General features: G+C 40.2%; 3 protein-coding genes and 2 pseudogenes across 6 annotated transcripts; 2 read left to right on the top strand and 3 right to left on the bottom strand.

Annotated features, from left to right (window-relative positions):
• Positions 1-4,394: 4,394 nt before the first annotated feature.
• Positions 4,395-18,230, top strand: LOC129509386 (methylosome subunit pICln-like; annotated as a pseudogene).
• Positions 18,231-36,779: 18,549 nt separating this feature from the next.
• MRPL22 (mitochondrial ribosomal protein L22) lies at positions 36,780-76,440 on the bottom strand. Of its 2 annotated transcripts, none has more exons than XM_055325206.1 (7): positions 76,069-76,440; positions 75,089-75,131; positions 58,313-58,448; positions 52,730-52,795; positions 51,831-51,908; positions 46,170-46,239; positions 36,780-39,225 (listed from the first exon to the last, which is right to left on the bottom strand). In XM_055325206.1, the coding sequence occupies exons 2-7, from the start codon at positions 75,118-75,120 to the stop codon at positions 39,014-39,016; spliced, it is 594 nt and encodes a 197-aa protein (XP_055181181.1). In that variant the 5' UTR covers positions 75,121-75,131; positions 76,069-76,440; the 3' UTR covers positions 36,780-39,013. The 2 variants fall into 2 exon arrangements, with proteins under 2 accessions (XP_055181181.1, XP_055181180.1); XM_055325205.1 differs by lacking the exon at positions 76,069-76,440 and adding an exon at positions 75,214-75,269.
• On the bottom strand, positions 58,456-62,639 carry LOC129509538 (splicing factor, proline- and glutamine-rich-like; annotated as a pseudogene).
• A 202-nt stretch (positions 76,441-76,642) lies between the features above and the next one.
• GEMIN5 (gem nuclear organelle associated protein 5) lies at positions 76,643-116,407 on the top strand. Of its 2 annotated transcripts, none has more exons than XM_055325685.1 (28): positions 76,643-76,898; positions 77,692-77,852; positions 78,559-78,740; positions 81,740-81,891; positions 82,103-82,222; positions 83,597-83,729; positions 84,652-84,817; positions 85,918-86,130; positions 87,220-87,305; positions 90,025-90,107; positions 90,790-90,923; positions 92,708-92,781; positions 93,477-93,658; positions 95,637-95,776; positions 96,776-96,947; positions 98,310-98,537; positions 99,878-99,991; positions 100,441-100,563; positions 102,326-102,421; positions 102,820-102,957; positions 104,148-104,295; positions 106,864-106,983; positions 107,395-107,605; positions 109,362-109,610; positions 111,373-111,535; positions 112,297-112,801; positions 114,528-114,624; positions 115,274-116,407. In XM_055325685.1, the coding sequence occupies exons 1-28, from the start codon at positions 76,733-76,735 to the stop codon at positions 115,439-115,441; spliced, it is 4,524 nt and encodes a 1,507-aa protein (XP_055181660.1). In that variant the 5' UTR covers positions 76,643-76,732; the 3' UTR covers positions 115,442-116,407. The 2 variants fall into 2 exon arrangements, with proteins under 2 accessions (XP_055181660.1, XP_055181659.1); XM_055325684.1 differs by having other exon boundaries at positions 102,323-102,421.
• Positions 116,408-119,410: 3,003 nt separating this feature from the next.
• On the bottom strand, positions 119,411-136,430 carry CNOT8 (CCR4-NOT transcription complex subunit 8). Of its 2 annotated transcripts, none has more exons than XM_055325859.1 (7): positions 136,341-136,430; positions 130,175-130,355; positions 128,144-128,337; positions 124,046-124,207; positions 123,358-123,502; positions 122,519-122,629; positions 119,411-120,918 (listed from the first exon to the last, which is right to left on the bottom strand). In XM_055325859.1, the coding sequence occupies exons 2-7, from the start codon at positions 130,289-130,291 to the stop codon at positions 120,769-120,771; spliced, it is 879 nt and encodes a 292-aa protein (XP_055181834.1). In that variant the 5' UTR covers positions 130,292-130,355; positions 136,341-136,430; the 3' UTR covers positions 119,411-120,768. The 2 variants fall into 2 exon arrangements, with proteins under 2 accessions (XP_055181834.1, XP_055181832.1); XM_055325857.1 differs by having other exon boundaries at positions 136,305-136,404.
• Positions 136,431-144,179: the final 7,749 nt, after the last annotated feature.

Genomic DNA, 144,179 nt, shown 5'->3' with positions numbered 1-144,179 from the left:
TTATAAAAGTAGTTTTTTTAATAAAGTTGATTTTTTCCAATACAAAAGAAATACATGCTTATTACAGAAAATTTGTAAACTACAGCAGAAAAAATAGACAACCACTGTCAATATTCTGCAAATTTCCTCCCAGTTTTTTTTTCCTATGCATAATCTTAGGGAAGTTTAATATAGCTGAGTTCAAGCTATATGTGCAATTCTGTATCATGCTTTTTTCATTTGACATCATCATATAATTCCTACATCATTACAAACCCTTTGTAAACAGCCTTTTTTAAGTGGCTTCTTAACATTCTGTTGAACGGATATTCTATAATTTATTTTACCATTCCCCAAATGTTGGACAAAATGAGGCTGTTCTCGGGTTTTATTTTTGGTTGTTTCCTTGGTTATTTTGCTATTTTATCTCCTTTTGTAACAAAGAACTCCTTGGGGAACGTAAAGGAAGGAAGCACCAGCCATGGCCATCACCATGTCAGACCACGTGGAGAGGATGCGGGAGCACCATCTAGATGTGGGGGAAGCTTTAAATTATATCTGCCTTACCATGGGCACAACTCATGGGACTTGTGCCCATCCAGTGTTAAGCCACCTCCATCCTTCTCATGACTGCTGTCAGGACAGAGCTCTACTAGCAGTGTTCCTGGCAGATCTCCACCCAGAGGGTGAGTACCTTCCCTGATTGGCAGGCTTGGGAAGGAGCCCTCACTGAGGCCCAGCACACCCCTCTGTTCCTTCACACCGTGAGTTTAGCAGGGGAGGCCTCGGTCTGGGCAGCTCTGCAGCTATCCAGCTATCTATAACAGAGTGTGAAGTCTCATTCCAGGGATCAGCCATAAGAACTCCCTTTATTCTCCAAAATCAGTTTCATTGGTATAATAGTGATATTTTGTTCATCTATCTTCTTTTTTTTTTTTTTAAGATTTTATTCATTCATGAGAGATACAGAGAGAGAGGCAGAGACATAGGCAGAGGGAGAAGTAGGTTCCCTGCAGGAAGCCTGATGCGGAACTCGATCCCTGGATACCGGGATCATGCCCTGAGCCAAAGGCAGATGCTCAACCACTGAGCCACCCAGGCATCCCTTGATCACCTCTCTTCTTGGGTTCTATCTTATTTTCCCATTGGTATAGGACTCAGGCAGGGAAGGATACTATTTATCAGACACCTTCAAAACCAACACTGCAACTAAGATGATAATATCCTCCACTGTTGCTGAATCTCTTCTCCTCACCCCACAAGAAGGCTGTTGGGGTTTGGGATTCTGTTTAGAGAACTTGGCTTAAGGCACAATTTCTTGCCACCTCTAGATCTTGGCAACCAACACTATGTTCAGGTGGATTAAAAAAATAATTGAATTACTATTTATAATAGTCACAACCATAATATACCATGTGCTGTGTTAAATGCTTTACCTAGTTCATGCTAGCAAACCCTGTGAGGTAGATATTTTCACTCCTACTTTATAAGCAAGGAAACTGACCCAGAGAGGATTTATAGCATCTGCCAGGTCAGGACTCACAATTAGATTAAAATCTCTGAAAGCCTGTGTTCTTAACCTCTCTGCACTGGTCCAGACAGCCCTGAGAGATCCTCTGGGGAGAGGTAGGAAGGGCAGACAGAGGGAGTGAGGACTCCCACATTCCCATGGCATTCAGTCTGGGTAATTCCACCAGACTCAGAGCCCAGCCAGAGTTTTATCTTTCCAGAGGCCACCTCAACAGTCCTTGAAGAGGACTGGGGTGGAGAGGGATTATTTTTGGCTTCTGTGTTCTTAGATAAAATTCACATCATATAAAAAAAAAATTAGGGGATCCCTGGGTGGCGCAGCGGTTTGGTGCCTGCCTTTGGCCCAGGGTGCGATCCTGGAGACCCGGGATCGAGTCCCACGTCGGGCTCCTGGTGCAGGGAGCCTGCTTCTCCCTCTGCCTGTGTCTCTGCCTCTCTCTCTCTCTGTGAATGTCATTAATTAATTAATTAATTAATTAATTAAAAATAAAATTAAAAAAATTGCATCACATATAACTCACCACTTTTTTTAATTTTTTTTTAATTTTTATTTATTTATGATAGTCACACACACACACACAGAGAGAGAGAGAGAGGCAGAGACACAGGCAGAGGGAGAAGCAGGCTCCATGCACCGGGAGCCCGACGTGGGATTCGATCCCGGGTCTCCAGGATCGCACCCTGGGCCAAAGGCAGGCGCTAAACTGCTGCGCCACCCAGGGATCCCTAACTCACCACTTTAAATTATACAATTCAGTGGCATTTAGTACATTCAAAATGGTGTGCAACCACTACTCTTATTTAGCCCGAGAACATTCTTATCACCCCAAAAGGAAATCATCTTAAGCATTCGCTTCCTGTTCCCCCACCCCTCAGCCCCTGATGATCACCCATCTGCTTCACTGCAATTTCTGCCTGTCTTTACGTGGTGTTACCTCCATGTGTCTGTGTACAAATTTCCCTCTTCTTATAAGGACACCAAGCATTGAATTAGGGCTCACATTAATCCAGTATGACTGCATCTTAACTTGATGACATCTGCAAAAACCCTATTTCCAAATAAGGTCACATTCACAGGAAACGGGAGTTAACATGCATGGATCTTTTGGCGTAACACAACTCAACTCGCCACACTCTCTCATAAGGACCAAACCAAAGTCCTGTGGCATGTTAGCAGTAAACAGATTTTCCTATTGTCAGTTCCAGGAACCTCAAAAATGTGTTAGCATCAACATGACAAAACACCAATATTTACTGAGTACTTAACTAGGTGCCAAGCATTGTCCTATTTTACATAGATTTTCTTATTAACCCTCATACTCATTCTGTGAGGTAGGAACATCTAGCAGCCCCACCTCACAAGTGAGGAAATTGAAGCTTTAGAAAGTTAAGTAAGGAGGTGCCTGGGTGGCTCAATCAGTTAAGCATCTGCCTTCAGCTCAGGTCATGATTCCGGAGTCCTGGGATGGATCCCCACATCGGGCTCCCTGCTCCATGGGAAGCCTGCTTCTCCCTCTGCTACACCCCCTGCTTGTGCTCCTGCGTTCTCTCTCTCTCTCTCTCTCTCTCTCTCCCAAATAAATAAAATATTAAAAAAGAAAGTTAAGTAACTTACCCAAGGAACATAATGATAGATCCAGGATTTGAATCCAACTTTTCTGATCTCAAAGCCTATCACAGTCCTACCATGCTTTACTTTCAGGCAAAGCCATGTGACTTTGAGAAAACAGGCACCCCTCTTTGGGCTTTTGTATCTTTATTTGAAAAAAGAACTGTTCCTGTAGGTTTCTAAGAGCTCTTCCTGCTGTGGGTCCACAGCCTATTAGTTGTTTCATCCAACTGACCAGCTGATCTATATTTGAAATCCACTGCCTTAAGATCCACTTCCTGCCCCCCACCAAGAACAACCAGACACACTGCATGATGTGTTTACACACGATTCAAATACACAGGACTTCAAATACCTTTCCCAAATCTGACACCAAGCTCTCAGGCCTCATCAGACGTAGTGATCATTTCCATCCAAATTTATGCTTCAGGAAGAGCCTAAGTGACCTGCAGGGAAAGACCAGCTCCACCAGCAACACACATCTTGATGGCACTTGGAGAAAGCTCACATTTCTAATTTGTTTCTTATCAGCAGTGTGCTTCTGGACTGAGCAAGAACATCAAGTTCCCAATGTCTTTTCACTGGACTTAAATGAATATTTCATATTCCAATTCTAGAGAACAGGTTAATGGAAGGGCCTTCCATATTCCATACACCCTGCCCTGACATGTTTCCACTACTTTTCATTCCGTTTTCCAACAAGACCACATTATGTGGGGCTCTAGATATCACAACAGAAGCAAGCAAGGGCAGGGGGTGAGCAATAATGAAAAGATTAGGGTCAGTAAGGGAACTGGTGGAAAGATAAAGAACAGTGCTTAGAGCAAGCTAGAGCCAAAATGATCACAAAATCATAAAATGAATCACATTTATTGGCTGCTACTAGTTTCGGGCACATTTTCTCTTCTAAAGCCCTCGGCTATTATGTGGAGCAGCTGTGTTATGATCCCACTTTGCAGATGCAAAAAACCAAGGCTCAGCCGGTAAATGAGATTCAGAACCAGGTGTGGCTGCTTCCAAAGCTGCTTTCCTCTCCAACCCAGGGACCCGAGAAACCCAGAAAATAAAACAGTCACCTCCCTCTTTGAAAAGTTTATGTGCTGTTGGTGTTACTGCTAAGAGCTGCCAACTTCCAAGAGCAGGTAGTTTTTATTTTTTTCACGGAGGAGGAGATAAGCTTTAATCCTAATGATGCCAAAAACAGTAAGACTGTCTTAGATCTTGGAGTCTTGGGCAGAATCAACACTTAGGAAGAACGTAGGAGGAAAGGGTGAACATGGCCCTCGTCGTCTCCAGTCCTTCTCCCTCTTGCTCCGGTTGCACTGTTGGAACCAAGGGTTCTGGCCATCTCCCAAAGCTACAAGACCTTCCTCCTGTGAGCAGCACCCCACACCTCCTCCCAGGAGAGCACCCAAGTCACACAGACCTAGATTCCAGCCCTGACTCTCAGAGCCTCCCTCCTCTGTCAGATGATGATGATGTTAGTACCTCTATATCCTGAATCCCACCACTTCTCCGTCCTTTTATCCTATGGCCCTATCAAGCTCAGTACCCTGCCACAGGTACCTAACTCCTCTCCCTTCTCCCACTTTTGTTCCCTAGAGCCACTTTGGCCAGGAGGCACAGTGATCTTGTGAAAATATAAATTAAATCACATAACTGTCTTGCTCAAATCCCTCCAATGGCATCTCATCATTCCTACAATTTAAAAAAGCATTTGTCATGCATGGCCTTCAGGGTGCTCTCCTGCCTGCTTCCCCTACACTCTGCCCCTTGATCCCTCCATGGCTCCCTATGGGCCTTCTAGTTCCTGAAACATGCCAAGGTCAATAGTGTCTTTGTGCTAGTTAGTCCCTCTGGCCAACATGCTCTTCCCAGAGCTCCACACACTTCCTCCCTCACTTCATTCAGGTCTCTACTCAAACATCCTTTCTCTAAAAAGCTTCCCTTACCCTTCTCATTTGAAAAGCAGCTTTCCCATCACATTCTAGGACTTGACTTGCCTCATTTTTCTCCATAACATCTATTACTACTCGAAATTCGACACGTGTTTAAGTTGTTATTGTCTGTCTCTTCCACTAAAATATAAACTCTCTGACAGTAGGAGCCTTATCTATCTTGTTTATCCAATGCTTGTCATACAGTAGGTGCTTAATAAATATTGGTAGAATGAATAAGTGAATGAATGAGACTGTAAGTTTTGACAAAGACTGCTAGTTGTCCCTGGTATCCATATTTCCCTTCTTCCTTTCAGTAATTAAAACCCCAAGTTGTAGTTGGACGCAATACTGCCCACCTAAAGACTAGGTTTTCAGACTCTCTTGAAGCTAGATGAGTCTATACGACTAGGTTCTGGACAATTAAGTTTGTCATAAAAAATATAGGATTCTCAGTTAAATTTGAATGTCAGATAAATAACTAATAATTTTTTGGTATATGTATTTCCCAAGTTAAAAGTTAAATAACTGTGCAGCATTACTGCAATAACCAAAATATGCAAGCTGCCCAAGCATCCATCAACAGATGAATGGATAAAGATGTGTCATAGGGGCACCTGGGTGGATCAGTCAGCTGAGTGTCTGCCTTCGGCTCAGGTCATGATCCCAGGGTCCTGAGATCGAGTCCAGCTTTGGGCTCCCTGCTCAGTAAGGAGTCTGCTTCTCCCTATGCCCCTCCTCCTGCTCATGCACTCTCTCTCTCTCAAATAAAATCTTAAGAAAAAGAAAAAGGTGTATCTACACATGCACCCGCACATACTGGAATATTCCTCAGCCATGAAAAAGAATGAAATCTCTCCATTTGCAAAGACATGGATGGAGTTAGAGAGTAAATATTAAGTGAAATAAGTCAGTCAGAGAAAGGAAAATATCATATGATTTCACACATGTGGAATTTAAGAAACAAAACAAATAAACAAAGTAAAAAAAGAGGCAAATCCAGAAACAGACTCTTAACTGCAGAGAACAAAGATGGTTACCAGAGGTGGAGGTGCAGGGTGGGGTGATGGGGGATGGAGGAAGCAAGTGAAGGGGATTAAGAGCACACTTGTCATGATGAGCACTGAGTAATATATGCAATTGAATCACCATACTGCACACCTGAAACTAATATAACTATGCTAACTATACTGGAATTAAAATAAAAGTTAAATCACAATGTTTAATAGCCCAATCATTGTTTTAGTATAACTATGCCCTATTCAAAAAAAATATATCAGTTGTTTTAAAATCAAACACAGAGAGAGACCTGACTTCAAACTTTCCTGACCAAAACCAGTCAAATGAGCAAAGCTTTATTTAGCTTATTTTGCAAGACAAGCACGGCTAACTTGACCTGGGTCATTTCTTGCTCATGCCTCTGAAAATCATAAGCAAAGCTTAAATTGTTCCCTTTGAACAATAGTCATTGCCCCACAAGCAAATGCTTTCTACAAGCTGCTTTTTGACACTAGACATCTGAGCTTCATTCTATATTTTGGTTTGAGTTGGTTTACATACTGCCTTTTTGGTATGTGCACAATAATTTTTTGCTAATTACTTCTTTAGTGGTTCATTCATTTTATTTCTGTTTTTTTCCTTATGAACTTCTGACAATTGTTCATCTGAAATTCAAATTTGACTGCATGTCCTCTATTTTTGTTTGCTAAATCTGGCTATGCTGTGCCCAGTGAAACATAAGACAAAGTCACGTCTACAACTCCAAGGTCACCGCCTAAAAACTAAGGACATGTCCTCACTTACGTCCCCCTACCTGCAGGCTGCCACACCATCATGCAGGGCATGTGGGTCACCTGTGACCCTGTGGCCCAGGGCCGCACTCTAGGATGCAGCAGAGCCAGAGAGTGGAAGGAGCTGGCCCCGGGCGCGCATGGTGGAACAGACCCAGGGAGGAGAGGAGCCTCCATGACCTCTGGAAAGTTCTTCCCTCCACTGCCTGGAGCATACTTCCCCGCACTTCCCTGTGGTGGGTTCACTCACTCATTCAGCTCTGCTCCAGTGACACCTCTGAGGAGGCTTTCCCTGACTGATCCATCTAAAAGAGAAGCCCCTGTCACCCTCCAGCTCCTGGCCTGGCATGATTTTCCTCTACGGCATCCCTCACTTCTACCTTGTTCTTATCTATCCCCTGGTTTATTGTCTACCTTACCCACTGGAAGGGAGGCTCCGTGAAGGCAGGGGATCTGTCTGTTGTTCACTGTGGTATCCCCAGCACCTCAAACAGCACCCAGCAACAAGGACATGCTAGATAAACATTTTTGAATAAATAAACAAACAGAAGATAGATATGGCTACAGATACGGTTGCAGATATGGATACAGACAGAGACAGATATAACAGGGTCACTGGCAAGTCAGACAGATTGTACCAATGGCTTCCTTCCAAAGGATGACCGGAAAAGTGACAAAACCTCCACATGCACTGATGCCCCACTAGAGAAAACGCAGCCTTTTCATGCAAGGCTTGCCTCCCTGTTGACTTGGGGACCTCTGCCAGGTAGAAGTAGTGTTTGTGCAGAATGTTAGTGCTAAAGCAACCGAAGGTCAAGTGCCAGAGAGGGGGTGGGGTCATCCAGGCCATAGCAACTGAGGCCTACAAAGCACTGCATGCTTCAGCAAGCATCTTCTCATCCTTGTTTGTAATCTGCTCTGACAACAGCCTCTTGGACAAGTGGTGACAATATTCTTAGTGTTACAATTATATTTAAGTATAGTTTATTAGCCTCCTGAACTGTGCCTTTAAAAATGGGCAAGATGGTAAATTTTACGTTATGTGTATATGTGGATTTACATACATAAACACTGATACATACTTCGTGTTATATATTTAGTTATTAGCAACCACTTTATTTTGCACATGAGCCAAATAAAGCTCAGAGAGGTTGGGACTTATAAAAGTCACACAGCTAGGGATTGGAGAAGCTAACCTTAACAGCGGGACTTTGGAGTCCAGCTCTGGACCTCCTCCACAAGGGAGATGAACCTTCACTCCACAAACATGCCGAGAACCAACCTCAAGCTAGAAGATCAGTGTCCTAAGCTTTCCAAGGAGACTTCTAATATGCTGAGAGCCATCACAGCTGTTCACGCCACCCCACTGCAGAGCCCTGCCTCTTCCATGATACCATGCCAAGGGGTGGCTGATCCAACAGACAACAGCTCAATACAGATCATGTGTCATTTACTCTCATTCTGTGATGATTAATTTGCTCAGGGACCAAGAGAGCTCAATGGTTACATTAACATGCAAAGAAAAATTAAACATTTATGCATCCTTTATCTCCTCGTTTCTAGACGGATAAGTCCTGTCAGTGTCTGCAAGAGATATTCTCATTGACATTGTTTATCTGTTCCACTTGACTCCAAATTACACTTGAGAAACAAGAACTAACACACCGCGGTGTTTTTATACAGAAGTGGTGGCTGCAGGGGGCAAGATAGTAAAGAAAAAATATCTAGCCTAAGACTCTGGTGTAGCATAAACTCAGAGCCCTCTGACACCAGAATCAGGCCCAAACAGGTAGGAGTTCAATAAAGACTCCTTGCAAAACCCCACCTGGATTCCTGGAGTCCCTGTTGAATATGCAACATTGTGCTGGGGATGCAGAACTCATGTCCCAGCTTTGCTCTAATGCCCACTACATTGAAAAAGTGTCGGAGTCCTGGTTAGAAGAATTACAGTTACAGCACGGAGCAAATTATGAACTGCGTGTTTCGTGTCCTCCACCAGTTCTCCCACTTCACATGGGTGATGCTTCTCTCTCTCAGATGGGCTGTCATGGGTCCACTCAATATTAGGCCTCATCAAGGTAGAGCAGCATAAAATTCCACTTTGCAGCCAGAGATCTGCAATGGAGTCTTAGTTCCATCATTTACCACTTATATGACCTTGGGAAGTGACCTAACATCACGGAGCTTGTTTTCTCATCTCAAAAAAAGAGGAAAATAATATTGCCCACCATGAATTAAATGAGATAAAACATGCAAAGCACCAAGTGCAGTGCCTGCTGGCAATAAGAGTTCAGCAATGAACTGATATTTAGCCACACAATGCGTAGTGCTGTGTTAATCACATAGCACACTTTTAGTAAATATTTATTAGCAGTTATCTCAGGGTCATGAGGATGAGGGATCTCTTAGCTGATTTTTACTGTATTTCATTAAATACTAGTTAGAACTTACTGAGCTGGCATTATGTGCTAACCCCAGTTGCAAGTATTTTATGTGTCTTAACTCATCCAGTCTTCATACATTTGGGGAGTGGGCAGGAATGTGCACCCAGACAATCTGGCTCCACTACCTGCCTCTTAACCATGACCCTCATAGCCCCACTGTCAAGGAGCAGCTGTTACTTCTTTTGTAATCAGAAAAACAAAGTACTATTTTTAAAATTATTTAAGATGCTAAATATATATTTGTTGAATGATTATCAACTCCCATCTTACTGAATCTGTAAGAACCTCAAGACTGAGATATTGACACTTCTTTCATTTCAGATGAAAAGTTTTCCCAAGAACTACCCTATTACCCAGCAATTACACTACTAGGTATTTATCTAAAAGATACAAACATAGTGATCCAAAGGGCACATGCACCCCAATGTTTATAGCAGTAATGTCCACAATAGCCAAACTATGGAAAGAGCCCAGATGTCCATCAACAGATGAGTAGATAAAGAAGATATGGTACATATATACAATGGAATATTACTCAGCCACCAAAAAACCTGAAATCTTGCCATTAGCAATGATGTGGATAGAAGTAGAGGGTATTATGCTAAACAAAACAAGTCAGAGAAAAACAAATACCATATGATCTCACTCATATGTGGAATTTAGGAAACGAAATAGATGAACATAGGGCAAGGGAAGGAAGGAAAAAATAAGACAAAATCAAAGAGGGAGACAAACCAGAAGAGATGCTAAACTATAGGGAACAAACTGAGGGCCTCTGGAGGGACTGTGGCAGAGGGACAGGGTAACTGGGTGATGGGTATTAAGGAGAGCACGTGATGTAGTAAGCACTGGGTGTCGTATGCAACTGGTGAATCACTGACCTCTACCTCTAAAACTAATAGTACACTATACGTTAATTAAATTGATCTAAAATTTTAAAAAGGATGCTATGGGAAATAGAAGAAATGATGTCTTCCCTTCCTGGCTTCATGCATGTGGAAAGTGAATTCTTATTGCTAATAGCTGACATTCATTTAGTGCAGACCATGTGCCCAGTCAGCGTGCTAAAAGCTTTGCCTACATTGTCTCACATAATCCCCATAACAAATCAATGAGATAGGTACAATTAATATCCCCATTGTGCAAATGAGGAAATTAAGTCCGGCCTTCCAAGAAGGAAAACCTGAAAAGGCTAACTGCTACATGGCTGCCACAGGTAGTGATTTCTGTGCATTTTTCTTTTCCCCCACTATCTTAAAAAGCAGGCCACTTGATAGGTGCTTGAAACATTCCTGGGTAAAGTGAATACCAACTTTTTAATACACTCCCACCACTAAACTGCAGTACATTTGCCAGACGTTAAACTTTACATGCACACACTTGCAGAGCTAGTGAGTTCTAAAGAATCCCACTCTCTGAGTTTATGGACCACTTCTTACATGCTCCCCACCAGCACCTCTTTTCCCACCTGAAGCATTTGAAGATGGGCCTGAAATGGAGAAGACATGCTGTCTCTTTGCTCTAGCCTGCTAATTCTCAATTTCAAGATGTTCTATTACACCTGATTTATGGCCTGACAGGGCTCATTCTAGCCTACAACCTTGAGCTTGTAAAATGCACAGGGGAAAATTTACTAACGACCATGTTCATCTTACTGCATGGTAGGGAATTTTTTTAAGTGAAAAAGGCTCAAGAAGCCAGGACATTTCAAACAGCCAATTATGAATAACAATTGTTTGATAGCTGAGTGCAGTAGATCTTCCAGCTCATTCGGTTTTCATCTAATTAAATCTTTCATTTCCACGGGCAGCGTGCGGTACATGCTTGTGTTTGCCTTTGTCGGCAGGATATAATCAATAGAAGAAATGTGGATGCATTTCAGCATTTATTAGCAGCTCAATTGGAAGTTGTTTTATTTTAATAACATCCTTGCCTTCGTTCTGTTCAGGTTAAATCGACAGCTTTGATGAATAATAGACGACAGAAAACTGGTTTAGTTATCCCATTAAGAGTAAAGAAATCAGAGAATGAAAGGAAGCTGAGAGAGAAATTGAAAAACGCTTTAAGGCTGCATTTTCTTTGTTACAAAACAAAAGAAAAACAAACAAAAATGCCTTCTATTCACTCCAAAAGATCATCAAACCTATTTGATTTCAGCTAGATATACCACCCAGGACCACGGTGATAAATACCCTTTCTGAAGCTTTCCACCACTTTCATGTGCAGCACATACTTAGTTATTCTTGTTTAATATCCTCTGGAGCTGCAATATGGATTAGAAAAGGGAGAACCAGTACAAAATGCCATTTGTTCACCAGAAGTGAATCCAAATGCCCAAATGTTCCCATCCTCAAATAGTAGGCATTCTGGCAGAGAGAAGATACCTTAACAACACATATGGAAACTCCACAATGATGAGGCATTCACAAGAGCCCACTGCACAGCATGGTCAACAGAATCCAAAGTGAACCGTGGGTCAGAAGACTGTTCTTTGTAAATCCTACTGGATATAGCCAACCATTCACTTGACAGGGCCACGTGAACCTCTCTCATCTAAAAATCTGAGTGTTTTGCCACAATGAGATACCACTTCACACTCATTAGGATAGCAATTATCCAAAAAATAAATAAATAAAAAACAAGTGTTGGCGAGGATATAGAGAAACTGAACACTTGTGCACTATGGGTGAGAATGTAAAATGGTGCAGCCGCTGTAGAAAACAGTTTGGTGGTTTCTCAAAATAATAAATATAAAGTTACCACATGATCCACCAATTCCACTTCTGGGTATATCCCCCAAAGAAGTGAAAGTAGGAACTCGAACAGGTATTTGTACACTCATGTTAGTAGCAGCAATGTTCACAATAGCCAAAAAGTAGAAGCAATTCAAATGCCCATCAATGAATGAATGAATGAATAAATTATGGCACATGCATAAAATAGAATTATTCAGCCTTAAGGAGAAAATTCTGACACATGCTACAGCATGGATGAACCTTGAAAACAATGTGCAGAGTGAAATAAGCCAGCCCCAAAAGGACAAATATTGTGTAGTTATATGAGGTTCATAAAGCAGTCAAATTCATAGAGACAGAGTAGAATGGTGGAAGTCAGGAGTCACGGGAAGGGTGAACATGGAATTCATGTGTAATGGTACAGTTTCAGGTTGAGAAGATGTAAAAGTTCTGGAGGTGGATGGTGGTGATGGTGCCACAATGTGAAGAATGCCACAGAAGAGTACATTTTTAAATGGCTGGAATGGGGCAGCCCAGGTGGCTCAGTGGTTTAGCGCCACCTTCAGCCCAGGGCCTGATCTTGGAGACCTGGGATCAAGTCCTATGTCAGGCTCCCTGCATGGAGCCTGCTTCTCCCTCTGCCTGTCTCTCTCTCTATCTTTCTCTCTCTACTCTCTGTGTCTGTCATGAATAAATAAATAAAATCTTTAAAATAAAATAAAATGGCTGGAATGGTAAGTTTTGTTACATATATTTTGCCACAATAAAAATAAACAATATTTTAACACTCAGATAAAGTTGTTCTTTGACAGCTCCCACCTTAGCATACACATCCATTCATCCAGTTGCTCAAGCCAGAGAGCTGAGAACCAACTCTGATACCTCCCCAAGTCCTGGCCACCCACAGCCAAGTCTACTACCTAAATGAATGCCCCATCAGGCTACTCACTGCCATGCCCTGCCATCTCCTTGATTGTACTGTCCTCTCTTACCTGAATTCTCTAGTGACCTCCTACCTGGCCTCTGGGATCAGTCCAGGCCCTGCTCCCTCCAGGCCATTCTCCACCAGCAACTAGACTGAACTTTTATGGACAGAAACCAGATTCTGTTGCCACTCACCTCCAAAGCTTCTGCTGGCACTGAGAACAAAATCCAGGCTCCTCCCTAGCTTACTGAAGCCCTGAAGCCAGGGGGACCCCCCCGACACACACACACACCGAGGTCTCCTCTGTCGCAGTCTCCCCCACTCAGCACTTCTAAGTTAACCCACCTACTCACTTCCAACCTCCTGATGTTGGACTGACACACCCTTCTTACGAGAGGACCTTCCTTATCCCAAGAAGGTGATAAGAGTGACGCTTGTGTAGCTTCAAAAGCAAGGAAATTGCCTGGATTGTTTCCTACGATGATATAAATTCATTGACAAGAGCCACACAGCTGTTCCTTTTCCTTGGTTTTCCACGGCGTGCTGCCTGCTATATTAGTGAACAAATGCCTTGAAACAACATGAGATCGGCCATATAGATGGAATGTGAAATTGGGTGTGCAGTCATCAAGCCCCCAGCGCAGGCCCAAGCCCTTACCTCAGCAGTCGTGAGAAAGCCTCAGCTCCCTCACTGGTCTTCCCCCTTTTGGCAAGCCATCTTCCCCTAGGTCATGCTCCACCAAACAGTAACTTGGATAATGACCAATGCTACAGTGATTATTATTGTTATTATGGACTCTATTTTATTCTCATTTAATTAGTAATTATTTTAGATTACATGGCTGAAGAGCTGCTACAATGAGTGTTTCCTGGCAGTCAAGGGCTAATTCTCCATCAAGGCAGAAATATGGGCTATTTTGAGTTCAGCCGTTGGAAGCTGTAGTGATGAACGCCGCTTGGTGCCATATGGCGCAGTCTAAACCTGGTGTCTCTTTACAACAATAGTTTCACTTCTATTACCATTAAGGAGAAATATGTAAAAACTGTTTTCTCTCCAAACAGAGCTCCCATGCTGGCAGGCCCTGGAGTATCTGAGAGAAGGAAACCCAATGATTCTGCTGCCCCTATCAGCGCTATCAGAGCCTTCATAGGGGCTCCCTCAGGGGCCAGGTTTACAGCTAACATTCATTGGCTGTAAAATGCACTCATCTTCTGTTGGAGTTGACACCTAACGAATCTGGTAACAAGCTCGTGGTGACACCCAAAACCCGTGTAGCTTGACAGTGGGTACACATGAAGCAGCCTGGGTAGTACTGTTTTTGCATTTCAAACATTTAGGAGTAGCCTTATTTCCGTAAATAAACATACTGTCTTCAAATCACTGATCCAGGGGGGAAACATGATGAGCCTAGAACCATCTTTTTGTTCAAAGTATGGAAGTGCCCAGGGATGAAGAAATGTCAAGAGGACACAAGAACCAATTTGAAGTAGCTTCCACTGAGTGAGTCTGAGAAGTTGTGAGCATTAAAATATATGATTGTAACAGATCAGAACCCACTGGATAGGGTAGTACCCATAAATCCATACTGATAGAATTGATGCATAAATAAATGAGAAGAGAAAGCTCTTCTATATAGCAGAAAGATGACTAATAAATGCAGGAGAATGATGGTGGTATTAAAAAATCGCCATTTTATAACCATCGTAGTTATAATCTATTCATCAAGAAACATCAATTAATGGATGCCAAACTCTAGTGGGTGAGAGGCTGATAGGAAAGATATTTACATGGTTTCAAAGTATCTCATCACAAGATACTTATTAATCACAAAAAGACCTTATAGCAGAGACACCTGGCTGGCCCCAGCATCCTAAGTGATCAAAGTTAAAAACACCAATAACCAAATACATATCCTGTGCCATCCCATGAGATGTGATCTACAACATTCCAGCCAAAATCATAGCATGAGTCTAACCAATTGAGGGGGAGTCTACAAAATGACTGGCTTGTAACCTCCTACCCTGTGCATGTCACGAAACACAGAGTTACCAGATGATCCAGCAATGCCACTACCTTGTAAATACTCAAAAGAAGTGAAAGCAGAACTCAAACTGATACTTATATGCCTGTGTTCACAGCAGCAATATTCACAAGAAGCAGCAGAAGTAACCCAAGTGTCCATCGATGGGTGGACAGATAAACAAAACGTGATCTATACACACAATGGAATATTACTCAGCCTTAAAAAGGAAAGAGATTCTAACATATGCTGTAGCATGGATGAACTTTGAAGACACTATGCTAGATTAAAGAAGCCAGTCACAAAAAAAGGCAAATATTGTACGATTCCACTTACATGAGGCACCGAGAGTGGTCCAATTCAGAGAAGAAAGTAGAAGGGTGGTTTCCAGGGGCTGGGAGGAGGGAGAACTGGGGAGTTTGTGTTAATGGGTACAGAGTTCCAGGTGGGGAAGATGAAAAGCTCTGGAAATGGATGGTGATGATGGCTGAGCAACAGTGTAAATGGACCTAATGCCACAGAAGCATACACTTAAAAATGGTCAAAATGGTAAGTTTGATGTTGTACCTATTTTACCACAATTTTAAAAAAAAATTCAAGCTTTGGATTCAAACCTGGGTTCCAGGAGAAGGAGGAAATTTTTGAAGTCGATGGCTAAGTTTATGGCATTGATACTAATAACAGTTTCACAGGCGTATGCATTATCTCCAAACACATCAGGTTGTATATATTAAACATCTACAGCTTTTTGTATGTCAATCATAGCTCAATAAAGCAGTGAAAAAAAAAAACCTGGGTTCAAATTCTGACACTGCCACTTACTGTGTGATTCGAGGCAGATTATTGAGTGTCTTCGAACCCCTGATTTCTCACTTATAAAATGGAGACAAGATAGGACTGGCATGAGGCAGAGGCTAATACAGTTAGCACAGTGCCTGGCATGCAGTGGGCATTTGATAATATCAGTAAGTGCCCAGAGACATGAAATAACATGGCATACGTGTTTAAGAGAACTAATGCTGGTTTGGTATGGTTGGAGGATATGGTGACATGGGAAGATGCTAGAATGAAAAGCAGGTCTTTTGTGCCAAGATAAAGAGTTTAAGCTTTGTTTTTAGGCCTGTGAGGGGTTCCTGGAGGGTTGTAAACAGTTCAGGAAAATATTAGAGAAGGAGGGAGGGAGGGAATGGGGTAAATATGAAACTCCATTTTAAGGACATGGACATCTGATTATTTCACTCAGTCTGTGGCCTTTCTCTTCTCCATTAACACCAGTAATTAACACCAATGGCTTAAGGAAAAACAAACCATTAAGGGAAATGCCACATTTAACACTCTTACTTGGCACCCCACACCTGATCAGAACAAGGAACTCAGATATAAAGAAGGAACTAGCCATGTTATAAAGTTAACTTAGGCTTAAGCACGAACTGCAAAAAGATGGCTCTCTCCTTATCTCCCCCCTTATTCACTGAGTGGAGGGCACAGAGGTTTCCCACCATGTGCTCCATCTGTTCTCTGTCCCGTGCCAAGCTTTCTTTAGACCCCTAACATCTGTGAGGAACAGAGCTGGGTCAGAAGACAGTTTTGCTCAGGTTACAACCTGCACATCAATGGCCTGTTTCATGCAAACTCCTCTCATTTAGACATGACATTCTAATGTGCTCATTTCCACCACCATCACTGAATGTCATTTTTTTTTTAACTTTATTTATTTATTCATGAGAGACACAGAGAGAGAGAAAAAGAGGCAGAGACACAGGCAGAGGGAGAAGCAGGTTCCATGCAGGGAGCCCGACGTGGGACTCGATCCTGGGTCTCCAAGATCAGGCCCTGGGCTGAAGGCAGTGCTAAACCGCTGAGCCACCCAGGCTGCCCTGAATGTCATTCTAAACAGTTGCTCTCCACTGATTCTTCTCTCCATCCATGAGGCTTAAATTTTTATGTGAAAACTCAAAATAATGAAAGTAGCCAAAAGCACACATTTCTCCTGAGTAAGCTATATTGTTGACCTAGTTCTGTTTGGCCCTTTAAATGAGATTTATTTTGGATTTAACTGGGTTTTTCTTTTTCTAATCACCTAGATAATATATATTCCACCTAGAAAATATCAAATGTATAGAAAAACACAAAAAGTAAAAATAACAGTTGCCTATAGTCTTATCAGCCCAATCTAATATGCTTAAAATCTTGGTATATATCATTGTAATTTTTTCTAGTTTTCTTTCTATGCATATATTACTTATTCTTTGTTAAACTGAGTTTGTGTACACACTTAAAAACTTACTTTAAAATAATAGCTTTTGGGCACCTGGGTGGCTCAGTCAGTTAAGCATCTCTTAACACTATTGATCCCAGGATCCTGGGATCAAGCCCTACAGTGGGAGTGAGGAGTGAGGAGTCTGCTTCTCCCTCTACCCCTCCCACCCCCCCTTCCCACTCATGCTCTCTCTTTCTCTCTCTTTCTCTCTCTGTCTGTCTCAAATAAATAAATAAAATTTATTTTGTGTTAAAATAATAGTTCTTACTGGGACAGGATGAGGGGAGCAGCTGGACTTGCTGTGCTCTGTCTCCCTCTCTACTTGTGTTTCCTCCTTCCCCACAGCAACAAGCTTCCTCAAAAGTTTCCCTGCAGCCAGCCTGGCTGAGGGGCTCCAGTGCAGCAGCCAGAAAGCCAGGCTCTGCTGAATAGCAAAGCCCCTGGCGTCGCTGAGAGTTGCCTGTCTTGGTTAGATGGCTCTGGATTAGGATTCTCTCTGGAACACCCGACCATTAGTTTGCAGGCAGTGTCCAGGAACCTAAAATCCATGACATGTGTATGTTATGGTGAATGCTGAATTTGGAGAAGAATCAAAAGAATCTGTTGCTGAAGAAGAAGCAGGCAGTGATGGTAAGTTGAAGCTATTGCTGAATTTAACTTTGTGCCTCGTGATTAATCGGCATTGGAGGCAATGTTCAGGCTTTGCATCCAGCTCCTGAGAATGAAGATTCAGATGATTACTGTGATGTAGAAGCACATGGGCAAGAGCAGGGAGACATCCGTACATTTTACACCTATGAAGGATTATCCCATTTAACAGCAGAAGGCCAAATCACACTGGAGGGATGAGAAGGTATGCCTTCTCAGCCTGCGAGCAGCCAGTTTAACAGTGGCTGGAACCTGGACACAAGATTCAGGAAGAGATTATGAAGATGGGATGGAGGTGGATACTAGAGCAACAATTACTGGCCAGTTTGAGGATGCAGATGTTGATCACTGAGAATGATTTAGGCTGGTGGGATTCTACTCATAAATGTAGGGAAGAACTTGGTGCCTCTTCTGTGGAGCGGATGTTGAAGAAAGTCTTTTTCCTTCTCCTAAGCTTACCTGAACCAGTTCTTTCTTGAGACAGACTATATTGAGACAAAAAGCTGTCACGAGCAGAAGGAACTATGATCTTTTTTAACAAAAGGGAATTAACTTAACCACGAGGATATTTGTAGTTTATCATCTACCCCAAAACTTTCTGTGTAAAAGTGCACTCTGAATAGGCCTCCAGTTCCAGCCTTCACTATATGCATCTTTGTAACCTGGTAGGCCCACACGGTGAGAATGTGCAGGGGCTTGGAGGTGTAGGTAGACTAGATGGAAAGAAGGGAGATGGAGTCTAAAATATGCCCTTTCAGAGCCTAAGCCCTACAGTGGGCTCCCTGCTCAGTGAGGAGTCTGCTTCTCACTCTGCCCCTCCCACCCCCTTTCCCACTCATGATCTCTCTCTCTCTCTCTCTCTCTCTCTCTCTCTCTCTCTCTCAAATAAATAAATAAATAAATAAATAAATAAAATCTTTTTTTGTGTTAATATAATAGCTCTTACTGGGGCAGAGCCTAAGGATCCCCATACCCCTTAAAAAGAAAGACAAAGAGATTTCAGCCTCTGCTCATTCTCCACGGGGATAAGGGTCTTTTTAATGATTTGGGACCCAGATAAATTTATTCAGGGATCTTTAGGAAGCCTCTTGGGAAACATCCCAGCCACATACTCTATCACTAGCACAAGTGCTTCTGACTAGCTTTGACTCCCTCCACCATGTCTCACCAGTCTGTCGTTTATAAACTCTCAGGTTATCCTCTTTAATTTCTAACCTCTTGGGTTGGTTTCCGTAACGAGTGAAATTGAGATAAAGTATTTCAGACAATAATTGTTTTGTCTTTATAATAGCTTAAACAAATAAATATAGGTTTTCTAAAATAAATTAATTCATTAAATTAAATAATAGCTTTTATTACATTCCAGAAACTATTCTTGGCACTTCATCCATTTTATGTGATTAATAGCATATTGTGAACATATCCTTATGGCATTCCAAATTATTCAAACACGTGTTTTAATGGCTATGTAGCATAGCATCACATGATGCGTTATCAGAGCCATGGTATCCAATGAACTAGCAGCTGCCTGCACAAGCCATGGGACCGGATGGGGTAAAGTCTCTGGAGCAAGAGGAGCCTTTTCTAAGTCCCACGAAGGTGCTACTTTGGCTAGAAAATGCCAAAAAGTAACATAACCTATTCAGCTCCCCATTACTGGAATGTCTCAGGCCATTTTTGATTATTACTATTATAAATATCTTTAAGCATTACTAGTTAAAGAATTGCAATTTTTTGAGACTTATTGCTGAACTGCTCTCCTATCAAATGCTTCAGAGTGCTCTTTTCTCTACAGCTTCTCAATGCTAGGTGTTTCCAGTCTCTCTAATCCTAGACAATTGTGTGACAAGTGCACAGTTTTAAAGTGCAATATTTGATTATTAGAGAGAATGAATATTTTTAAATGCTTATTTAAAATATGTATTTCTTCCCTTAATCATTGCCTACCTATATTTCCTGCCTATTCTATTGGGATATTAGTCCTATGGATTTTTTTCTTTTTGATTTTTTAAAAAGATTTTATTTATTTATTTGTGAGAGACACAGAATGAGAGGCAGAGACATAGCCAGAGGGAGAAGCAGACTCCCTGTGGAGAGCCTGATGTAGGTAGGACTCCATCCCAGAGCCCCAGGATCACTACCTAAGCCAAAGGCCCATGCTCAACCACTGAGCCCTGGTCTTGTTGATTTTCAGGGCTCTTTGTAGTTCAAGAATGTTAACCCATTACCTGCCATATATTTAAAAAATGTTTCCCCAATTGAATATTGCCTTTTGATTTTGCTTTGATACTTTAAAATTTGTATGTTATCTTTAATGTGAGAGCAGTCAAATCAATTGATGTTTTCATTTATGGCTTCTGCCTTTACTTTGATGTTTAAAAGGCTTTTTCCAGCCCGACTCAGATTTCACCATTTGTTCATTTTTGATTAAACATCTCCTATCTGTAACCTACGTCCTTTTAAGTTGGCCTTGGTTTATAAGATTCAGAATCTGTTAACTTGTGTTAAACCATGTGGCTGCTTTGGCTAACAGAGCATTGGATTGGGAGTGGAGAGCTGGACCAAGAAATGGGAGAAATTAATCTTCAATAGACTTTGTCTCTCTGTGCCTAAATCCTCTGTGTGTAAAATGTAGAAATTTGCATTTGGGCCCCAATTTTACCTTTTTTTTTTCTATTGTAAAATATGGCACATATACAGAAGGCTGCAGAGTGATAAGTAATCATAAGACAACCATCCATATAACTGTTATCTATATTATTGAGATGGAAATAGAGATGGTGGGGGAGGGGAGGAGGGAGGGGGAAGAAGAAAGAGGGGGAGGGAGAGAGAAGAGAGATTCCTGTAGCAAGTCCTTTCTCAAGGACACACTCCCCTTAGCTCTTGGTAATCATCATCCTATGTATAATCACTATGTTAAGGTCTTCACTTCCTCACTGTGCTTAACGCTTTTATCCCCTATGCATTCATCACCTATAATTCCCACATATTTCTAAGTTTTTAATGGTTTGATTTTTTCCATTCATATCTATAATCCATTTAGAATTTATCTTATTTCATGGTGTGAGAAATCAAAAGTTATTTTTCTTCAGGTGGTTTAACAATTATTTAGGCACTGCATATAGCACAATGCTTTCTTCCTGAACTGTGCTTTTAAAAGTCCGGTTTCTTGGGATGTAATCCGTACTTGTAAGAGTATAGTTCTGTGAATTTTGACCAACACAGACAGTTGTGTAGCCACCACCACAAGCAAGAGAGATGGAGTATTTCCATCATCCCACCAAACTCACTTGAGACCTTTTGTAGTCAGCCCCACATTCCAACACCCCAGCCCCTGGCATCCACACATCTGTTTGCTGTCCCTATACTTTTGCCTTTTCCTGCTTATCAACCTAATATGAGCATACAGTATATGGCCTTTTGAGTCTGGCTTCTTCACTTAGCATGATGCTTTTGAGATTTATCCACGTTGTTGCTTGCATCAGTAATTCATCCTTTTTATTGATGAGTAGTATTCCATTATATGGACATATCATGATTTATAGGCCCAATCTTTCCCCATGAAGGATGATTGGAGTTATAGGGCTTTTGTAGATATCCTTTATCAGGCTGAGGAAGTTCTAGTTTGCAGAGAATTTTTAATCACAAATGGATGTTCAATTTTATCAAACGCCTTTCATGCATCTACTGAGCTATGCATCTCTGTCTGCCCTGGGAATAACAGACTTGACCACCCTAGAGACTTGAAGCTTCAGTCTGAATTCCAGGGAAAATTGCCCAGTGAAGTGGGCGGAGCCTCGGGCCCCATCTCACTTTTGAGCCCTGTGAACAAGTGAGTTTGCTGCCCTACCCCTGGGAGCTTAAGGCTTCTGATTCCTAAAAGAGGAATCCAGAGAAGTACATGGTATTTTGTATCCCCAACAGCCATTACTTGCCTCTCTCCTGCCTGCACCTCTGAGGCCAAGCTGGAGAGAGGCAGTCTCTGGCCCCCTGTATTTCTTGTGAGCATCTGGTGGAAGTCTGTGGGAAAGAGTTGACAGCTGAGTGTGAATTCCTTGGGTACAGCTATTCCAGATTGACACACTAACACACAGGTGGATTTTGAGAGTGTTACAGTTTCACTGGTTTCTTACCCACCCGGACCACCACGGAAGCTGTGAGGCCCACCTCACCTCAAAGGGACTTGTGTCTCTTCTGAATCAGATGATTCAGTGGCCTCACATCCTCATTTTTCTCCTGGGCTTAACAAAAGTCATGATTTTGCAGTTTATCTGTCATTTCCTCATTATTAGGGCAGGAGTGATGTGCTTCCCAGCTTTCTATACCTTAAGCAGAAGCAAAAGAACATTTAAATCCCACCTTTATCCTATATCAAACGTATATACTTGAGCCTGTTTGGGGGGCTATTTTTATTCTTACAAAAGAATCATGCTACTTTGATAATAAATCTTTCTTTCTTTCTAGCACTGCAAGTCACCCTTCAATCTTCCAAAAATTCTTCAGCCTTTTATTAATCTTCCCAGGTGACCTTAGAATTATATTGTCTAGTTAAAAAAATACTTTTGACATTTTTATTAGAATTGAAATGGCAGCATTATTGAGTTATGCTATCCAAGAATGTGGTATGCCCTACCATTTATTTAAGTCTTCATGTCTCCCAGTGAAGTTTTAGTTTTATTTATATGGGTTCTGCATACTTTTCTTATGCCAAGCTTATTCCTAGATATTTTATGTTAGCCTCTATCTTAATGCCTTTTTTAAATTGTATTTTCTAACTGATGATTGTTGATTTAAAAAATAAGCATTGATTGTGTATACTGATTTTGTAACCAGAACTGCCTTATTAAACTCCTTACTTCTAATTATTTTCTGGTTGATTTTCTTGGATTCCCAGGTAGGCAATTATATGCAAGTAATAATCTATCTCCTCCTTTCTGATGATTTTTCTCTTATTTCATTTTGTCTTACTGCTTTCACCAAACTTCTGGGAAATACTAAATGACTATCCATGGACTACCCACTATGGATAGTGGGTAAATGAGACTTGTACTTGACTTTGGTGGGGAACACCAGAGTTTCACCATTAAGTATGATGATACCCAGGGCAAAAACAATGAATGTGCTTATCAACAGCCACTCCAATCTCCTTCTAGATTGCACTTGAGAAAGAAAAGAGCAGCATTTGACATTCAGAAGCTGGCCAAGCATTCAACGCTAAGCTATATTGTTCTCCTATTGGTCATAAACCATCTCACAGAATACCAGCCCAGACAAGGCCACTCTGATACCATGATTAAATGAGATAAAGCAAGTCCACACCATAATTTTGTCTAAACACAGCCAAAATTAAGGTCATTGTGCCACCCACAAAATACCAAACATCTTCCTCTCTTGGCTAAAATAAGTGACTGTTAATTCTTCACCAATTTCACCTGTTTTCTCACTCTATTTGCCTATATATAAAATTTATCGAGATATTCAATCATAAAATCCCACACACACTTGCAGATGGCACCCTACATAGAGTAGAATCCTTTCTTCCTTAGGCCCTCCACAAATCACACAACCAAAGGCCAAATCCTGTAATATGTTCTATCTAACATCCTCTTGTTGAGGGTTCCTCATGGTTCCCTATGATGTGTGTTCTTGCTCACTGCAACAAAAAGGTTATGGCTATGTTCACGGCAGTCTCTGGCTGGAGGACACAGACATACTTTAAGAGTACAGAGAATTAAAAAGTGTATTTCTAGACACACTTATAGCTAAGGTTCAAGTCATATGATATTCCTGCCAGTCATTTAAACCTGTCAGAGATTCAGATAAGAAAGAGAACAATGTGAGGAGGGGGTCAAAGACAGAGAGAGTACATATTCTAGAAAGCACAGTGCATAGACATCTGGCCCTTTTCGAGCAGCTACAATGGATCCTGGTATCAAGCCTATAGCATCATAAGTAGTCTTTCCACTAGAACAGTCCTTTTTTTCTTTTTAAGATTTTATTTATTTATTCATGAGAGACAGGGACACAGGCAGAGACACAGGCAGAGGGAGAAGCAGGTTCCATGCAGGGGGCCTGACGTGGGACTCAATCCTGGGACTCCAGGATCAGGCCCTGGGCCGAAGGCAGACACTTAACCACTGAGCCACCCAGGAATCCCCACTAGAACAATCCTGTTTGCAGTAGAGGGAATTTTTTTTGTGGCTATATCATCTGGTTGCATGTAGCTTTAAAATCTTAGTTCTTGGGCCTTCTTAAAATCCTTTGAGGAATGCCTGGGTGGCTCAGTGTTTGAGCTTCTGCCTTAAGCTCAGGTCATGATCCCAGAGTCTGGGATCAAGTCCTGCATTGGGCTCCCTGATGAACAGGGAGCCTGCTTCTCCCTCTGCCTGTCTCTGCCTCTGTGTGTGTGTGTGTCTCCCATGAATAAATAAATAAAATATTTTAAAATAAGAAATAAAAAAAAAACTTGGTTTAAAAAAAGAAATCCCTTGAACTATCTAATATTCCCTAATAATTCCCTTTTGCTTAAATTAGTCTTATAAGATGTTGGAATTGGAAGTTTGCTGCCTTAGTGTAGTGTCTTACTGTTACAGCTGTCAGGATGCCAAAATGATTGTAAGGGCATCATTTCCATTCTCAAATATTACTCAAGTTCATCTTTTGGCCAATTCTAACCCAGAATCATACAGAAAGGCAGATTCTGGGAAATATAGTTTCAGGTCAGACAAGTGGGCAATAGGATGATCTAGCACATTCCTACATAGGATTCTTCATTTTCTCGGCATGCTTTATGTCTTTTTCTCATACCTATTTTTTCATTTGTAATTCTTGATTGGACTCACAGCATCTGTCCACTTCAGGAATTTTTTTTCTTTTCAAAGAAAAAAGAGTTAGGAGTGTTCCATTATCAAGTAGACTATGTTTGAATTTTCTTAAAAAGAACAAATTTCCAGTTTTAAGGCAGTAGGATCTTTAAAAGTCGTCTATATAACTGTTATTTGGGAGAATCTAGTGAGGCCTTCTTTGTGATAAGTCTGGAATCAATTTTATAAACTGATTTTTAAATCAAAAGCATCTGATAATAGGTATTCTCTGTAGGGTACAAAGTTTGAAATATTTATCACAACTATTATTATAAAACAAACCACCTCAAATCTCATTGGCTTATACAGTAAGAGCTTATTACTCTTCATGAGTCCATAGGTCAGTTGTGGTGATTTGTTTGTTTGTTTGTTTGTTTAAGATTTTTTTGGGGGGGCAGCCCGGGTGGCTCAGCGGTTTAGTGCCGCCTTCATCCCAGGGCCTGATCCTGGAGAGCTGGGATGGAGTCCCACCTCAGATTCCCTGCATGGAACCTGCTTCCCCCTCTGCCTGTGTCTCTGCCTCTCTCTCTCTCTCTGTCTCTCATGAATAAATAAATAATAAAATATTCTAATAAAAGAGTTTTTTTGTTCATTCTTAAAAAAAAGTTCATTTTCTTCAAACATGAACATTCAGGGCAGCTTTATTTGTAGTAGCCCTGTGGTAGGCTGGTTCTTGTCCACTTGATTCTATCAATTCTGTCATTTCTGAGTCCGTTTCAATTATTTTTCTTTTCATTAGGGGTCGTATTTTCCTGCCTCTTTGCATGCCTGGTAAGGTTTGTTTGGCTGCCAGACATTGCGAACTGTTGGTTGTTGGATTTAAAAAGAAAATTGTACTTAAATAATTTTGAGCTTTGTTCTAAGATACAGTTAAGTTGCATAGAAGTAGCTTGATTCTTTGACTTGCTTTCAAGCTCCAAGCCAATCCAGTACATCCTTTAGTCTAAGGCTAATTTGGCCCTACTACTGAGGTGACACCCCTTTGGAGGGGCAAAGGAGATCTTTCACTTTAGGCTGGTGAGAGCAGGAACTACTTCCTTGAGCTGTGTGAGCGCCAGGGATCAGCCTGCCTGTTCCTCTGCCTGCTTGTTTCCTCACACACCTTCGCTGATCAGTCTGGTAAAGACGAGGTGAAGGCTCAGAAGCAGTCTGTTGATGCAGCTCTCTCCTCTGCAGCACTCTGTCCCACAGAGCCTGGCCAACGTGGACTTCCAAAACTCTGAACTCTGGTCCTTAATTCAGAGATCGCTTTGTTTCCCTTCTTTCAGAAGTCCTTTTCCTATGTGACTGTTGTCCAAAGTCTAAAAACCATTATTTCAAAAAATAAAAAAAATAAAAAATAAAAACCATTATTTCATATATTCTGTCTGTGGGTTTGTTTTTTTTTTTTTTAATTTAAGACAGGAGGATAAATCTAGTCCCTGTTACTCCATTATAGACAAAAATGGAAGTCTTTGCTCTCTTTTTTTTGCCTGTGTGTCTAAAACCTCAACTACTTAGAAAATATTTTAAGATAACACAACATGTATTTGAAGAAGTAGATGTGACAAAATTCTAATCCATTATACATAAGCTAACATTTAATAAAAAGGGGGCGGAGAGCAAATTGTGGCCAGATAGATAAATGAACTTAAATTGTTTAAATCAGAATTTCTTATCCTGGGGGTCTACTATAAATACTTGGAATTTATAGATGACCTTCAGGAGGTTTAGAAATTTTCTCAAATTGTGGGTATTTATTATTTCTAATGGTCAAATTGACTTCAGAATATGTTCATCTATATGTGTATTCAACAACCCTTTTATTCAATGCCTTTTCCTTACATTCTTCTTTGACATAAATTTTGCCATCCCTAACTGGAGGGTATTTTGTTGAGTGAAGTAAGTCAATCGGAGAAGGACAATCATCACATGGTTTCACTCATTCGGGGGAATATAAAAAATAGTGAAAGGGAATAAAGGGGCAAAGAGAAAAAACGAGTGGGAAATATCAGAGAAGGGGACAGAACATGAGAGACTCCTAACTCTAGGAAACGAACAAGGGGTAGTGGAAAGGGAGGTGGGCGGGGGGTTGGGGTGACTGGGTGACGGGCACTGAGGGGGGCACTTAACGGGATGAGCCCTGGGTGTTATACTATATGTTGGCAAACTGAACTCCAATAAAAAATATACCAAAAAAAATGCCATCCCTTATTTTCCAGAGTGAAATTTTTATGAGTCTCCATGGGACATAAATGAAAATAATGATTCATTCAAGTCCTTACTGGAAAAACATTAATTTTTTTTTTTTTACTTGGGGGCACTTGGGTGGCTCAGTCAGTTAAGCCTCTACCTTCCACTCAGTCATGATCCTGGGGTTCTGAGATCAAGTCCTGCTGAGCAGGGAGCCCACTTCTCCCTCTCCCTCTGCTGCTTTCCCTGCTTCTGCTCTCTTGCTCTCTCTCTCTGCCAAATAAATAAATAAAATCTTTAAATTTTATTTATTTATTTTACTTGTAAGGAGGGCTCTCTGGCCTGGGAACTGCCACAAAGTAGTATAGGGATCACTGGGGTCGCACTGCTAGAGATCATTCTCCTTGGAGTACATTTGGGAAAGGGTAGAAGGAAAGACTGCAAGTGCAGGAGCCAGCCTAGGGCCTTTCATTGGCAGGGAACAAAAGCTCACACAGAAGTGACATAACCTGGTAGGAGCTTTTCCTGGTGCTGCAGCATAGAATCCACACATTCTACAGGTGAGGGACTGTTTTTTCTGGGACAAAGGGCACTAGTCAGAGTGCAACAAGCCTCTAACCCAGAAGAGGGAGCAGATCCAAGTAGTGCCAACTCTTTTAAGATTTAAAGGTTTGCATCCCAGCCTTGCTGGAGATAAACACAGGAGAGCTGGGCACCAGTCACCCTAACAGCCCTTGCTTTTCCGTGACGGCTTCCAGAACAGCGAGGAGTATGAGATACCCTGTCCAGAGAGGAGAGTGTGGGATGGCACCATTTTCCCTGCTACCAATAGGGTGGGATATCAGAGTACAACACAGAGGCCCCTAATAGAGGGAGGAGCCCCTCAAACCCTGCCCCACTGTGCATGGCAAGTGCATTTTTACTGGGGCAGGACTAACTCTGAGTCTGCTCAGCCAGCAGCCTCTCTCCCAGGAAAGCAGCAAAGGCAGCACCCTGCATGCGCCAAGTCTGCTGATCATACAGTGGCCCCCACAGTAGCCCCTTCAGTTCCGGGAGAAATAGGACCAGGCTGTAATTTTTTTTTCTTCCTGTGGAATCAAGGTTATAGTTTTGTGTGTATTTATTAGTTTGTTTCTTCATTTCCTTTTTTCTTTCTCTTTAAATCACGCTTTTTTCTTTTATTTTTTTTCCTTTCTTTTTCTTTGGAATCAGGCTTATAGTTTTGTTTCGTTTTGTTTTTGATTGTTTAGTTTTTTTTTTTCATTCTCTCATTTCTTTTTGTTTCTGGAGGCTTTTTCTTCCCTTTCTGTCTTTTTTCTCTTTCTTTCTTTCCTTTTTTCCAAGCCTTTTTTTTTCCCCAAGCCGTCTTCAACAAACAAATCAAACCATTCCTAGATGAAGGCCCAGGCACTCCTTACCAAAGGCAAGGAGGAATTCTGCAGAGGACAGACCAATGGGAAAGAGCAGCCAAAACACAACAGCAGAGACCACATAATATACGCCAGAAACACTTCCTGAAGTGTAATACCCTGGACAGTGTATGACCTCTTCTTAATATAGCATTACTCTGAGGTGCAGGAAATATAACAAGCTTTCATAACATGCAAAAGATAGAAACTTAGCCAAAATGACAAGATGGAGGAATTCTCCCTAAAAGAAAGGTCAGGAAGATATCACAGCCAGGAACTCCCTGAAAATAGATATAAGCAATATATCTGAACAAGAATTTAGATCAGCAGTCATAAGACTACTAGCTGGATTTGATAAAGCATAGAAGACAGCAGATAAATCCTGGCTACAGAAATAAAAGACCTAAAAACTAGTCAGGCTGAAATTTAAAAACAGTATAACTGAGAAGCAAAACCAACTGGATGTAATCATAATGAGTATAAAAGAATCAGAGGATCAAATACACAATATACAAGATTATGGAAAATAATGAAGCTGAAGAGAAGAGGGAAAGAAAACTATTAGATCATGAATAGAGACATAGGGAACTCAGCAAATCCATAAAACAAAATATATCCATATCATAGGAGCCCCAGAAGAAGAGGAACAGGAAAAAGAGCACAAGGGTTATTTGAACAAATTATAACTGAGAACGTCCCTAATCTGAGGAAGGAAATAAGCATTCAAGTCCAAAAGGCACAGAGAACTTCCCTTAAAATCATCAAAAACAGGTCAATACCAAAACATATCATAGTGAAACTTGCAAAATACAAAGGTAAAGAAAGAATTCTGAAAGCAACTAGAGAAAGAAAGTCCTTAACCTACAAGGGTAGATACACAATGCTGGCAGCAGACCTGTCCACAGAGACCTAGCAGGCCAGAAAGAAGTGGCATGATATTTTCAATGTGCTAAATGGTGAAAATATGCCGCCAAGGACATTCTATTTGGCAAGGCTGTCACTCAGAATAGAAGGCAAGATAAAGAGTTTCTAAGACAAGCAAAAACTAAAGGACTTTGTGAACACTAAATCAGCTCTGCAAGAAATACTATAGGGGACCCTTTGAGCAGGAAAAAAGATACCAAAAGCAACAAAGACTAGAAAAGAACAGAGACAATCTACAGGAACAGTGACTTTACAGGTAATATAATGGCACTAAATTCATATCTATCAACAATTACTCTGAATTTAAATGGAGTAAATGTTCCAATCAAAAAACATAGGTATCAGAATGGATTAAAAAACAAGACTCAATGATAAGCTGCTTACAAGAGACTCATCTTAGACACAAAGACACCTCCAGACTGAAAATGAGGGGGTGGAGAACAATTTATCATGCTAATGGACATCTAAAGAAAGCTGGAGTAGCCATCCTTATGTCAGACAAACTAGATTTTAAACAAAAGCCTGTAATAAGAGACAAAGAAGGATATTATATCATAAAAAAGGGTCTAGGGGCAGCCCGGGTGGCTCAGTGGTTTAGTGCCACCTTCAGCCCAGGGCCTGATCCTGAAGACCCGGGATCAAGTCCCACATCGGGCTTTCCTGCTTGGAGCCTGCTTCTCCCTCTGCCTGTGTCTCTGCCTCTCTTTCTTTCTCTGTATCTCTCATGAATAATAAATAAAATCTTTTTTAAAAAAAATAAAGGGTCTAACTGAAAAGATCTAAAAAGTGTAAATATTTATGCCCCTGACTTAGAAGCAGCCAAATATATAAATCCATTAAAAACAAACTTAAAGAAACTAACTGATAAAAATACAATAAAAGCAAGGGACTTTAACAACCCACTGATAGCAATGGAGAGATCATCTAAGCAGAAGATCAATAAGGAAACAAGGGCTTTAAATGGCTCACTGGACAGATGGACTTAGCAGATATACTTAGAGCATTTCATCCTAAAGCAGCAGAATACATATTCTTTTCAAGTTCACATCACCAACATTCTCTAGAATAGATCACATACTGGGTCATAAATCAGGCCTCAACCAGTGCAAAAAGACTGAGTTTATACCATGCATATTTTTAGACCACAATGCTATGAAAACCTGAAGTCAATCACAAGAAAAAATTTGGAAGGACCACATTCATTCTTTGGTAGGATGTTTTTTAACCTCTAGGTATTTGTGGTCCTTCCAAATTTACGAGGAAGCAAATGAAAATGAAAATGAAAATGCAACAGTCCAAAACCTTTGGGATGCCGCAAAAGTGGTCCTAAGAGGGAAGTATATAGTAATACAGGCCTTCATCAAGAAAAAAGAAAAGTCTCGGGGATCCCTGGGTGGCACAGCGGTTTAGCGCCTGCCTTTGGCCCAGGGCGCGATCCTGGAGACCAGGGATCGAATCCCACGTCGGGCTCCTAGTGCATGGAGCCTGCTTCTCCCTCTGCCTGTGTCTCTGCCTCTCTCTCTCTCACTGTGTGCCTATCATAAATAAATAAAAATTTAAAAAAAGTCTCAAATATACAACTTAAACTTACACCTAAAGGAGCTGGAAAAATAACAGCAAATAAAACCTCAATCCAGTAGAACGGAAATAGTAAAGATTAGAGGAAAAAGCAATGATATAGAAATTTTTAAAAAATAGAACAGATCAACAAAACTAGGAACTGGTTCTTTGAAAGAATTAATAAGACTGATAAACCCCTAGCCAGACTTATCAAAAAGAAAAGAGAAAGGACCCAGATAAACAAAATTATAGATGAAAGAAGATCGATCACAACCAAGACTGCAATTATAAGAGAACAGTATGAGCAATTGTATGCCAATAAATTAAGCAATCTGGAAGATATAGATAAATTTCTAGAAACATATACACTTAAACTGAAACAGGAAAAAATAGAAAATCTGAAGAGATCCATAACCAGCAAAGAAATTGAATCATTAATCAAAAATCTCCCAACAAACAAGAGTCCAGGGCCAGATAGCTTCCCAGGGGAATTCTATCAAATATTTAAAGAAGTTATACCTATTCCTCTGAAACTGTTCCAAAAAATAGAAATGGACGGAAAACTTCCAAACTCATTCTATGAGGTCAGCAATACCCTGATCCCAAAATCAGACAAAGACCCCATCAAATACAATGGAATATTACTCAGCCATTAGAAATGACAAATACCCACCATTTGCTTCAACATGGATGGAACTGGAAGGTATTATGCTGAGTGAAATGAGTCAATTGGAGAAGGACAAACATTATATGTTCTTATTCATTTGGGGAATATAAATAATAGTGAAAGGGAATAGAAGGGAAAGGAGAAGAAATGGGTAGGAAATATCAGAAAGGGAGACAGAACATAAAGACTCTAACTCTGGGAAATGAACTAGGGGTGGTGGAAGGGGAGGAGGGCAGGTGGTGGGGGTGAATGGGTAATGGGCAATGAGGGGGGCACTTGACGGGATGAGCACTGGGTGTTATTCTGTATGTTGGCAAATTGAACACCAATAAAAATAAATTTATTATTAAAAAAAGTAAAATAAAATAAAATTTCTTTTAAGTATCATGGGAAAAAAAAAGACCCCATCAAAAAGGAGAATTACAGATGAATATGCCCAATGAACATGGATGCAAAAATTCTCAGCAACATACTAGCTAATGGCATCCAACACTACTTTAAAAGGATTACTCACCATGATCCAGTGGGATTTATTCCTGGGCTGCAGGGGTGGTTCAACATCCATATATCAATCAGTGTGATATACCACATTAAAGAAGAAATGATAAGAACCACATGATCCTCTTGAAAGTTGCAGAAAAAGCATTTGATAAAATATAGCATCCTTTCTTGATTGAAAAAAACCCTCAAAAAAGTAGGGATAGAAGGAACATACCTCAACATCATAAAGGCCTATACAAAAGACCCACAGCTAATATCATCCTCAATAGGGAAAAACTGACAGCTTTTCCCCCAAGGTCAGGAATATGACAGGGAGGTACACACCACTGTTGTTCAGCATAATGCTAAAAGTCCTAGCCTCACCAATCAGATAAGAAGAAGAAATAAAAGGAATCCAGACCAGCAAGAAAGAAGTCAAACTTATACTCTTCCTAGATGGCATGATATTCTATGTAGAAAACCCAAATACTCCACCAAAAAATTGCCAGAACTGATACATGAATTCAGCAAAGTTGCAGGATATAAAATCAATGCGCAGGGATCCCTGGGTGGCGCAGCGGTTTGGCGCCTGCCTTTGGCCCAGGGCGCGATCCTGGAGACCCGGGATCGAATCCCACGTCGGGCTCTCGGTGCATGGAGCCTGCTTCTCCCTCTGCCTGTGTCTCTGCCTCTCTCTTTCTCTCTCTCTCTCTCTCTCTCTCTCTCTGTGACTATCATAAATAAATAAAAAAAATTTAAAATATATGACATAATTTTTTAAAAAATAAAAAAATAAAATCAATGCACAGAAGTCTGTTGCATTTCTATACACCAATGATAAAGAAGCAGAAAGAACCTAGGTGGCACAGTTGATTAAGTGACCAACTCTTGGTTTTGGATAGGGTCATAATCTCGGGGTCATGAGGTTAACCCCTACATTGGGCTCTGAACTCAGCCTGGAGTCTGCTTGAGTCTTTCCCTCTACTTTTCCCTCCCCACTCTCTCACTCTCATTCCCTCTCTCTCTAAAATAAATAAATAAATAAAATCTTAAAAAAAAATTTTAGTTGAGGAAATTGAAACAATGGAGCGACTTTAATAAAGATTTCATTCATTCACAGAACAATTTTTTTTGAGAGAGAGTGGTGAGATAGGGGCAGGGAGGGGTAGAGAGAGAATCTTAAGCGGGTTCCATGCCCAGCATGAAGCCCTTGAAGGGCTCCTTCTCGGAACCCTGAGATCATGATCTGAGCCAAAATCAAGAGTTGGATACCTAAGTGACTGAACCACCCAGGGGCCTTAAAGAACAAATGTATTTTTAAATACTAAGGCAGAGACTGCTGTTGCCTACCTAACATCCCTTCTTTCCTCTTCATAATAGAACCACTATATTATTGGAGTAGTAATATGTACAGTTTTAATAAACATTTCAAACCTCCCTTTTACAATAATATCTAATATGAGTGGAAGTCCTTGTATAGGGAACTATGTAAGTTTCATGACATATTTTCTTAGGCTTCTAGCTTATGAAAAATGTAAATCCTAAACCAGGTATAGCAGAAATGGCCATCTTTCATGTCACTTTACATCATGCCATAATTACTTACTTTGATGTCTCTCTTCCCTAAAATGTGTAAACTCTATCATGACAGGGGCTGTGTCTGTCTTGTTTAATATTGGATGCTGGAAGAGGCACAGAATAAATCTTTGCTTCATGAATGAATGAATGAATGAAACAACGACTGTCTGAACTTTGTATTGATAAGGATTCTGAGTTAGTATTATACTGAGGGGAAATAATATCATTGTCAATTTGTTATGAATGTCATAGGCATGCCATAGGAGAGGGGATACACACCTGACAGACATGTGTCATTTTCATTAAAGCTTTATCTTATAAACAAAAAATAAATAAAAAATAAAGAAGCAGAAAGATAAATCAAGGAATTGATCCCATTTATAATTGCCTCCAAATCCATAAGATCTCTAGGAATAAATATAACCAAAGAAGTAAAAGATCTATCAAAATCCTAGAGAACGCAGGCAGCAACCTCTTTGACCCTGGCCTCTGCAACTTACTAGACGCATCTCCAGAGGCAAGGGAAACAAAAGCAAAAATGAACTATTGGGACTTCATGAAGATAAAAAGCTTCTCTGTGGCAAAGGAAACAGTCCACAAAACTAAAAGGCAACCTACAGAATGGGATAAGATATTTGATGACTTATCAGATAAAGAGCTAGTCCAAAACCTATAAAGAACTTATCAAACTCAACACCCAAAAAACAAATAATCCAGTCAAGAAATGGGCAAAAGACATGAACAGACATTTCTCCAAAGATATACAAATGGCCAAAAGTCGCATGGAAAAATGCTCCACATTACTCAGCATCAGGTAAATATAAATCAAAACCACAATGAGATACCACATTGGTCAAAATGGCTAAAATTAACTCAGAAAATAACAGATGTTGGCATAGATGCAAAGAAAAGGGGAACCTTGCACAGTTTGCAGGAATGCAAGGAAACTGGTACAGTCACTCTGGAAAACAGTGTGAAGGTTCCTTAAAAATTTAAAAATAGAACTACCCTATGACCCAACAATTGCACTACTACATATTTACCCAAAAGACAGAAAAATAGTGATTCCAAGGGGTACATGCACCCCAATGTTTATAGGAGTAATGTCCACAATAGCCAAACTATGGAAAGAACCCAGATGTCCACCAACAGATGAATGGATAAAGAAGATGAGATATATACATACAACAAATATCACTCAACAATCAAAAGGAATGATATCTTGCCATTTGCAAACACGTGGATGGAACTAGAGTGTATTACGCTAAGTAAAAGAAGTCGGTCAAAGAAAGACAAGTATCATATGATTTCACTCATATGTGAAATTTAAGAAACAAAATAGATGAACATAGGGGAAGGGAAGGAAAAATAAAATAAGACAAAAACAGAGACGGAGATAACCTGTAAGAGACTCTGAACTATAGGGAACAAACTGAGGGTTGCCGGAGGGGAGAGAATGGGGTGAATAGAGTAACTAGGTGATTGGCATAAAAGAGGGCATGTGATGTAATGAACACTGTTACATTCCAATGATGAATCATTAAATATTCCCACTGAAGCTAATAATATAAGTTAACTAACTTGAATTTAAATAAAATCTAAAAAAAAAATTTTACTTGATGTGCACAAGTGATTCACCTACAGATATTTCTTCTCTTCCATCCAATGTATTTGCAATTCCATTAACAGATATTTCTGATGTTACATATATAACAGAATTCACAATAGGCTGGTTTGACTTAAAAATAAGAAACCTCTTATAGAGACCTAACTCCAGACAGTTATATCAGAGACAGAGACATACAAAAAGAAGCCCAATTCAGAAGTGTTAATAATGTCACCTATGCAACTTTCTCCTGCTTTGGAATGTGTCTGGAAGCTCATCTACTCCAAAAAAAAAATTTCCTATTTTAAACCTGTATATGTTACTGGGCTAGTCTTAATCAACTAAAATCATTATTACAACCTCTGTATTAAAATTGAAAGAATAAAGTTTACGATTTTTAATTGCTTACAGGAAAAACTCACCCATTTTGTTTTATAATGTTTGCAGTACAATTCACATGCCTTTCCCCTTGAGCTTAGCTGGAGCCTTATAAGGTTTGGTAGATTTGAGTCAGCTCCAAAGACAGCATATTCTCCATCCACATCCCACATCCATCTTAACTTGTGGAAGGATGAAATGGTCCTCATGTTCATACTGTTAAAAATAGAACCCAAGTTGGCATTCTAACACAATTCTTTCTGTATAATGTTTGTTGTTTTTACCTTTTCCCCTCACTGTATCTCAAGGACATGAACTTCCCGTTTTTCAGGGCACCTTGATGTCTGCCTACATAGCCTCATCCCTCCACCTCCCCTAACAGTCAGCATGGTAAACCCTTGCAATCACTGACTTACAGTCAGTCCTTTCCCATCAGAGTGTGAGCTCCATAGGGCAGGGCTGTTTCCTCTTCCACTGCTTAATTCCTCAGCACCAGGCAGATAAGGGCTGCTCAACAAATTATTTTAAAAAAATCCAAAAGCTAATCACTTTTTAAAAATCTATCATGGGATCCCTGGGTGGCGCAGCGGTTTGGCGCCTGCCTTTGGCCAAGGGCGCGATCCTGGAGACCCGGGATCGAATCCCACATCGGGCTCCCGGTGCATGGAGCCTGCTTCTCCCTCTGCCTATGTCTCTGCCTCTCTCTCTCTCTCTCTCTGTGTGTGTGTGTAACTATCATAAATTTAAAAAAAAAAATCTATCATGCTGTAAGTCAGGATGATGGTTACCTTGGGGGAAGGAAGGAGGGTAGTGACTGGGATGGGGCAGGAAGGGGACTTCAGGACTGCTATCATGTGCTATCCACTGGGTTACTTGAGCATGTTCACCAGCGGATCATTTATTGGGCTATACACTAGTAATTAGTGCACTTTCTGAATATGCTACACTTCAGCAAAAAAAAAAAAAGTTTAAGTCTATCATTATCTGATGAAGAAGGAAATGACAAGCATTCAGAAATTGCCATTAAAAATAATTAACAGGGGTGCCTGGCTGTCTCAGTTGTAGAGCATGCAACTCTTGGATCTCGGAGTCATGAGTTCAAGCCACACATTGGGCACAGAGCCTACTTCAAAAATAATAATAATTAACAGATAATTGTTTCTGAACATGTAAAGTGAAACTTTAAGAACCAAAATGTTCATTTATGTCAGAAAATGCACTCAACCATGGAAACTAATCAGATGTTTACTGCACCAGCACAATGGGGAACATTCATTGAGATGATGTACATAAGAGTGCTTAAGACAGTGCTAGATACACAGAGCTGTACATTCACTATTACACATTTTAACACATCAGAAGCATTTCCAGATGAAAGCTTCACCTTAGATCACATCAAATTTCCTTCATTAGAATCCAAGGTCTGTTTAGCCCTTAACTCTTTGAAAATAGTTATGGAGTCCACATCACCACTTGGCTTGAGTCATGCCTGAGGAATTAAGGACTCCTCGGCTAAGAATCATGGAACATCTGCACTGAGAGAGCACAAAGACCCTCTAGTCCAGTGATTCTCCAGTATGCACATCACTGGTGCATTTGTTCAAGTGTTCACCTCAGATTCAGATTCACTTAGTATGAGAGTACCACCCAGAATTTGCATTTTTTAACCAACTCTTCAAGTGATTCGGAAGGTGGTCTAAAAGAAACAATGAACCTCTTGTTTTATAGATGAGCAAAATAGAGGCCAGGGAAGGAAGGGACCTGCTCATAGTCTTCTTACTGGTTAGTGAGTATTCAAGGACTAGAATGAAGATTTTACCACTCCAAATAATACTATTTCCATGAATCCATGCCACAGTAACTTAGGACCCAGAATGAATCTGTCCTAAGCCTTAGTGGTTTATTCCACTGAGCCCTTTGTCTTCTCAACCACGCCACAGGTTAACCGGAGCACAAAAACCCACCTGTATATTCATTGGGTAGACAGAACCAGGTACTTTAGAAACCTACTGTAAATCATTGCTCCAGGGCAGCCCAGGTGGCTCAGCAGTTTACTGCTGCCTTCAGCCCAGGGTGTGATCCTGGAGACTCAGGATTGAGTCCCATGGCGGGCCCCTGCATGGACCCTGCTTGTGTCTCTGCCTCTCTCTCCTGTGTATTCTCATGAATAAGTAAAATCTTTTTAAAAAAATCATCACTCCAATATTTTTATACTCTGTGTAACACTGAAATAGTTATTTGAATTCTGTGTGCTTTAGTTTCTTCCTTTATAAAGTGACAAAATAATACCTTTGGTTTGCAGGATACTATGAAGAGTTATGAAAAATACTAGCACAGAGCTTGGCAAATAATGAGGTTCCAGTAAATAGTAGTAATCATTAATGCCATCTTAAAACATGGCACTATAACCACATTCTTCAGACTAGAGGAGTATTCTCAAGTGCGGTTCCATATAAACAAAATCATCCAGAAGTCTTTGTTTTTTTTTTTTAAATATAGACTTCTGAAACTCACCCCTCACAAGACCTCATGAATCAGTCATGTGGGAGAGACCCAGAAGACTGGAATAATAAGCAAGTACCCCACGGTCCTCCTATGTATACCAAAGTTTGAGTAGCATCGGACTAGGGGTGTGGACCAAGGGCTTCTTGTCAGTGAAAACACTTGTATCAATGAGAGCCAGGTAGTGCTGAACACTCAAACTTAATACTAACAATTTTCTGTTAATAAGAGGTAAATGAGTGCCACCTACTGCCTTATTTTAGAATGCAATGCTCAGACTGGTTCAATTCTTCTCTAGGTAATTGAATTTACTCTGAAAAATGAATCAATCCTCAACAAGATAACCAAGCAATAGAAAGCATTGTTGGAAGGAGACATGAAAACAGTCTTTATTTAACTAGAAGAAAACTTTCTCAGTTAGAGGGTTCTTGGAGTTCTAGATTAATGTATCTAATAAACTTCTGTAATTTCAAGTCACTGCTAAAGCAGTAAAGGAAAATATAATGTCTTGCCCACCGGGCTATGCCAACAGTGAAAGTAGAAACAGAACTACAGAATGCCCTAAAATACATGTAGCTATGCTCTCCTCCACCACCTCCTCCCCAGTCCCGAGAAGATCAAGTAAAACAAGAACTTATTCTGTATAAGAATAAGTGTTATTCTGTATAACTTATTCTGTATTTCTTATTCTGTAACATTCTACTCAAGTCCAGTATCAAAACTGCCACCTGCTTTTGGAAAGTTAACATTCCCTTCCAAAGGTATTCAAAAAAGCCTTCTGAATTGTAGTGCTACTGTTTAAAGCTGATTTCCCCTTCCAAGTTGCAAATGCACAAATATACCCAGAGGCTCAAAAAAGATGGGCAAAGCCTTATACATATTCATATAAAACGAGCAATTATACTTCATGTTGCAATAAAAAGCATTTATCTTTAATCTGTTTGTTTTTAAGAAATAAATGGCAAAATATATACACTGTAGAGTCTGAATTCCCCATCACAGAGTGTGAATAATGGTCCGGTTGCGGAGCTCCTGAATATACTCTTTGGCATGGGTGACTGCTGTCTTCGGTGCCTCAGGTGGAGGCGGGGGGCCTTCCACCAACTTCACAAAGTAATGGCAATAAACCTTCTCCATGATCCCAAAGCGTCCTCTGCCATGGTATCGGATGCGTTTCAGGTACTGGCCTCGCCCTGAAGTCGATTCAGCTAGACAGGGAAGACAAAGAGAGTTATAGGAAATGATTACATCCACAAGACTATAGCTCAATCACCTGGGCAATTTTTGTCCTTTCCTTAACTGCATTCTAAGGCCACATGAGTTCATTTGGTGGTGTGAGGAGATTTGTCTCAAAATAGGTATCTCTTGAGTACTTATTAAGGACCTCTATCCTAGGTGTTGGATAAGAGTGAACAAGACTAGCAAGGGCCCTGCCTTCATGCAGCATTCTAGAGGAGAAAGAAAGTAAACATGATCATTCCAGTTAGTGACAAGTACAATGAATAAAAACAGTGATGTGACAGAGACTGATGGGGGTGCTGGGGGCAACTTCAGACTGGACGGTGTCAAGAGGCATCATTGAGGAAGAGATATTTGATCCAAGACCAGAATGAATCATCTATGCAAATATCTAGGGGCACGGTACTCCAAGCAGAGGCAAAAGCAAGTGCAAAGACCCAATGGTGGGAATGTGCTTGGCTTGTTTTATTTTTTATTTAAATTCAACTTAACATATACTGTTATCACTGGTTTCAGAGGTAGAATTTAGTGATTCATCAGTTGCATATAACACCCAGTGCTCATTACATCACATGCCCTCCTTAATGCCCATCCCCTAGTTACCCCATCTCCTACTAACCTCCCCTCCAATGACCCTCAGCTTGCTCTCTAGAGTTAAGAGTCTCTGGACTGTTACCCTCCCTGTTTTCATCTTATTTTTCCTTCTCTTCCCCTATGTTCATCTGTTTTGTTTCTTAAATTACACATGAGTGAAATCATATGGGATTAATCTTTCTCTGATTTATTTTGTGTAGCATGATACACTCTAGTTCCATTATGTCATTGCAAATAGTAAGATTTCAACTTTTTGATGGCTGATTAATATGTGTAATGTGTGTATGTGTGTGTGTACACCACATCTTCTTTATCCATTTATCTATCAATGGACATCTGGGCTTTTTCTATATTTTGGCTATTGTGGACATTGCTCCTATAAACAATGGGGTACATGTGCCCCTTCGGACCATTACATTCGTAACTTTGCGGTAAACACCTAATAGTGCATTCTTAGGTCATAGGGCAGTTCTATTTTCAACTTTTCAACCTCCATACTGCTTTCCAGAGTGGCTGCACCACCTTACATTCCCATGAAGAGTGTAAGAGGGTTCCCCTTTCTCTGCATCCTCACCATCTGTTGTTTCCTGACTTGTTAATTTTAGCCATTCTGATCAGTGTGCTGGCTTGTTTTAGAAACAGAAAAAAGATCAGCCTGCTGAAGCACAGTAAACAAGGCAAAAAGTAGTACAAACAGGGAAGAAGACCAGTGGTGAAGGCACTGTTACTGAGAGCCCTGAAGGCCGAAGTAAAGAATTTTCATTTCATTCTGTGGTGAGAAGCCCCTGGAACCAAAGATTCCTAAATGCTGGTCCTCTGGCTACATCAGACTAACCCACGGAACATATTTTAAATGCAGATGCCAAGACTCCATCTCTGGAGATTCTAATTTACTATATTTGGGGTGGGTCTTGGAAATTACATTCTGAACCAACACCAATCCCCCTCCCCCAGTAATTCTGTTTTGTGGTCAATTTTAGGAACTCCCACATCACAAGAGCTCCCTCATCTCCCCTCCCTAATTTTTTGCATGTCAATGTCTGACTTTGTAAATTTAAAGAAATTTTTCAAATACTAGTTAAGAAGAAATCTGTTCACCAGTTTTACCCACAGTAAATCAAAGGAGTAACCACTTTCTACTATTTTCTGAATTTTAGTCAGTTACTCCTTGAGTTAATTTAATAAGCCCTTTAAAAAACCAAAACCTTGGGACACCTGGGTAGCTCAGTGGTTGAGCACCTCCATTCAGCCCAGCATGTGATCCTGGAGTCCTGGGATTGAGTCCCACATCGGGCTCCCTACACAGAGCCTGCTTCTCTATGTCTCTGCCTCTCTCTTTCATGAATAAAATCTTTTAAAAAATTAAATTAAATTTAAATAAATAAATAAAAAGCCAAAATCTGTGGGTGGGGGATGGGGTAACTGGTTGATGGGAAATGAGGAGGGCAATTGATGGGATAAGCACTGGGTGTTTGTTATACTATATGTTGGCAAATTGAATTTAAATTTTAAAAAATGTAAAAAAATAAATAATTTTTTTAAAAAGCCAAAACCTAAGAAGACATATCAAATTAATCCACTTCAATACTCACCCTTCTTACTGCATTCTTACTGTGACATAACTTTATAAATATAAGGACTGCATCAAAGTATACCGCTGACAACCCTCTAACTACAGTCCTCTCATGAAATGAGTTTCAGCATAAACATCCTAGCTTGGCCAGAGAGAAAGTGAAGGATGAAAGTGATTAAGAAAACTGCCTAGGGCCTCCGGGAGATAAGGAAAGAACTACTGTCCTTATACCAACTTCATCACTGGGCACTAAAGAAATGTGTTTAAGATTTCCAAAGAGAAAGCCAAATTACACAAATCACTTTAGAATGAAGTACCACTAATTCCTCTAGATCCATCTGTCAGGAGGAAACCTACAAATAAACACAATGACACTAGGAAAAGTGGAGAAATCTTCTAAAAGGCATTTTACAAACACAGTGGCTGCTTCTATCCAAAACTGCAACTCTATTCCACTTGAGCACCCATTTCCAAATACTTTGAGGAAAAGGAAAACTACTCCAGTGAAAACAGTATCTGAATTAGCTAACTATGCAGTACTACATAACCTATCCAAGCACAATGATCTGCCTCTCAGGGTCAATGTTAACTACCATTTTCCATCTCCCCCAAACATGTAAGAGCAAATGTCAATATCTTCCAAATGCTAGTCATGATTTCATCCTAAAGCCATAAAATACCATCTGCCTATCTTGTGGCAGGCACATAATACCACATTTTTTATATCAAAACAAAAACATTAATTCTTCTAAAACACCAGAATTCTTTAAAACACTGTAATGGGAATATGCAACATAGCCAATATGAGGTTTGAATGAAATCAGGACCTAGAGGATTATAGATTCCAAACTGGTTTCTGGTCTCTCCTCCTCAGTCTCTCACACTAATTCTGTATGTTAGGGATTTTAACTGCTTTTGTATAGAATCATCTGTTCTAATTGAAATACGAGTAGGGAGAGATCCAAAACTGTCCCATTCATTCACTCACAAACTATATCTGAGTTCCTGTGAGGTGCCAGGCTCCATCCTGGGCTCCAAGGCTGCAGCAGTGACCCAGATATCAAGGAGCTCTTCTGTTTGCCCTATGCCTCACCCTTGGAGACCCCACAGCACAATCTCAAAACCATTGCTTTATAGTTAATAGTCTTAAAACACTGCCTTAATAACATAAATCTCTTACCCCAAAACTTCCTGTGGTTCCTCTTCAATATGAAAACCAAATTCCACAGCCCGTCCTGTTCAGCCCTCTGGATCTAGGCCCAATCCACCCTTTCAGTTTTATCTGCTCAAGGTCAAATCTCTGCTTCCTTCAACTATTTCACTCACTGGACCACACAATCACTGCTCATTCCGACCTATGTGCCTTAGCTCATGTGGTTATTCCACTCTGAAAACCTTTCTTCCTAGACACTCTTTTGGATACCCAGACACCTATCTTCAAAAGCCAAATTTTTCTAGAAAAATTACATGACTTTTCTAACCAATACTAACATCCTCTTCTCTACTCCTATTTACACATATTACTCTTTTTGGTCCCAAACCATATACTATCTTGTATAAGTGTTCACGTTTAATCTGTAAAAGTCATTTCCTCAACCAATTAGATCTTTTGTATTGCCCCCAAAGTTTACGTTCAACAAGGAACAGAAATGATTTTGAAATACAACCTCTACTAATTAATATCATTTTCTTCCAATATAGCTACCTGGTAAATTTGCTCAAATTCTAAAATAAGTTTCAAAGTTTTCCACGTACATACAGTATTCATAATGAATATGGTTTGTTCCAACTCAGAAAAAGCAGTTTACGTATATTTCTAAAGGACTACTGCTGTCAAAGAACAAAACTATATGTGCTAAATGTTTTACATGGCTTTAATAAGGTATACCATCCCTAACTACGTGGGCAGTATGCACATGGAAGGTACTCAAATACTTTCTGAATCAAAGAAAAAACATTAAGCTATCTCAAAAATGAGAACAGTGTAAAGTATGCCCAAGATGGTGCTCATCTAAAGATGATACCCAACAGGTATGAAGAATATTAAAAATATTGTCAATATTTCCTATTACTGGTATTTAGGGAAATGTGAATCCTGATATTTTAAAATTGGAAACCCTCTTCCCTCTTCATCACTCTTAGCCCAGAAGACTGATTTACAAAGTCAGTCAATCACATTCTCTAAAGTGAATCACTTTAGATGCCATGAATCACTAAGCAGTGACATTTTATTAGTCCATGTCCACTTGTTAAGGTCTATTCACAGTGCCATTAGTCATTATTATAAGTTTGAAGAGGAAATGAATTTTCAAAATCTGTGGTCATGCAACACCAGGTATTAGCTTTAGACTGATGACAGGCATTTGAAGGAATTACCATATAATGAGAACATATGCTACCAAAAAAGTACTTCCCTTGAAATGCCCATACTTATGTAAGAGACTGAGGAGCCACTGCTGGGCCAAAATCGTAGCCAACACGTGACTAGTCTTTCAAAACTCGAAAAGACATTTATCTATGGAGTGAAATGTCTAGTCTAGGTCTTTTCCATGAATACAAGGAGGAAAAGGAGTTTCTCATATTTTATAGGTAAGAATCACTGGGATATTTATTAAACAGCTCCCCAGGCCTCTCCCTTGAGATTTCAGATCCAGTGGGTCTGTGGTGGGTCCTGGGAATCTGTATTTTTAATAATCTCAAATGATTATCAGGAAACTTTGGTTTTGGTTTTTTTTTAAGATTTTATTTATTTATTCATGAGAAACACAGAGAGAGAGGCAGAAACACAGGCAGAGAGAGAAGCAGGCTCCATGCAGGGAGCCTGATGTGGGACTCGATCCCGGGACCACAGGATCAGGCCCTGGGCAGAAAACAGACGCTCAACCATTGAGCCATCCAGGCACCCCGTATCAGGGAACTTTGGCAAATACAGGGATAAATGTCTGACATGTGATGGTAAGATACTTCATCTTCCTGAGGGTACTCATCTTTTTTTTACTCTTCATAAAAGAATTTGGCAGCAAAATATTTAGCAAATGAGCTTTTATAATCATAAGACAAATCCAAACTTATTAGCCCTACTCAAGAAAAGAGATTTTTACACAGAACTGATGAAAAAAGGGTGCAGGTGCAGTAGAGATTTTTCAGCAGAAATGTGCATAAGGATTGGTTAATTTTATTTTTGCTTAATGGCAACACTGGACTTTGCTCCTTCATTTGAGAAGACAGGATTAAGCTCCTCACCCGTTCTCACTTTACTAAAATTACTGAAAAGGATTTAAAGACAAATTCTATTTCATTTGTATCTGAATTCCATTACAAAGTTTTGTCTGTCAGCTAAGAAGATCCTATTCTTATGAAAATGAATAAAATTAATTAAATTGGATTTGATATTCAGTCTTAAAAAAGGAAAGGTCACCAAGAGGTTTTAAGCAAATGGTCTTGCTCTTCATCCACTTCATCCCTTCCAATGATTCTGGGCCCTCCCAGCATTATTTATTCATACTTCTCTCAGAAGAAAAAGCTTATGAGTAACTACTATGGCCCTGCATCTTCTGAGATACCATTTTGATTTCTCTCTGCATCTATGCATGTATCAGAATATAATAAGTTATACAAGATTCAGCTTTAAAATAAGATATTTCAATTGAAAATCATAACTCATTTGAATTTCAGGAGTAGGTGTGGCTGCCAGCATCAATTCCAGGTGAGCTGAGGTAGGATTTTAACTTAACCAGAATAAGTATCTCCAGTTAGGACTGAAGTGACATGATAAAGTAGAATTTGGATGATTTGTTTTTACTCTAATTGTTGAAAAATCATAATGCACAACTGATTTCTCCCATAATGATTTGGCCTCTTCTCTATTTGGAAAGCAGCAGTCCCCTGTATCGTGAGTTTAAAAGATCTTCAGTGCTTCTCATACATAGGTTTGGCAGATTAAGAAAATTTTGCTTCGACATCAACATCTTTGTTTGATTACAAAACTGCTGAGGTTAGGAGTAATTGCTGCTGAAGTGAAAGGAAAACAGTAACTCCACCTACCATTCCACTTGACTGTGGTGTTGGGAGGGGGTAAGGGAAGTTTGTAATAAGCATTGATCTCTTTCTAGAAAAAAAAATCCTTTACATTTATATGGAGCATCATGCTTCCCAAAGCATTTTCAATTACATTAATTTAATTTGATATGGAACAAGCATAGAAAACCTGAGATAATGCTTCAGAATGTAATAACAAAGGGAAACAAACACATCTGGGTCATCTTCGTCTTGGCTTTTACCACTCAACAGATTTTCCGTTCTGGTAATTGGAAGGTTAAATTCGGGACACCTTTATGGATTAGGCACCTGGCTTGGCACATTATAAATAGATTTTTTTTTAAAGTCCACATGTGATTCTTCATTTACCTCCTTCATTTTAAAAAAAAGAGTTCTGTTCCCTCTTAGTTTTATTGTGATTAAAGGACCAAGTACCATCATTTTGGTATCCATTATTAAATAATTATTAGCAATAGGTTCCATGATCTTACTTGCATTACAGAACAGGTAACAATAAAGCAGTGAGGTTATTACCATTTATAACAGACTAACATTAGCATGCTGAAGGCAGAAGAATAAGCTATTATCAGCAATTTTCACTGGCAAACCCAGTTTAAGTAGTTAGGTATCAAAGACTATTGTTAGATAATGAACTTGGCATCACTATTGGAAGACATTTTCCAATGCTAAGAATATTAAATATCTTACCTATATATAAATTGGATCTGAATTCCACATTGTGGTCTCTCACTGCCATATCTTGTGCTTCTAAGAGAATCTTAAACAAAGAAAAGACAGGCATTGATATGGCTGACCCTGAACTAAAACAGAATTAAATATCTCATTTCTTGTTATCACTACGACAGCTAATCACATGCCACTGTTTTATAGTTAATTTTTAAAAGAGAACATTAAATGATAACAGTACTGAGGGGAAGGGGGATGCACTGAGCTTTCTTCCCTCAGACAAGAACTGCAAATGCAGGCAACATGGCTCATCCTGCTAACTGTACAATGGGATATATGAGCTGTAAAAGAGGAAACAACAGGGCAGCCTGGGTGGCTCAGCAGTTTAGCTCCACCTTCAGCCCAGGGCGTGATCCTGTAGACCCGGGATGGAGTCCCATGTCGGGTTCCCTGCATGGAGCCTGCTTCTCCTTCTGCCTGCGTCTCTGCCTCTCTCTCTCCTCTCTGTGTATGCTCATGAATAAATAAATAAAATCTAAAAAAAAAAAAAAAAGAGAGAAAACAACACTAATAGTAATAGTACCCTTGATGATGAACATTATGTCTTTGAGTCAGAGACTCATTAAAAAGTTCAAGAGGCTTAAGAGCTAAATCTTACTGAAAAATTCTTAAACTTTGGATCCAAAATAACCATTAAACATCAAACAAGTAGAGAAAATCATACTCGAAAATTTGAATAATTATTAAATCTATTCTCTGTAGATATTTTGAATGAAGGTAACCTGCTCCAGAACACATTTTTAAAAACAGCACAATTGTCAAAATAACAGAAACCATGGAGAGCCTGGGTGCATCAGCTGGGTAGGAATAAACTCTCAATTTCAGCTCAGGTATTGATCCCAGGGTCATGAGATCAAGCCCCACATCAGGCTCCGTGCTCAGCAGAGTCTGCTTGGGATTCTGTCTCCCTCTTTCTATCTCTGCCCCTTCCCTTGCTTGCCCATGCACACACTCTCTCTCAAATAAATAAAATCTTTTAAGAAAAAAAAAAAACAGATCTTTCATTCATTTAAAGATAAAGAATACAATACAAAGTTGAGTACACAAAAGATACTTAGTAACTGCATTCTGAACTAAATTAAATATAGGCATTACAATGGAACCTCTTCAAGCCTGAACCCATCAATCTCAACTAGTGAACTACTAAACTAAAAAGATCTGGCTTTAAGGGAGAATTAACTGAAATATAGAAAATACTACTGATATCCCCAGATGTCCTCAACCCAGGACCCAGATGTCCTCAACCCAGCTTTTTGAAAAGGACATCATGTCTCCACATCAAGGAAGATAGGAAGTGTAGGGACATGGTTTAGGGGAGAAATGGATTTCAGGTGCTGCACAGGAAAGGGAAACCATGGTTGTAAATAAGAGTAAGGGAGGAGCACATGGAGGAATGAACAAGAATGTTTCCCCATAACCACTGGCTTGGAAAACAAGAGGTGCTGAATTTTGTGACTTCTTACAAGCCGTGGGGGGCTTAAAGCCTGGAGTTTTAATGGTCAGCAGGCATGGCATGACAGGGATAGACCCCACGGGGGGACTGCACTACTCTTGGAGAGAAGGCAGGCAAACATCCCAGGGGCAGGCATCATGGAAATAGTGATTGGAAGAGCACCTAGGGCCCATCGAAAGACGAATGGATAAAGAAGATGTGGTTTATGTATACAATGGAATATTACTCAGCCATTAGAAACGACAAATACCCACCATTTGCTTCAACGTGGATGGAACTGGAGGGTATAATGCTGAGTGAAGTAAGTCAATCGGAGAAGGACAAACAGTGTATGTTCTCATTCATTTGGGGAATATGAATAATAGTGAGAGGGAATATAAGGAAGGGAGAGGAAATGTGTGGGAAATATCAGAAAGAGAGACAGAACATAAAGACTTCTAACTCTGGGAAATGAACTAGGGGTGGTGGAGGGGGAGGAGGACGGGGGGTGGGGGTGAATGGGTGACGGGCACTAAGGGGGACACTGGTTGGGATGAGCACTGGGTGTTATTCTGTATGTTGGTAAATTGAACACAATAAAAATTAATTTATTAAAAAAAAAAAAAAGGAAGAGCACCTAGGACCTCCAGTGGGAAGATCATTCGCTCTTCTCCGAGCACTTCCTTGAGAAGCAGTGTTCATAGAGACCTCTGGAAACAAAGGAGATGGCTGGCACCATTTCCTTCCCTACCCCTCAGCATGAACTCAGAGACACCTGAGGGTTTGAAACAGCTCAGCACTAGCACTGGCTGCCTAATTTGCTTCCATCAAGCCCCAATCCGCTGTGCTCTGGTGGGACTGCCCCTCTCAGTCAAGCTTGCCTCAGACCCAGCCTGGCAGGCCCTTCCCCCAGAAGACCAGCACAAACCCCTGCCCACACCAGGTCTCCTGACCAGAGAGTTTTGCAGGGCCTTAGTTCCAGAAGAGGTGGTGACAGGTCTCATTTCACAAGCAGACCAGAGCATATCTAATTAGAACTTGCCACATTCAAGCAAGGGATGAAATATGGCCCACAAAAGAAAAGGAGAGGCTCTGCAGGTGACTCAAAGGACAGAACAGCCAGAACGCAACAGCAGAGTACACAAAGCACACAGACACTTCCTGAAGTACTAGGCCCTGGGCACTACATGTTCTCTTCTTTATAAGGTCAATACTTTCAGGAACAGGAGACATAATTGGCTTTTCTAACACAGAAGAAGGCAGAGACTTACAGAGACTTACATAGAATGCCAAGATGGAGGAATTTATTCCAAATAAAAGACCAAGATAAGGCCATGGACAGAGATCTAAACAAAACAGATATAAGTAACATGCCTGATGAAGAATTTAAAGCAATGATCATAAGGACACTCACTGCACCTCAGAAAAGAATGGAACACATCAGTGACAGCCTTAGCACAGAGATAGAAGAATTAAAAAAAAAAATCAGAGATGAAGAATGCAATAAAAGAGATTGGAAATAGGCCTGATCCAATCATGCTGGAAGAAGAAAAGGAACAAATTAGTGACCTAGAAGACAAAATAATGAAAAATAATGAACCTGAACAAAAGAGAGAAAGAGTAATTATGGAACACAAGAATTGAGTTAGGGAACTCAGTGACTCCATCAAACATAACAACATTCGTGTTATAGGAGTCCAAGAAGAGAGAGAAGAGGGGGAAGAAAATTTATTTCCAGAAACAATACCAGAAAACTTCCCTAATCTGGGGAAGGAAACAGACATCTAGACCCAGGAAGCACTGAGAACTCCCATCAAAATCAACAAAAGCAGGTCAACACCAACACATATTATATTTAAATTTGGAAAATATAGTGAAAAAGAAAAAATTTCAAAAGCAGCAAGACAAAAAAGTCCTTTACTTACAAGGAAAAACCCATAAGGCTAGCTGAGATTTCTCAACAGAAACTTGGCAAGTCAGAAGGGAATGACATGGTATGTTTATTGTGCTGCATAAGAAAAATCTGTAGCCAAGAATACCTATCCAGCAAGGCTATAATTCAAAATAGGAGAGGTAGAGTTTCGCAGACAAACAAAAACTAAAGGAATTCATGACCACTAAACCAGCCCTGCAGGAAATATTAAAGGGAACTCTTTGAGCACAAAGGAGAGATGAGAAGTGACAAAGACAAGAAAGGATCAGAGAAAATCTCCAGAAACAACAAAACAAGTAGTAAAATTACAATATATATCTATCAATAATTACTTTAAAAAAATAATTACTTTGAACGTGAATGGACTAAACACTCCGATCACAGACAGGTGTCAGAATGAACAAGAAAAAAAAAAACACCCATCTACATGCTGCCTTTATGAGACCCATTTTAGTCCTAAAGATATCTGCAGTTGAAAGTGAGAGGTGGAAAAACATTCATCACACAAATGAATCTCAAAAGAAAGCCATAGTAACAATACTTATATCAGGCAAACTGGACTTTAAAACAAAGACTGTAAAAAAAAAAGACAAGGGTATACAAGGTATTGTATATTGTATAATCATTAATGGGATAAGAAGCTATAACAACAAGAAGCTATAACAATTGTAATTATTTATGCACCCAACATGGGAGTACCCATATATACAAAACAATTAATAACTAACATAAAGGAACTAAAGGATAATATTACAGTAACAATAGGGGATTTTTTTAAAATTTTTATTTATTTATGATAGTCACAGAGAGAGAGAGAGGCAGAGACACAGGCAGAGGGAGAAGCAGGCTCCATGCACCGGGAGCCCGACGTGGGATTTGATCCTGGGTCTCCAGGATCGTGCCCTGGGCCAAAGGCAGGCGCTAAACCGCTGCACCACCCAGGGATCCCCAATAGGGGATTTTAAATCCCTCTTAACAATGGACAGATCATTTAAACTGAAAATCAACAAGGGAACAATGGCCTTGAATGACACACTAGATCAGATGGATTTAACAGACATATTCAGAAAACTACATCTTAAAGCACAGAATATATATTGTTTTCAAATACACATGGAACATTCTCCAGAATAGATCATATATTATGTCACAAAACATATCTCAACAAATACACTAAAACTGAAATCCCACCATGCACCTTTTCTAAAGACTATAACCACAAGAAAAAAATTTGGAAACACCACAAATACAGGGAGGCTAAACAACATGGCTCCTAAACAGTGAATGGGTCAACCAGGAAATCAAAGAAGAAATTTTTAAAAACAGGAAAGAAATGAAAACACAACAGTCCAAAACCTTTGGGATGCAGCAAAAGCAGTCTTAAGAGGGAAGTATATAGCAATATAGGCCTACCTCAAGGAAGAAAAAACTCAATAAACAATTTAACCTTATACCTAAAGGAGCTAGGAAAAGAACAAACAAAGCCTAGAGCCAACAGAAGGAAGGAAGTAAATAAGATTAGAGCAGAAATAAATGATATACAAACTTTAAAAACAATGGAACCGATCAAAGAAACCAGGAGCTGGCTCTCTGAAAAAATTAATAAAATTGATATACCAAAAAAAAAAAAAAAAATACCATGTGCCTAGAATTAAGTCAGCATGAGTACCAATTAGCACATTTGTATGTAGTGACTTAGCTACATTCAGAGCTAGAAGGGTCTTTAGAAATCATTTAATCCAATTCCATCCAGTTTACAAATAAGAAAAATGGTACCAGACAGGTTAAGTGTTTTACCCATCATCACAATAGAAACTGTCACAGAAAAGATTAGATTCTAAGTCTCCTGAATCCCAGGTAAGTGCTCTTTCCACTCGATTAGTTATAAAATCATAAGCTCTCAATTGTGGAATTGACCAAAAAAACAGCAGCCACCAAAAACAAACAAAAAAAAACCAAATCAATCTTCTAAAAAAATCATATCAAGTCCCAAATCATTAAAACAAAGATTTATCACTTCATAGACAAATAGTAAAAAAATGAATAAATGTCTGGTGCCAATAAAAGCATCTCCAGAGAAAAAATATACTTAAGACTATAACATTCCTAAGGTATACGGAGGACCTTAATAAAACTGAATGCCTTAAATCTGTACTATATGAACTATGTACTTACAGCAGGGAACTCAGGATTTAGGCTGAGCTTACTAACACCAGCAAAACAGCTATGCACTCCCTCCCTACAAATCTTAGTTTACCTCTTTAATTATTTGGGCCCCCTTTTTGTCACTGAATTCCAACTGAGCCAAAGCCTGGTCAATGGACATTCCTCGTATCTAGAATTAAAGGGTAACAGACAAGAGAAGATAAATTAGTTTACAAAGTCAATGTTCCCTTTTCAGTGAAAAGCAAAAGCCTTACATAATACAAATAACTTCTAAAAATAGCTAGCTAGTTATATGTCAATTACATCTCAATAAAACTGGGGGAGGGGCTCTGACTTAAAAAAATAAAAATAGCTAACGTAAGGCAGAGAAGAAAACAAGTTTGAAAACAGATGCCACCCTCTTTAAGTCAAAATCAAACTTAAATGTTTTAACCATAAAACTGAGAACCGAGATTATAAATGTTTTAGTAATATTGAGAGCAGACATGAGAGAACACAGGGTGGCGAGCATCACACTAGGTATGAAAGACTATCTTTTTTGCAGGATAAGTGTATTATATGTTTATATCTGGGGCTTTGTCTTCTCTCATATATAAATTTCATTCTCCTGGGGAAAATCTTAAAAAGCAATGGTTTTGAAATTTGAATCAACTTTATTTTTTTGAATCAACTTTTAAGATAAATAAGCTTGTTTCCTACATTCTCTCAGAGTACAGATTCCTGATGCCTTTGTTCTTAATATCCATGTATCCAATGTGATTTAGTTCCTCAGAAAAAAGGTAAAAATTAAGCAGAATCACTCATTTCTGAGCAAATCATTCGTGGATTACCTAACAACTGTCTGAAACTGTAATTATACTCCTCACTTTCTGGAAAAATCAGGGTGATTTTTTTTCAATTTTTCAAATTGCAGAGTAGAATTCAAATTGTGGGGGAAATTTCAAATACTTCTTTTCCTAAGTATTATATGGTAATGTCATTTTAGCTTACCAATTTTGCCAAATACCACATCTTGTCTTTGCTGTATTTTATTTGCCTTCGACAATGGTAGATTTCCTTACAAATAGGGAAAAGGAAAAACAAGTTAGCAAATTGATCAAAATAATAACATACACTGTTAATAAAGCTTTAACTTTTTATGCCTAATGAAAATGTTGCCACAAGAAACAATGACATTATTAAGAATTTGGAGATTTTTTTTCTCTACATACACTAAGTTGTATTTTTCCAGTCTCACTATGTTAAAAAGATCATTAAGACAGTAATAGAAACTACGAATGGCCACATCGTGCCAATATTTGTAACATTTCTATCCAAAGGAATAGTAAAAGATCTAAATGAAAACATTTAGCTGGCTAAAGAAACAAACGAAAAGGTACAATGAGAAAAAAAAAAGTTTCCTGTTATTGGAGAGAATAAGAGAATAGGGTGAAATGGACAAAATAACAGATTTCACAGGATATTCTAAGTGTCTGGTCAAGAGCAAGAGCACAGGTCCTAGACTCAGACTGCCTGGGTCTGAATTCTAGTTCTACTCTCTACAAGCTACAGAACCCAAGCTCTTTTACCTCTCTGCCCAAGCTTCCTCTTTTTTTAAATGAAGATAATAGTACCAGCCTCATAAAAATATAGTAAGAATTAAAGAAAATAATCTATGCAAAGAAAGCATTTTGCAGTGCCTAGTACCTGGTAAGATCTTAGTAAATATCAGTTTTTATTATCTTCTCTTTAGAGTAGTAAATATATCCCATTTAAATGTTTAATCAATCATCCATTACATAATTTACAGTTCACAAAGTACTTTCTAAACCCATTATTTCATTTGACCTAACTCTATGAGTTGGGAGAAAAAACACTTTACAATCCTTTTACAGGGGTGCCTGGATGGCTCAGGTGGTAAAGCATCATACTCTTGGTTTTGGCTCTGATCATGATCTCAGGATCATGGGATTGAGCCCTGAATTGAGCTCCCTGCTCAGTGTGGAGTCTGCTTGAGATTCTCTCTCTCTCCCTGCTCCCCCCTCCGACTCACTCACTCTCTTTCTCTCAAATAAATAAATCTTTTTAAAAAGAATAATCCTTTCCCTGGTAAAAACCAGGAAAAAAAAAATCAGACAAATCAAGTGACTTAGCCAAGATTGCAAAGCTTGTGAGAGACAAAGCTGGAAGTCAAAGTGCCATACCGGGAAGTATATGAAGTGTCTAACACAATGTCTGGTAAGTGTATCTTTAAAGTTCCCCTATGACTGTAAAACCCAACTTCTTTCCACTACTACACCATATTGCTCCTTTAAAATAATTAGAAAACATTTGTCAAGGCAAACAATAGCAAGGGAGACTTCAGAACTTCCTAACATTCTGACTTCTGCTGGAAATTTTCAAATGCCTGAGAAACAGCAGAGTTTTCCCAAGGGGCCATCTTTTAATATGTAGCAGATTTCATTTCAGTTCCAATAGAAGCTGACAGACTGAAAACTGTAGCAATAGCCTAATTACGTTTTCAGCAATAAAGTGTCCAGGGGAGCACTGAAGAGGAAAGAAGAACCGTCATGACTGATAATATTCATCTGTGAAAATTAGTACACTCAGTAAAATCTTTTGTGTAAGAAACCCTTCAATTCTTGGTTTCTCATGGTGGGCTATCTCCAAACCTGAACTGTATATGATTATCTTCAAATTTTGTAAGAAAGATATTGTACTCCTGGCAAGAGCATGGGGAAAAAAGGAATCAAGTATTTAACAAAAAAGAAAAGTTATTCAATCATTTTCTTTTAAAACAAAAAGCTCAACATTTCCTTTAGGCAGGTGCAATGTCTAAACACAAGCCAGACAAACCTATCATTGCAAATAGATAAAGTGGCAAAGAGAGATCAGAGGGCTCAGTTAAATGTCACTATTAATCAACCTATACAGTAAATTAGATAAAGTTAGGATACAATGTGCAAGATAGTTATTCAAATAAAATGAAAGTAAGCCTAAGTTGCAAAATGTCTAAACCACTAACTTCCAAAGAAACTAATTTATTTTGCATATAACTAAACGATAAAAAAATTGTCTGGGATCCGTGGATGGCTCAGTGGCTTAGCACTTGCCTTTGGCCCAGGATCGATTCCAGCATCAGGCTCCCTGCCTTGAGCCTGCTTCTCCCTCTGCCTGTGTCCCTGCCACTCTCTGTGTCTTTCATGAATAAATAAATAAAATCGTTAAAAAAAAAAAATTATGACCAAATGGGGCACATGGGTGGCTCTGTCAATTAAGCATCCAACCCTTGATTTTGTCTCAAGTCATTATCTCAGGGTCATTGAAATGGAGTCCTGCACTGGGCTCTGTGCTGGGCATAGAGCCTGCTTGAGATTCTCTCTCTCCTTTTCTCTCTGCCCCTCTCCCCTAATTTTCCTCCCCATCCACGCACACTCACTCAAAAAAAAAAAAAAAAAAAAAAAAAAAAAGAAGTGTTGCCTAATAAAAGTCCAAACTAGAGCTTTCCAGGATGCACATAATGATTTATAAGTATGACTTATCAGTATGTCAATTAATCCATAAATTAAAAACATGCCTCCTATAGAAATGGTTGTTCAAATAGTTTTAATATAGTGTCACTATATTTTTAGTTTATTTAATATAGCTTTCTTCACAGATAGTGCAAAAGTAAACTCAAGCCCAAATTAACAAGGCCTATTATGAAGAAAATCATTTAATTTTTTTCTGGCTCATTTTCTTTACCCTGATGTAGCCACAAGTAAGATAAAGTCTACAGGAGTCTATGCTATTTGGAAATTGATGTTAGCTAAATTAGAAAAAGTCTTAAAAATAATAGGAATGGCCTAAATGTGCCTAAATTGGTGACATGCATTTTAATTTACTGCTATAGGATTTATTCACTACTGATCCACTATTATTTAACTTCATATTTCAGGGACGCCTGGGTGGCTCAGCGCTTGAGCACCTGCCCCTGGCTCAGGGCATGATCCGTGGTCTCAGGATCGAGTCCCACATAGGGCTCCCTGCATGGAGCCTGCTTCTCCTTCTGCCTGCGTCTCTGCCTTTCTCTGTGTCTTTCATGAATAAATAAAGATTAAAAAAAAAAAAACTTCATATTTCAATGCTGAATATCAGAATGAGTTAGAACAGTAAATATTATTTGACTCCCTTTTATTTTTTTTCTAATATTTTATTTATCTGTTTATTTGAGAGACAGAGTGCACGAGAGAAAGCAAGTATGAGGCTGGGGAGGTAGGAGGGACAGAGGAAGAGAGACTGTTAGGCTGACTCTGACACAAGGCTTGATCTCACATCCCTGAGATCATGACCTGAGCCAAAACCAAGAGTTGGACGCCTAACTGACTGAGCCACCCAGGTGTCCCTATCTGACCTCCTTTTAAATTAGGGATAAAACTAGTTTTTAAAATGTTTGCAGTTAGCAGATTGGCAAGTACAAGGTCACACTGCTGCACATAATGACAGTATAAGAACTATGTGGCTAGGTATGCAAACTACTCCATTATTAAGCTAGGTATTTAATGAAGGACATTAATATTTCACTCATAACAGGTACAAACGCACCACTGTCAATTTACTAAATACTATTTAGAGTCAGAAAATGTTATTTTCTAAAAGTCATAATTTGTTCCCAAGAGGATTACTCAAACAAAATCTGTGATCTACTTGTTAACTACTTGAATTTTGCCATTTGGGATATATCTTAAAGTGCATTTAGTTTGATGCCAAAAAGACTAGTACCATGAAATACAAATTTTTTCTTTTAGATTCTGGACCTGACAAATGTCATGATGTCTTTCTCAATTAACATCTAGGTTCGGGGTAGCCCAAGTGGCTCAGCAGTTTAGTGCTGCCTTCAGCCCAGGGCGTGATCCTGGAGACCTGGGTCAGTCCACATGGCTCCCTGCATGGATCCTGCTTTTCCCTCTGCCTGTGTGTCTGCCTCTCTCTCTCTCTGTCTCTCATGAATAAATAAAATCTTAAAAAAAAAAAATCTAAATTCAAAGAGCTCAAGTTAAGAAAGCTCATTAATAATAGGAAATTTTTTTATTTATGATATTCATAAAAATATGTCACTCCTCCTAAACATTATTAATTATAAAATTAGCACAGATTCTGCCACAAATCTAACTTTTAAGTTCTGATGGTAAGATAAAATATGGAAGTTAGAAAGTTATACACTTGAACTATTAGCATCTTTTTCTCTTTTATTCCCCAAAGAAGTAGGAGTTCTCTAAATCAACAAATTAACTCCTCTAAGAAAAAAAGAAAACATAAAACTGTACTAACTCAGACCAATACTTGGCAACTGAATCCTAATGAAAGGCAAGCTGTCAAATTCCTATAAAAATTAAGCAAATAACATTACTTAGATGAAACTGATTATACAGTAGCCTTAAATCCCAAAGGCCTTTAAAAGATGTTTTCTAAACTGAATGACTTATAATTAACACTACTGATTCTATTAACAATATTTATTAATTAATAATTAATTCTATTTCTAAGCACTTCCCACAGTTTATTTTCTTAAGGATTTAAATGCTACCATCTTGTTTATGCCGTCATTACTTGTCTAAGCTTTGTGACAGATACCTATGTATTCCACAGCAAATTCCCATTAAGCTGGAAATTAGTCTTGTATCTCAGGCTAGAACTCTCACAAGCAGTTTGGAGAAAAAAAGAATTCCGAGCAGCTAAAGATGAGATAAAATTCAGTATCTCTGAAAGCAATCCAATGATTAAATTCAAACCTTAGTTCAAAGCTTTGTGGATTACAAACACAAAAAAATCACAACTAAGTGTGTCTATGTTCAAATTTAAAATGTTGGCAAACCACACATATGATTTAAATATGGTTAACAGTTTAAGTCATTCCTGCCAACCCCTCATGCTTCACTACCAAGAATGCATTAGCAAGCCTCTTAAGAGTCAAAAATCTGTCAGGATATCTCAAGTTATTAGCTTAGTTTTAGAGTTAAAGCTCCCAACAGAAGGCTAGGTCAAGGCAAACAAGTAAGTAAAACAGACAATCTTTTAAAACTACTAAGAAGCGTGACAGGCAATGAGGAGGGCACTTGATGGGATGAGCACTGGATGTTATACTGTATGTTGGCAAACTGAACTTAAATTTCAAAAATGTAAAACAAAAACAAACAAAAAAAAAACCCTATCCACAACAAAAATAAATAAATAAAAATAAAACTACCAAGAAGATAAATGTAGAACAACTTCTGTATCAATCAAATGATCACACAAATTGAGGTATACTTTTTCCCTTCCTTCACATGGAACAGTAAATCAATGCTAGTCATGTAAGAGTAAAAGCTCTTTATCAAAACTAGGAGATTCTTTCTTTAAAAAAAAAAAAAATATTTGAGAGAGAGCACTCGTGCATGAGTGGGGAGGAGCAGAGGGAGAAAGAATATGAAGCAGACTCTGCACAGAGTGCAGAGTCCAATGCAGGGCTCATTCCCATGACCACAAAATCATGACTTGAGCCAAAACCAAAGTTAGATGCTCAACCAACTGAGCCACCCAGGTGCCCCAAGAGATTATTTCTACCCACAAACTTACTGCTGGTCTCCGAGGTTCTCCAGGCAACTGTGGAGGATAAACAATTTTATTCTTCTTTTCCCATTTTCGAGAAATGTCCAGAGACCCACTCATGTGGATATATGACTGGGGTAAAACATTGTGAGATGAGAGAAGCCTATAAAACAAAAAACACTTAGAATTTTTTCCAGAGCTTATGTATCTCCTGAACCACATCAGCTCTATTTTGATCAAAATTATTTAAGGATTGCAAGTGTAAAGAGTCTAGATGTATTCATTAATAGAGAACAATTTTACATAAAATACCACAAAAAGCTAGTTCACTGTAAAATAAGAGTAAAAAGTTGATAACTAGCATAATCAAATAATAAACAGTAATTAACTCAAGATCTCTTGCCCTGACTGGCCAAAAAATACTAACTCTCTAATAGAAGTCAGCTTAGTCCTAAAATAGACTTAAAGACACAATGGATCCCTGACCTGACCTGTACAATTCCTCAATTTTGGTAAGTAGGCAAGACATATCACAATATTTTGTAATCCCTAAGAAATTAATGGATAAAGGTGGCATTATTTGCCTCCTGAGGAAAGAACTCACTACCCACCGTCCATGAAGTAGTCTCTCTACAAAAAACAAACCTGAATTAATTAAGTTTCTAGATTCAATACAGGAAATACAGAGACAGGGGAACTGTTTAGCAATAGGAGATGGATGTGCTCAGCAAAATTCAAGCTGTACAAATTCTTTTCTTTTTTTAATTTTTTTTTTTTTATTTATGATAGTCACACAGAGAGAGAGAGAGAGAGAGAGGCAGAGACACAGGCAGAAGGAGAAGCAGGCCCCATGCACCGGGAGCCCGACGTGGGATTCGATCCTGGGTCTCCAGGATCGCGCGCTGGGCCAAAGGCAGGCGCCAAACCGCTGCGCCACCCAGGGATCCCACAAGCCGTACAAATTCTGCAAGACAAACAGCCCACTTTCTTCAATAAACTACAACGGGAAAAAGAAAAAGCTAAATAAAGAACCTACTGATTAAGACTTAAGAGAAATATCGATTAGTTTCAATATGTAGATTATTGTAATTTTAAAAGTACAACAGTTATTTAACCATTGGAAATTTGAACATTAACTGGATATTGGTTACTTCTTAATGAGTTATATAGTGAAATATTTACTGATTAAATAGTATGCTATACGGGATTTGTTTCAAAATATGATAGAGTAGGGGCCACAGATAAAACAAGACTAGCCATGAGTTATTGTTGAAGTTGGGTTCATGAGGGTTCATCATATTATCTACTTTTTTTATATCTAGGTATATCCAAATAACACACAAACTTGATGTTTCCCTGCTATACAGAATATAAAGTCTAAACTCCTAGGAAGACACAAAAGGCCTTTTATAATCTAACTTGAAACTGGCCATCTTGGCTCATCTAACCTTATGGCCAGGCCACAGAGACATTCATTGTTCCCTGAACAAACCATATATTTTCAGATCTTTATACTTTTGATTATATTGTTTCTTCCTTAATCATTGTCTCCTGAATGAAACACTTATCCTGTTTTAAGCTCTAGCTCAAATTTCACCTCAATGCAAGGCATCACTCGATCCCTTCTCCCAGACAACCACTCTCTCCACTATCTTTGTACTCTGTTCTTGCCAGCCATGGAGCAGTGAGTTGGGACTATGGTACTGTAAGGTGGCTATAGAATGAGTTCCTGTAGTAAGTGTATAGATTTGAGCCTTCTGAGGGCAAGCATAACATCCTCTGTATTCCAGCACTAAGGACAATATCTGGCACATGGATACAGAGTAAATATTTAACCTAGACTTAAATATTCAAAGTTGTTGTAAATTGGCAGATGTTCACACAATTTATGCAACTGGATAATACATTTAGCAAGGCCTTTGTTTTTAATTTTAAAACCATTTAGACTAAAGGATTTTATTTTATTTTTTTCATGTTTAACAATCTTTAATTCAAATGTGAAAGTTCAGTACAAGCCATTTGTAGGGCTTGGGACTTGTTCTTTTAAAAACAAGAATGGGGGAATGCAACAGAATGATCTTTCCACTTTTCTTCAGAAACTTTCAAAGAAAGGATAGATCATAGGGCCATAAAGATCCATTGAGTCATACCCACTTTCTCCCCTATCAATAGTCTTTCACCCATTCCATAATCTTAATACACATTCTGGCCTCCTGAACCATAGGGATCTCCCATGTTCATTGCTCCTCCACCACCCATTCTCATTATCTCTTTCTCTTGGATCCATGTAGCCCATCTGGCTATAACTTTCGTCTCTTTGGCGTCTCATTTGTTCTTCCATCTCACGCTGCCAAATCATCATCTCTTCTTCCCTTCTACGCCGTTCTTCTTCTTGCCTTAGTTGCATTTCTTTATGTTTCTGCATTTCTTGATTGTGAAGTTTTTCCAAGTGTCTTAATTCTTCCTGGCGTCTCATCAGATCTTGACGCAAAAGATGTGCCTGATGCTCATGATAGGCATCTTCCATTTCATTTTCCAATTTGTCTTTCGCATCTTTCATGTTTTTTTCAACTTGTTCCCTTTGCTGTTTTTCCATTTCATCCAGGGACTTCCATCGCTGAGAATATTCATACTCAAATGTGCCATGCTGGGCAAAACGAGGAGGCGTTTCTCTCTCCTTTTGATACATTGGATTCTTCTGTGCAAGTCTTTGAGGAAGGCCATCTTCATCATCTAATTGTTCAAGAGGTTCCACAATGACTGGACGAGGCGTTGTTGTCAGTAAGGAAACACCTTCGCTGCATCTTTCAAATGCTTTTCTTGCGGCTGGTTTAGAAGCAAATCTCCCACGATCATCCACGATTACAACAGCCCTCTCAATAGGCCCAAATTGGCTAAAGGCTTCTTCCAGCAGTTCACTGGAACAGGCAGCAGCACGTGTGGCAAAGCGAACCCGAAGCTGCCTACCCCTCATGGGTGTATCACCGGGTTCAGCTTTGGCAATTTCAGCCAGTGCCCTAGATTCAAGTTCAATAAGCCCGAATCCTTTGCCTTTGCTGATAAAACTTCTCCTGGTTCTCCGTATTTAGCACAGAGTCTTTTGAATTCATCCTCCATGATGTCAGCAGGTAGTTTCCCGACAAACAACCGGCAGCGCGGCGTGTAGGTTTTCTCTCCGGGCCTCCTCAGGAGGGACAAGCGGGCTTTGAACCCCTCCGAGGCGGAGATCTCCTCCTCGCTGCGGCCGCCGCCGCCGGGGCGGGGGCCCTGGTGGTGCTGCTGGTGGCAGGGCGGGTGGTGCTGCCGCCCTCCGCCCCCCCGCCCCCCCCGCCCCGTGTGGCTGCTTGGGGTGGCCGCCGGGGGTACTCAGGCCCGGGCCACCGCCGGGTTTCGGCCCGCCCTGCATTTTGCGGCCTTTCGGGCCTCCGGGGCCTGGGCCCCCCGCGGGCGGAGGCGGCGGGCCCCCGGCCTGGGGCGGGGTGGTGGGGACCCCGCTGCTCGGCGGCGCGGGCGGGGGCGCCCCAGGCGGCGCCGAGGTGACTGCGGGCGGCGGGGTCGGGGTGGGGCCCGGGCCGCAGGGGCCCCCGAGGTCGGAGGAGTTGCGGGCGCTGCTGAGCCAGAGGCGGGGGCGCGCCGCCCACTCCCGGCGCCGGGCCAGGCCCGGCCCCGAGGACCCACAGGCTTGGACGAGTCCTGCGGCGGCGGCGGCTGCTGATGCGGCGGCGGCTGCTGCTGGTGCTGGTGCGGAGGTGGTGGCGGGATCGGGGGTTTGGAGCCGCCCTGGCCCGGGCCGGGCCCCATGGGTCCCCGGTTCTGATTGAGGCCCATGCCGGGCGGCGGGGAGCGGAAGTCGTGGAGGCCACCGCGGCCGCCGCCGCGGCTCCGGAACCGGTCCCGAGACATGTCCGTGATCAAGGGGCGGTCGAGGCAGAAGCGGAGAAGACGCTCGGGGAACGTGGGGGCCACCTTGCTTCGCACAAGACGGCGGATGACACAGGCCTAGACTAAAGGATTTTAAAAATCTGTTCTCCTACTGGCTCGTTTCTCTTACTCTACCTCAAGTTCACCACTTTATATCCCGATATTAAGATCAGTACCACCAAAATACTTGACAGAATCTTTGCCATCCACGCTTAGGTTCCACTATTTTAACTGAAAAGCACAAGACTAGGATACATGATGTTGGAGGGCAGACTTTCCATTAAAAAAAAATGTAAGCTAAGTGATGAGGGCAGAGATTATGGAGTCAAGTAACCCTGAGTCTAATCTTTTTTTTTTTTTGATTTTTTTTTATTTTTATTTATGATAGTCACACAGAGAGAGGGAGAGAGGCAGAGACACAGGCAGAGGGAGAAGCAGGCTCCATGCACCGGGAGCCTGACGTGGGATTCGATCCCGGGTCTCCAGGATCGCCCCCTGGGCCAAAGGCAGGCGCCAAACCGCCGCGCCACCCAGGGATCCCCCTGAGTCTAATCTTAATTCTAATACAACGTAAATGGCCTTGGGGACACCACATAACTTTCCAGAGTTCAGTTTTCTCATTGGTAAATGGAGTAATAACCATAATTACCTCATAGGCTTCTTAAAGAACTCAAATAAGATACTTTAAGTAAAATATTTAACCTGACACTTAAAAAGGCTCAATAAAATTGATGTTATTACTTTTAGAATAATACCCACTTCATTCTGTTAATGGTGGATAAATATTTAATGTACTGCCCCTTATGATGTCTAGCACATGATAAACACTGATGGCTAGTATTAATTTTAAATCAGGCCCTCTCAACAGTTCATCTCTCCTATTCTCCAAAAAACTGAACACTGTGAACTATAAACTTTATATTACGCAATTTCAAACCTTCTCCTCATATTTGCAATTATGATCATTTGCCTCTCTCCTGCTGTAATTCATAGGCACACTAAGTTCATCAACTCTTTGGGCCTCCATTTTTTTATGAAAACAGGAATTGGAGTACATTATCTGTAGGGGCTTTCTGAACTTTAATTATATCCCGAATCTCATTGTTGACATAGGATTACAGAAACACAAACCCCTTGGCTTCTATTTAATTCTTCAATGAAACCACTGTTAACAGAGTTGAAGCCCCCAGGAGTCCGATTCCAGCAGCACAGGGCCCCGGATCCCAGGGCGCCCAAGCCCAAGAGGACAAAGCTGGTGATCCCACGTTCCCCCGGAACAGGCAGAAGCAAGGACTCTCCTGCTGCTGGGTGCCCCCCCCCCCCCAAGCTGTGCAGAGCAGCACACCTGCGTCGGCCCTGGGAGCATCTAGGCCAGTGTGGACTGGGAGACTGCATTAGTTACTCACAGGGAACTGATTCCAGAGCTAGAAATCCGGCCGCCACCACTGTTTTTCCTTCTTGCTTCACCTTGTGCCTGGGAGACATGGGGCCACCAGGGAGCAGAGGCCTCACGGGGTAAACAACTCCCACGGAGCCTGGCACCCGGCAGGGGACGGGGCATCTCCCCCAGGTACACACACCTGAGAATCAGCACAGCACCCCTCCCCCAGAAGACCAGCTGGAAGAACAGGGAAGAGCGTTCTTGGCCAAGCAGTGCTGGAAAGCTCCAGGACCAAGGGAAAATCAAGGGAATATAATATATAGAACGAGAGGGTTTCCCCTTTTAAATTTTTTTTTCCTTTTTCCATTATACTCGCTTTTATATCAGACTAAAAACTTAGTTTTTTCTCTTTTCCCACCTTAACTACAATATTTTACCAGCTCTTCATTTTTAAGTTTCTTCCTTTTTGACTTCCGTATTTCTACAATTACATGTCTTAGACATACTTTTCATTTCTGGATTCCCTTCAACATATTCAATTTAATTTTGGGAGATATATGATATGGGTTTTGTTTTCCCCGCCTCATTTTATTCTAAAATGGTGAAGTTAATACCTTCTAAAACATGACCAACATACACCCATAACCAAGTGGAATACCATGCCAGTTCATTCTGTGAGATTATATTCTCCCTTTGTTCCCATTCTGCCCCTCTCTTTTATCTTGTTTATATTTTGGTGGTCAATGTTGGGGCTATCTACAAGTATTGCTGATTTATATAAATTTGGGATTGAGCATCTTCTAACATACAGCACTTAATATACTCAGAACAAAGAGAACCACCCTTTAGGACCCCTCAGGTAGACTACATTCTCCCTCCACTACCACTTCTTCACCACCACCATCTCCCAGTCCCCCCATTTTTTTTCTTTTCCTTTTTTTTTTTTTCTTTGTTCTTTTTTCGTCCTTCTTTGGGATTTTCGATCTTTTATTTTTTTTACTACTTTGTTTTAAAATTTGTTTTTCACTTCAGTGGTCCTTTGGTTTCATTTCATTCTGATCTTCCTTTTCATTTTCTGGTCTCTGACCTCGTCAGAATCATCTAGGATGGAATTTACTTAGGTCGTGGTTGTTATTCTTGACTCACCCCACTCATACAGCCACTCTGCACTGAACAAAATAATCAGAAACAGCACTCTCTGCCACAGAGTTACAGAATATGGATTTCAATTCGATGTCAGAAAGCCAATTCAGAAGCACAATTATAAAGCTACTGGTGGCTCTGGAAAAAAGCATAAAGGACTCTAGAGACTTCGTGACTACAGAATTGAGATCTAATCAGACCAAAATTAAAAATAAATTGTAAATTTGTTTTATTTTATTTATTTATTCATGAGACACAGAGAAAGAGAGAGGCAGAGACACAGGCAGAGGGAGAAGCAGGCTCCATGCAGGGAGCCCGAAGTGGGGCTCGATCCAGAGACGCCCTGTGCCAAAGGCAGCCACTTAACCGCTAAGCTAGCCATGCATCCCAATTAAAAATAAATTAAATGAGATGCAATCCAAACTGGATGTCCTAATGGCTAGAGTTAATGAGATGGAAGAAAGAGTGAGTGACATAGAAGACAAGTTGATGGTAAGGAAGGAAGCTGATGAAAAAAGAGAAAAACAATTAAGAGACCATGAGGAAAGGCTAAGGGAAATAAATGATAGTCTGAGAAGGAAGAATCTACGTATAATTGGGGTTCCAGAAGACGCCGAGACGGAGAGAAGGCCAGAAAATATATTTAAACAAATCACAGCTAAGAACTTCCCTAATTTGGAGAGGGAAACAGGCATTCAGATCAAGACAGAGAGGACCCCCTTACTGCAAAATCAATAAAAACTGCTCAACACCTCACATTTAATAGTGAAACTTGCAAATTCCAAAGATAAAGAGAAAATCCTAGAGGCAGCTCGAGACAAGAGATTCTAAAGTTATATGGGGAGAAATATCAGATTAACAGCAGATATCTCCACAAAGACCTGGCAGACCAGAAAGGGCTGGCAGGATATATTCAGGGTGCTAAAATAGAAGAACATGCAGCCAAGAATACTTTATCCAGCAAGGCTGTCATTCAGAATAGAAGGAGAGATAAAAAGTTTCCAGGATGGGCAGAAACTGAAAGAATATGTGACCACCAAACCAACTCTGCAGGAAATATTAAGGAAATATTACCCTGTAAAACAAAGAGGAAGCCCAAAGAAATAATCCACAAACAGGAATTGAATCGGTATTACGATGACACTAAATTTATATCTTTCAATAGCTACTCTGAACATGAATGGGCTAAATGATCCCATCAAAAGACGCAGGATTTCGGGGTGGATAAAAAAGCAAGACCCATCTATTTGCTGTCTACAAGAGATTCATTTTAGACCAAAGGACACCTCCAGCCTGAAAATGAAAGGTTGGAGAACCATTTACCACTGAAATGGTCCTCAAAAGAAAGCTGAGGTAGCAATCCTCATATCAGATAAATTAAAGTTTATACCAAAGACTGTAGTATAAGATGAAGAGAACACTGTATCATATTTAAAGGATCTATCCAACAAGAACCTAACAATCATGAATATTTATGCCCCTAATGTGGGAGCTGCCAAGTATATCAATCAATTAATAACCAAAGTAAAGAGATACTTAGATAATTATACACTAATAGTAGGAGACTTCAACACGGCACTTTCTGCAAATGAACAGATATTCTAAGCACAACATCTCCAAAGAAACAAAAGCTTTAAATGATACACTGGACCAGATGGATTTCGCAGATACATACAGAACTTTCCAAAAGCAACTGAATACGCATTCTTCTCAAGTGCACATGGAATTTTTTCCAGAATAGACCACGTACTGGGTCACGAGTCAGGTCTCAATCAATACCAAAAGACTGGGATTGTTCCCTGCATATTATCAGACCACAATGCTTTGAAACTAGAACTCAATCACAAGAAGAAATATGGAAGAAACTCAAAACACATGGAGGTTAAAGAGCATCCTACTAAAAGATGAATGGGTCAACCAGGAAATTAGAGAGGAAGTAAAAAGATTCATGGAAACTAATGAAAATGAAGATACAAGCATTCAAAATCTCTGGGATACAGCAAAAGCAGTCCTTTTTTTTTTTTTTAAAGGTTTATTCACTTATTTATTCATGATAGATATAGAGAGAGAAAGAGAGAGGCAGAGACACAGGAGGAAGGAGAAGCAGGCTCCATGCCGGGAACCCGACGCAGGACTCAATCCCGGGACTCCAAGATCACGCCCTGGGCCAAAGGCAGGTGCCAAAACGCTGAGCCACCCAGGGATCCCCAGCAAAAGCAGTCCTAAGAGGAAAATACATCACAATACAAGCCCCCCTCAAAAAATTGAAAAACTCAAATACACAGGCTACCCTGCACCTAAAGGAACTGGAGAAAGAACAGCAAATAAAACCTACACCCAACAGAAGAGAGATAATAAACAATCTAGCAGAACTCAGTGAAATAGAGACCAAAAGACTGTAGAACAGATCAACAAAACCAGGAGTTGGTTCTTTGAAAGAATTAATAAGATAGATAAACCATTAGCCAGCCTTATTAAAAAGAAAAAGCATTCAAATTAATAAAATCATGAATGAAAGAGGAGAGATCACAACCAATACCAAGGAAATACAAACGATTTTAAAAACATATTATGAGCAGCTATATGCCAACACATTAGGCAATCTAGAAGAAATGGATGCATTTCTGGAAAACCACAAACTACCAAAACTGGAACAAGAAGAAATAAAAAACCTGAAGAGGCCAATAACCAGCAAGGAAATTGAAGCAGTCATCAAAAACTTCCCAAGACACAAAAGTCCAAGGCCAGATGGCTTCGCAGGGGAATACTATTAAATGTTTAAATAAGAAACAATACCTATTCTACTAAAGCTGTTCCAGAGGATAGAAGGGGATGGAATACTTTCAAACTCGTTTTATGAGGCCCGCATCACCCTGATTCCAAAACCAGACAAAGACCCCACCAAAAAGGTGAATTATAGACCAATATCCCTGATGAACACAGATGCAAAAATTCTCAACAAGATACTAGCCAAAAGGACCCAACAATACATTAAGAAGATCATTCACCATGACCAAGTGGGATATATCCCCGGGATGCAAGGTTGGTTCAACACTCACAAAACAATCAACGTGATAGATCACTTCAACAAGAGAAAAAACAAGAACCATATGATCCTCTCAATGGATGCAGAGAAACCATTTGACAAAATACAGCATCCATTCCTGATCAAAACTCTTCAGAGTGTAGGGATAGAGGGGACATTCCTCAGCATCTTAAAAGCCATCTATGAAAAGCCCACAGCAAATATCATTCTCAATGGGGAAAAACTGAGAGCCTTTCCCCTAAGATCAGGAACACGACAGGGATGTCCACTCTCACCACTGCTATTCAACATAGTACTAGAAGTCCTAGCCTCAGCATTCAGGCAACAAAAAGAAATAGAAGCCACTCAAACTGGCAAAGAAGTCAAACCCTCCCTCTTCATAGATACATGACACTGTACCTAGAAAACCCAAAAGACTCCACCCTAAGACTGCTAGAACTCATACAGCAATTCAACAATGTGGAAGGAAGGATACAAAATCAATGCCCAGGAATCAGTGGCATTTCTATACACTAACAATGAGACTGAAGAATGAGAAATTAAGGAGTTAATCCCATTTATAATTGTACCCAAAAGTATAAGATACCTAGGAATAAACCTAAACAAAGAGGTAAAGGATCTACACCCTAAAAACTATGGAACACTTCAGAAAGAAATTGAGGAAGACACAAAGAGATGGAAAAATATTCCATGCTCATGGAAGAATTAACATTGTGAAAATGCCTATGCTACCCAGGGCAATTTACACATTCAATGCAATCCTTATCAGAGTACCATGGACTTTCTTCAGAAGAGTTAGAACAAATTATTTTAAGATTTGTGTGGAATCAGAAAAGACCCTGAATAGCCAGGGGAATTTTAAAAAAGAAAACCATAGCTGGGGGCATCACAATGCCAGATTTCAGGTTGTACTACAAAGCTGTGGTCATCAAGACAGTGTGGTACTGGCACAAAAACAGACACATGGATCAGTGGAACAGAATAGAGAATCCAGAAGTGGACCCTGAACTTTATGGTCAACTAATATTCGATAAAGGAGGAAAGACTATCTATCCATTGGAAGAAAGACAGTCTCTTCAATAAATGGTGCTGGGAAAATTGGACATCCACATGCAGAAGAATGAAACTAGACCACTGTCTTTCACCATACACAAAGATAAACTCAAAATGGATGAAAGATCTAAATGTGAGACAAGATTCCATCAAAATCCTAGAGGAGAACACAGGCAAGACCCTTCTTGAACTCAGCCACAGTAACTTCTTGCAAGATACATCCAGGAAGGCAAAAGAAACAAAAGCACAAATGAACTATTGGTACTTCATCAAGGTAAAAAGCTTCTGCACAGCAAAGGATACAATCAACAAAACTAAAAGACAACCTACAGAATGGGAGAAGAAATTTGCAAATGATGTATCAAATAAAGGGCTAGTTTCCAAGATCTATAAAGAACTTACTAAACTCAACACCAAAGAAACAAACAATCCAATCATGAAATGGGCAAAGAGACATGAAGAGAAATCTCACAGAGGAAGACGTAGCATGGCCAACATGCACATGAGAAAATGCTCTGCATCACTTGCCATCAGGGAAATACAAATCAAAACCACAATGAGATACCACCTCACACCAGTGAGAATGGGGAAAATTAACAAGGCAGGAAACCACAAATGTTGGAGAGGATGCAGAGAAAAGGGAACCCTCTTACACTGTTGGTGGGAATGTGAAATGGTGCAGCCACTCTGGAAAACTGTGTGGAAGGGTTCCTCAAAGAGTTAAAAATAGACCTGCCCTACGACCCAGCAATTGCACTGTTGGGGATTTACCCCAAAGACACAGATGCAATGAAACGCCGGGATAGGGATCCCTGGGTGGCGCAGCGGTTTGGCGCCTGCCTTCGGCCCAGGGCGTGATCCTGGAGACCCGGGATCGAATCCCACGTCGGGCTCCCGGTGCATGGAGCCTGCTTCTCCCTCTGCCTATGTCTCTGCCTCTTCTCTCTCTCTCTCTGTGGGACTATCATAAATAAATAAAAATTAAAAAAAAAATTTACAATGGAGTATTACTCAGCCATTAGAAATGACAAATACCCACCATTTGCTTCAACATGGGTGGAACTGGAGGGTATTATACTGAGTGAAATGAGTCAATCAGAGAAGGACAAACATTATATGTTCTCATTCATTTGGGGAATATAAATAATAGTGAAAGGGAATAGAAGGGAAGGGAGAAGAAATGGGTAGGAAATATCAGAAAGGGAGACAGAACATAAAGACTCCTAACTCTGGAAAACGAACTAGGGGTGGTGGAAGAGGTGGGGGGTGGGGGTGAATGGGTGACGGACACTGAAGGGGCACTTGACGGGATGAGCACTGGGTGTTATTCTGTATGTTGGCAAATTGAACACCAATAAAAAATAAATTTATTATTAAAAAAAAGAAAAGAAAGAAAGAAAACCAGAGTCGGGGGCATCACAATGCCGGATTTCAAGCTGTACTACAAAGCTGTGATCATCAAGACAGTGTGGTACTGGCACAAAAACAGACACATAGATCAGAACAGAATAGAGAACCCAGAAATGGGCCCTCAACTCTATGGTCAACTAATATTTGACAAAGCAGGAAAGACTATCCAGGGATCCCTGGGTGGCGCAGCGGTTTGGCACCTGCCTTTGGCCCAGGGCGCGATCCTGGAGACCCAGGATCGAATCACACGTCGGGCTCCCGGTGCATGGAGCCTGCTTCTCCCTCTGCCTATGTCTCTGCCTCTCTCTCTCTCTCTGTGTGACTATCATAAAAAATAAAAATAAATAAAAATAAATAAATAAATAAAAGACTATCCACCGGCAAAAGGACAGTCTCTTCAATAAATGGTGCTGGGAAAATTGGACAGCCACGCACAGAAGAATGAAACTAGACCATTCTCTTACACCATACACAAAGATAAACTCAAATGGATGAAAGATCTAAATGTGAGACAAGGATCTATCAAAATCCTAGAGAACACAGGTAACACCCTTTTTGAACTTGGCCACAGCAACTTCTTGCAAGATACACCTATAAAGGCAAGGGAAACAAAAGCAAAAATGAATTATTAGGGACTTCATCAAGGTAAAAAGCTTCTGCACAGCAAAGAAACAGTCAACAAAACTAAAAGACAACCTACAGAATGGGAGAAGATACTTGCAAATGACCTATCAGATAAAGGGCTAGTATCTATAAAGAACTTATTAAACTCAACATCCAAGAAACAAACAATCCAATCATGAAATGGGCAAAAGACATGAACAGAAATTTCAGAGGAAGACATAGACACAGCCAACAAGCACATGAGAAAATGCTCCACATCACTTGCAATCAGGGAAATACAAATCAAAACCACAATGAGAAGAAAAAAAAAAAAACACACACAATGAGATACCACCCCTCACCAGTGAGAATGGTGAAACTTAACAAAACAGGAAACAACAAATGTTGGAGAGGATATGGAGAAAGGGGAACCCTCTTGCACTCTTGGTGAGAATGTGAACCCGTGCAGCCACTCTGGAAAACTGTGTGGAGGTTCCTCAAAGAGTTAAAAATAGATCTGCCCTACAACCCAGCAATTGCACTGCTGGGGATTTACCCCAAAGATACAGATGCAGTGAAACGCCAGGACACCTGTACCCCAATGTTTATAGCAACGATGTCCACAAAAGCCAAACTGTGGAAGGACCCTCAGTGTCCACTGAAAGACGAATGGATAAAGAAGATGTGGTATATGTATACAATGGAATATTACTCAGGCATTAGAAAGGGCGAATATTCACCATTTGTTTCAAAGTGGATAGAACTGGAGTGAGTGTATTATGCTGAGTGAAGTAAGTCAATCGGAGAAAGTCATTATATGGTTTCAGTCATACAGGGAATATAAGAAATAATGAAAGAGATTATAGGGGAAAGGAGGGAAAATGAGAAAAATTAGAGAGGGTGACAAAATATGAGAGACTCGGGCAGCCCAGGTGGCTCAGCAGTTTAATGCCGCCTTCCACCCACGGTGTGATCCTGGAGACCTGGGATCGAGTCCCACGTCGGGCTCCCTGCATGGAGCCTGCTTCTCCCTCTGTTCTCCCTCTGCCTGTGTCTATGCTCTCTCTCTGTCTCTCATGAATAAATAAAAATAAAAAATCTTAAAAAAAAAAATATGAGAGACTCCTACCTCTGGGAAACGAATAAGGGGTAGTGGAAGGCAGGTGGGCGGGGGGATGGGGTGACTGGATGACAAGCACTGAGGGCAGCACTTGATGAGATGAGCACTGTTGGCAAATCAAACTTCAATTTATAAAAAAGAAAGAAAGATTGAAACCACTGTTATATCAACCAGTCCAAAAATGCTTCAGGGTGAGGCCCATGATATCTAGCACAGTGTCTTATACTCACGGCAATACACATTTGATAAATTAAATATGGTGCTTAATAAATTAAACACATTTTGAATTAATAATGACAAAGATGTCTGAATACCTACAATACTTTCAAGGCTCAAATGGCTCATAAAATGAATTATCAAGCACATACTAAACAACTATAATAAAATTATTATATTTAATAAAATTAAATTAAAATATTCCAAACAGAGCACTTAATTCAAAAGTATATTAAATCAAAAGTTCTTATTCACCCTCTCCTGGTCAGCTGTTGGAACAACAGAGTTAAAGCAGAAAATGAAGCAATCATAAGGTAAACTGAAAATCTCTAATTCAAAACTTAACTATGTAATTTGAAACTTACAACTTTTAAGACCTTTTTATGTAAGAAACACTGTGAACACTCACCAGAGAAAATGAACTCAAGAAAAGGAAATTTGTGAAATTAACAAATGAGAACCTGAATTATTGCTAGAATCCATTTCCGCCTGTAAAATTTTTTCCAACAAATATTAAATTTTAAGTCTGTCTAGCACTTTAGTTCATTGCTAGCTTTCTAAAGAATTAAAACTAGTTAAAACCTTTAAAAAAAAAACTAAAAGGCATCAAAGGATCAACTTTTCTTACTAATATTTACTATATCCTCATTTATTGGGAAGTTCAAATCCCTTTAGCTTCACCAGATCTCTGTAAAGTGGATGAAGGAAGGTAGGCCTGAACCAACTCTCCCAAGTGTCTGTACACACAGCAGATACACAGGTACCCCATTATGGTGAGACTGCCAGAGTTCAAATAGAGAGTGGGTGGTATACTGAAACTAGCATATGAATTTTCTTACTCCTGTTACTCTTATGTCTTCCATCTACCAACATTTAAGGATTCAGATTAAGTATTACCTTTCAAATTCTTCCCATAGCCATTAGATACATTAAACAGTAGCAGATACAAAGCAAATTTTAGAATTAAGAATTCAGATTAAACAGTATTTCAGTTTCTAAAGTCACAATTTGAGAAATAATACTTCCCATTTATTATTCAAAGTTCATTTTGAATTTTAGTACAAGGTATACCCAAATCCCAAGTGAAGATAATACCGGCATCTGGCTTACCATGAGAATATCATGCTACTATACACATCAAGGTAAAAAATTCTTTGTTCCCAATTTACTTTTGCTAACATTAAGTTAATCCCGCACTTGAGACTGAATAAAAGAACATCCTTGCCTCAATAAGAATCTAAAAGGGCTGAAGTGATGTGCATATTGTCATAACTCAATATAATTCCATTTTGTGAAAGTCAAGGACAATCAAACAAGGAAACAAGAGTTTAGCAAACAAACAAACAAAAAAATTTCAGCAACTTTTGACCCTAATAAACTCAGAAGTTTCTCAATCTCTGCAATATTGACATGTTGAACCAGATCATTCTTTGTTGTGAGGATTATCCTGTATCTTATAGGATGTTTCTCACCTCTAGCCACTAAATGCCAGCAGCACCCCCTGCCTGAGTTGTGACAACCAAAAATGTCCCCAGACATTGGCAAATGTCTCAGGGGATTTGAGGTAGGAAGTGAGGGCAAAACTGGCCCCAGCTGAAAGTCACTATTAGCTAAAGTGATGGGGCGGGATTAATTTCCTTCCTTCTCAGTGAGATCTGAGAAATCTCCTAAAGAAGAAACATCTGAACAGGGTTTTAAATAATTAGAACTCCTATATAGACAGGAAGTGAAGGCACAGGATGAACGCCAAGAAGCAAATAGCATATTCAGAAAAAGTAAATCAGCATACTAGGGTGGGATGATAAAAGATAAAGATAATCTTAAAAAAGCAAATTGCAGACAAATCCTAAGGAGCAGTGCCTCCCATTTTCTTCTTTAGCCCACTCCCCTGACCCAAACACTGGAAACAGCTAAATATAATGGGAACTCAGTAATAGTTTATAATGATAAAAAAAAAAAACATTAATAGCAGCTAGAATTTAGGGTGGGATTGTTATATGCTATGCACTATATTAAACACTTCATATACATTACCTCATTTAATCCTCGTAAAAAATCCAAGGCATGGGTACTGATATTACTCTCCTCGCATATTTAAGTACTAAAACTTAGGAAAGATAAGTAATCTTTCCAAAATCATACGGTTTAAAAAGTGGATTCACACCCAACTTATCGGTTTCCAAAAGCCTATGAACTAAGCCAAAATAAGTTCCAACAAATGCGCCAGATTATCAATCTCCAAACATCAACAGTTGTACTGCAGAAGAGGGGAAGACAGACAACAAGAAGGTGACAGAGAAAGGCTCCTTGCCAGTCCTGACTTAACTGCATTTCCCTAACGAAAAAAAACTTTTGTTCTGAGGTCTAAGAATGCTCTGGAGAATATAGTATAAAGCTTTAAAATTTCCGATGACTAGGGCAGCCTTAGGCAAGTCATTTTACTTCGAGGAGCTTCAATTTCCTCTTCTGAAAAATGGGTGTAGCAATACCTACACTATGAAAGATGTTATGAGAATGAGATCAAGCATGTAAGGCGTTTAACACGACGCTAGACACGTTGTAAAGCGCGGTTGTCTCCGATACAGCCCCTGCTCATGGTAAGCAGTAACGAGAGGGAACTAGAAAAGTCGGACGCTCCCAACACCGTTGGGAAAAGCGTTCACCATGCTCAGAGACTGTCCAGAAAAGAGATTCACGATGTCCCTTGAATAACCGGTTATCCTGATTCCGTCGGAGCCATGCAGCACGGCGGCGGAAAGATGGAGTGACCAAGCAGAGACTGGCTGTCTCGTTCGTTTCCGCAGCCACAGAACCTAAGGGCCGAGGGTGGCACATAGGCGCCCAGGAATTAACTGACAAACCGGTAAGGAGTCCTTGAGTCCTCTGCAACTCCGGGGTGAAAAGACTTACGCTAAGGCCAGCTTCCCCCGCAGGTTCGGCATCCATGATGCACCTGAAACATCAACACAAGCAGTCAGTTCAGATTTCCACCTCCATTCCCTCCTACGGCGTCTAAACCACTAAGAAATCCCTACCCAAACGCTCCAGCGTTGCCGCCGCCATCTTTCTCCCTCCCTCTACGGAAGCCTCCGAGTTCACGCACGGCCGGGACCACGCGCATGCGCAGTTCTCAGGTGGCCTGCCCCGGCGCGAGACCCGGCAGTACTCCCGCCCCGGGTGCTGTCCTGGGTACCGCGAACGCGCCGCCCGCGCCTGAGGTGTGATCCGGGCAACTTTGCCTGGGAGTGAGGGGCTTTAACACAGGCCGAAGACTGTGAGTGTACGGACATTCATGGAGATCCAGAAAAATCGAGAAACCTCCCCTCACGAGTGGCCAGAAAGGGTAGGAAAAGAGACGGTGAACAAGCCACCGAACGTGGGTGGACCTGTTTCCTCAGCAAAACAGAAAAGCGGCACAGGCTTGTTGTGAAGATCGCTAGAGATGGTGTGGAAAGCTCTTTTAAAGAACAAACAGCTCAAATATAAAGTATGATGTCCTAATCCCTATGTTGATCTCCAGCTTGATCTACAAGAGATAAATCAATACTCCTCGGCAACGCGCTACCACATATGCCGGGCAGGCGTTTCACTGAATCTGTGAATTCCTCACAGCAATCCGACAAGGCAGGGGTTATCACCTTCCTGCAAATGAGAAAGCAGGTCGGGACAGGTCAAGGCCTCTCCAACAACAACTGGCAAAACCACTAATTCAGCCTAGGCCTGGAGAATCAGGCCCCAAACCGGTGCCCCTACCCACATTCAAAAACGTGCTTGGCCTCTCCCCGTTAGGATAGATTTCCGGCTTGGTTCGCCGCACACAGGGCCGCCCCATACCCTGTGCAGCAAGCGCCGCAGGACAGTCGCGGCGCGGAGCCCGCAACTCCACGTACATTGCCCTTCACAGAGCCGGCAGGCACTCCATCAAGTCACTCGATCCTGCTCCTCTTTGAGTCCTAAGACTCTAGAGCCAGAATTTCCTCGCGGTTGCAGAAACTGACTCTTCTGGTCCTTTTTGATTTGATTCGAACGTTTTTTATCTTCTGGTTAACTGGCTTGTTGCAGGTCTCTTTACAGAATCTCCGGAGCTAGCGAAGTACCCTGGCACAGAGCGTTCACGGCTACTTGATGGAATAGTGGCTGAACTATTCAAAAATCAAAAAATTAAAACGGCTGGTCGAGGTGACTCCACTAGTCAGTCTAACGCTTTAATTAGTACTTTGCTGTGGGAGGTGAGAAAGCCTGACCCCCAGGCTGGGCTCGGCAGCACCGGGACTCCTGGCCCCGGGCGGCGGCGGCGGCGGCGGCGGCGGGGGCGGCGGGGGCGGCGGGAGGCAGAGCCCGGCGGCGGCGGCGGCGGCGGCGGCGGCGGCGGCGGCGGCGGCGGCGGCGGCCGGAGCGGCGCTCGCGGTGCGGCCTGGGCCTCGGCGCGCGCCGTAGCGGCGGGCCCGGCGAGGCGGGGCTCCGAGCCAGCCCCGCCCCCTTCCCGGCTGCGGCGTGGGGCTGTGAACGGTCTGCCCCTGGGGTTCCTTCGTTCGTCCCTGCTGGCCCGTGATCATGGGACAGGAGCCGCGCACGCTGCCGCCCTCTCCTAACTGGTACTGCGCCCGCTGCAGCGATGCCGTGCCCGGGGGCCTCTTCGGCTTCGCAGCGCGGACCTCCGTCTTCCTTGTGCGCGTGGGCCCAAGCGCTGGCGCGATCCCTGGGACGCCCCCATTTCGAGGTAACTCCCCGCCTTGAGCCCCCGCCCTCCTGCCCTTGTTGGGTTCGTCGTAGGCGCCGAGGGAGAGTTTCTAGGCACCCTTCCCTGCAGGTGGGGAAACTGAGGCCCAGGTTGGCAGAAGGATACCGGGCTGAGTTGCGTCCGCGTCTCCAGGATTGAGTTACACCACGCTGTGGCTGCGCGGCCCCGCCTCCTGGCGCTCTCGCGTAGAACCGCTCGCTCCCTCGAGTTACCCCTTTATGGAGCCTGGGCTGATAACCTCTGTGGCCTCCCTCCCCCACGCAGCGCACACTGTCCCCTGGGAGCCTCCCTGCGTTCCGGGGCTGTCTACAGCTCCAGGCCCTAAACAACGTCCTGGAAATCGATGATACCCGTTTCTTGAAGATGAATGAGTTGAGCCAGATGCTTTCAGGCTCCGAACTAGGTTTAGATTTTGCCTTGGGATATGGCACGCCAGTCATTTATTCTTTCCCAAATGACCTCTGGGCCACGTTTAAATAAGAATCACTTTTACATTCTATATTTGAGCCGCTCCTCAGCCTGTGAACTGTGAACATCAAGGGATATCAGCAGCATTTTACGGCTGAAAAGAGTGAGGTTCAAGGAGATAAAATGACTGGGCTGAAGTCCCGTGGCAGAGCCAGAACCAGCACTTGGGATTTCTGATTGTGAGTGCCTGGATATTTTTGTTATGCCATGGGATAAGTGAAGCTCCACTCCTCTAACATCAGTATTATGATTCTCCCAGGAATCTTAGGTAGCACTCTAACCTGAAGTCCGGTTTTGCTTGAAGTCGTAGGGGAGTTGGTGGGACACACCGAAAGGGTCTCTGGCTTCACGTTTTCTCATCATCCGGGTCAATACAACCTCTGCGCCACCAGCTCTGATGATGGAACTGTGAAAATCTGGGATGCGGAAACAAAAACAGTTGTGACAGAACATGCACTCCATCAGGTACGGTGGCTTACCGGTTTCTCAGACCATTATTATATATTTGCTGAGGGTTCTTTTGTTTTAAGTACGCTAACTCATCTGTGCAAGTTAACTTTTATAATAATGTCCATTATTTGGATGAGAAGCTCTATATTCTATATATAAATTGTAAGATGCCTCAAAACTTTTTTGGAAGGAGATACATATAAACCAGAGGTCAGCAAACTACTGTGCTGCCTGTTTTTGCAAATTGTTTTATTGGAACACACCCTCAGTCATTCATTTAAGTATTGGCTGCTTGCATACTACAACAGCAGAGTAGTTGTACCAGAGACAGTATGGCACACAAAGTCTAAAATGTCTACTATCTGGTTTTTTAACATGGAAAAGACTCCTGACATAAACTGTAAATGAATGAACAAAATTTATTTCTAAACCAGATGATTACTTACTAAGCCTACCTTTTGAGAGAATGTAGAAAAGAAAAAGACTTAATCTTAGTAAGAACTTTCAATTAAGCTAAAGGAAGAAATGTTTTTAAATAGTTCTTTAATCCTTAGGAGCTTAAATTCTTCTACCATTTGGTTAATGTACTCTTGGTATACAAGTGGTACTAACGGTATTTATTAAGTAAGTATCAATGTGCTTAGTATTATACAAGTTAAAAATGAAGTAAAAATTCAGCACTGACAAATGAAAAGCAATGTATTTTTGTTTTGTTTTAAAGCATACAATATCAGCACTCCATTGGTCTCCTCAAGTAAAGGATTTAATAGTATCTGGAGATGAAAAAGGAGTAGTTTTCTGTTACTGGCTTAACCGAAATGACAGCCAGCACCTCTTTATAGAACCCAGGACAATTTTCTGTCTTACTTGCTCACCTCATCATGAAGATTTAGTAGCCATTGGGTAAGTACTGTGTCATCTGTACTGGTAATTTGTTTTTGTTAATGAGCATATTTTGCATTTGCTTTATCTTCTCTTCCTTATTCCTCAGAGGAAGCCATGTATAGGTATTAACCATTCCCTGAGCCCATGGTATCATTTATTCCTGTGACTTCCAGGTCCTTATTGTCCTTCTCATTCTCTCTGTTTTTATTTAATTTCTACAATAGCGTACTTTCCTCATTCTTCACATCTGATTTCTTCAGTTAGCCTCCAAATGTAGGAAATACCCTCTTTCTCCCCTTTCCTCCCTCAGTATTTGCTCTTGGAGATAACATTTACTCTCAGAATGTCAGAGGACTTAACTCTGTCCCTGTTCGCAGCTCTGCCTCTGGATTGGGACAGTAGTCTGGCTTTGGGCGCTGCCTCCGCCTCGATCACCAGGATTATTTCACATAAACTGCCTGAATGGGCACCACCCTTTTCCTCACCGCTCCATCTACTACTCTCCCAAAGATGTCTTTTCACTCTAGTTTAGATATTTGACATAAGCACTAGAATGCTAGAGGAGAAGTCTGGTTGGAGTGAATTCAAGAGCCTGGGGTACAGTAGTCAAGATACACATGGAGACTTGTTTTTTGTACAAATGTGCATAGACATGAAGCCAGAGGAGGTACATGGTAGTAAAGGGAATATTAAATGGAAGATAATAGGGCATATTTTTATGCTGATGGAAGAGGAAAAGCTGTTGCATGGAGAAATGGTAATAAATACAGGAGTGATATGAGAAGTCAAGAGGGATTGTATCCAGATCACAAGTAGAAAGGACAAGTGAGAATATGGAAATAGGTGCAGGTGGGTTTGTAGATCTGGCTGGAAGAGGAAGGTGTTTGTTGTCGGGGTTTTTTTTTTTTTTTTAAGCTGTTTTTGGGTTTTTTAAAAGATTTTATTTATTATTCGTGGGAGACACAGAAAGAGAGGCAGAGATACAGGCAGAGAGAGGAGAAGCAGGCTCCATGCAAGGAGCCTGATGTGGGACTCCATCTTGGGAATCTGGGATCAGGCCCTGAGCTACCTAGGAAGGGTAAATACCGAGGAAGGTATTTCATTCTGATATCTTCTGATTTTCTCTGTGAGTCATAAGTCAGAAAGGTAGAGTCAAATTCAAAGTGGGGCTGGGAGCACACAGGAAGATGTAAAAATAGTCATCTCAGAGAATAAAAAAATGAGCTTACTGAGAGAAATTGTAGGTCCAGTGGTCCGTATTGAGGCCAAGCTCTGAATCAGAGTCATGAATTCAAAGTAAACTATTCAAACTGAGAAAGGGTATGGTTGGATTTGACAAGATTTGAAGTTTGTGGAGTAAATACTTCTGAAAGAGACAGGACAAAGCTGTTAAGGGTGTTTTTAAAGGAGTGATAATGAAGCATGAGGGGAAGGACAGGAAAACGGGTATGTGTGCTTAATAGTGAAAATGGGAGGAGTCTGTGGTTCGGTGGTCTGCTGGGTGAAGTGAGCAGTGTTACAGTGGGAGCGCTAGAGGAAGAGCAGAATGGGTGGTAGGCAGGGATCAGAGAAGGTAAGATCAAACTGACCTTGAAAGATGAGCAAGAATCCACAAGAAAAGAAGAAATCTTTCAGGTAGAGGGAACTGCACAGTCAGAGGATTGAATCAGAATGATTTGTTTTTAGAGGCTCTTCCAAATGGCGATCATTTCCTGAAAGGCTGATTAAAATTGAAGAACAGCTTGGTCACTTGACTGTTAGGTTGCAAAACTTGATGGGTTTTCAAAGTCCATGTCTGCAAAGATTGATGTATGATTTCATTTTTTTTTTAAGTAAGGCTGTAATGGGAAAATGTTTTTAATAAAAGTTTCTCCTTTTATTAAAGGAGTGTAATGGTGTTTTTCCCTATAGGACTATCTAGTGTGTAGGAGATGTAAGGAGGTACACCCAACTTTGGAGTGCAGTTTGTACTTCTAGCAAAGCAAAGACGTATACATCTTACATCCTGGCAGTTCCACTACTATGCATTAAATCTGAAATTGTCTTAAGTGTGCATAAGATTATTAATGGCATTTTTGTTTTGTTTTGTTTGTAATAGTAATAAACGGAAGCCCTCTAAAAGGAAAAATGAGTAAACTTGTGTTATAGTCACATAGTGGAGTGCCATCCAATAGTGTAAGTGACTGACTAGGAACCAGAGTTACATGCATCCACATCAATGACTCGCTAACAATAAGTGGGAAAAAAACAAGTTACAGAAAAACAGACTGCATGATAACATTTATATGAAGTTTTAAAATACACAGAATAATTTTCAGTTGTCTTTAGGAACATAGACAAAGAAAGGCTAGGAATGATGGAACAGAAATTCACGAATAGCAGTTTACCTCTGGGGAAGAGAGAGAAGTTTGATTGGGGTGGGATATATAAAGGACTTTAACCATCTTGATAATTGGGTTTTTTTTTTCCTTTAAGCTGGTTGATAGATACTTCTTTATGTGTATGAAATACTTCATCTATTTTTTTTAAAAAAGCTATTAGAATTTCTCGGTGTCCTCTGAATTTAAAAAAAATGATAGGCTGGGAATATCCAGGTCTAGAAGCTGCAGTATTCAGTTTTTTGTTGAGTTCACAGTTAGAAAAATTACAAGAATTTTACAAGGATTATTTGTAAAAAGTGGGAGAGGAGTGTGTTAGGGCAAATTCCGTCTCTAGTCAGAAGGATTGCTGGAGCCCAAAAATTACTGTTCTTCTGTAAGTTTCCCCTTCAAACACAAGTATGCTTCACCCTATGAACTTTATGCCAGGCAACATAATACATTATTACTTAGTGCCAAGACTTTGATTGGAACAGCAGTGGTGGTGAAAAAAGGACAAAACAAGATTATTTCTTGCTTTCTTCCTTCTCCTTCATCCCTAGTACACTTACCTTTTAGATGTGCACGATGATAATTCCTAATCCAAAATGTTTACTGTTCAGTCTTCATTTTTCAATATTCCTAACTCTTGTTCTTTAGCTACAAGGATGGCATAGTGGTTATAATTGACATCAGTAAGAAAGGAGAAGTTATTCACAGACTTCGAGGCCATGATGATGAGATCCACTCCATAGCCTGGTGTCCCCTGCCTGGTGAAGACTGTTTATTCATTAATCAAGAAGAAAATTCAGGTAGAGATGATTTAAGAGGGTTGAGTACTTCTCAGACCTAAAGAACAATGTGGATAAAACTGTATCATTTGAATTACATTTAAAACATTAAGTTTTACAGATCATATCTAGAAACATAATGGCTAAATTTCAGGAACCTTGCAGACTAGTTTTTCTTTGACAAGTTCATGTTTAAAATAAATTAAAAACAAAATGACCTTCTCTACCCTAGAAGAACCTGAAATCCCCAATGGTAAAGTTATAGCACAAACTCCAGTAACAAACGGCTGCTACTTAGCCACTGGAAGCAAAGATCAGACCATTCGAATCTGGAGCTGCTCTAGAGGCCGAGGTAAGATTTGATATGTGATGTTTCTTTTGTGATGTAACCTATAGTGATTGGTAGAAGTAGAAACTTTTTTTAATTGTGTCTTCTTATCCTAAGATTATGGTATCTGCCAGAAGGCAGTTCTTTACTTTTCTATCCAGAAAGTTGCTCCCCCCAGTCTGACTTTGGTTTTGGAGATGAGAGTTTCTGGTGCCTTCATAAAAGGGGCACTGTCATGGAAGGCAAGATGTTTGTTATAAGGATAGGAATATTAGAACTTAGGAAAGTGTGGATCAGAGGATTAGAAAAGACCTAGAGGTTTTAATGCACAAATGCTAGATAAATAATATATATACACTGTAGAAGTACATGTTTAAATGTTATATCTCAGTTTATCCAAACTATAAGGATCCTCAGTCATTCGGCTTTCCCAAGCCTCTCTCTGTGAATAGAACTTTTACCTTCAATTTATAAATTGAGAGGCACTCCAGGCAGAGTGGGTGTGGATTTTACTTTATAGTAAAAATCTAGCCTTTTTCTTTATAGCAGTCTTCTTTCTCCACTTTATTTAAAACCATGAAAGTTTGGTCATCTTTATCTAAATGCATTAGTGCATATAAAGCAAATCATAGTTATAGCTTAGTCAATGGTAACTAACAGTATAACTCTGGAAAACAAATTTTTTAAAAGAATTGTAGACTGCTTTTGGACATACCATGGCCAATCCTCCCAAGTGGGAACAACATTAGGCCAAGAATCCCTCCAGAAGGGTAACCTCTAAGCTTATGGATGTCTAGTACAATGATTTTCAATTCTAGTCATGCAGCAAAATCACCTGGAGAGTTTCTGGAAAATGTGGGTACCTGGACCCCACCTTAAATCTACTGAATCAGTATCTCTAGGAGTTGGGCCCTGGCATATATTTATTTTTAGAGGCTCCCCCAATCCCTCATTGTAGTCATTCTGGTACATAATAGGAATTAAGAACCATTGGTGAGTAGCATGTCAGAGGTGGAGGGACTTGTCTGCCACAATATGTTGACTGCCAAATTTGTCCCTTTTGTTGGATTTCTTGCCAACTAGAAGAAGGAATCCCACTCTCTATCCTTCCAGCTTTGGAGAATCTGAAGTTGTGTTACCACCTGGGTTCACAGTTCAGTTGAAACCTCATTTTCTCAGACAGTATGCTTAATATGCTTAGGTTGCCAGAATAGCCTATTCTTTAGTTAGACTGGTATTAAAACTATGTATAATAACATTTCCATGAGCAAATGAGTTCTGAATTCTAAGTAACCAAACTAACAAACTTAAACCGCAAACTGTGTTATAAACTGCTAGGGACTTCACATGTGTAGTTTCACTGTCTTGAGTACCCACTGACCTTCTTTTAATCTGCAGGGGTGATGATTTTGAAATTGCCCTTTCTGAAGAGAAGAGGAGGGGGTATAGACCCAACTATTAAAGAACGCCTTTGGTTGACACTCCATTGGCCCAAGGATCAACCAACACAGCTGGTATCCAGCTGTTTTGGGTAGGTCTTTTTTTGGTCATGCTCTCTCTGACATGTTTTGTTTTCCACTCTAGCTTGAGGAATTCCGAGGCTTCTCTTTACAGACACAGAAGATGGAAAAAGCAGCATTTCAGGCTTATATTATGCTGGGCCATTTGTAATAGAAAAATCGTGGGATGTGTTCTTAACCTGTCTAATAACAGTGCTGAGAAAAGATCAAATAAGTATAGCCTGGTGGTTAAGAGCGTGGACTCTGAAGTCAGGCAGAACTGAATTTCAGAATCAGTCTCTTACTTCTATGTGTTCATGAGCATGACCCTTTACGTTGAGCTTCCATTAGTTCATATGTCAAGAGAGATTTTATAGAATTTTCTCTTAGGATGATTATAGCCATTCACTGAACAAAGGTTATTGTGTAGAAGCCACTAGACTTCTAGTTGCTTGAGATAATTAGTGAATTTAGCAGACAAGGGCCCTGCTTTTAAATGAATTAATACAGTTAAAGCATATAAAAATCCTCCCCCCCCCAAAAAAAAAAAGTTGATCATGGCCCTACTCCCCTACACTATCCCAATAAAAGACAGTAGGTCTTCAAGATTTGGGGCTATGCAAATTATGGTGGCATTTTACAGTTAAAGCAGTTAGGAAACTGTTCCAAAGGTAGTGCAGTATATTCATGTCATTCAAAAAGAACATAAGAACATAGAGAAGCACTCTTCCTACCTGTCTTCTCAAGCGACTAGGTTCCCTTCCCCACAGGCAGTGACTCCTTGTTTTTGTGTGTGTTCTTTCTGAACTATTTTCTGCATATTTCAGAATATTGTTCTCCTTAAAAGAACAATTAGCAAATCATTTTGCAGCTGAGGGCCCATACTCTTTGTTCCCAAATCACTTGTTTTCAGATTGCTTCTGAAAGAGAACTAGTGCTTGTTTTCCTTCACAGAGGTGAGCTGTTGCTGTGGGATCTCACTCAGTCTTGGAGACGGAAATTTACCCTCTTTAGTGCTTCATCAGAAGGGCAGAATCATTCAAGAATTGTGTTTAACATATGCCCTTTACAAACTGAGGATGACAAACAGCTGCTGCTTTCCACGTCGATGGATAGAGATGTAAGAACTGCTTATTTTGCAGTCAGCATTGTAGATTGATGATTTATGACTTAAATGGAATTAGAGGGCTTTTCAAACCATCCACCAGTTTCCATGCCTCACCTTATTCCCTTGTGCCCAGACCAATCTCAGAGTTACAATTACTCGTCAGCAGTAAGTACACCAACAGCAGAGAGTTAGGGGAAAGATGAGGAACTACCTTTTTCTTAAAGAGAGATAAATGATAAAGAATTGTAAGGGTACCTGGGTGGCTCAGTCAAACATCTGCCTTAAGAAAAAAAAATAATAATAATAAAAATAAATAAATAAACATCTACCTTCAGCTCAGGTCATGATCCCAGGTCCTGGGATCCAGCCTTGCATCGGCCTCCTTGCTCAGCAAAATGCCTACTTCTCCCTCTGCCTGCTGCTCCCCTTGCTTGTGCTCTCTCTTTGACAAATAAATAAAATTAAATTTAAGAAAAAAGAATTATAGATGTGTCCAGGGAAGGATGTGTGAGATCATCATGCTTTGGCTTTAAAATAGCCTTGTCTATAGTTTAGGTAGAGAGACATCTGCTCTTGGTGAAGTCTCCAGGAGAGTATTGGCTTTAAGAGTCTATGGCTATTGTTTTGCAATTAAACTAAGGTTTACTTGATAGACTGTTTTCTCCGAAGCCCCTCTGTTAAACAAGTGAAGATTAAATATGTAGGACTCCTCTTTCCCTGGTATAAGATATTTCACTTTTTGAGATAGCTCGTTTCATTTTCTAGTGTCCTGCGGCCATCTTCATTCTTAGGACTTGCCAAATGAAGAGATCACTAGTGCTGTAATACAGTAGAGTGGAAATGCCCCCTGGACTCTAGGAAATGGGAAGCCCTGGTCTGGTTTATTCCTTGTGTGACCCTGAATTCACTTAACATCTCTGAAAATAAATGTATTTTCAGTTCCCTTTGAGCTCTACAATTTATTAATTTTTTTTCTAAAAGACACTTCTTCCAATACCTACTGGAATAATTATATTATTCTTACTCATTGAGTTCATCCTATTTGAGATGTTGATTCTTTTTCCAGTTTCTCTTTTTTTTTATATTTAGACCCTCACCCTTGATCTTTTCAGGTAAAATGTTGGAACATGGCCACCCTCGAGTGCTCCTGGACCCTCCCTTCCCTAGGTGGGTTTGCCTACAGCCTGGCTTTCTCTCCTGTGGACATGGGCTGTTTGGCCATAGGTGTTGGGGATGGCATGATCCGCATATGGAATACACTCTCCATCAAGAACAACTATGATGTGAAAAATTTTTGGCAGGGTGTCAAGTCCAAGGTTACAGCGGTAAGGATGATTTCTTTGAGCTTGCTCTGAACTTTTTTTCAAATAATTCTTATAGTAAGAAATTAGGAATGACCTGGATGTGCATTCATGTAAGTTATAAGATAAACATATATTGAAGGGTATCAGACTATTAAAAATTACAATATGGCTTTTTCTTTGATGTGGAAAGATGTTCACAATTGATGAAAAATGAAAATTACAAAACATGGGACTGCAGATTAGACAACAATAGGTTTATATTTTCTTTTCTCTATTTAGTCTAAAAGCAATAAATGCTTGTGGTTAAAAGGAATACCATACAGGATTGTCAAATCACTATGTGATATACCTGAAAATAATATAACACTGTATGTCACATATTTCAATAAGAAAAATAATAATAATAACAGGGACACCCAGCTGACACAGTCAATTAAGTGTCCCACTCTTGGTTTCAGCTCAAGTTGTGATCTCAGAGTTGTGAGATCGACCATGCCCACATGGAGCTCCATCCACCCTCAGCAGTCTGTTTGAGATTCCTCTCCCTCTTCCCTCCTTATGCTCATGTGCACGTGTGCTCTGTTTCTCTCTCAAATAAATAAATCTTAAAAATTAAAAAATAATAATAAAAAGAGAAAAAAAGAAAACCAAACTGTATGGAAGTGTAGAAAGCAAAAAGTTTTCCTACCCTCCACTCTATTCTCCCACTTCCATAATCCAGAGAACCACTAATGACAATTTGTAATGTATCTTTCCAAGTTTTATTAATAGAATTCTACTTTCTAAACTGTTATGGAATCTTTTATCCCCACTCAACAGTGTCTCAATGCACATTATTTAAATGTTTGAACCTATTTTTGTTTTTTTCAACTGTATATATTTAACTTTAGTCACAAAAATATCAGGAAAGATAGAAAATTGGCAATGGGGTTTTTTGAATGGTGAACATACCAGTGACTTTTACTTTAATACTTTGTTTCTTTTAAATAATGAGAATTTATTACTTTTAAAATTAGAAGATACCAAGAGCAAGAAAGTTGTTCATTTGAATGCTTGACAGATAACCTCACTTCCCTTAACAGTATGCCCCTTGTCTTCTCTGTTTTGTAGCTCTGCTGGCACCCAACCAAGGAAGGCTGCTTAGCTTTTGGAACTGATGACGGGAAAGTGGGATTGTATGACACCTACTCCAACAAGTAAGAAGCAATATTGTTTAGCCCACTGACCAAAATGTCTGTGATGGAATTAATTTTGATTTGTAAACCAATGTTTTTCCTAGCTATTTTTTTTTCAAATTCCTTTCAATTAGGGTTCAACACATGGCATCTTACCATGTTTTTTTAGTCTCTCTTATTCTAGAACAGTACCCCCATTTCTTTCTATAACATTGCTTTTTCAGTTTGAAGAATCCAGGTAAGTTTCTTGGTGAGAATATTCTACATTTTGGACTTACCTAGTTATTTCTTTGTGGTGATTTCTAACTCATTTCAGTATTCCCTATATTCTCAACAAGCTGGAAGTTATATCTAGAGCTTCATTGTCCATTCCAGTAGTTTTTAGCCACAGGTGACTACTGGGATGTGCTGTAAGTGTAAATACACTCCAAAGTTCAGAGTCTGCGCCCCCCCAAAAAAATGTAAAATATCTCAAAAATTATTTTATTTTGGTATTTTAAAAGATAATACTTTTGTATATTGAGTTTAATAAAATATACTATTAAAATTGAATTTTACTTATTTCTTTTGCTTCTTTTAATGTGGCTACAAGAAAGCTTTAAGTTGCATGTGTGGCTCATATATATGGCTCACATTATGAATCTATTGAACACAGCTATCCCAGATGCTTGATTGGATCCCAGACTGTGCTGTTCAGTTTGGTGGTCACATACAGGTATTTATTGTTAAAATAAAGTTAGAAGTTTAGTTCCTTGTTTCTCATGAGCCACATTCAAGTGCACAAGGCCCAGAATTTAGAATAGCACTATTATAGACCAAAGATTGGAGAGCCATGGCTCATGACTTAACGGTTCCACCTTTTGAAATTATTGGGAAAAAAATCAAGACTATTTCATGACATGAAAATTAAAGTTCAGATTTCAACATTGATAGATAAAGCTTTATTAGTAACCCAGTCACACTCATTTATTTACACCTTATCAGAGGCTGTTTTCATACTACCAGAACACAGTGAGAGGAGTTGTGACAGAGAACTCATGGCTCAGAAGCCTGAAATATTTACTGTCTGGCCCTTTATAAGATGGTTACCTACCCCTATTCTAAATCATTCATTTTTAAGTAAGAACTATTTGCTACACTGCAGAGTTAACCTTTTTTTTTTTTTTTAAGATTTTATTTATTCATGAGAGACACAGAGAGAGAGAGAGAGGCAGAGACCTAGGCAGAGGGAAAAGCAGGCCCCATGCAGGGAGCCCAATGCAGGACTTGGGCCTCCATCCCTGGAATCCAGAATCATGGGATCACACCCTGGGCCAAAGGCAGGCACCCAACCCCTGAACCACCCAGGCATCCCAGAGTTAACACTTTTTTTTTTTTTAAGATTTTATTTATTTATTCATGAGAGACACAGAGAGGGGGGTGGGGCACAGACACAGGCAGAGGGAGAAGCAGGCTCCATGCAGGGAGCCCGACACGGGACTTGATCCCGGGTCTCCAGGATCACGCCCTGGGCTGAAGGCAGCGCTAAACCGCTGAGCCACTGGGGCTGCCCACAGTTAATCTTTTTATATGCAATTTTTTATACGTATGTAAAACCTACATGCAGTTAGTTACCTACATATTTTGTTCTGCACTTAATTAACTCCACTTTTAATTCTCAAAACATAATACACTATTTCAAAGAATCACTGAAGAAAATAAAACCATATTGCAATTTAAATAGCTCTATGTCGTCACAAAATTGTTGACTAATTCTATTACATTACTATCTTCTGGATATTCTAAGCTGACTATCCAAACTAACACTAAGAATGGTATGTAGGAGGAGGAAGAGTGCTGCTGTAGATACTGTTAGGCAGTATTCAGCTAGAACTACTTATATTTCTTTTAGTCCAAAGAAACTGGAGTTTATTGTCCAGGATGATAATGATGCCTGTGCCAGAAACATGAAAGTAAGTAAGTCAACAGCCAGTTTAGTCGTAGGTTCTGGACTCCAGGAATTCTCAAATCCTACAAAGAACATGGTTTACAGTGAAGGTAACAGCCATCCTGCCTTTACTGACACCTCACATGTCACTAACCACCAAATTACGCTCAAGAGCAAGTTTTCTTCACAGTCAAAAATTTTAAAATCAAACTTCTCTAAAATCTGGTCTTAGTTTAAGAATGTGATGTTAATAACCGAGTAAGCCTAAAATGACTCTTTGTCTTTTGTTTTTTGTTTTTGTTTTTTTACTCTTTGTCTTTTGAAAGTGAGGTGGATCCATCTGTATAATGATAATAGATGCTTAGCAGTAACCTTAGTTCTGGGCTGAACGGTTTACGTTTTCTATCCTGTTCTATTTTTCTCTAGTTATGATAGCATTTACACTGCTTGTAACTACAGTGACATTAGAATATATGACATTTACATGAAGTGAGCAACTGGCAGGGGGAGAGAGATAAAATCCCATACTGGCCAGATTGGTGGCAGTTGGGGGTCAGGGCGGGGGCGGGGATAGCAGATAACATTTTTTCCTGGATAAAGTACATTTGGGACTTAATCATTTTGCTGGCAGATATCGTTACATGGTATGTTATTTAAATGTTGGCTTCTCCACAATCAGCTATTTAGAGGATACCGTTAAATTGCTTTTCTCTAATATTAGCAACTAATAGGTAGGAACCTTTTAGAAAAAGATGGATCTGATTTCCACTGTGCCTTCTGTTTAAATCTTTTTTTAATACCCCTTTCCCCCAGACCTCCACAGATTTCTAGCACATATCATAAGAAGACTGTGTACACTTTAGCCTGGGGGCCGCCACTACCCCCCATTGCACTCGGTAAGTATCTGAGCCATTCTCTAGCAAACATGAGAGCATTCTCTTTCTTTCAGTTTAATTGTAAGATATTCAAGCTGGAAAGTCATACATACTCTAGTATAATGACTGCTTCTGCAGACTGCTATGTCCCCCCAAAGATCATGAGGGCAGTCATAGCAAATGATAAGTTAGAAACCATTCACCCATAATAAGAATCCCCAAACTCTAAAGCATCATTTGGTCTCTTTGAGCTGAATTTTTTCACTGTGCATCTGAGAGGCAGATGAGAGAGGCAGAGACACAGGCAGAGGGAGAAGCAGGCTCCACACAGGGAGCCTGATGCAGAACTCGATCCCAGGACTCCAGGATCACGCCCTGGGCCAAAGGCAGGCGCTAAACTCCTGAGCCACCTAGGGATCCCAAGAAGATGTTTTTTGATCCCAGCTTTGGCACCCATACTGTTTGGATGGCAGGAGAATGTTTAAAGCAAATACTCTGCCTTATAAATATTACTGTAAAGTTAGTGTATCTTTTTACTTCTCCCAACAGCTGTGTTCATATGCAAAGAACAGTGACTTTATTCCAATGTACTAATAAAATATTTTTAAAACAACTCATGGTATGCTATAGTTGTACTATAGCAACAAATAGTTAAGCTGGTGAAATGCAAAACTGATAAGCTTTCTTTTCTTATCTCATATAGGAGAAGGAGACAGACCTTCCCTCACTTTATATAGCTGTGGAGGGGAAGGGATTGTCTTACAGCATAACCCCTGGAAGCTTGGTGGAGAAGCCTATGATATCAACAAACTCATCAGGGACGCCAACTCAATCAAAGTGAGTCCTTGTGGTCTAAAGTCATCTTGATTTCCCATCTTACATGATAAATGCCATTATTAGAGATATCCATTATGCTCATCAGATTTCTTAGATGTTCCTAAAAGCCTCAGTGAATTTGTGATTTATTACAGATAACTAGAAGTCTTTATCCCTGAATAAAAGCAAGGAACTTAACCACACACACACACACACACACACACACAGTTTTGTCTCAGTTGCCATGGTGATTTATGATAAACTTTCAGATCTTGGATAAAAAGCATCCCTTTCAGGCCAGCCACTTTCTCCAGAATGAAACCTTGGTAAAAATTACTATAATGTGGTAGCCAAGGTTGGTTGCAAAATATTTTGCTTGAAGACAAAATAACCATATTATTTTTAATTTTTTAGTGAAATAACTACAGATTTACACAAAATAATGCATATAGTTCCCTTATATTTTTGACCTAGATACCCACATTTAATCACTTTTGTCTTACCATTTTATCAGTCTATGCCAGAACTGTCTTTTGAAGTGAAACCATAAATGTTGAGATTTCTTATTCTTTCAAATGGACATTTTTATTGCTCATTATTTTTGAATGACTAGCATAAAAATAACAATCATTAATGGAATTATTTTTTTAACTATATTCTTTCATTAAATGTTACCTCCACATTAACATTCAGTAGTGAATGTAAAAGAATTCCTATTCCTAAAGAGATTTCAGTTTTGTGGTAGTTGAATATATGGATTAGAACTTCATACAAGGAGGAGCACCTGGCTGGCTAAGGCAGTAAGGCATGTGACTCTTGATCTTGGAGTTGTGGTCTCAAGCCCCACTCCAGTGGCTCAGTGGTTTAGCACCGCCTTCAGCCCAGGGCATGATCCTGGAGTCCCAAGATCAAGTCCCATGTTGGGCTCCCTGCATGGAGCCTGCTTCTCCCTTTGCCTGTGTCTCTGCCTCTGTGTGTGTGTGTGTCTCTCATGAATAAATAAATAAAATCTTTAAAAAAAAATATTCCCTATGGCATAAAAAAATAAAAAATTAAAATTAAAAAAATTAAAAAAGCAACAACAAAAAACTTCATACAAGGTGTTTGGGCTGGAATTAGAAATTTAGAATTCCTAGGGTGCCTGGGTGGCTCAGTCGGTTAAGGATTGGACTCTTGATTTTGGCTCAGGTCATGATCTCAGGATCCTGCATCAGGCTCTGCTGGGTGTGGAGCCTGCTTAAGATTCTCTCTCCCTCTCCCTCTGCTCCCCACACTACCCACTTGAGTGCTCACTCAAATTACTTTCTTCTCTCTCTCTCAAATTTAGAATTCCTTCAGGTGAATGGTAGCTGTAGAAGCTGTGGGAATATATGAGGTGATCTAAAGACACAATTAAGAAGACAAGAGGGTCCAGGCAGCCTTGGGGAAACACCAGCAGTTGGGAAAAAGAAAAAAATAGGAAGAAAACCGGGGAAGCGTGTATATAGCTTTTGTTAAGGAGACATGACCCCCATATTATCAAGCCAGTGGACATGTTACACACTCTGATGTGGGATAAAAATCATTTTAATGAAGTTCATTTCACAGAGTTAGATATTATAAACATTTAGTTTACTGGTCTCTTTTTTGTCCCAGTTAAGGAAATTACAGTCAGAATGCTTGCTTTTAGTAACTCTTGTAGTAACTCTATGTAATTAGAACATTTTAAGCTCTAGGGATTTTTTTTTCTCATGCTGTCATCATTGATTTGTAAGATATGCAGAGAGAATAGTGCTTTTAGTCAATTGGTTTGTTTTGCTTTCTAGTACAAATTGCCTGTACACACAGAGATCAGCTGGAAAGCAGATGGTAAAATCATGGCTCTTGGCAATGAAGATGGGTATGTGTTTGTTTCTTTAAAAAAAAAAAAAGACTGTAATTGCACATACATTTGATTAAAAGCTGATTCATGCCATCTATAATGTTAGTTGGGATGATATTCTGATCTGCCCTTGATATTCTCTGCAGAGACCCAGGAGCTCTCTGCATCTTCAAGAATGTAAAATAAGCTGGATATTTTAAGTCCAAAAGAATGTTGGCCTATTCAGTGTTTAGGCTGTTTTATGTTTCACAAAATGTTCATCTGTTGCACTGTACTACCTAAATCTTCCTTCATTTTTTTAAAATAAGCCTGGGCACCAGTGCTTTTTAGACCTCACTGTGTTCTTTCTGATGTTGATCATAGCAACATAATCCTAATTTAGTCATTGGTTCATTATTTCTTTTAGCTTTTCCATAGCACCATTTATCACAAGAGCCTGATAAACACAACTTTCCAGAGATTATGTGGGATTTTTTTTTTTTTTAAGCTGAATATATTGGTTGAAAGAACAGCCTTTTGTATCTGGCTCTCTGTAAGAATAACCTTTACAGTGATAGATAGGATAATCCTATCTATCTATCCATTTCACCTTTTCACCAACTATCTATCCATTTCACCTTTATTTGAGTAATGGGATAAGGAAGATACGTGTTTGCATATTAGATTGTAATTTGATCATCCATTTTTCTTGTCGCATGTGTTTGTTATTCCAGATCAATAGAAATATTTCAGGTTCCCAACCTGAAACTGATATGTACCATCCAGCAGCATCACAAACTTGTGAATACCATTAGCTGGCATCATGAGCATGGCAGTCAGCCGGAGCTGAGCTATCTGATGGCGTCTGGGTCCAACAATGCTGTCATTTATGTGCATAACCTAAAGAGTGTGATAGGTAACTTTGGTTTCTTACATACTAGGGTGATAACTGTTCAGCTGCTTTGCATTCCAAGTTTTATACCTTTATTTACTTTTTGATATTGTTATTCTTGTTTTTTCTGCTTTCAAAAGTAATATATTTTTCTTAATTAAAATAAGATGGGCACCTGGGTGGCTCAGTCGGTTACATATCCAACACTTGGTTTCAGCTCAGGTCATGATCTCAAGGTCATGAGATGGAGCCCCATGTAAGTGGTTGTTAAAAGAGCGCTTTTTAAAAATATGGAAGCAGTGAGATTTCTTTTTTTCTGATATGAAGAAATTATATTATAATCTGTCACAATGCTGTTTCCAGAATATTGCAAGTATGTGCTATCAGCCATAGTGAAAATAGTTGACGGTTTTATTTTCTCTAGAATTTCCCATAGTTTTTTGAGAATCCTTATCTATAAGAACAAAAAAAAATTTATTCTAGGAGTGGCTCCCTCAAGTTGAAAGCAATGTGGAAAAACAAAGTATAGACAGGTTTTTTCTAACAATAAATAGCAGACAGTGTGTAACTTATGAGCATGATATGTTAGAAGGCTTATCCTGGTCTTACTATCATTGGGATTCCGAATTAAGCATCCAGTTTGATAGAAGGCATTAACAATTCTTCAGAGCAGTGCAGATCTGTGTTACTTTAATACTAACATCTCAGTTTGGTTTTTATTTCATATCTACCAAATAACAGAAAAAGATTTTTAAAAAATGGCCAGAATCAATATTACTTTATTTCAGACTTAGAGGAAAGATGCAAGAGTAATACAGAGAACTCTCATACACCCTTTCACATATTCAACAACTGTTAACCTTTTGTCATATTCATTTGGTTGTAGGTGTGTGGGTGCGTGTGCATACATATTTTTTTCTAAACCGTTTGTGTTGCATACATCATGCCCACCCAAACCCTTAATATTCGTGTATTTTGTAAGAATGAGGATATTCCCTTTTAGTCAATCTACAATTCCATTATGAACTTCAGTTAATTTAATAATATAAAACAGTGGTTTAATCGATCATTCATATTCATTTTGTTATTTGATCCAGTAATGTCCTTTATATCTGGAATAGTCTCTAAGCCTTTTTTTTTTTTTTTTAAATCTTTGAAGGCTACTGCTCTTTTATTTTGTAGATGTCCCCTCAGTCTGGGTTGATCTGGTATTTTCTCCTGATTAAATTCAGAATTATATGTCTTCAGCTACCATAAAACTGATGACACAGCCTTCTTGATATCACATGCAAAAGATATTATTTTCATTTTGGTGGCTTTTAGAAAGACAGAATGACAACTAAAACTTATTGCAACCTATCTGCATACCTCACTGCATACGTGCCCAGTCTTTTTTTTTAAAAAAAAAATTTTTTTTTATTTATTTATGATAGTCACAGAGAGAGAAAGAAAGAGAGGCAGAGGGATCCCTGGGTGGCGCAGCGGTTTAGCGCCTGCCTTTGGCCCAGGGCGCGATCCTGGAGACCCGGGATCGAATCTCATGTCGGGCTCCCTGTGTATGGAGCCTGCTTCTCCCTCTGCCTGTGTCTCTGCCTCTCTCTCTCTCTCTCTCTGTGACTATCATAAATAAATAAATAAATAAATAAATAAATAAATAAATAAATAAATAAATAAATAAATAAATAATTTAAAAAGAAAGAAAGAAAGAAAGAGAGGCAGAGGCAGAAGCAGGCTCCATGCACCGGGAGCCCGATGTGGGATTCGATCCCGGGTCTCCAGGATCGCGCCCTGGGCCAAAGGCAGGCGCCAAACTGCTGCGCCACCCAGGGATCCCCGTGCCCATAGTCTTAACCAATAAATAATATTGCTGAAAAATATTGCCTGCTGAAAGTCATCTAGAAAGCATATGGCAAAATCTTGACTGTCCATGTCAAGATGTAACTCTGCTGTGTCTTTTTGTTGTTGCTATTAGTAAAAATGACATCTTCTCTTTGTCTCTTAGAGAGCAATCCTGAATCTCCAGTGACCATTACAGAGCCCTACCGGACCCTGTCAGGGCACACAGCCAAGATTACCAGTGTGGCATGGAGCCCGCATCATGATGGAAGGCTGGTATCTGCTTCCTATGATGGTACAGCTCAGGTACTATTGTGTCCTTAATTCTGTAGGTTCTTCACTATGTACTCTAACTTGAACTCTTCCCTCCTTTCCCCAGTTGTGTACATTCTTTCCCTCACTGTTATCTTCTACAGAAAGGAATATTCTGAGCTCTAGAAGGCATTTTAGTTCATTCCACATATCTGGGCCCTTGGCAGGCTAAGATTGGGTTTTTGGGTTTTGTTTTTGTTTTCTTGTTTCTGTTTTACTTAGATGAAAGGGAAAGTATTGATAGAAACTAGCTAAATTCTAATTTTTTTAACATTTCATTCTTACTGTCATATGATGGACTAAACTGATGTGAGAACTACTAGCTCCTATTTTAAATACAGAAACGGTGGCTATAAACATGAACAGTTTTTAATAATAAGTTAGTAAGTCAAAAATCTTCAAGTTAGAAAGAATAAAGAGGAGATGCCAAGCCAGAGCTGTGAGGTAGGACTTTCAGATACCAGAACCAGAACAGACATTAAGAACTGGAGAGCTAACTTCTGATGGATGTCCATCTCAGTGTAGAGTTGTAACTAAGCTAGGAGCCAGGAAGGGCTGCCCTCTGAAATGGAGACAGGAGTAATTCAAGAAAGTAAGGAAATTGATCATTTCCCAGAGATGGGGACAAAAGAATCACCTGTGAGAAATAAGAACCATACACATGCAGATATAGGCTGTAAATTAAAATTCTCTTCGTGATGTCAAACCCCCAGCCCAAAAAACATAGAATAACTGGTTCATTACAGTGAAATACTTAGAGCACCATTAGAAGCTCACTCAGAATCATCCCCATAAGAAAGTCTCTACATCCCAGAGTGCATAAGCCTCTTGTAGGAAATAACATTTCTAAAATTTGAACTTGTAAGAGGAAATAATAAGTCATAAGGGGAAATAAAAGTACAGTTTCTTTTTAAGTCTTTTTTAACTTATCTCCCCCCAAAGCAATAGAATAACCAGAAATTATCTGTGCTATCCTGTGCCTTGTGGTTTTAGGTGTGGGATACTCTCCGAGAAGAGCCTCTGTGCAATTTCCGAGGACATCGAGGTCGACTGCTTTGTGTGGCATGGTCCCCACTAGATCCAGACTGCATCTACTCAGGGGCAGATGACTTCTGTGTGTACAAATGGCTCACTTCCATGCAAGAACATTCCCGGCCTCCTCAAGGTCAGTCAGAACCAGGAGCCTATAAATGCTAGCCTAATTCCCTTTCTCCATTTCTCAGAGTAACTGAATTGATCAAGGTCAAGAAAAGGGGACATTCATGTAGAGTGGCAGTGATATACTGGCATGGGTTGCCTTCCTAATCAATGAAGACAACCATGAGAGGCCTGAGGACAACATTCAAATAGTAACAAGTATACCTAGCACTCAGATCTTGGTTTCTAAATATCATTTTCTGTTAAAAGAGACCAACCAGAGCTTCTTGGAGAAATGGCTAATTCCAGGTTGGTATAGGAAAAATACAAAACGGGCCTGGAACATCATCTGGTGCCACAAAGGAAGGAAGTGCTCAAGAACTGAGATCTGTCAAGAGAACAAAGAAGGTAGCTCACAGGGACTCCCACTAACCAAATCTGGCACAGCCTGAACTTGAAAATAATGAACAGGAGAATTCCAATGTAGAATGAATGATGCAATCAGAAGATTACCTACCATTCAGCAATCATTAACAGTTTGTGGTCAAGAAACATCAATGGATAATAAAACTAGTGGATGCAAATACTTAGTAATTACAAAGAAAACAATGATTTTTCAAGGAGAAACTCACAAGACAAGTAAACAACCAAATAATGGGACAGATAGAAATGTTGTGCTACTTTGAATGTTGTATTGACCACATCACTCCTATGTATGCCAGCCCAAAATGCAAAACCTAAATTTAATCATGACAGACATCAGGTGGTGGGGGAAATCAACAAAATAATTGTCCTGTGATCTTTAAAATTTCAAGTCATGAAAGTTAAAAGAACAAAACAAGCCTGTTCCAGGCTGAAGGAAACTAGAGAGACATAACAAGTACATCATGTAATCCTAGATTGTTTCCTTTTGCTATAAAAGATATTCTTGGTACAACTGGCAGAACCTGAGTAAAGTATGTAGACAGTACTAATGTATTGATGTTAACTTCCTGATTTTAATGGCTGTGCTGTAGTAATGTAGGAGAATGTCCTGTGTATAGAATATATACTATAAGTATTCAGTGATAATTGTGTGTCATATTCATGTTTTAATGTAATCCTAAAAAGGGTTTGGTTAACATGTTGAAAATACAACTCTAAAAATTCATTGGGAAGGAAAGGGAAATGGTGATAATGCTATCAAAAAGAAGAGTGATGAAGTTTTGGAGATAATCTCCTAGAGTGCTTTTAACTAAAAGTGTATATTTTATTCTGTGGCCATGCCACCCTGAATGCACCCGATCTCATCTGATCTGGAAAGCTAATAAGCAGCATTGTGCCTGGTTAGTACTTGGATGGGAGAATATACATCTTAATCTGTCCTCCTCTTAACTGTGATTTCCTCTAGGTAAGAAAAGCATTGAATTAGAGAAAAAAAGGCTCTCTCAACCTAAGCCAAAGCCCAAAAAGAAGAAAAAGCCCACCTCAAGAGCTCCTATAAAGCAGGAAGTATGTGATGGGAATGAAGATGAGAGCATCAGGGAGAGCTCGGGACCTGTTGAGAATGGCGTGTCGGACCAGGAGGGCGAGGAGGAAGCCCGGGAGCCAGAGTTTCCTGGTGGTGTTGCCTCAGTGGGTATGTGACCAAATCCTGTGTTTCCCAGACGCTAGGACTTTGTAGGCATAACCCATAAACTAAGCCAGGTCCCAACTCAGTTTGAAACTTCTCTGCCTCTGACCTACTTACGGTCCCATCTGTTTAACTTAGGTGGTACCTTTGGTGCCCTTAAATATTGCTAGTTTCTTAAAAGGTTGTTTTAAGCCTCTAAACTCCATTGAAGTGTGAAAGGGGATCTGACGGAAGACTGGGCTGGAAATAGTGAAGGTGTTCAGAGAACACTTTTTATGAACTTAGGCAGGACAAGACTACAGGGCAAAGTGAAACCAGGGAAGTAGATCCATAGAAACTAACCAGGAAAGTTTTCACAGTGTGACATCCAGCCAGTTACTGAAAAAAACCACTGTCCCATACAAATGTCTGGCCTAGAAGCTACCATTGCTCTGGGAGCTTGTGAGTTCTCACCCTCACAACTGGGTTTGTACCTAGTGTGTTTGTGCTATTGTTGTTTCTGGAATAAAAATGTATGAATTTGGTTCTTCTAGGCTGGTAAGCTGTAGTGGCCATTCTCCAATTTCTCAGAATACGGTTTTTCAGGGTTTTGTCACTGCTTTCTAATGAGGTAGGCTGTTTTTAGTTTGAAGAGAAAAAAGTGTTACTGGATAAAATTGTAATACTTTAATCCTTTTTTACCTTTAAATGTTTATCTTTAAGCTGTGGTGCCTATTACCTGTTAAAATGATTAAAGAGCAAAAAATATAAATAGAAGCAATGACCCATGTTTAGTCCTAAAATGGAATATTTTGATGTGACAGAATTAAAATGGCCAAAATATATGGTACAGACACATCCAGGCCCTGTCCACCTCAAGAGATGGCTGTTGGAGCCATAGTTTAGGAAAATAAAGAGCTAAAAGTTTAATGGATTTTTTTTTAAGCTCATGGTTGTGTATGCTCAGGATCGTGACTCCACATCACGTACTCTTAATATTCTGTATTGCAGTTAAACATGGAATTAGTAGTCTGTCATCTAAATATGTAAGAAGTCTTTGGTCATCTGAGCAGTTTCAGAACTCCTGGGCCTATGATATGACACTATGAGGACTAGAAACTTCAGCGCCTCCATAGACCAATTAGTCAAAGGTCTAAGTAATAAACTTACAGATTCCTGGAATACAGACAGTTGGTGAGGTAGGAAAAGAGAGACTAACTATATTTCCTTTCCAGAGTATTTTATCTCATATTATGGAATACATAAGATCACACTATTAACCCTGATGGAGTTCTTAATTACTTAAAAAAGAACTAGATTCTGCATTGTTCTTCTCCAAACTTTTTTCTTCACCCCCCGTGATACAGCTTCTAGAGAACCAGTTACCTGCACTCCAGTTTCATCAGGCTTTGACAAGTCAAAAGTCACCATTAATAACAAAGTCATTTTACTGAAGAAAGAACCACCTAAAGAGAAGCCAGGTTAGTGTCTAATGAGTAATATATTTTGTGAAAGCATCCTCAAATATTACGTGCCACCGAAAACTCTGAAGTGTTTGGTTTTTTATTGTTGGTTTTTTTTTGGGGGGGGGGGTTTCTTTGTTTTCTAGGTTTTAAATGTTTGTATTTTGATTGTTTCGGTTTGGGGTCATGTTTTTAAACAGTTTTAATACACAATTTTAAACACTTTTAAATATTTTAATGATGAAGGATCATTTTTGCAGCTGTCACTAATTGTTCAAAGTGTTCACAGCAACATTTTGTGTGGTAAACACTGCTGCCAGCTCATTTAACTTGAAAGCTCTAAGAACAGGAACTTTTCTTCTGCCCAGCAGTATCTCTCCAGTAGGTTACAGTCACACAATGGCCATCCATTTTTATGATTCTGATCCGATCTTCTTCAGAAAGTCTGTATTTTTATTACATTTCAGAATCCTTAACCAAGAAGCGAAAAGCTCGTTCCATGCTTCCATTGACTACCAGCCTGGACCACAGATCTAAAGAGGAGCTCCATCAGGACTGTTTGGTATTAGCAACTGCAAAACACTCCAAAGGTACAAAAATAGGCTTCCTTGGTCCATACATAGTCTTCTGGGAACTAGCACCTAAGAGGTGCTTATATATTTGAACGAGCAAACAAATGTGTAAAATTGTTTGTATTTCTACGTTATCTTCCAGCCTTCCCTTCCATCAGACCCCATTGCCAAGCTCCCCTTTCTGATCCACTGTTAGCACTCCCCAATGACTTCGAGATGCAGTGCTCTGATTTACTGTTATAAACTGAGCTGTTACCAACCATCTATGTGCCAGAATTGGTATGATGGCTTAATGAATCTTACCATGAATCAACTCCTTCAACTCTCTTTTCCCTAGAAAAAAGTATCTTCATGTAGAAAAAAAGTATTCGCTTATTGGAAGTATACCCCTAATATGGCAAAATTTTGGTAGAAGTTTTTATTATAGAAGGTTTTTTTTATTTTACTTTTGCAAGGCCCTCATTCAATGCCTATTATTTTGATATTTGAGCAACTATATATTTTTTATTTTTGAATTTTACATGTTGAAACCGGATACGTATGATAAAATGATATTCAAAGAGTCCAAAAGAATATAAATCTTTTTTACATTCTCACCCTAATACCTATATTTCCTCTCAGTGCCACACTATTACCAATTTCTTGTCCTCCAGAAATATTTTATGCTTTTGGGGATCCTTGGGTGGCACAGCAGTTTAGCGCCTGCCTTTGGCCCAGGGCGCGATCCTGGAGACCCGGGATCGAATCCCACGTCGGGCTCCCGCTGCATGGAGCCTGCTTCTCCATCTGCCTGTGTCTCTGCCTCTCTCTCTCTCTCTCTCTCTCTGTGACTATCATAAATAAATAAAAATTAAAAAAAATAGTAAAATTGTTTAAAACCAACAAACATGTTTAAAAATATATATATATTTTATGCTTTTGTATACATAGCCCTTTTGGGGGGACATTTTGATGACTTCCTATAACTTATACACCTAGTTGGATAGTTATACATTTTATTAACCTTACTGGAAAATCACTCATTTGACTTTTTAAAGATTTTATTTATTTGACAGAGCATGCATGTGCACACAAGCAAGGGGAGCAGGAGAGGGAGATGCAGGGCTCCATCCCAGGACCCTGGGGTTATGACCTGAGCCAAAGGCAGATGCTTAACCAACTGAGCCACCCAGGTGCCCTCATTTGACTTTTTAAAAAGCAGATGAATATTGAAATATTGAATCCTTTTGTAGAGGATTCTAGTGAACATCAAGGACATTTCTTGTTAGTTTCGTTTTGTCTTTTTAGTTTTTACTGCATTTAAAATACATGTTGAATCTGGGGTTGACTTTTTATATTCCCTTTTCTCCCCCTCCAAAATCTTTGAGCAAACTGCAAACTAAATTGTCTCATTGGGGCAGCCCCAGTGGCGCAGCGGTTTAGCGCCGCCTGAAGCCCAGGGTGTGATCCTGGAGATCCGGGATCGAGTCCCACGGGCTTCCTGCATGGAGCCTGCTTCTCCTTCTGCCTGTGTCTCTGCCTCTCTCTCGCTCTCTCTGAATAAATAAATAAATAAATCTTAAATAGATAGATAGATAGATAGATAGATAGTCTCATTGGATTTTGCCAAGGCTGAGCTAAACAAACTCACATATTTTGCTACCCTTATAACCAGCAGGGGTCTCTGTTAGGGTAAACAAGGACACAAGACTCTTCTTTTCACTGTCTGAAATGGGTGTTCTGGACATATTTTTGGAAGATTAGAGAACAGTAACTTCACTTTGTCTTTTTTAATTAGCAGAACTAAATGAGGATATGTCTGCTGATCTTGACGAAAGATTTCACCTGGGGCTTTTTACAGACCGGGCGGCCCTGTACAGAATGATTGAGGTTGAAGGTGAGGCAAGTCCAGTCAACATAACACAGTCTATCTTTATGCTTCCCTGACACTTTGTACACTCTTTTATGGCTGCCATCCTATGGCATCAATAATGATTCACTTTGCATGCTGGTTAACTGGGTTTTGAGCTCCCCAAACCGTACATTCGCATACACCCCTTGCATCTGTCATAGGACCCTGAACATACAGTATTCACTCTGAGTGTAAGAGTGCATGGGTGGCTAAGGGACTGAGTGGGCTTTGCACCACATTATGAACACTGGGAGATGACTCTCCCATCACCCAGCAACAACATATTTTGGGAGTTTGTTTCTCTTTCCTCCACCCTTTCTTTCTCTAGAAGTCCGTGCAAAGGTCTCTGAACATCTTCCCAACATTCTATCTCCTCCAAATAGGAAAGGGTCACTTGGAAAATGGCCACCCTGAGTTATTTCACCAGCTCATGCTTTGGAAAGGAGATCTCAAAGGTGTTCTTCAGACTGCAGCAGAAAGAGGAGAGCTGACAGACACTCTTGTAGCTATGGCACCAGTTGGTATGTTCTTTTCAACAGAAGTGCTATCACCTTGAGGATGAGTCCACTACAGATGGACACTCTCAGGGCCCTGGGTGGCTCAGTTGATTAAGCATCTACCTTTGGCTCAGGTCATGATCCTGGGGGCCTGGGATGGAGCCCTGCGTGGGGCTGTCTGCTTTTCCCCTCCGCCCCTTCTGCCCCCTCTTCTCCCCACCCCTCGCTGGCTCATGGTCTCTCTCATGCACTGTCTTTCAAATAAATAAATAAAATATTAAAAATAAATAAAAAAAGATGGACTCTTGCAGGACAGTTTGGCCATGTCTAATTACTTTAACTCAGCAATTCTAAGTGTTGGGACTTAACGGTACTCAACAAAATGACAGGTATACATGGACTGTCATTACAGCAGCATTTCTAATAGCAAAGGATCACAAGAAGCTCTCTGGCAATCAATAAGAGACTGGTTAAATCTCGTACCTCTATACAGTAGAAGCTCCCATAAAAGAATGAGGCAGCTCTGTGCATTCTTATATGGAATGGAGCTCCAAAGTATAGTAAGTGAAAAGAATCAAGGTGTAGGTGTACAACAGTGTTTACTACTCTTTCATTTATATTTAAATGTGTCTTTGTAGACTATTTCAAAAAGGTTTCAAAAGAAACTAGTAATAATGGTTTTTTCCAGGGAAAGGAATTTGGATGTTTTGGGTAGAGGGATGCCAGGATAACAAGGAAAGCTTTTATGCTATGCCCAGTTTTTTAACTGTACTTAAGAATACTATATAGAGAGAGAAGTATACACAGATCATTGTCCTGACGACAGTGAATTTCACAATACACCCTTATAACCCACACCCATATATCAGAAGTATAACACTACCAACACTACCAGCTTCCCATGCTGCTTTTCCGTAAGTCTCCACAACACCCCAACAAGGGTAATCACTGTCCTGACTTCTATACTGTTTGTACATTTTTAATTTTAGACTATTTTGTATGTGTTGTGTAATCAAAGAAAAAACTAAAGTTTTAAAATGTGGGTATAAGGAGAGTAGATGAAGCAAATGATCTGTAATGGCAACTGAGTTAGTATCTAAATGTTGTACTTAATATACTGACTAAAACAAAGCATTTTCAACCTGAATGTATTTGCTTATTTTGTTTTTTCTTAAACTTGCTTCTTATTTAACCACCACCTTTTTTTTTTTAAGCTGGCTACCAAGTGTGGCTGTGGGCTGTGGAAGCTTTTGCCAAACAGCTGTGTTTTCAAGATCAGTATGTCAAGGCTGCCTCTCATCTACTTTCTATCCACAAAGTATATGAAGCTGTAGAGCTGCTCAAGTCAAACCATTTTTACAGGTTTGTATGACCTTAACAATTGAACCAACAGTTGGACATAATATGAAATTAATCTGCTAAACAGCTCTGCTTATTGATAACCAGCATAAACCTTTGTTGTAATTAAATATCTCAAACATACAGAAATATATGGACACTAGCCTAATAAACATCAATGTACCCACTACTTGTGCTTAACAAATGTTAATTTTTATCAGTGTTTGCCACTGATCTTTTTCAGAACTTCTTTATCCAAAGTAACACAAATAGGGAAAACAGTATATATAAGACAAAAGAGACAGGATCTTGCCAACCATGTCAAAAGCTCCCTGTACCCCTAGTTTTGTTTTGTTTTTTTTTTTTTTAAGTGTAACATTCCAGATTTGGTTGAATTGCTTTTCTCCAGTTCTATCCTCATCCCTTCTCTAGAAGTAACCACTCTCCTGAGATGGGTATGAATCTTTCCTAGCCAAGTTAATACACTTTCACTTAATACATTGCTAAGTAATGACAGACAAAAGGAACAAAATATTTCTTGTAAAACAGCATACAATTGGGTCTTGTTTTTTTGTCCAGTCTGATGGTTTCTGTCTTTTAATTGTAGTGCTTAGGCCATTTACAATTAAGAAGATTGGTGTGAATGAAATTTACCATCTTGCTATTTGTCCTGCTATTTGTTCATTTTATCTTTTTCTGCATTCTTTTGAATCAGTTGAATATTTTCTTATTACCAAAACTGGCTTATTAGCTATACTCCATTTATTTTACAGTTGCTTTAGGGCTTGTGATGATTAGCATTTTTAACTTATCACAGTTTATTTTTAAATAATATTGTATTACTTCTTTTTCTTTTTCTTTTCCTTTTTTTTTTAATTTATTCATGAGAGACACAGAGAGGGAGAGAGGCAGAGACACATACAGGCAGAGGGAGAAGCAGGCTCCATGCAAGGAGTCTGATGTAGGACTCGATCCCTGGTCTCCAGGATCACACCCTGGGCTGAAGGTGGCGCTAAACCACTGAGCCACCCAGGCTGCCCTATTGTATTACTTCTTATATAGAACGTTTTTTTTTTCCTTCCTGTGTGTCCTTTCTGCTACTGTCATATATTTGACATGTTATAGCCCCACATTACATTATTAGAATTTTTGCTTTCACCTATCATCTTTTTAAATTTTTTTGTTATTAATTTTTAAATGTTTTTTTTAATATTTGCCCACATATGTATTTCCAGCATTTTTCATTCTCTTATATAGGCCCAAGGTTCTAATTGCTATCAACTCTTCCTTCACCTGAACAGGATCTTCACTTTTTTGTACTGTGATTCTTCTGGTGACCAATTCTATCACCTTCTATTTGTCTAATAAAAGCCTTTAATTTTGCCTTCATTTTAAAGGATCTTTCTCTGGCAGTTTTTGTCTTTCGGGGCATCAAAGATGACATTGTTGCCTCTTACGTTGTTTTTGACTTGACTGTTGCATTTAATCTCATCTTTGGTCTATAGGAACTATGTCATTTTTCTCTGTTTTTAGGATTTACTCCATCACTGATTTTCAGCCATTTGATGTGATAGCTTTGGGGAGACCTTCTTGATTCTATTTTGGTCTGTCTTCCATTAGAGAGTGTTAAGCTCTGTTTTAGTGTATATTAAAGTTGCTATGTATCAGCTTGATCACCCTTGAGGAGTTGCCTACACATGTATGGCCTTTGTGTTTAGCCAAAGATTCCATGAGATTCCCCAGAGTTCTATAGACCCTTCTCTGGACAGATTATTCCTTCCTATCATCCTGGCCCTCAAATTCCAATTGCTGTCTCTTCTCCACTCAGTGAGACTGCTGAGGCTTTGCTGGGGGTTCCCTGTAGGAAGATGCCTGCAAGAGGGCCCTTAACAGGGCTCACGTCATTAGTTCTCTTCTTTTCAGGATGACAGTCCTGAGCTGCCTGGTGTCCAATGTCTTTAAAAAATAAATGTTTTATCTAGTTTTGTGACAGGTGGTTCCTGTTACTCCGTCATGGCTAGAAACTGATGTCTCAAAATCTTCTTAAACATTGCTCTACACAGATCAACTTAACTAAAATACTTTTATTCCAGCTACTACTTTATGTTGGCTACAACTCAGAAGTTGTATGTCACTTGAAAAATATTAGTTCACTGAATTACACAGATACCCCCAAGTGTTAACACATTTTATTACAAAATATTCAAAAAAAATCACATTCTTTAATATCACTGTCAATCTTTTCAGAAGAATCTTTAACTTTTGGGAAGCTGTCAGGCACAGAGTAGCAGGCACAGATTTTTAAAATTCTGGTTTTCATTTGAAAGCTCAAATTTTATCATTGGCAACAGTACTGCTGGTTGTTTTCTGTGAAGTGACAGGACTTGGGGATCCCTGGGAATCCACAGACCACACGTTAAAACCTGACGACCTAGATGAAGAAATGAGCTCAGTGTGTGGTTTTAACTTCCTACGTAATGCAGGAAGATGATCTCTTATAGGAAATTGGAACAGTATAAACAATACAAGAGGGACAATTTGTCCTATCATCTAGCCTTTTCAAATTGGCTGATTATCTGTTCTTGCCTCTAGGGAAGCTATTGCAGTTGCCAAGGCCCGACTGCGCCCAGAGGACCCAATCCTGAAGGACCTGTACCTCACCTGGGGAGCCATCCTGGAAAAAGATGGGCATTATGCTGTAGCCGCCAAATGGTAAGCCTGAGGGAACAGGTAGGTATCTGAATATAGAAAAGCAGGATAAGAGTTGTAAGTGTAGAGGGGGAGGTAAAGTGACTAGAAAATGAAAAGGCATATGTGTATTAAACCAACTTCCTAAGATTCATTAGTACCTACTTCCTTGGTATTTATATGAATCACCATAACTATTCAAGAAACCTCTAGCAGATTCAGGAGGTCCCCCTTTTTCTAGTGATGTCTTTAACATCACTATAAGGAAAAGGAAACAGGAAGGGAATGAAAACTCTGTTTGGGTTCAGTTCAGCAAATGTTGAGATTCCTTTCTGTCCTTACCTGTATGATGCGGTCACTCATTCTCTGTGCAACAGTGGAAGAGGAAATAGGAGATCTGTTTATAAGACTTTGGGGTTTTCTTTTGTATTACAGCTATTTAGGGGCTGCTTCTGCTTATGATGCAGCCAAAGTTTTGGCCAAGAAGGGAGATGCAGCATCACTTAAGACGGCTGCAGAGTTGGCTTCAATTGTAGGAGAGGATGAGTTGTCCTCTTCCCTAGCTCTCCGGTGTGCCCAGGAACTGCTTTTGGCCAGGAACTGGGTGGGAGCCCAGGAAGCCCTGAAGCTACATGGAAGTCTAAAGGTCAGTCTGTTGTTTTATCTCCTGGTATTTAAGAGGGAAGAGCCCCAAGTCCTTTTCTAGTTGAATTCCAATTCCAAATGAATAACCCAGTTGAACAAGGTGTATTCAGCAGGTATCCTTAGAAGTGTCCAGCAAGCCTTGGCCACACTATCCCATGGAAGTACTGTGGCTTGCCATTGCCATATTCAGAGTAAGAGCTAATGTGGTCATTCACAATAATTCTCCTTCCTTATTAATTTCTGTACAATATATATGAATAGACAGCTCAGCCCCCAGGGCTAACAATTTCATGTTTCTTTATTGGTGTCATCAGGTCTTCTTTGAAGAGGGAGGGGAAGAGGGATTAGCCTCTGACAGAAATCATGGTCCTCTGCCACTGCACCCCTCTTTAGCTTTAAGCCATAAAAAAGTGTGGGAAAATCAGTATTTAGTTAAATGTCTATTTATCCCTTTCTGATTAAAAATGAGTGATTTACCACTGCCTTGACACACCAAGACTGAGATTACTTTAAAAGCATGAACACTCCAAAACACATAAACATTTGGTTCATTTTAGACAACTCTGCTAGTCAGATACTAACTTCTAACATGAATTTTGTGAATTATTTTTCCCTAATAGGGTAACTAGGCCTAAAAACATTCCTAGCTAAATATTCATAGCCCAAGAAAAATTGTATCTTTCTGGGAACTACAAAATAAAAATGGAGATAAAAGTAGTACACCCTCAAAGATAGTGTCATTTGGTGTATTATTTATAAAGTGACCAAACCTAGAGAGAGTTTAATTCAAACATTAAAAAAAAAGAAAAAAGTTTTCAGAATGGTTATTTAGCTTTTTCTTTTTTTTTTTTTTTTTTTCTCTTCAACAGCATCCTTATCAGAGTAAGAAAACTTTTAAGCTTATGCTAAATGCTATTCAGATAATGATCAGGCTGTTTTGGCTACATAAAACAGAGACCTTCCCAAGCTTAACTGAGAAGATGTTATTTTAAGGGTACACATGAATCTCATGGCAACTCAGTCTAGCAAAAATAATGATTTTCTTCTGGGCCTTCTCTCTGTGCTTCTGTTCTCTTCTTTTCCAGCTGGCTCCCTCTTACACCTCCTGGGACATGGTGCCTGACACATGCCCTAGCTCTCACATCTACACAGCTTATCTGTTCTAGTACCTTTTTACTTTTGTATCCCTCCCCCTTTTTTTTTAAGATTTTATTTATTCATTCATGAGAGACACAGAGAGAGAGAGAGAGAGAGAGAGGCAGAGACACAGGCAGAGGGAGAAGCAGGCTCCATGCAGGGAGCCCGATGTGGGAATTGATCCTGGGACTCCAGGATCACGCCTTGGGCCAAAGGCAAGCGCCAAACCGCTGAGCCACCCAGGGATCCCCTACTTTTGTATCCTTTAATCTAAAATTTGGGCAGAGGAAGGAACTGGATAAGCCCGCCCATCTTTTCTCAAAGTGGGCCACAAGTCTTGTAGTCCTGTAGTGGACAGGGACTACAGTTGAGGTTCCTTGTTATGAAACTGCTTGGGCTCCGGGCTACCTCCAGGATCTCTGCAAAAGCATCTGGAAAAATGTCTATTAGATCATGTCTTTTCCCACCTCACTCATGACTCACACTGGCCAGAGGCAGCCCACTAAGGGGTTTGGTTGCTGTAGATGCATTAGGGAACACACTCAGAAACTGAAGAGAGCTCTCAATAATCAGGGACTTCCTCCGCATAACAGTTTCTATGCTTTGTTGTTGGGTTCCAGGGGCAGAGACTGGTGTTTTGCCTTCTTGAGCTACTGTCCAAGCACCTGGAGGAAAGACAGCTTTCAGAGGTCAAAAGCTCTTCCTACAATGCTTGGGCTGCAGGCATCGAAGGCACCTTTGTGGAGAGGGTGACTGCTGTATGGAAGAGCGCCTTCAGCCTGGATACTCCAGAGCAGTATCAGGCAGCACTACAGCAGCTGCAAAGTATCAAGTATCCATCCGCTACAAATAACACTCCCTCCAAACAGGTACCCTGTCTGCACTCTGTAGTCAGACTTCCTTAATCTATGTCTGGTATGATAAGGAAACAAGCTGAATGCCAGTTTGCATTTCAGCAAAGACAAAGGCAGGCCCAGGCAACCTGGAAAGATCCCTTCAGACTAATTAAAGCCCTTTGGCTTTGAAGTTAGTCTTAGATGAGTCTTCTCTTAAAAGAAGAAAAGCCTAAAAATACAGAAAAGCAAAGAGAAAAATAGAGTATCCATCAACCAGAAATAATAAATGTTCGCATTTTGTCATTTTTGTTTCATATAATTTTTTGGTTTTGTTTTGTATATTCTTCTAGATTTTAGTAAAAGAAATACAATAAGGTTGAAGTCCCTGGTACCCCTTTCCCTTGGTTCCATTCCCCTTTCCTAGCTCATCAAAGGCAGCCCCTAGGTCAGGCCATATATATTATTTTGGACCTTGCTTATTTCAAGGACCTTGCTTATGACCAGTGTGTAAAATCTGTCCATATTGATGCAAAGAGAAAAAGTTGATTCATTGTAACAGCTACTACACCCATCCTATATATATATATATATATATCAATTTATCTACTTTCGAAAATGAGGGCACATAATTTTTGAGGAACAAGACTTCCTTAAATGATATACAGCACTTTCAGAAACAATTTGGCAGTTTCTTATAAAGTTAAACATAGATACACCCAGTGACCCAGCAGTACCACTGCCTGGATATTTCATTTAAAAAATGAAATCAGATGTCCACACAGACTTGTACACAAATGTTCATTGCAGCTTAGTTCACAACAACCAAAAATGAGAAATAACCCAAATGTCCATCAGCCGGTGAATGGATATGCAAACTATGTTTTAGCTATACAGTGGAATGCTATGCAACATTAAAAAGGAACAAACTAGTGATGTCCAGATAATATCAGTGAATCCTAAAAGCATTATGATAAATAAGAGTGAAGACACAAAAGACTGTATACTCTGCGGTTCTATTTATATAAATTCTAGAAAAGACCAGATTAATAGTTACAAAAACCAGGCCAATGGTTGTCAGCAGGTGGAGAGAGGGGAGGGCATGCAAAGGAGCACATGGAGATATTTTACAGTTATGAAAATGTTCCATGTCTTGATTCTGGTGGTGATCATAGCATATATACCTATACAGATATATGTATTTATCAAAACTCATCAAATTATTCACTTAAAAATGATAAATTTTCTTAATTATACTGCAGGTTGGTTGGTTGAATTACAGCTTTTAGTTCTAAAACTCCCTTTTTGGGTTTTCTTTTTTTTTAAGATTTTATTTATTTATTCATGAGAGACACAGAGAGAGAGAGAGAGAGGCAGAGACACAGGCAGAGGGAGAAGCATACTCCATGAAGGGAGCCCAATGTGGGACTCGATCCTGGGTTTCCAGGATCACACCCTGGGCTGAAGGCGGCACTAAACCACTGAGCCACCCAGGCTGCCCTCCCTTTTTGTTTTAATTAAATACAAATGTCAAGGCTTTATTTTTTTTATTTTTTTATTTTTTTTTTTTTTGCATGAACAGACTTTAACACCAGACAAGGCATGTTACTGTGCAGCTAGATAGGAAAGTTTCTCAGATAAGGGAGCCGAAATGGGTGGTGGAAATAGAAGGACCTTTCTTGAATGTATACTGTCTCTACTTCCTAGTGCAGTCAGTAGGAATTAGGAATATTTCTGTATCATCCCAGTGCTTGCTGTGGGAGAAATGTTTAACTGAAACTGTGGCTTCCCCCTCTAGCTTCTGCTTCACATTTGCCATGACCTGACCTTGGCAGTGCTGAGCCAGCAAGTGGCCTCCTGGGACACGGCTGTGGAAGCCCTACTTCGGGCTGTGATCCGGAGCTATGACTCAGGAAACTTCACCATCATGCAGGAAGTGCACTCAGCCTTTCTTCCTGAGGGTAAATGCCCCCCAGCTCTGTTGGAGCATGCTGACTAATGGATGATGTAACCACCACCAATGGTGTAGTACCAGGAGTATATACAATATCGAAAGATAGAGACTGGCCAGTTGTGTCATTTAGCACCAAGTTTGAATCCTCTTACCCAGGCTCCTAAGAGGTAGCCAGAATGGCTGAGCTGTTTTCCTTTACCTAGCCCTACCAACTTTATCTACCTTACTGCCTTCTATAAATTTTCTTATAGTTTGAAAGAAACTCACAAGTTAGTTAAGAATGGAGAAGCACATGGGGCCCCTGGCTGGCTCAGTTAGAAGAGCATGCAACTCTTGATCTCAGAATTGTGCGTTCAAGCCCCATGTTGGGTGTAGAGAAACATTTAAAATAAATAAGTGAACTTTAAGAAAAAAAAAAAAGGAATAGAGAAGCACAGCAAAAAGACATTCTTTGAGCTGCATAGTCACTAAACTAAATCACTGTGATTTTTCAGAGATATAATGGGATCTTACCAGAGAGTTTTCATAGGAAGATGGAATATTTTTTTCTGTAATGCTTTGATTGACACATAGACTACAGCAACAAGAATGCTATCCTAGGTCAGGAAATGTTTGGTTCTGGTTGGCTTTTGGTGAAGGGCATGTTGTCCCATGGATTATTGCTATCCTTGAGATCCACTCCTTGGGAGATAGGAAATACAAGGGGAGGAGCTAGATTTCTAATAGATAAAGAACACACAACCCTAAATCCTTGTCTTCTTCTTCTAGGCTGTGGCCACCTAAGAGACAAACTGGGTGAACATCAGTCCCCCACCATACCAGCTTTCAAAAGTTTGGAGGCCTTTTTTATTTATGGACATCTGTATGAATTCTGGTGGTCTCTATCCAGGCCTAGCCCTAAATCTAGTGTCTGGGTAAGAGCTGCTCAGAGAAGGACAACCTCTATTGAGCAAAGTGAGCAGATAAACAGTGCCAGCCCTGAAGAAACTGACCCTAAAGTGTCTGAACCAGAGCCAAGCAGGCCTCCAGAATTAGATGTGAGACTCACAGAAGCAAGCAAGCAAATCCTGATCACTTGTAAAGAGCTCTTTTCAGAAAAGCACGCCAGTCTCCAAAACTCACAGAGAACCGTTGCTGAAGTCCAAGAGACCTTGGCAGAAATGATCCGCCAACACCAGAAGAGTCAAGTCTGTAAATCTACAACAAATGGTCCTGATGAGAATGAATCTGAACAAGTAGCAGAACAGTCCCTTTCTAGTCCTCAGAGGGAGTGGTAAGTAATGAGTCTGTTTAAGGTGGAATTGGAAATACCCTGCTGAGTTCTCACATCATCATCAGATAAAAATCAGCACATGATAAGCTTGATCAGATCACCTGCCAGCACCATAATGTTGTATGCACGGGCTTTGGAGTCCAACATGGGGTTCTAATCCTGGCTTTGCTGAGTGACCTCAGGCAAGATTCTTAATGTTTATGAGCTTTTGTTACCTTCTATAATTGGGAGGATCTACCCCTACCTCGCTTGTTTGGGGAATTAAATGAAATCACAAATAATGTTAATAACAATAGAACAGTAAAATACTACCTTTGAGCAATAAGTAGATCCCCCCCAAAAAAAAATTAATCCTGTAAAATGAGGAGTTGCATTATTGCATCATTAATGAATACCAGTTTTTCAATTGTTCTGTGCTCTTCCAGAAAATACACAAAAACGGTAGTGTACAAAACTGCATGCTGAGTTGAGAAAATCCCAAGTGATCAGAATGCTATAGCTAATCACTTCTGTTGACCACAGGGTCCAGGTGGATGATAGGAGCCAATCACCACTGTAAAGTTAATTTGCACTATTACAGGACCCTCTGCTTTTGGCACTTGTAGTGATTAACAATTACTAATTGGCTATTATGCTGAGTGCTTTTTACCTAGATTGTCTCCCAGCATAGGGCCTAAAACATAGTAACTAGTACTGCCAATAAACCGATAATTAGGGCAGCCCCGGTGGCACAGCGGTTTAGCGCCGCCTGCAGCCCAGGGCGTGATCCTGGAGACCTGGGATGAGTCCCATGTCAGGCTCTTAGCATGGTACCCGCTTCTCTCTCTCTCTCTCTCTCTCTCTCTCTCTCTCTCTATGAATAAATAAAGTCTTTTAAAAAATTTAAAAAAAAATAAACTGATAATTATTAGTAGTAACTGAAAAAAAATTAAGTTTTGAAGCCTTTATATATTTATTGCTATAAAAATACTCCCATTGCAATCTTTTTTTTTTTTTTTAAAGATTTATTTTATTTATTCATGGGAGACACACAGACAGAGAGACAGAGACACAGGCAGAGGGAGAAGCAGGCTCCATGCAGGGAGCCCAACATGGGACTCGATCTGGGTCTCCAGGATCATGCCCTGTGAAGGCGGCGCTAAACCGCTTAACCACCAGGGCTGCCCTCCCATTGCAATCTTGAATGAGTTTTGAGTCACTTCTCCAGTAAGCCGCCACACTCTAGGCAGCTTTAGGTTTCGTTCTAGTAACAAGAAAAACAGTAAAAATTCTCTAACCCAGCAGCTCTTAACTTTTGGATCACAGGATTCCTTTGAAAAGCTTTAGACACAGAAAAATGTGCATCCTAACCTATGGTTAGGAGCCACAGCTGTGCTAACTATTCCCCAAAGAAATCCAGGCTTTTTGCACTTGGCTGCAGAATTAAATCCCCTAAAGATCCTAAAGTCCTGTGATCCAAAGGTTAAGAGCTGCTGGGTTAGAGAACTTTTTTTTTTCATTAGAGCTATGTGTCTAAGAAGTGGGGATTTGGAAAATAGCGAGGAATGGTATTTCATTTTGAAAACTTTTTACCACATCACATTAAATCCCCTCCTCTTGACCTTGGTATTAACGATGAGAGGTAAGACCCAGATGACAAAAGAATTTTATTTATAGGATAACAGTTAAAAGTTATGTGAGGCAAGGCATATGACTTATGCTTTTTTTTTATTATTATTATTACTAGTAAAGAAGAAAAAAATCAGCCACTTTCTCTGCCTGAATTAACCAAAAGGCTTACAGAGGCAAATGAGAGAATAGCTAAATTTCCTGAGAGTATTAAGGTAAGATTTATAGCAGTTCATTTGGTAAAACATGGTTTTTTATATTATCAATTTACTAAACCAAATTCTTTAAGGTTATCTGATTCTCTGTACTGTTTCTGAAATCTCTCTACACATCTGGATATGCTTAAATATTTAGGATCCCATGGTCTTTGGTTAACTAAAATGGGAGAACTGGATTATTGACAACACAATTTTATACCTCATTCTTCAGAGAAATGAAACAAATTTTGGAATTGGGAGGTAAAATAAAATTAAAATTGGTACTTGACAGGATGAGCACTGAGTGTCATACTGTATGTTGGCAAATCGAACTTCAATAAAAAAAAAGTTGGTACCATGTATTTGATAGTTACAGATGGATGAGTGTATTTGAATGTGGCACTGCTAGTAAAAGAAGAATCATGTTTTGAATTGAGTGGGGATCTAGAAAAAGATTCTTTCATTTGAGGAGGATATCCCAGTATCCATCCGTTCTGAGTATTCTCTATCCTTAGAGTAACTGATGAAGAGCCCTGAAGAAGAAATTGCTAAGTTGTGTCTGAGAAGTAACACTAGATGAGACTTGAAGGTGCTGGTGCCTCTCTCTACGCAGGTCATGTGGCTCATTTGCAAATGCTTCCTTATTCATCCCTGTGTCATCTTTCAGACCTGGCCCTTCCCAGATGTGCTGGAGTGCTGTCTTATCCTGCTTCACATTGGGTCCCAGTGTCCTGGCAGCGTGACCCAGGACATGAAGCAACAGGCCCAAGAGCTCCTTCAGAAATATGGCAACACTAAAGTTTACAAAAGATACTGCCAGACCTTCTGCACATGAATTTTCAAGGAACTTTAAGAAAACTGTGCCAAATTCAGAACATATGACACCTTTCACCTCTGCAGTTACACCATGCCAGACATTCACTTTGATCCCTAGATGTTTTTTGCAGTGATCCAAATAACACAAATGGGGGTCAAGTTTGAATTGACTCTACCCTTAGACATAGTGAAATTGGACTTTGGACTCAGTTGTGGTTTCCTACTGGAGGAAGGATCATGAAAAGCCAGCAGTAGGTATTCAGAACACCTGCAGTGTGATTGTTGGTCATCTCTAAAGCCTTATGCAGGTTTCGCCCAAAGAGGAGAAACTTTTTAATTACCCAAAGTATTATGTTCTCAAACACAAACTACCTTTAAAAATACTTAGCCTAATGGTAAACATGTCATTCTTTTGGAGACAGAATTGCTCCATTTTATGACTTGGTATTATTTTTCTTATATTTGTTAATTTGGGTTCTCCCCCTTCTTTTCTTTCAAAGACTTCACTTAGAATGTGAAATAGGCCTTTACCCATCATGTTGACTCTACCATCCATCTGAACTTTAGGTCAAAAACTTGGTTTTATTGTTTCATGTAATTGCTTATTTGAACAAATCATTTACTAAAGTGTTAGAAGAACAAATAACTGAAATTCACATGTGTCTTATCCCTTCAGTTTTGTAAAATGTAATGGTGATTGAACAGCTCAGAAAGAAATTACTGTTTCAGTGGTTCTTAATCTGTTTTGGATCACAGGACCCTTTGAGAATTAAAACCACAGATGTTCTTTGAAGAAAAATGGGTAATTTTGCATATATAACTTTTGGATCATTTGACTCCAACTTCAGCATAATGGGATCCTACATACTATTTAATTATAGAACCTGTTCATTCCCCCTCTCCTCCCATTATTGAGCATTCTCTTGAGGTCTTTTCTTTTCTCTGGTTTAACAGTTGAACAGTGTCAGGAACAGATGTTTCTGTAATATCCCAGTTGCTGGAATGTAAAAATCAGAAATAGTCTGGGGTAGGGTTGGGAGGGAGCACTCTTTACCAATAATGTAACTATTTTCTTTTGGGATTCATTGTAAAAGCTTTTCTGCTTGAGTGTCCAGTTTATTTTTCAATTATTTCCTAAGTTGGGATGGTTGTGGACAAGAAGAATAAAATTCACTAGCAGGAACTCTATAGGAAGGAGAAAATTTTAAGAGACCGTTATGTAAAGATCTGACTGACCAGGAGTTTTGTTTGTTTTAATTAGACCTAGCTTTAAGATTTAAAAATGCTAAACCCAAAAAAGGAAATACTGTAGAATTTAGACCCTCCTAATTCTTTAGTTACTTGAGCTTGAGGAAGAAGATGCAGGTTACCAGAGATGGAGAATCTTGGTTGCAAAAAATTATACATAGACATGACTGTGTGGAGGACTAGATACCAGTTCTACAGTCTTTGCTGAAATGAACACACACTTCACTTGCAGAGACAAAAAAAAATATTTATTCCCTATCATTTAATTAAAGAACAGTATTATTAAACTAGACATTCTAAACTCCTTCGTGATTTACCAGAACCATCATCTGTGCTTGGAGGAATCCTGCAGTCCTCGATTACTGCTTTGGTAAGAACAAGCGTTACTACTTGACAGCTAATCAATAAAACTACCCAGAAGGTAACAGGTGACACAATTCCACTTCAAACAACCTCTTCTCTTTCCCATACTAGATAATTTCTATTTCCCTAATTATCAGAACCACAGAGAGCCAAAGCACTGAGGAGTTGACTCATGCTTAGTAGTTCTCACTAAACAACTGAAGAAGTAGTGTTGGTCCTTTACCCAATCCAAACCACCATCTTGTTATCCAGATGACTGCTCTCACCTCCCACTATCTCTGTCTGCTCTTATTACTGATTCTCCATTCTTCATTTACCAATGCAAGTCTAAATTACAAACCAAATCTTGTCAATTTCCTGTTAAAAATTATTTCAGTACTGTCCCATGGTTAGTGGAAAAAAGATCATCTTGCAGGGCTCAGGAGGCCCTGCCTGATCCTACCTTTTACACCTTGGCCTCCTGTTTTTAGACTCTCATCCTTGCTTCTAGATTCCACCCACACTGGTCTCTTTGGCTGTCGGAACTACCAAGTTTTCTTTTCACTTCAGTGGTTTTGCCGATGTTGTTCTTTTGCCTGGTCCATCTGTACCCATCTCTTAGATCTCAGCTGAAATGTCCCTTCTTGAAAGACTGTCCCTGAACCTCCACCTAAAGGACATCAGTATCGTACTTTACAGCTCACAAATTGTATTTTTGTGAATTATGTATTCTTGTAACACAGATTGTAAATTCCAATGAGGGTCTTCCATGTGCTATTTCATTTCTAGCACCTATTTACAGTGTCTAGTATCCAGTAGGTGCACAATGGAAACTTATGGGCTGAATAAATTAGGAAATTGAAAGAATATTCATTAGCAGCTTAGTCTTAAAAGACTCTAAACTGAGTTCACTCATACCAGCACTAGCTGATAATTAGGCTTGTAGTTGGTAGTCAACCCTACGGGTTAGGAGAACACAAATTTAAGAACATTGGAAGTTTATGTGGAGGGGCTTGAATTCACCCATAATTAGCATTCTCTGGTTACTCTCTATGGGACCATCCCTTTCTGAGCATAACCACTGAACAAAACCACCCTACATGCACTCATATATACATATTCAAGGCAAAGTTCTTGCCAACTCTACTAGGCTTGTGCCCTTTCTTTAGCAACACTTTAATAAACTTTTTGTCTCCCATGCAATGATCAGACCCTCCCCTGCCCCCAACACTTGAGTTCCTCAACCCTTCATCTCAGCATTTCTCCTGGACACAGAAGTCCGTCCTCAACTGTGGCAAAGATAAATTCTCTATTTGAATCTAAATTTAAGACATCTGGGGGTGCCTGGGTGGCTCAGTTGGTTAAGTGTGTGCCTTCAGCCAGGTCATGACCCTGGATGAACAGGGCCCTCTCCTGCCTACCTCTGTGCATGTGCTCTGTGAAATAAATAAAATCTTAAAGATTTTTTTTTTATTTTTATTTATGATAGTCACACAGAGAGAGAGAGAGGCAGAGACACTGGCAGAGGGAGAAGCAGGCTCCATGCACTGGGAGCCCGACGTGGGATTCGATCCCGGGTCTCCAGGATCGTGCCCTGGGCCAAAGGCAGGCGCCAAACCGCTGCGCCACCCAGGAACCCCTAAATAAAATCTTAAATAGATAAATTTAGAACATCTGTGCAGGCCCCACAGTCACTGGTATGCCAGAGAACTTGGTTGAGAACCACTGACCTTGACCTATGCTGCTTTTACCACAAATCAGTGATAAATAACCTCTCTTCCTATATGTGAACTTCCCAGTGAAAAGCCTAGATCTGCTCCTATACCAGACTTCTTAAAACTCCTTGTTTTGTGCCAACAGGAAGGGTTGGAAATGGTCTGGAGCCAATTCCACAATACCAGAAGATCAATTTGTCTTAAAAGTTCACTAATTAAAAAGCTAATCCACCAAATGTAATGCAGTGGTCCCAGGACAGAATTGCTTTTCTTAAGATTTTATTTATTCATGAGAGACACAGAGAGGCAGAGACATAGGCAGAGGGAGAAGCAGGCTCCATGCAGGAAGCCGACAAATGTGGGACTCGATCCTGGAACCCCAGGATCACACCCTGAGCCAAAGGCAGACACTCAACCTCTGAGCCACCCAGGCATCCCCCCAGGACAGAATTAAAACTAGTTTTCCTAGTAAGGCTGGATAATCAGGGTTATGAAGAGACAATTCCATTTACACAGTTGGTCATTAAAAACTTCCTACAAAGTGAGACATTTTATATGCAAGCCAACTTGTAGGAAATAGAGACAAGAGTCTGGGACCGGACAAGATGTTTTTAGTCACTGACCACAATGACCATCTTCTACAGCCAGCAACTAACAGCTATGAAAGACCAAACCTTCATGCCAGTGGTTAAAAAGAAATCTTTATTTTACAAAATTAAAAACATAAATAATATTTACAAGCATCTTAAATACCAGCTTATAATACTTGACATTTTCGAATCATTTGAAATTGAGTTTTCCATAAGCTTTTAAAATGTAAGAGTAATCATTCACTTCAGTGAGTTACCAGTTTTCATTTCCACCATTTCAAAGGAGTTTTTGGTTTTTCTAAATTGTCCATATTGTAGTCATTCAAAAAACAATACAATGTACTTTTTAAATGACTAGTTAAAAAAAAATCAGTCCTGAGCTTCCTACCCCAGTTGTGGGATATTACTCCAAGAGAACTAACCAATTTCCTTACTGCCCTGTTTACATGTACCACTATTAACTTTTTAAAGACTCACATTCCCAGTACTCATATAATCAGTCTCCCTAACTTCTCCTCAGGTTTGCTGAAAGGAAAAGCAGGGAGAACAAAGAGATGTGGGAAAACACAGATGACCATCTGAAATCACATTACTGAAAATATAAGACTTATGGTCCAAAATTCTGATCTTATTTTCATCCAAGAACAAATCCAGGATATTTTATTATATTAAAACTTAAAATGATTTCAAATGATAGACATTTACCAAATTTCAGTGGCACAATGGAACACAGACTTAAAGAGGCGTAAAGTGGTTAACTTAATATCCATTCTGGAGTTCCTCACGAATAAAGGGTAGACAGATTCAGGCGAATTTTATCTTTAATAAAAGTTTCCATTATCTGGTCTTCAAAATTTCAGCAGAGTAATTCATTTCCACATGATAGCACATAATGAAAAAGTAACAGAGTGTGAGAAAAACAAATGTTCTAGAAAAGGGTCCAAAAAAAAAAAAAAAACAGAAAAGAAGGAAAAGACATCTATAACTCACTTCACAAAAACACCATTTTGTTCCACTTTCCCTGGAAGCCCTCAGCTCAGCTGAGAATCACATCAAAAAGTCTTCCTCCTCAGAGATTAGTAACTGATTCAAAAGAAGATGACAACAGGTAAGAGTTATATTTTTTTTACTAGTTTGTTTCTGACTTGTCCTGGATATTTAGAAAAGTGTCAAATGAGCCATGGATGCTGGTGGCAGGAAGCAACTGGAGAGAGGCTTGGGGATGAGGAATAGGGAAGACTTTGTTTACAAATTCAGAGTAAACTCCCCTCTTCTGGATCTAAAAGACATCTTTTGTCTTCAATACAACAAAAGTCTTTCTGTCAACGGAGATGGTAGGTACAGTCTGTTCAAAAGAAGCATTTTCTCCTGGGGAGGAAGATAAGTACACAGACAGTCAGCATATAAGCACCACTCTGGGATCAGGCCCGCCCGGCAGAGCCTCGCCGCCATCACTGCTGCATGTTGTTGATGATAGCCAGGATGCTCATCTTCTCCTGGGCAGAGTCCACATCCTCATTCTGCTTCTGGGCCACTCCTGTGCCTAGGCCATAGAGCCGCCCACAGTACTTGGCATCATCAATACTGTCCTCAAAAAACAACTGCAGGATAGGACAGAGAACCCATGGTGAGAATTATGCCAAGAGTCATGCCAAGGCTCAACACTAGTCCATCAGCACCTCCCAGCTGTCTTCAAGCCCTGAAAATCTACCCAACTAGAAAGTTAACTTCATAAAGGCTCCAAATCTCTCCTATACATAGACTCTCCTTTCTGAACAGACTTCTACTCTCCATGAGTTCTTTTACTGCCAGGATCTGGGTGGTGCTGCAGCTGTTGATAACAGCCACCTCCACCTCCTCTCTTCTCTTTAACAAGCAGTGCAGTGGTTAAGAGCCTGGGTCTCATTGTGTGACCTTCACTGCTCCTCCAGTCATGGTTCCCTATTTATAATACGGATGCTATACTAGTAGGCTGTTACAAGTGAGATACTGCATATTACACACTTCAGCAGAGTATCACAACCCTGGCCCTACTGGGCAGGATAATTCCTTGTTGGGGGGCATGTAGGGGAGCTGTCCAGTGTACTATGTAGTACTGTAGAATGTTTAACGGTGTCCCTGGCCAGTAGTGGGCCTCCCCTCTGCTGCTCCAGACTGTGACAACCAAAAAACGTCTCCAGACATCGCCAAAGGAACCTCGAGGAAGCAAGATGCCACCAGCTTTGTTCTTTCTCAAGACTGTTTTGGCTATTTGATGTCTTTTGTGGTTCCACACAAATTTTAAGATTATTTGTTCTATTTCTGAAAAATGCCACTGAAGCTTTGACAGAGATTGCAATGAATCTGCAGACTGCTTTGAACAGCATGAGTGTTTTAAGAATATGAATTCTTCTAATCCATGAGCACCATATATCTTTCCATTTATTTGTGCTTTCTTCAAATTCTTTCATCAATACCTTATAGTTTTCAGGATATAGGTCTTTTACCTCCTTGGTTAAATTTATTCCTAGGCAGTTTATTCTTTTTGATGCAGTTGTAAATGGGATTGTTTCTTAATTTCTTTCTGATAGTTCATTATTAATATACAAAAACACAAGGTATTTATATATTGATTTTGTATCCTGAAATTTTACTGAATTCATTTCTTAGTTCTAAGAGCTTTTTGGTGGGCTTTTTAGAGCTTTCTATGTATATTATCATGTCATCTGAAAATAGTGACAGTTTTACTTCCTCCATTCCAATTTGGATCCCTTGTATTCCTTTTTCTTGCCTAATTACTCTGGCTAGGACTTCCAACACTATGTTGAATAAAAGTGGCAAGAGTGGGCATGTTTGTGTTGTTCCTGATCTTACAGGAAAACTTTTCAGCTTATCACCGTTGGGTATGTTAGCTGCCAGACATTTGACAATTCACAGATCTTAAGCATAAAATAAGTGAGTGTTCAAACAAATGTGTTCATATTAGAGAAACCAGAAGGAAAGCAAGAATGAGAACTGCTAAGAATACCAAGTACATGTCTAGACTTGTGTGTGGTGAGGAGCCTTCATTTCAGGATGTGTCTTTGCCTCTCAAACTACATTTAAAGTACTGAACATCAAAACAAACAAAACAACTGCTTTCAAAGTGATCACCAACTTCCATCAGAACTATAAATTTTCAACGTATCTCAGCCCACATAGATAACCCACCTCCCTCCTTACCTCTTTCATTCTGAAGAATGCCATTCCTGTCAGCAGCGAGTCTGAGCCTGCCTGGTGCTGCCTTCCAATTCTTTGCAAATCCAATTGATCAGCAACTTCCTGAAGACCACCCTGCAGATATAAAGAAAACAAAGATAATATTTCAGACCCACCACTCCTCTACTAGAGGAAACTAAGTCCACTTTTTAGTTTAATTCTTTCAGTGAAGACACGTGGGAACCAATAATTTACTAAGGTCTTATCCTAGCAATATCCCCTTATTAGCCCTCCAAACAATACACTGATATATATCACTTTTCACTCTTTTCTTTTATATACCATTAATTGTGTCAGACCTCTGCCCTGTTTTAAAGTCTGTTTTAAAACAAAACTGAGGAAATAGTAAACTACTAATGCAATTCTAGACAGAAAATCTCAAGTCAACAATTTATTAGGGTGCTAAGTTCTCAAACAATCTGGGTTAAGAACCCCTCTAAGAAAAAAAAAAAAAAGAACCCCTCTGAGAGGCTGGTACACTACAGACCCCATCCCTAACAAACTGTATACATGCCTCACGTTGCCAACTGTTTCACTCATTTTGTGGGCCCTAAAAATGAAGAACGCCTCCCTCAGGATAAGAAAGGCAGAAGGCCCAGATTAAAGCCATTCACCACACAAATCCCTGTGCCAATCAGTTCTATATACACCCTCTCCAGCACAATGTTGGCACCTAGCAGGCATTGAAGAATGCGTAAGTAGCAACAAATAAAAAATAATTTTATTTCCAAAAATAGTGATAAAGCAAAATACAAGTTGATCTTTTTGTTGTTGTTATAAATATTAAGAAAAATATTGTGTACCTTAAGATTTTTGCAACTCTTCATCAGGTATTTCACATCATAAATGGATGGGAAAAAAAGGTTCAGAATATGAAAGAATTCATGTTCTTCTTCTGGCAAACGAGAATCCGTAAGTAACTTTACCATGTAGCCAAAATCATAGCCACTACAGGAGAGAATGAGGCAACATGGTAAAAAAAAAAAAGCAGCAGTTACCAGGCCCCAGAGTTCAACTGCTTCACTTCTCAAAACTTAATGATGCCACACCATGTGAGTAACTTTCAGTCTTCCAAACTAGTTTATCCTACTGTAATCTGAAGTTTCCCTTAAACAAAACCAGACTAATATGAGAGACATATAAGAGAACCCAAGGGGTTACAAATGTGGGTTTTATTCATCATAAACTTCAGGCCAGACATTTAAAGGACAAGAAAAAGATGATCAAGTGCTTTGATCCCCCACCCCATCCTCCATCTTTCCACTTGGAATGTACCCACTGATAACCAAATGACAGAGCCTACTACTGTGTGAAACAAACAAGAATGAGCTCCAAAGTATTTTTTGAAAAACAAACATGGGCAAGTTATCATTTGAACTTCATAACTGTTTCATAAATGACCAAAAGAAGAGAGCCAAAAGGACTGCAGAAATAACAGAATGTAATTCCCTGCTCCCAAAGCAAGAGAAATACACATTTTCTGGGACTAACCTATGAAATGAAAGCCATTTGACGTTGTCACAGAGAACCACCCCTGATGTCATAAGCAGCTCTGCAAAGTGCAATGTGTCAATTCCTTCCTCTTCATGCTTCTGAAACTGCAGTCCTGAGTTAGCAAGGAGATCTATGGAATCCTGGGAGTACATGTCCTCTCTAAAAAAAAAGGTATTCACTTCTTAGCTGATGGATAATCTAAGAGTAGTGGGTAGCAATATTAACATCACCTTATTAATGAACAAGTATTATTGAAATGAAGAGACCAATTCATTTTTTCCAGTATTCAGCAAGCATTCAAAATAAATAATCTTATCTCTGTGGCAGATGGAAAAGTGAGTTTTGCCCTCACAAAGTTTCTTAATCATAAAAGATGAACATTTCCCCACTGCTTACAGAAAAACAGAATCAACCAATACAAAAATATGTAAAATAGTGACTCCTGGGTGGCTCAGTGGTTGAGCATCTGTCTGCCTTCGGCCCAGGGTGTGATCCTGGATCAAGTCCCACATCAGGCTTCCTGCATGGAGCCTGCTTCTCCTTCTGCCTATGTCTGCCGCCCCCCTCCCCCCCCGTCTCTCATGAGTAAATAAATATATAAAATCTTTTAAAAATATATGTAAAATACTAGAAAATTTTTTAAATGTTCTTATAATATAGTTACATCATAGAAATAACTGTTAACTCAGTTTATAGATCCTTGAAGACTGTTTTCTCTACCTATACATACACACCTTCATCCCTACATCTACACAGCACAGCACAGCCCATCTTTCCAGACCAAAGCTCATAGATAGACCACATCCTTTGCAACTCCGGCATAATATTCTATTGCAAAGATACATCCTTCAATTTAAACAGAAGAATATTTATAATACTATAAATCACAAAAGGAGGGAAATAAATTATGTAACTCCTTTTCCACTAGATTTCACTGTTTTTTTTTTCCCTTCATTTGTTTTTCACATAAACTTAGGAAAGATAAGTAGGAAAAAAAGAAAAGAAACACAATCTTAAGTGTTTTCTTACTAAATTAAAACCAGTGTTGAATCACATTGTTTTGTTTCACCTAAAACAAGCACTATTTTAAGCACATACATAACTCTACAATAAAAACAATCTTTATTTTCTTTTGTGTATTAATTACCATCAAGGTATAAATAACAGGTTTTGGAAATGGACTAAAAAAAAAATGCTGTTAAAGGAAAGATCCAGATCATCTCCCCAAATTATTTCTGAACCTCAAAGAAATTTCCAATGTACATGAACAATCAAAAAATTATTCCTGAGCTATCAAATGCTCCTGGTGCTGTTAAACAAAGCAGTACTTGAGAATTGTGGCCCAATAAGAAATACACTAAAACTCATACAAAATTCAAAATGATAGTCTACCCTAAATTTTCCCCTTAAAAAATTACATCATTCTGGGATGCCTGGGAGGCTGTCAGGTAAGCATCCAACTCTTCATTTTGGCTCAGGTCATGATCTGAGCCCCACATCAGGCTCTGCACTGGACAAATAGACTGCTTAAGATTCCCTCTTTCCCTCTCCCTCTGCAACTCCCCAACCCTCCCCTGTGTGCACATGCATGTGTGCATGCATGCTCTCTCTCTCTCTTAAATAAAAAAACAACTACATCATCCTCAAAAAATTAAAAACAGAACCTACCAAATGATCCAGCAATCTCACTTCTGGATATATATCCAGAAGAATTAAAAGCATGGTTGTGAAGATGTTTGCACATCCATGTTAGTAGCAACACTACTCCCAACAGTCAAGAGATGGAAACAACTTACATGTCCATCAATGGATGAAGAGATAAACAAAATGTGGTCTAAATATACAATGAAATATTATTCAATCCTAAAAAAGGAAGGAAATCCTGCAACATGCTACAACATGGATGAACTTTAAGGATATCATGCTAAGTGAAATACGCCAGCCACAAAGCAACAAATACTGAATGATTCCATTTATAAGAGGTATCTAAAACAGTCAAATTCACAGAAATAGAAAGTAGTATTATGGTGGTTCACTAAGATCTGGGGAAGAAGCAAAAGAAGAGTTGTTTAATGGGTACAGAGTGTCAGATTTGCAAGATGAGAAAGTTCTGGAGGTCTGCTTTACAACAATGCAAACATTTTTAAGACTTTATTTATTCATGAAAGACGGGGGGGTGGGGGTTGGAGGGGAGGCAGAGAGAACAGGCTTCCCGTGAAGCAGGGAGCCCGACGTGGCACTCGATCCCAGGACCCCAGGATCACGACCCTAGCCAAAGGCAGATGCTTAACCAACTGAGCCACCCAGGCACTCTATAATGCAAATATATTTAACACAACTGAACTGCATGGGGATCCCTGGGTGGCTCAGCGGTTTAGCACCTGCCTTGGGCCCAGGGTGTGATCCTGGAGACCCGGGTTTGAATCCCACATCGGGCTCCCTGCACGAAGCTTGCTTCTCCCTCTGCCTGTGTCTCTACCTCTCTCTGTGTGTCTCTCATGAACAAATAAATGAAATCTTAAAAAAAAAAAAAAAACGCACAACTGAACTGCAGACTTAAAAATGGTTGAGATGGTAAATTTTACGTGTTTTCTACACCTTTTTAAACATCAAAATTAGCCCACTATCAAATAGGCTTCAGTTTCAACTATTTTTAATTAACATCTACTCCTTATTTCCTTATTTCTTCTATGATGAAATACTGTTTTTTAGATAAGGAAACTGAATTACAGAAGGTAAAATTACCTACTCCAAATCACCTAGATGAAAAAGGGCAGAACTGCAATTCAACTCCTAAGTGGACAAAAACTTTACTTTTTCATTTTAAACAGCCTTTCTAAGCTATAATTCACACACTAAACATTTACTCATTTAAGTATACACTTCAGGAGCACCTTGGTGGCTGTCAGTTAAGTGACCAACTCTTGATTTCCACTTAGGTCATGATCTCAGGGTCATGAGATGCATCTGGCTGTCTACCCTCCACATGGAATCTGTGTCTCTCTCCCTCTTACTCTGCCCCTCCACCTTCCACCTCCCCCCACCACCACACACACACTCTCTCAAATTATTTTTTGAATTCTTAAAAATATACAATTCAATCACTTTTAGTATTTTCAGAGTTGTGCAACCACCACCACAGCCAATTACAAACCATTTTATCACTTCAAAAAGAAAACCTATATCCATAATGCAATCACTCCCCACTATACCCCATAATCTCAACAGCACCCTGAACAACAACTAAGCTATTCTGACTCTATAACCTTGCCTATTTTGAACATTTCATATAAACAGAATCCTACAGTACATGGTCTTTTGTGTCTGGCTTCTTTCCTTTAGCATGTTTTCAAAGCACATCAATGTACAACATATATTAGTACTCCTTTCCTTTTTACTGTCCAATAACATTCCAATAATATTGCATGGATATATCATATTTATTTTATCCAATCACCAGTTCACAGACATTTGGATTGTTTCCACTTTGGGGCCTTTACAAATAATGCTGTTACAAACATTCACATACAAGTTTTTATATGGATATTATGTTTTCATTTCTCTAGGGCATATGCCTAGAAGTGGAATTGCTGGGTCATATGGTAACTCTACGTTTAACCTTTTGAGAAACTGCCTGTTTTCCAAAGAGGCTATACCATTTTACTTTTCCAATAGCAATGTATGAGGGTTCTAATTTCTCCACCCTTGCCAACATTTGTTCTTGTATCTTTTTTATTATAGCCACCTAGTTGGTATAAAGTAGTATCTCACTGTAGTTTTGATTTGCATTTCCCTCATGACTAATAATGGTGACCATCTTTCCCTAAGTTTATTAGCCATATCTGTATCTTCTTCGGAGAAATGTCTTCAGCTCTGATGCCCATTTTCAACTGGGTTGTTTTTTTACTGTTGACCTGTAAGAGTTCTTTAAGAGGGACTTTACTTTCTGAGATCCTTATTTCATTCTCTATTTTATTACTGTGTCCAACCCTTACCTGGTTTTCAAAACTTTATATTAATAAAATCAGTTAGAAATCAGTCTGCACAAAGGTAGCAGATCTAAGAATAATACTGAGAAATGTCTCAGATACTTACGTAAGGTTAAATTTGAAGTTGAACTGCCAAGTATTGATTCCAGAAGGATATTCTCCCTTTTCGTTTGTGAATGTAAGGCCCAGCTGGATAATTTTTAAAAGGTCAACATTGCACCGTAAAAGCTGATACTGGTAATCTATGGAACTACGAAATTCACCAATTGGTCGTACCACAACACCTGGAAATTCTGTGTCCTAAAAAAGGAAAAGGTCTCTCATCATAAGGTTTCACAAAACAGGGGATGCTGAAATGATCATTCATTAATAAAAATTTTCTTAATTTATGTAAGTTACGTGACAAGACCCAAGCTTAGGCGCAAAAATCTTTATTAAAATACTGATCTCAGGGGATCCCTGGGTGGCGCAGCGGTTTAGCGCCTGCCTTTGGCCCAGGGCGTGATCCTGGAGACCCGGGATCGAATCCCACGTCGGGCTCCCGGTGCATGGAGCCTGCTTCTCCCTCTGCCTGTGTCTCTGCCTCTCTCTCTCTCTCTGTGACTATCATAAATAAATAAAAGTTAAAAAAAAAAAAAAATTAAAATAAAAAAAAAATAAAATAAAATACTGATCTCAGGGCACCTGGGTGGTTCAGTCGGTTAAGTGTCTGCCTTCAGCTCAGGTCATGATCCCAGGGTCCCAGGATCACCTAGCCCCACATCAGGCTCCCCACTCAGCAAAGAGTTTGCCTCTCCTCCTCCCTCCACCTGCCATTCTGCCTACTTGTGCACTTTCTCTCTGATAAAGAAATAAAATCTTTTAAAAACAAATACTGATCTCATTGATGTCTATACAAGGAGTACTAGAATAATGAAGTTTTGCATAGCAACTTGGAGATCACAGGCAGGATGTGAGTAAGAGTAGCTAACTACAGATCAATTAAGAATGCTCTAGGGCAGCCCGGGTGGCTCAGTGGTTTGGCGCCTGCCTTCGGCCCAGGGTGTGATCCTAGAGACCCAGGATCAAGTCCCACGTCGGGCTCCATTGCATGGAGCCTGCTTCTCCCTCTGCCTGTGTCTCTGCCTCTCTCTCTCTCTCTCTCTCTCTCTCTGTCTCCCTCATGAATAAATAAAGAAAATCTTTAAAAAAAAAAAAAAAGAAAGCTCTAGGTGCACCTACAGTGAATTTAAAAAGTCTTGGTTGAGAACAATGCATAATTAAAATACAAATAGAGTGAAATTAAACAGCCATTCAGAAAAAAATAATAGTTACATTTACCTTGGGTAAAAAGCCTGGAACAAGATCACAGACAGTTTTAAATACAAGGCTAAAGACTTAATGCTTATGAATAATGGAGACTAGAGCAAACTAGATGGTGTATGCCTCCTCTAGAAGAGGCTCTTAATATCACCATGACACATATCTGCCTCTCTGGCCACTCAATGTCAGGCAGGAATGTGGATCCTTTAATGCCAGATCTTCCCTGTTTTTTCCAGAGATGCCAGAAATCTGGATCTTTAAAAGAGATCTCTTGGGACACCCCGGGTGGCTCAGCAGTTGAGCACCTGCCTTCGGACCAGGCCCAGGGCATGATCCTGGAGTCCCAGGATCCAGTCCCACATCCCACATCGGGCTCCCTGCGGGGAGCCTGCTTCTCCTTCTGCCTATGTCTCTACCTCTCTCTCTCTCTCTCTCTCTCTGTATCTCTAATGAATAAATAAAATCTTTTTTAAAAATTTAAAAATTAAAAAAATAAATCTCTTAATTTCTACACGCTGATAAATAATTTTTAAAAACCATTTATAAACACTGTCAAATTCACCATATCTGTGGAATAGATGTGCCTGATGGGCTGATATAACTCCTGCCCTAAACACTATTAAACACAAAATAACATTACAAAAAAATCTAAGACACTAGAGGTTACATCCTTCTCAGACACACTGGCTACCTTGATGTTTCATAAAAGCATTACAACCTTCCACCAAGTTGAATTTACCATGGCTTTAGTGTTATCCTTTCTTTCAAAATCTCACATTGAACATTCCCTAAGTCCATAGTAGAAGGTTGAGTCAAACAGAGTTGAGCTCTTTACCATGGCAATATAACTGTAACTGAGCACAATTTCTCGGATCTTCCTCATCTCTTCTTCTAGATTGCTGGCCCAGACTTCACAGATAACTTGGCTATTCTCCACAAGTGCTGCAGGCATCTTGAAGAAACTTCAGCCTCTTTCAGATGACTCTGTTAGAGGGCAAGTCAATGCTTGATCTGATCTAGATTCAGAAACATATTTTGAAATCACATAAATGTACACACTTGCATAATGTCAACAAAACAAAGATATCAAAAAAATTACTTCATCAGTTTAAACTAAAACATTAAGACTATTACACTTACATTCATTCTCCATTTTATACAGTAGGGAAACCTGCCTTTGTCAAGACAGACAGACAGACACACACACACACACACACACACACACACAAATTCGTTAACCCTAAGAAACTAAAATTTTACTTCAGAAATCTGAAGAAACTGGGGTTCCTGGCTGGCTCAGTTGGTACACATGTGACTCTTGATCTCAGGGTTGTAAGTTTGAGATCCATGTTGGGTGTAGAGAGTACTTAAAAACAAAATCTTTAATGGAGTGCCTGGGTGGCTCAATCAGTTAAAAGTCTGCCTTCAGCTCAGGTCAGGATCCCAGGGTCCTAGGAACAACCCACAATTGCTCCCTGCTCAGCAGGGGTCTCCTTTTCCCTCTGCGCTCCTCCTATTTGTGTTCTCTCTCCCTCTCAAATAAATAATATCTTTAAAGAAAAATTAAAAAAAAAAGAAAGAAAGAAACCTTTGCCCAAGCTGCCCATTAGCACAAAAGTGAAAGTACTACCCTAAGCCAGTATTTGAGCCCTTTTCAGACTACCTAAAGACTAAAATATGCCCCAGTAACCACAAATATTCCCTTATCTGTGACTTTCACATCACTTTGCACAGACTAAATCACGGAAACATTTTTAAAGGAATCACTTTAGCCAGTTTAAATGTACCTGGATCTCTGAAAGCCTGAAAGAATGCAGATCTGAACTTTCACACATTAAGTTTTAACAACTATAGAGTAAATACAGTCATGGGACTCCTCCCTCTGCCCCTATAAAAGGGGAAATTCTTTTTCTCTATAGTCCAAAAGTCATATATAACTAGAAGCAACTAACATAATATAGTGCCTCGTTAGATTTGTACAAATACATCATGAAGTGATGCTAATTTGGACCTTTAACCACCACAATGAAAATAAGAATTGGGATTATTAATGTCTACTTTTAAACACATAATAATACAAAGAAACTAAGTAATTCAACAATAGGAATAGAGAAAATGGCAAGTATAAATAATTCAACCAGACAGCATGAGATATAGTACATATTCTGGGAAGAATTGTGGAGGGGAACAGTATTCTTCAAGATAAAACTCATCATGATTCAGCTGCAGAGTAATGTTTTATTATAATAATGAGATGCTTAGTTATAAAAAGACCAAAAGGAGCTTATCATAATAGCCTTTATTTAAAAAGGTGACCCTACCACATGGATCAACACAGTATAAGAGTGGCTCCACTATATAGATATATATTTAGAGGAAAATTCCTAGAAACAGTAAAATGAATCTTCGCTTCCTACTTTCAAGATAGGCAGATACAAAAATAAGAATCTAGATCAAAACAAAATTGTCGCTCTCAAATGTCATTTCTCTGAGAAACTTCTCAGAAACTGATTTGTTGGTTTGTCGGCAAACCTAAAAGATTCCATTTATTCAAGGTACCCTACACTTCAACAGACATTTCTCTGAAATTATAATAGACTGACTATAATTACTCTAAAATTTAAGTAGACTGTGGTAACTTCCTAACAAATTATGGGTGGACAGTTCTTCAAGGCAGAAACCATTTCTTCTTGTTTCAGTCTTGTACATGACGAGCATGAATTCAATGAACAAATAAAGAACATCCAAAAGGAGAAGTTCAAAATGAGTGTGGAGTGAATTCCACAATACGACCATAATTAAGCAAATGTTAGGACTCTGATTAGATTCTAAACGGTGTTTAAGGTTTTCCCCTGAAAAAAACAGCACAAAGCCATTTCTACATCCATTAATGTTAAATCAGTACCACTTCACTTCCTCATTTTCCTAACTTAAACAATGCACTTCCTTTTTGGTGTCATTTCAAACACAACCATAAACTACTTTAGGGGAAGTGGTTATGACTGTGAAGACATTTCCATAAAAGCAGCAGCAAAAGGGACCCAAGCAAAAAACATGCCTTTGGTCTCCATGCAGAAAAGAACAGGCTTATAAAGAAGACAAATTAGGTATTTACACTAAACCCTAGAACCAGGCTCCCCAGTTAAGCTTTTAAGGTTGTGTCAAAAGAACTCAGGAAACAATCTGAAGAGGCTCCCTCCGGTCAAAGAAAAGATAACATAAACACCATTATGAATATTCACTACAATGTCTTCAAATTTCCTAAGACAGTTCACTATGAACTCATGGATTTAAACCTTTCTTGGTTACCAATGGAGAATCCTAATTTATTTTTTAAAATATGTATCTTGTCTGTCCTATATAAAATGTACTAAAGAGTTGAGGGAAAGTTACTTTTAATAGAAGTTACAAAGCTAACAAATCTGGTATGATAGAGTATTACTGTTTTGTAGCTCCTAAAGAACTCATAGATCTGGGAAATAATCATTATGGCATCTATATGGAATATCCAGAAAAGGTAAATTTATAAAGGCAGAAAGCAGACTATAACAGTGGGATGGGCATGGGAATTAACTATAAATAGCAAGAGGTATCTTATGGAGGTGATGGAAAGGTTACCAAACTCAACTACCTGATGACTACACAACTCTGTGAATTTACTAAAAACTGCTGAACTCTACATTAAAATGGCTTTTACATTAAAATACTTATTACATTAAAGTAAGTTTTTGGGCACCTGGGTGGCTCAGTGGTTGAGCATCTGCCTTTGCCTCAGGTCATGATCCCAGGATCCTGGGATGGAGTCCAGAATCAGGCTCCCTGCAGGGAGACTGCTTCTCCCTCTGCCTATGTCCCTGCCTCTCTCTGTGTGTCTCTCATGAATAAATAAAATCTTTTTTAAAATAAATAAATAAAATAAATTATTTTAAAAATGGATGTTTTATAGTACCTAAACTATACTTCAATAAAGTTGTTAAAATATCACAATGGCTGTAATAACCACAAAAAGAGACAATCAGGTATTATGTGCCTCCTGACAGAATACATTACCACTATGAATAATTACTTTTGCCAAAAAAAAAAAAAAAATTAACTTGAGGGACAAGTGGATGGCTCAGTCAGCTAAGCGTCCCACTCTTGCTTTCGGTTTAGGTCATGATCTCAGGATCCTGGGATCCAACCCAGCAGCAGGATCCATGCTCAGTGGGAGTCGGCTTGGGAGTCTCAGCCTCTCCCTCTGCCCACTCTCCCGCCCCTTCACACTGTGAGTGCCTGCTTGCTCTCTCTAAAATAAATGTATTAAAAAAAAAAATCTAACTTGAATCTGGCCAAACCTCTAGACCAATTTACAGGAAATAAAGAGGACAGAGGAACATGTTAAATGACACCACAGAAAAACAATCCACAAAATCCACAAACTACTGTGGGAAACTACAGAACAACCCAGCTTCTTCAATAAATTGCAATAAATAAAAGTAAAAGACTCTCAAGAGACATATCAACCAATCAAAATTTATAGACCTTAATTAGATCTTTAAACAAACTCTTAGAAAAAAATTTTTTTAAACAAGACAAAGCCTAAACATGGCTGGTTTGGGGTTTTTTGTTTGGGTTTTTTTTTGTTTTGTTTTGGTTTGGTGTGGTTTGGGGTTTTTTTGTTTGTTTTTTTGTTTGTTTGTTTTGCTTTTTTTAGGTGTTATATTGTCATGGTTTTTTTTAAAAAGAGTCCTTATCTTTTAGAGATAATTTGAAATAGATTTGGTGATAAAAAATGATAAAAAAAGATAAAAAATGTGGGGTTCTGCTTTAAAGTTAACAGTGGACAAACCTCATAACAACTTTGTACAGGTATCCTCCTCTACATTTTACAGATAACAACACTGAAATTCAGAGACGTTAATTTTATTTTTTTTTAAGATTTTATTTATTCATAAAAGACACAGAGAGAGAAACAGAGACATAGGCAGTGGGAGAATCAATCCCAGCACCCTGGGATCACAACCTGATACAAAGGCAGACACACTCAACCACTAAGCCACTCAGGTGCCCCAGACATTAGTTGTAAAAGACACTATCATGAATTCGATTTCAGAGAAAAAATTTTTTAAAAGCTAAGCCACTTTCAAAAAGCTAGCCATTGTTACACGTATCTGATAAATGCAGAACACAAGTGCAGACCACTTGCAAAAATATATAAGATGTCCTCACACCAAACCCTTATCTAGGAACACTGGGGAAATAGCTTCCAAAATCCCAAAATGTAGTGCCACTCAAAAATTCAAACAGAACTGCATCATGCACAGTTAGCCTAGCATAAATTACCGAATATGCTACTCAAAGAGAAGAGAAATAACAATAAATGATGCCAGCAGTGTCGCCTGTAGCTTTCCACTCAGTGAGCACATGCTCCAGATGGGAATCACAAACATACTGTTCTGTTTGGTTAGTCTTCCTCCTTTTAAGCCTCTCATTGCCAGCAGGGCACAGGACACCTCACAGTGTGGATGGACTCTATCCCATTCAAATATGTTTATTTGTGCAACACAGGCCCCAAAGGTAAGCTAATTACCTTGTCTGGGTTGCAATCACAGAGACAGCAACAAGTTTGAAAGCTGACGGAAAAAACTGTGCTAGATTTACTGAGACACAGAATGGCCATCTACAGCTTTGCACCTTCCTAAGAAATTTTTAGGGATAACTATGATCACGTGCAAAGTTTCCCTCACAGGCTGACTTTAAAACTTGACTCCCACTTGAGCTACTACCCTCTATGGAAATCTGACTACCACCTAAGCTACTCCACTCTCTACGAAAGCAAAATACCAGCACGGATACCTGTTGTTTCCCAGTACTGGACTGTCCCAGAAGGAAAGGTCACACACAGGAATTACTGAGGTCCTTGCCTTGTGCTCATCTGCAGTAAAGTGTGCACAGATCATCCTTGCTGACCTACAGTGTAAACTTCTCCAAAACAAAGCTCCTATTTACCCAGGAAAGCTCTAAAGAGCAACGGCGAATAAAGCCACCCGAAGACCTTCTCTGCCACCAATCCAGAGGGTTAGGTCTTGCTGAGGAAAAGAACGTTTGGTGTTAACGGTTTCGTTTTGTTTAAGCCCAAGTGTGCAAGGAGACAATAAACACCACTTCCCCATTCTAGAGAACTGAACAAAGGCTTTGCCCGCGCAGGGATAAGATGGAAAAGGAAGTGGGAGCAAGTTAGAAGAAACGGCAGCTGCCTGGAAGAGGGTCCCCTCTCCTCCACACGGCCGCGGGGGCCCTCACCGTCCTCCATCACCCCTGCCCCCAAAACAGTGTCCGTCCGAGCACAACTACCCCGGACTGAACCGCAGTTCAACCAGTTCTTAAAAGCAGCCATGCGGTCCAGGCCTCCAGAGCAAGAGCTATGGTTCATACCCAGAACGGCAAAGAAAAGTTGTGGAGCCAAGAAGTGGGAGGCCCGCAAGGCTCCAAACTCAGGTCCTCTTCCTTACACAGTCTCCCATCAGCATTCTCTCCCCGTCTGGATCCCTCTCCATCCCCAAACAACACTCATCCCGCCCCTTCCCTGGTACCCACCTCCCCCCCCCACCCACCCCCCCGCCCCAAAGCAAGGGGATTAAAATTACAGGCTTTCAGGCCAGAAAGACCTACGTTCGAACTCGGGCCACCAGCTAGCTGTGTGGCTTTGCATAAGTTACTCAACCTCTCTGGTGCCTCAGCTTTCCTACCTTGTAAAATGGGTTTAATAACATACGCCTCGAAGGACTGTAGCAGAGGTTAACAGAATGAAGCAAAGGAGGTGCTCTGTAACGTCCTGGCACATATCACTAGAGTATTACCATTGCGTGGCAGTGGTTGGTACTGTTACCATTATCCGATGGGCCTCTTTCCCTTTTCACACCCCCCGCCCCTCACTCACGCCCCCAGTCCTCTTCCTCCCCCAGGTCCTCGATGGCCTCCCTCACCTCACGCTCCTCTCTGGTAAGCGCGAGCCCGCTTACCCTGAGCAGCTGGGCCCGCGAAGCGCGGGCTGGCGGGCTGGCGGGCAGAGTCCCCCGGGAGCGGCGGGCGGCGGCGGCGGCGGCCCCTGACCCGGCGCTCTCCTCCTGCCCCGGATCTGCTCCGGGAACCGAGCGGGCCAATGAGAGGGGCTCCTTCGTGCCCAGAGCGGCCTTACGCACGGCCCACCTAAAACACCAGGCCGGACCACTCTACCCACTGGGTCCTCCCGACTCGCCTGCTCCCTTAGCGTCACTGCAGACGCGCGCGGGCGCGCGCCTGGTCGTGCCGGCCCCTCCCCTTCTGCGCGCCCCGGCGCCTCCCTGCGTGTCCGCCCAGCCCGGGGGCAATGCGCAGGCGCGAGACGAAGAGGGCGCCCCGAAGACAGCGGGGCGGGGTGGCCTCGCAGGACGCATGCGGAACACGACCCGTGCCGGGCCTTGAAACGTTGGTTGCGCTGGCTCAGTTCGATTAGCGAGCACCACAGCGTCTCGGTTCTCCTTCCGCGCGCCCGGGGGAGGGGCGTGGCCTAGGACGGGCGCCCGCTGGGGGGCGTGGCCTCGGCTCCGGAGGCCGCGGAAGGGGCGGAGGCCTTCGGCTCAAATCTCCCAAACGGCGACGCCGCCTCCGCTCTGCTTTGATAGACGGTTAAGATCGTTGGCCCGAGCGAGCTTTGAGGGGAGGCTGGCGGGGGCCGATGCTGCCCCCTGGACCCCCCACAGACCACAGACCTAGCCCTCGGCTTCCCTCCCGGGCAGCACCCAGACCCAGACCGAGGCCGGGTGACGTCTGGCCGGGCCCGCCTCGCCCCTCCCAGCCCCCGTCGGCGAGCGGCGTCGCTATAGCAACCGGCCAGCCAGGCCCGCTCGAGGTACACTAAGGCTGGGCTCCGGGACCGGGAGCGCCCGGCGTCCCCCGCCCTCCGAGGAGCCCGGCGACGGCGGACGCGAGGCCGGCTCCGCAGTTCTCCCGGCGGGAGCTGCTCGAGCCTCCACCTGCCTCCTGGTCTTCTGGATGCTGCTCGGGGAGGGCCGTCCGCAAACGCCTGTCGTCGGCAGCACCGGGGCCGCTCGGGGGAGACAAAGCGCCGGCTTCCGCGCACCGCCGTCACCTCGAGCCGCCCTCGCCTCTCCCGCAGCACCTCCACCCTGTGTGTCCCTGAGGCAGGTGCGGACGGCCCACAGCAGGGCTCTAGCCAAAGGCGGCGGCAGATTCACCCCCAAGTCACTGGGCCTTCTTGCGTTTGACCATTTCCTCCTGAGAGGATCCTTCAAAATCCTGCTTCCATTTCCGAGGCTCCAGGCCGATCAGCCTTCAGCGGCAATTTCAAACTGGATTCCCAAAAGCCCTTCTCCCGGGGAGGTGAGCCCCCACCCCTAGTCCCTCCCCGGGGGAGAGCATCAAATGCACTTTCTGAACCCCGCTCTTCTTCTCCCCCCCCCCCAAATGAGTGTCTATCTCCGTTTCTGTCACGTAGGGATGTAACTGTCTCATAAGTGAGGGAGAAAAAAAACAGATCTATTCAATAAACAACTGTTTCTGGCCTGTCTCTGTTGTCATCTCTGAGATATTCATTGTTTGTTAGCTCCCGTGCAGGCTTAACAATCAGTCCATTGAGCAGTACTGGCGAGGAGAACGCAGGCACAACATTCCCACACCCCACCATCTCGTGGGGTTCTAGTGTCCTTTGGCCCATTTGTAGTTGCAATCGGGAGAGGACAGCCCAATGAGGAGCTAGTCACGTGGGGAGCAGCCTCCACAATCCTTTCTTGGACTTTTGTTTTTTCCTGCAGCGCTGGGCTTGGTGAGCCCTGAAACAATCAAACAGGAAACACACCGACTCCATCTCCCCAACCCCCAGCCCTCACCCAGAACTGAGTGTTCATTTCTCAGGTTATTGAAGAGAAATGAAAAACACGCAGATGGCTTGCGCTTCGGGAGGCATTGGAGTGTTTGTTGGAGATAATGGAGTTTATGCTGTACTTTTTTGTGATTTTGCTATTGCAGAATTAGAACAAGGATGTTAAATCACTGATTCTCAATGAGGAGAACCCAAACCAATGAGAGGGTAGTTGGATAAAAATATATTCAATAATATAATTTACCATTTGGAGGGGAAAAAAACCTATTTTTGGACTACAAACTATAGAAAGTAAGGCTTGAACAAATCTCAGCTAGAAGAGTGCAGGTTGAATAAATTGAAACACTGGCTGTAAAATGGGTCTCCTTAAGAAGCAGACAGAGTGAAATCCTTGGCCAGCCAAGCCTTTGTTGTTCTTAAGTCTAAATACTAAATCTAATGGGATGCATTTCTTAAAGTATGTAGGAAGATAACATTTTAAATATATACAGTTGACCCTTGAACAATGCAGGGGTTAGGGGCCTCCACTCCCTGCACAGCTGAAAATTCATGTATGACTTTTGATTCCACAAAAAATTAATAGTCCACTGTTAACCAGGAGCCTTGATGATAAGATAAACAACCAACTAACACATAATCTTATATATGTATTATATACTGTATTCTTACAATAAAGTAAGCTAGAAAAAATGTTAAGAAAATCATAAGGAAAATACATTTGTAGTACTGTACCATATGAAAAAAAAATCACATATAAGTGGACCCACACAATTCAAACTCATGTTGTTTCAAGGTCAACTGTCTTTGGGTTGAAATATTTTGAAAATGGAAAAGAAGGTAAATGTCTCCAGGTTAGTTCCACTATAAGCACCTTCTAAACTCAAGTCTCAAAAACCTTTATACCTGTTATAGAGTGCTGATATACCTAGATGCCTGTCAGTTGATTCCATTGTCTTTTTTTTAATTTTTATTTATTTATGATAGTCACACAGAGAGAGAGAGAGGCAGAGACACAGGCAGAGGGAGAAGCAGGTTCCATGCGCCGGGAGCCCGACGTGGGATTTGATCCCGGATCTCCAGGATCACGCCCTGGGCCAAAGGCAGGCGCCAAACCGCTGCGCCACCCAGGGATCCCAGTTGGTTCCATTGTTAAAAGCCACCAATACACACCAAGCTTAGCCAAGTTCTGATGCTTTGTATAATGTCTTTTAGGAGATTATACATTTACCTTTAAATTCAAATGAAGAATGCCCCCAGCTGGCTTTTCTCCTTGGTACAGATGGGGTTAACTCCCTGCTTTTGAAGTGTGTTGTCCTTACTTTGTTTACATAATAGAAAACCCTCCTGACTCTTGGAAATTATCAAGATCATCAGACTTCCCCTAAATATAAAGCAAATGTCATATTTCATGACTAAGCATTTTATATTGCTTTGATATTTCGATTTCAACCTAAAAAAAAAAAAAAACTCTGTTCTTTGATGAGATTAGACATCAGAGATCAGAGTTGTCTCTTTTATCTAGAAATAGATATCAAATCTATTTTATTCCTACTTCATTTGATTTTCCTGGATTTTCCTTCTCCCTCAAAGTCTTAAAGTAACAAAACTGTAAAATCTACCAATAATAATCATAAACCTTTAAGTTTTCGAATCTGTGGAGGCCCATAAAGATGTTCTAACTAATCCATTTCCCTAATTTAACAGAAAATAATTAAATAAGGTCACTCAGTTCCCAGAGATAGGACCAGGACTTGAGCCTTTTGATTCCCAGTCCAGTATGAGATTAGGTGTTCATCCAGGGGGCTATCTTTATGGTCTATTTGCTGTGTGCAGTGTCCTTTGTTGATGCTGGAAGCTGCCCTCGCAGAGCTTAACATTTGGTGGCAGAGACTGACAGTAAAACAAGTAAACAAGCATTCAAGTAGGAAATAAAAGGATGATGAGAACTGGTGATAGCCATCATGAAAGAAACTAATGAGGTAAAGTGACAGAGAATAACTGGATTGAGGGAAAATAAGGGAAATGAGTAAGAGGTCAAAGAATGCCTCTTTGAGAAGGTAGCATATAGGTCCAGGACAAGAAGGACCTCATCAGAGAAAGAGAAACAGAGGCAGGCTTTAAAAGTTGGGAACAATAAATTTCAGGCAGAGGATAAGAAATGAGTTTTGCATGTTAGAAGTAGTAAAAGGAGGCCAGGGCAGCCACCAAGAGGAGGACCAGAGGCAGTGAGGCCCAAGAGGAGGCTGGAAAGGAGAGCAGAGGTCAGGTGAAACAAGGCCTGGGAGACTTTAAAATTGTACTTTATTCAAAGTGCACTTGGAAACCCAGAGGATTTTTTAACTCACAGGAACAACCCGATTGGATTTAGGTTTTATTTTTTAAAGATTTTATTTATTTATTCATGAGAGACACAGAGAGAGAGGCAGAGACACAGGCAGAGGGAGAGGTAGGCTCCATGCAGGGAGCGCGACGTGGGACTCGATCCCAGGTCTCCAGGATCACGCCCTGGGCTGAAGGTGGTGCTAAACCGCTGAGCCACCAGGGCTGCCCTGGACTTAGATTTTAAAGATCACTCTGAGGGGCACCTGGATGGCTCAGTGGGTTGAATGTCTGACTCTAGATTTCAGCTCAAGTCAGGATCTCAGGGTTCTGGGATTGAGCCCCTGATTGGACTCCCCACTGAGTGGGGAGTCTGCTTTTCTCCCTCCTCTTCCTCTATCCCTCCCCCATCCCACTAGCACTCTTTCACTCTCTCAAATAAATAAATAAATCTTTAAATATATTTTATATATATATATTTGCATATATATATATACAAAGATCACCTTTTTAAAAAAAGAAGATTTTGTTCATTTATTTGATAAAGACTACAAGCAGGGGGAGCAGCAAGCAGAAGAAGACGAAGAAGCAGACTCCTCATGGAACAGGGAACCCAATCCCAGGACCCAAAGACCATGACCTGAGCCCAAGGCAGCCTCTCATCCTACTGAGCCATCCAGGTACCCCTATAAAGATCACTTTTGACTTCTGTGGATGGAGAGTGGAGTGGAGTCAGAGACATTTTAATTTTTTTTATTTGAATTACACTAAATTTGGTAAGAAAAGAAAGTTTCTTCCAGGCATGGTGAATATATCACCTGTGGAATTAGTTAACAATTTAGATAATTTTGCTAGGTGATTCTGAGAATTATTTGCTACCACATCCTCTTGATTATTGTTACTGTGAAACTCTTCAAGGCTGCTAACTGAATATTCAGTTCTTTATAAAGAAGGTTGATCTCTGCCTATACAGAGCTAGGCAAACAGACATGCAGACCAATGAAAGACAGCAGTTAAGCACATTAATGCAGATAAGAATAGAACTTATCCTTTGGGACCCTCCAGTCAGTTCTAAAGTTCTTTTCTCTCAGTCTCTCTCCCTTTCCCTGTGCATGCATGCGACAAAGCCAGTATCCCTGGTGTTATAGCCAGATCTCAAAAATCTCAGTGATCTTTTTTTATATGACCAGAATTGAGAATCTTCTTTTGAACTTCTGTAACATTCTGTAATGTTCTAGGAGAAATGGCACACAAAAGCTTTTGAATATCTCTGAAGTTTCTAACTAGATGTGCTTATTTGAGGAATGGGATAGAGGATGTATTCCAGAAAAATTGGTAAACGCACTCCTAAGTTTCAACTCCACATCATCAGACATTAGAACTGGGAGGGGCCTCAGAGATCCACTAAGCCAATTCATTCATTTTGCAGGTACGGAAACAGACTCAGAGAAGCCAAGGTCATAAAGTTCGTGGATGGCAGTCCTCAGTTTGAACCTTCTTCCAGGATGTTTGGACCTCTCTTCAAGAGCACTTCCTTTAAAGGAGAACAGCCAGGAGGGGGATGTCTTTTTCTTTTTTAAAATTTTTTAAAAAATTGTTTATTCACTAGAGACACAGAAAGACAGAGACATAGGCAGAGGGAGAAGCAGGTTCCCCACAGGAAGCCTGATGCGTGACTTGATCCCAGGATCACGGGATCATGCCCTGAGCGGAACACAGATGCTCCACCACTGAGCCACGCAGGTGCCTCCAGGAGGGAGATGTCTTACATGACCTTGAGATAACAAGAAAGCCGAGCAATTCCTCAAAGTCAGGATGGAAAGAAAACCCAGGAGGACCAGAAAGGATTCTCATTTATGCAGGCTGTCCTGAGGACCTGCTATGTGCCAGAGTTACACCATGGAAATGCATAAAGCTCCTACTTGAAATGATTACAGAAAAAAGATTGCATGCTATTCTGGGGAAGCACTGACCACATAAGCTAAAAATGTTCAGAAAAAAAAAAAGAACCAGAAATAGAATAGTGGGCAGGATCAGGAAGGAATATCTGGGTGGGAAAGTCTATGAGCAATGACACAGAGGTAGGGATAACAGAAAATTAAAAAAAAATGTTTTTGCACATGGTAAGTGATCGACACCTGTTTATATGTGAGAGTGATACTCAGAGCATTAGAAAATAGGAAGTAGTGGGGAATATTATATGAGAGGAACTAGATTAAGATGGACATTGGATCAGGGAACAAGATTTGATCAGTGCACAAGACAACTTGGTCTGCTGGGGAATATGTATATTATATAAATATCTGGAATATTGAAAAAAAAAAAAGAAAAAAGTACTGGTACTTCCAAAAGGAGAAAGGAGGGAAAACATGAACAAGGTTTACAAAATGTAATTAGTTTGTGAGCAAGCATGTTTCCTGGTACAATGCACAATTCCTTGCATTGTGCCAGGAATTAGGCAGGTAAGGATAACTAATACATGGTCCTTTTTTTTGCCAAATAATGACACATATAGGTAATGGGACAGCGTGCAGCCATTAAGAAGAATGTGTTATCTCTTAAAGGAACTGTACAGAACAATTTCCCTGTTTACCTGCTAAGTGAAAAAAACCAAGAAGCAGAATAAGCATATATAGTGTGCTATTTCTAAGAAAGAGGAGGGAGACATGCTTGTTTGTATTTATACAGACAAGCTCTGGATGGACATATAAAACACTGGTCACAGGGGTGTCTCTTGGGAAAATTAGCTGACTGGGGAAGAGCAAAAAAAGGCTTTTACCATGCATTTTTAATTTTTTTTGTATTTTATATTAATATGTTAATAATTAATATGTTGCACATATTAACTTCAAAAATAATTTTTAGGGCTGCCTGGGTGGCTCAGTCAGTTAAGCGTCTGTCTGCCTTTGACTCAGGTCCTGATCCCAGGGTCCTGGGATCAAGCCTCATGTCAGGCTTCCTGCACAATGGGGAGTCTGCTTCTCCCTCTGCCCCACTCAGTGTTCTCTCTCTCTGTCAAACAAATAAAATTTTAAAAAAACTAATAGTAATTTTTAGAAATTTACAAATAAAGCTCAGTTCTTTTTCAAAGATGCTCACCATTTCATGTTATGGATCCTGTATCCTGTTACCTGCTTTGATCAACAGGTACACTTGACCTCCATCTAGATTCCTGTATCTAGACTCAGTAATAGTTTGTTTGTTTCTTTGTTTGTTTGTTTGTTTTTATTAATGAGAGAGAGAGAGAGAGAGAGAGAGCCCGCGCGCAGCAGAGACACACGTCAGGGAGCCTGACGTGGGACTTGATCCCAGGTCCCCAGGATCAGGCCCTGGGCTGAAAGCCTGCTAAACAGCTGAGCCACCCGGGCTGCCCTAGACTCAGTAATAGTTGATGCATCTTTCCTCGATTGCCTGTCCTCAGTAGCAACAGAAGCAATTTTAAAAATGAGAAAATGAGATCCTCTGGTCCCTGCAACCTTTTTACCCGCTTGGATGGCCCACCTTCCACCTTACACAGTATCTGATATCCACATCTTTTATTTATTTATTTTAAATTAATATCTTTGCCCGAGGTGGGGCTTGAACTCATCACCCTGATATAAAGAGTCGCAGGCTCCATTCACTGAGGCAGACGGGGGCTCCGCTTTTAATTTATTTGTTT

The sequence above is a fragment of the Nyctereutes procyonoides genome, unplaced genomic scaffold, assembly GCF_905146905.1.
Source record: "Nyctereutes procyonoides isolate TBG_1078 unplaced genomic scaffold, NYPRO_anot_genome, whole genome shotgun sequence".
In the NCBI taxonomy this organism is placed as follows: Eukaryota; Metazoa; Chordata; class Mammalia; order Carnivora; family Canidae; genus Nyctereutes; species Nyctereutes procyonoides.
This window is presented reverse-complemented; position numbering and strand designations above follow the sequence as displayed.

What these genes read in the sequence shown, in the direction of transcription:
- MRPL22 (XM_055325205.1), bottom strand. Translation starts at nt 75,241, where the DNA reads ATGGCGGCGGCAACGCTGGAGCGTTTGG. An exon ending in CGGGGGAAGCTGGCCTTAGC is followed by an intron (nt 58,449 to 75,088) that starts GTAAGTCTTTTC and finishes TTTGTTTTATAG; the next exon opens with GCTTCTCTCATCTCACAATG. An exon ending in TGTGGTATTTGGCAAAATTG is followed by an intron (nt 51,909 to 52,729) that starts GTAAGCTAAAAT and finishes CTTTAATTCTAG; the next exon opens with ATACGAGGAATGTCCATTGA.
- GEMIN5 (XM_055325684.1), top strand. Translation starts at nt 76,733, where the DNA reads ATGGGACAGGAGCCGCGCACGCTGCCGCCCTCTCCTAACTGGTACTGC. An exon ending in TAATCAAGAAGAAAATTCAG is followed by an intron (nt 81,892 to 82,102) that starts GTAGAGATGATT and finishes TCTCTACCCTAG; the next exon opens with AAGAACCTGAAATCCCCAAT. An exon ending in TGGTGGTGTTGCCTCAGTGG is followed by an intron (nt 98,538 to 99,877) that starts GTATGTGACCAA and finishes CCCGTGATACAG; the next exon opens with CTTCTAGAGAACCAGTTACC.
- CNOT8 (XM_055325859.1), bottom strand. Translation starts at nt 130,291, where the DNA reads ATGCCTGCAGCACTTGTGGAGAATAGCCAAGTTATCTGTGAAGTCTGG. An exon ending in GTTACAGTTATATTGCCATG is followed by an intron (nt 128,338 to 130,174) that starts GTAAAGAGCTCA and finishes TTCCTTTTTTAG; the next exon opens with GACACAGAATTTCCAGGTGT. An exon ending in AAATGGCTTTCATTTCATAG is followed by an intron (nt 123,503 to 124,045) that starts GTTAGTCCCAGA and finishes TCTCTCCTGTAG; the next exon opens with TGGCTATGATTTTGGCTACA.